Below are 124776 nucleotides of genomic sequence, written 5' to 3' on the forward strand. Positions count from 1 at the left end.
TAAGTCAAGAACCACCTGTACAAAGTCTAACCTCCGTTTGGGTAGTCCTTGGCTTACAACAAGTTCATTTAGTTACGACAGCGCTGAAAAAAGTGACTTATGGCTGTTTTTTTCCATGATCAAAATTCTGACATTTGCCAACCAGGCTCATATTTATGACGCTCGCAGTGTCCTGGAAGGGGAAGGGTCGCTTTTTACAACTTCCTGATGAAGCAAAGCCGACAACAATTGTGTTGCTTAACAACAGCACGGATTCATTTCCCAACTGTGGCAAGACAGGTTGACAAAGTAGACCACAACCTACTACTTGTGAAGCTAGAAAAAAAATGAGATAGATAGCACCACCACTAGATGGACTTGCAACTGGCTGGCAAACCGTACTCAACGAGTAGTCCTTCATGGGTCTAAGTCTATACGGAGGGAAGTAAGCAGTGGGGTACCACAAGGTTCCGTCTTAAGCCCAGGACTTTTCAATATCTTCATTAACGACTTAGATGAGGGAATAGAAGGGGAACTTACCAAATTTGTAGATGATACTGAGCTGGCAGGAATAGCTAACACCCAAGAAGATAGGCTGAAGATCCGGATGGATCTTGACAGACTAGAACAGTGGTCGCCAACCAGTGGGCCGCAGCCCACTGGTGGGCCATGAGAAAATTTTGGTGGCCTGCAGAGAAATCTCACCCCCAGAGCATCCCCCCCGCAAAGCAATTAATCCAGGCTTCGCAGAAACACAAGGCCCGTGGGAACCCTCCCCGCCCTCTCACTCCTTAACCTGCAAACTTGTCTGCTAAGTTGCTGTTTTTCCTTTTTCCAACCATCAGCTGTTCTGCTGTGCGGGGAGATTTAGATTAGCTAGGAAGCAGGAAATGGTTGGATTTCTTGCTTTCTAGCTAAGCACAGCCGAACCTCCCTTAGGACTGAAGTTTTGCTTGCAAGCAAATTCAGTGCAGACTCAAGGCAAGCAAATTTGAGAGACTGAGCTAGCCGATGGCAGATAGATCAATCACTGAATGATTCTGTGAGCAACTCAATCTGCCTGCTTTGCATGATTTTGGATAAAAGTTGCTCTTTTTTAAAATAAAAAATTAAATATTTATATACATGGTGTGTTGTGAGTTAATTTTGTGAGTTTGCTTGCAAGCAAATTTTATGTAACAGACTGAGCTAGCCAATGGAAGATAGAAAGATTCCTGAATGAATCTGTGATTCTGTGAGCAACTCAATCTGCCTGCCTGCTTTGCCTGATTTTGGGTAAAAGTTGGTCTTTTTTAAAATAAAAAATTCAATATTTACATGCATGGTGTTTTGTGAGTTCATTTTGTGAGTTTGCTTGCAAGCAAATTTTATGTGACAGACTGAGCTAGCCAATTGCAGATAGATTGATTTCTGAATGAATCTGTGATTCTGTGAGCAACTCAATCTGAATGCTTGCTTTGCCTGATTTTGGGTAAAAGTTGCTCTTTTTTAAATTAAAAATTCAATATTTATATAAATATTTACATACAAGCCATGGCCAGCCAGTCACATGACCACCAAGCCACACCCACAAATTAGGCCATGCCCACAAAATCAGTTTTAGATCCCTGGGATCTAAAATTATGAGTTTGGTGGTCCCTGAGTCCAAAAGGTTGGCGACCCCTGGACTAGAACACTGGGCCGTATCTAACAAAATGAAATTCAATATAGAGAAAAGTAAAGTCCTACACTTAGGCAAGAAAAACCAAAAGGACACATACAGATTAGGTAAAACCAGGCTCAATAGCAGGAACTGTGAGGGGGATCTTGGAGTCTTAGTGGACAACCAGCTAAATAGGAGCCAGCCGTGTGCAGCAGCAGCCCAAAAAGCCAATGCAACCCTAAGTTGCATTAAGAGAAAGATACAATCAAGATCAAGGGAGGTACTAATACCACTCTATAAAGCCTTAGTAAGACCACACCTAGAGTACGGCATCCAGTTTTGGTCACACTATAAAAGAGATGTTGAGACTCTAGAAAAAGTGCAGAGAAGAGCAACCAGGAAGATTAGGGGACTGAGACCAAAACATATGAAGAATGGTTACAGGAATTGGGCCTGGCTAGTCTAGTGAAGAGAAGGACCAGGGGAGACATTAGAGCAATCTTCCAATATTTGAGGGGCTGCCCCAGAGAGGAGGAGGAAGGGGTCAAGCTATTCTCCAAAGCATCTGAAGGCCAGACAAGGAATAATGGATGGAAACTGAACAAGGAGAGATTCAACCTGGAAATAAGAAGAAACTTTCTGACACTGAGAACAATCAACCCATGGAACAGAAGTTGCCTTCAGAAGTTGTGGGAGCTTCATCACTGGAGACTTTCAAGAAGAGACTGGACTGCCATTTGTCAGAAATGGTGTAGGGTCTCCTGCTTGGGCGGGGGGTTGGACTAGATGACCTACAAGGTCCCTTCCAACTCTGATTATCTGTTGTCTGTTAAATGGGGCAAAACTCACTTAACAACCATCCCGCTTAGCAACAGCAGCTTGTGGCTCAATTGTGGCCATAACTCGAGGACTACCTGCACACGATCCACTCAGGGTTGGGGAGGGCCATCAGATTTTCCATCCACGGAGTGTAAGATTTATTTTTCCAGCGCTGAAGCTTCGATATATGTGGCCATAATTAGGTACCACCCCTCGTTCAAGACAATATGACCCTCTGGGAATTTGAGCTTTGAATGGACAATCGTATTTATGCAATCCATTACTTTCTCCTAAAATTTAGGCACTGTCAAAACGTGGGTTTAAAAAGAGCACTTACCTTAGTACATCTCTCTTAACAAAAAGACGCAAACTTCAGGAAAAAGAGACAGGAGGATGCAGCCACGTCCATGTATAACTGTTTCCTTTCTCTCCCACCCCACCACCAGCAAAATTAAGTGCAACCCTCCATCCAAACTTCTCAAATATGGCAACTTTTAGATGGCTGGACTTCAGCTCCCAGAATTCCCCTGACAGCCATTGGATTTAATGGCACAAAAGATAAACCTGCTTGTAATGTCCTTTTAAAACTTCTCAACCTGGTTTTAATGTTCTTTTCAAAGAATCTCCTTGGTCGAGGATTTGAGCCCCTTTAAGATGGCTGGACTTCAACTCCCAGAACCCCGCTGCCAGGGGAATTCCCAGGGGAATTCTGGGAGTTGAAGTCCGCCTATCTTAAATCAGCCAACTTTGCAAAAAGTAAGTTATTAGGAGTTTTAACAGGAGAAGGTATTCACCTTTGATGGCTTTAATGCCTTTCTCAAAGAGTCTCCTTTGTCAAGGATTTGTATGCCACTTTAAGATGGCTGGACTTCAACTACCAGAATCCCCCTGACAACCTTCGGATTTAATAGCACAAAACTACCCTGTTTCCCCCAAAATACAACCTACCCCTGTAGAGTTGTAATTGCAGGAATGTTCCTATCTCGGATGGCAAACCTCAGATAAAGAATGTTTCCAAGCTAATACAACTCAGGCAAACAAAGTCACTAATCTGAAGGAGGATTAGAGAGAGGAAGTAAACATATGTTAGCCTTTAACTAGAGATAATTAATCGTGTTAATTACTATTATGCTAAACAGTAACGAAAGTTAAGCAGTGACCAAAGCTAACCAAAGTTGGAGGATAATTAAAAATGTGTATAAATGCAAGACTAGATTCCAATAAAGTTCATCATGATTCAGTTGATCGTGATCAAACAACTCGACTGCCTCGTCATTACAACATACCCCGAAAGTAAGCCCTAGCTTGATTTTTACACATGCACCCAATATAAGCCCTACCCCCCAAAATAAGCCCTGATTAAGATCCCATCCACTCCAGAATACATGGGTAAAAATTAAGCTAGGGTGGAGACCGGGGAGTGGATCTGCCCTACTACTTACCTTTGGACAGTTGCAGCCAGGCCTCACATCCCTCAACACCTGCCTTGCTGATCCATTTCTTCGGCAGCCGCCAAGGCAGGTAAAGCTTTCCTGAAGGCCTCAGTAACTGATAACAAAGTTCTGGATCGATCCAGAGCTCTGTTATTGGTTGCAGAGGCCTTCGGGAAAGCCTTACCGGCCGCAGAAGAAGTAGTTCCTCAAGGCCTCTGACAGCAAAAAGGGGGCCAGAGGCGACGCGCGCAAGTGAGGTTAATCAGTGGATGACGTCCCCCGAAAATAAGACCTGGTGCCACTTTTGGTGGCCAAAAAAGTAAATAAATAAAATAAGACAGGGTCTTATTTTCGGGGAAACAAGGTATCACCTCTAAACCTGGTTTCAATCTCCGTGGTCAAGGACTTTTGCCACTTTCAAGACAGGCAGACTGAAATTCAACTCCCGGAATTGGGAGTGGGGGGGGGTGGCAGGGGAATCCTGGGAGTTGAAGCCCACCTATCAGGAAGCAACCAAGGTTTGAAGAAGTTAATAGGTGTTCATCTCTGATTGCTTTCATGCCTTCCTCAAAGAATCTCCTTGGTCAAGGGTTTTTTTTTTTTTTTGCAAAACCAGGCAAAAAGAAACCCCCTCTCCCCCCGATTTCCGAAACGCGTTTGCACGGCAGGAAAATAAGGGCAGGAAGCCAAGGCCGACGTAAGTTCATAGCCAAGAGAAAATCGCAGCCTTGTTGGGACAAACCTGCACAGCACAGGCGAGGCAGGAACTTTCTAACCTGCTGACCGGCTTTGCAGCTGCCTCCAAGTTTACAGCAAACAGAATTTTTTTGCTGTGTGCAAAAGCTACACACCCCAGGGCTGGTCAGAGCTGCTCCTAGCAGCCTCTGGATACGGTATAAAACCCTGCAAACTGCCGGACGCTTGGCTTGCTTTCTTGCAAACCAGCGTTATTATTATTCTTATTATTATTTTAAGGACCATGGCTACCAAGGTGGATGTCGGAATCCGGGGTTTGCCAGGAGCTCCAGATGGGGTCAAGGAACATTTTCAAGCTGTGACACGCAACTACAACACCCATCCCAGGCTGAGTGAGTGTATTTTGGGGGGGGGGTGAGAGGGAACAATACAATGGTAGTGAATGCTCTCATATTTTAAGGCACTGTTTCTAGTTGAAAGAAAGTTTGTTCCCTTGAGTGAGAGAACAGAGATGAGTTTCAAATCTGCGTGGTATTTAGCAAGGCTAAAACCCTTTGCAAGATGGAGTTTGCTTTCTGGTTCCCCTGGTGAATTTCCTACCAGCTGCGAATTTCCTAGAGTGGGCAAAGGCGATTTTTCCAGAGGTTGTTGGATTATGGGTCTTATTATTATCTCTGCTCACTGAGAAGCATGGGCCCTGGAGACTAAAACATATGAAGAACGGTTACAGGAACTGGGCCTGGCTGGTCTAATGAAGAGAAGGACCAGGGGAGACAGGAGAGCAGTGTTCCTTGCTGACTTTCTGACAAAGCCATGCCAAGGGGGAAGCAGGATTCGTGGAACAATTGTGTTGCTTAACGACGGCAGGGATTCGTTTCCCAACTGTGGCAAGACAGGTTGACAGAGTAGACCACAGCCTACTTCTTGGTAAGCTAGAAAAAAGCGGGAATTCTGGGTCCACAAGTCTTAAAGTTGCCCAGGTTGGAGATCTCTGCACTCAATGACATGACCTCCTTGCTAAAATGCCTCCCAGTTTCCTTAAGCTTCCTCGCCACCGGATCCCTTACCAGAGATTCCCCGTGACCTTGAATGGGTCCCGCAGCCGGGATCTAACAGCTCAAGCAAGAACCAGCTGGCTTGAGTGACTGCAAAGTCTCGCTGGGTTTTGTTATTAACTGACACAACAGCAAAGAGCGGAGTCTCGGATTGGGAGGAAGGAAGGCTGGGTTGGGTTTTTATTTTTATTTTTCCACCTTTTGGTTGCTCAAAGCATCTCAAAGCATGCCGGCTAGGGGATTCTGGGAGTTGAAGTCCACACCTCTCAAAACATGCTGGCTGGGGAATTCTGGGGATTGAAGTCCACACAACCTAAGCCATGCTGGCTGGGGAATTCTGGGAGTTGAAGTCTCAAAACATGTTGGCTGAGGAATTCTGGGAGTTGAAGTCCACCCATCTTAAAGCATGCTGGCTGGGGAATTGTGGGGGTTGAAATCCACACCTCTCAAAACATGTTGGCTGAGGAATTCTGGGAGTTGAAGTCCACCCATCTTAAAGCATGCTGGCTGGGGAATTCTGGGAGTTGAAGTCTCAAAACATGTTGGCTGAGGAATTCTGGGAGTTGAAGTCCACACAACCTAAGCCATGCTGGCTGGGAATGCTGGGAGTTGAAGTCTCAAAACATGTCAGCTGAGGTCAATTCTGGGAGTTGAAGTCCACCCATCTTAAACCAAGCACTGCTGGGAATGCTGGGGTTAAGTCTCAAACATGTGGCTAGTTGGGTTGAAGTCCACCCATCTTAAGCTGGCTGGGGAATCATGGGGGTTGAAGTCCACACAACTTAAAGCATGCTAGCTGGGGAATTCTGGGAGCTGAAGTCTTCATCCCTTCGAGCTGCCAAGTTTGAAAAACACAGCCTCAAACGCTGCCTGCAAAAGCCTTCGCTTTTTGCAAAAACCCTCCCTGTCCGGTTCATCCCTCGGTCGGGGCCGCGACCCCCTCCCTCTCTGTCCCTCTGTACTCCCACGTGACTCTGCAGGTGTGTATGGGAACCCTTTGCCGCTGCCCCTAATTAGTGGCATAGTGCAGCCACCCGCTGTGCTTTTCACCAGCCCCGCTTGCCTTGGCCGGGCGATGTGTTTGACAAGTGACACATCGCACAATAGGCAGGTTGCCTGGGCGGGAATGGTGGGAGTGGGGGTGGGGTGGGTCTGGGGGGGTGGGGTGGAAAAGTGGGCCCCGATAGGGACCATCGGAAAAGTTTGTGTTTGTCTGGATGAGCAGAGATTGTTGCCAAGCCGGTGTAGGAAGTTAAAACCCACCCCTCTCCTAGAAAAATGAAATATCCTAGGAAATATGAAAAAGGCAGAATATTTCCCCTAAAAAGAGTAGAAACTTAGAAGCAGAAACTCACCTCAGAAACAGAAGGTCACCTCCCCACACCTTTGTTAATGGGTGAGCCATTAAGACCTGGTCCAGAGTATTCTACATAACAAAGATCTCCAGGTAAAGCTATAGCAATTGCCCAAAACCCTTTCAGTGCATCATCATCCAGCATGGCTCAACCAAGCCTGGAACTCAGGACAGCCTACAGAGTTGCCCCATGTGCACGGCCTCATGGGAGTCTGACAACCAATCAGAATACAAGCTCCAATTCAAATCCCAGCCAAGGTTATAAAACCCAGGTACTCTCAGCATCTCAGCCCTTCTTGACCTTCTCTTCTCATCCATCCTTTTCCCTTTGGAGCTTCAAGCCATGTGGTCCTGCGATTAGCCACCATTAAACCATCTTTCTTAACAGCCTCCATGTTACCAGTGTCTTTTTCCCCCACTTGGAACTGAACCCAGAAGGATATTTCTTCCAACACCGGGAGGTGGAGGGTGGGGTAGTGGTTTATTTTTCTAGCAATCCAGGATTCCTAACGAGCATAAACATGGATAATTGGTTTAGCCTGGACGGTGGCCATCAGGGTCACCAGGGAATGAGGATCTTTATAAGGCTACATCTCGTCCTTGGCTTACCATAGTTCATTCAGTGACCGTTGAAAAAGTTACTGTCCGGATTCCGGCAGGATTTCTGGCATTAAATCATAAGTCTCCAGCAGGGATGGGATTCAAATGTTTTTACTATTGGTTCTGTGGGTATAGCAGGGGAAGGAGAGCGTAAGATCTCTAGTCAGAGGTAGGATTTGCCGGCACTCCGAACTACTCAAAATTTCCACTACCGGTTCTCCAGAACTGGTCAGAACCAGCTGAATACCCACCTCTGCTTCCAGCTGTATTCTGATTGAGACTGATCACAGCTGTAGGCATGGCTTGGTGGGTGTGACAGGGGAAGGTTACTGCAAAATCCCCCTTCCCTCCCCACCCCACTAACCTGCTTTCCAGCTCCGTTGTCCTATGCAGGGCAACCGAAGAAGACCCAGCCGATCAGCTGGGACTCAGAAAGCAGAGAATAGAGGGGGTTGGTGGGGCCAGTCAGAGGTGGGATTGGCTGGTTCTTCGAACTATTCAAAATTTCCACTACCGGTTCTCCAGAACTGGTCAAAAAAACTCTGCTCCCCACTCCACTGGCCTGCTTTCCAGCTCCATTCTCCTGTGCAGGGCAACAAAAGAAGATCCAGCCGATCGTCTGGGACTCAATGGGAGGCACAAAAGAGATGGGGTTGGTGGGCCCAGTCAGAGGTGTTCCTGGCCAGTTCTCCAAACTACTCCAAATTTCCATTACTGGTTCTCCAGAACTGGTCAGAACCAGGTGAATACCACCTCTGGTCTTGAGCCAAACTTCCAAAACTTCAAAAGGATTTATTGGGAGTTAACATGTCCGGCACTGCCTGGGTGTAGCCGACTCTGGGACACATCATTCATTGTCACCCTTGACCCTGGTTTTCCCCCACCCCCTGGTTGTATCATAATCCATATTCCCCAATGGGACACATCCATAGCCAAGAGTCATCAATCATGCTCTCCAGTTAGAATTTTGCACGCCAGAAACTTCAGTCACCTAGTTACCATCTTTGAAAAACTATTTATGGAATGCACTTTCGGTTTCCAAGCTGACACACTGCTCTTTCAAACCCCTTTCCCCCTCCCTTCCCTTTCTGTTGGCAACTCTAAAAAGACCATAGGAATATTTTATGAGTTGACAGTTACGAGGACACTGAAGACTGGAAAGTCCCTTCCAGCTGAGTGAATGATTGATTGATGGATTGAGACTGGAGGCTAAAACATACGAAGACCAGTTGCAGGAATTGGGTATGTTCTGGTTTAATGAAAAGAAGGACTAAGGGGAGGAGGGGACATGATAGCAAGTCTTCCAATATTGGAGGGGGTGGAGCTGCCAGAAGGAAGAGGCGGAGGGACAATTTGTTCTCCAAAGCATCTGAAGGCAGGACAAGTCTTCAAGTTGGAGACCTCTGTACAAGCTGGAAATATCAAACAATCCATTATTGACAGGGGTGGGATTCAATTTTTTTAAGAACCGGTTCTGTGGGTGTGGCTTAGTTGTAGGGCGTGGCTCGGTGGCCATGTTATTGGCTGGGCGTGGCCAACTCAATATCACTCGCATCGAGGCAAGCATCTCCTCGCCTGGCCTCTCACGATTGTGGGGATGCTGCAACAGTCGTAAGTGTGAAAAACGGTCATAAGTCACTTTTTTCAGGGCCATTGTAACTTTGAATGGTCACTCCACACAAGCAAAGCACCAGTAAAGGAGGGGAAAAGAACTCCGGAAACGTTCCTGAGACAGGAAGTCTAGTCCTGCCAAGAATATAATAAGGGTTAACGGAGAGGCAGTTTCTGTAAGCAACACCGGAATGTTTCCTTCCTGCCTTCCTTACAGGATTAGCCCAGGAATTTCTTCTAACAACCGGTTCTCCAAACTGCTTAGAATGTTAACAACCGGTTCTAGCGGATAGGTGGGAACTGGTAGAATCCCACCCCTGACTATTGACCTCACCCCATTCCTAAGAAGTCTGTAAGGAGTGTGCAGAAGTACACCATCGTGCCTACCGTCTCTGTCCTATTGTCCCCATTTATTCGTACCTATTTCCTGTATTCTTACTCATGTTTATACTTATACCTATTGCCTTCTAGGTTATTAACAAATCAAATAAATAAATAAATAGATAGGTATGCCTACATGCCCTCTGTGGAAGGATTGGACTCCAGCTCCCATGGCTCCCAGCCCCCTTGACCACTTGCAGCTGGAACTGAGCTATGCGCAGTGGCCCCCCTACGGGCTCTCGGCTGTCTGTAATGATTTCATCCACAAATAGCCAGAGGATTTGGAAAGAATTCGGAATTCAGGCCATGCTGGCAAGATGCCATAACCTGGGTGGCTTTTCAGCTGGATCTTGAGAATGTGCGACTGTCAGAAACATTTATGATCTGGAGGAAGAAAAGCTCTGAGGAAGTACAATTAGGTGAAATTGGGAAAGGGGGGAAGGATATATTTTTTCCCTCTCTCTTCTGGCTGAGGGGTAGATCTCGCGGGTTGAGTCATCCCAGGTTCCTTCCTTCTATATGCCGTGAAGGAGGCTAGAGGTAGCGTTGACTGAGATTGGAGACACCCAACTGGGTTCCATTTAAAGAAAAGGCTGGGTTTGAAATTCAGGCGAGGAATCTGTCAGTCATAAGCCTGGAGGATTGCAGGTGTACACATTCTCTTGGAGGTTTTCTGAAAGAGAAGGAGAGAAAGAAAGAAAGAAAGAAAGAAAGAAAGAAAGAAAGAAAGAAAGAAAGAAAGAAAGAAAGAAAGAAAGAAAGAAAGAAGGAAGGAAGGAAGGAAGGAAGGAAGGAAGGAAGGAAGGAAGGAAGGAAGGAGAGAGAGAAAGAGAGAGAAAGAAAGTAAGAAAGAAAGAGAGAGAGAGAGAGAGAAAGAAAGAAAGAAGAAAGAAAAGAAAGAAAGTAAGGAAGGAAGGAAGGAAGGAAGGAAGAGAGAGAGAGAGAGAAGAGAGAGAGAAGAAAGTAAGAAAGAAAGAGAGAGAGAGAGAGAAAGAAAGTAAGAGAGAGACAAAGAGAGAAAGAAAAAGAAAGAAACAAAAAGAGAAAGTAAGAGAAAGAGAAAGTAAGAGACAGAAAGAAAGAGATGAAAAAGAGAGAGAAAGTAAGAGAAAAAGAAAGAAAGTAAAAGAAAGAGGGGGGGGAAAGAGAAAGAGAGAGAGAAAGTAAGTAAGAGAGAGAGACAGAGAAAAAGAGAAAGTAAGAACGAAAAAGAGAGAGAGAGAGAAAGAGAAAGACAAAACAGAAAGAAAGTAAGAGAAAGAAAGAGAGGGAGGGAGGGAAAGAGAAAGAGCGAAAGAGAGAGAGAGAAAGAAAGACAAAAAGAGAAAGAAAGGAAGAGAAAGACGAGACAGAGGGTGGGAAAGAAGGAGAAAGAGAAGGAAAGAAACAGAAAGAGACAAAAAGAAAAAAAGTAAGAGAAAGAAATAGAGAGGGGGGAAGAAAGAGAAGGAGAAGGAAAGAAAGAAACAGAAAAAGAGAAAGAAAGAGAAGGAAAGAGAGAAAGAGACTGAGAAAGAAAAGAGTGGGAAAAGGAAAGAAAGAAGAAGAGAGAAAGAAAGAGAAAAAGAAAAGAGTGGTGGATGGGTGGGTGGGCCAATCCCTTCTGGCTCTTTCGGCCCGATTGAAGACGCTGCCAGGAGCCAAGGACGGCCATTGCAGAGGAGCCCTTGGCCGTCGGGGTAGTGGGACCCCACCCAACAGAGGTGGAGGCCAGGAAGGGGAGGGGGAGGGGGCTGGTGGAGGGGAAGCAATTAGTGAGTGAGGGTCCTTCAAGCTGGTTGTCCTCTTTGTCAGCTGGGTCAATTTCCTCTGCTCCTGGCCGCCCCCCTTCCCCCCTCCCCTCACCCCACGAGAGCACACAATGGTTAATTCGGGCTGCGGATGGCAGGAACGGAGATTTGAGGGAGGAGGAGGAGGAGGAGGGGGCCAGGTTCAAAGACCCTCTCTTTCACACACACACACACACAATCCCTTGTCCTCTGTGCCCCCCTCCCCCACAAAAAAAAACTTGCTGTCATCCAGCACTTCCTCCGTTCCCTCCACCTGGCCAAAGTGCCCCTCCCCTGACCACCCACTGTGGAGCGATAAAAGCCCCATTTTTCTCCCAGAGGTCCTTGGATGATCTGAATGGCGGCTCTCTGGGGGTCTCGGCCTGACTCCCCTTGACCCCTTGCAGCTCCAGGAGGAGGAGGAGGAGGAGGAGGAGGAGAGATGGTGAAGATGGATGAGGATGGAAAATGATGGTGATCATGGATGAGGTGTGAAGATGAAGAGGATGGATGAGGATGATGAGAATGGAGGGAGATGAGGATGCATGAAGATGAAGAGGGAGGAAGAGGATGGATGGGGATGACGAGGATGGAGGAAGATGAAAATGCATGAAGATGAAGATGGAGGAAGATGATGGAGGAAGATGAGGATGAGGATGATGAGGATGGAGGAAGATGAAAATGCATGAAGATGAAGATGGAGGAAGATGATGGATGAAGATGAGGATGAGGATGATGAGGATGGAGGAAAATGAGGAGGATAATAATGGATGATGCATGAAGATGGAGGGAGATGATGGTTGGATGATGATGAGGATGAAGATGGATGATGGATGAAGATGAGGATGAGGATGACGATGAGGAAGATGAAAGCATGAAGATGAAGATGGAAGATGATGGATGAAGATGAGGATGAGGATGCGAGGATGGAGGAAGATGAAATGCATGAAGATGAAGATGGAAGATGATGATGGAAGATGATGATGAGATGGAGAAAATGAGGAGATAATAATGATGATGCAAGATGAGGAGTGATGGATGAGGAGATGGATGATGGAAGATGATATGATGATGAAAACGGAGGATGATGCATGAAGATCAGGCTGGAGAAGGATGATGAAGATGATGGAAGAAGATGATAGATGATGACGATGATGGTCATTTTCCTGGAATTCAGCCTCCGACTTCCTCACCTGCCCTGCAAGGGCTGTTGCTTTACACCCTTCAGACCGAAGCCCAGGTGATGCCTTAACTTGGCTACTGCAAGGGGCATTGCTCAAAAAACCCAGCCCCCCCCTCCCTCAAGGACAGGGGTGGGGTACCGCCAATGTAACAAATGGTTTACTAATCGTGTGCTTTGCGCGCGCCAGATGTGTGCTGCGCGCACGTGCACAGCTTTCAAAGTTGCTTTCCTTCGATGTTACTTCGGGGAAGTAACACAGCTGAGCCGCAGCAATCTGTTCTCCTGCGCGAATCAGCTGAGCCGATATGGGTGAGTACAGTGCAGGGGTGGGTGAGTGGACCCACGATTGTTGGAGTGAGCTGGTTTGGAGCCAGCTGATCATTGGAGCTGGAGTTGGCCAGGGCAGTGGTGACATCCTTGAGTGATGGAGGGACCCAGACAGTGACAAAGGGGTGGCTGAGCAGGAAGGCCCCTCCACCTGGGACCTCTTCTCTTCCTCTATAGCAGTGGTGGCTAACCATTTTGGGCTCCTGTGCCAAAAATTGCGCATGCGCTTGCATGCTCACACTTGCGTGCCAGCACCCAGAAGGCAATGCACGTCCCCCCATGTCTCCTACGCATGCGTAGTACACAATCCCCATCCACCCCCTTACCTGCACTGCATCTCACAACTGATTTTCAGTGGGTTTGAGGCCTTTTTCGGCCTCTCAAAGGCTTAAGGAAATCTTCTGCAGGCTTTGCAGGCTGAAAACTAGTCCCGTTTCGTCACTTCTGGTATTTTCGGAAAAACAGGAAGTGACAAAACAGGGCCAGTTTTCAGCCTGCAAAGCCTGCAGAAGCCTTCCTCCAGCCTTTGGGAGGCCGAAAAGGCCTCCAACCAGCCGAAAATTAACTTTGAGACGCGCACATGCCCAGTAAGGTAAGTTTGCCTGCAGCTCGCGTGCCAGCAAAATGGCCACTTTCCCTGAATGTCAGGCAAACATTCACAGGTCCCTTCAAGACACCAAGGTAGCAACGACCCCAAACTTCAACAAATGCAGGGAGGGGGTCTCTCCCAAGGAGGCAGAAATGTCGATGCCCCTTCCTCCTATAGGAGAGGAAATATATATACCTTATTCCAACGTTAGGAAAGTAGAACTAAATTGACAGGCTTGGAAGCCCATCCAGTTTGCTTCCTTCTTGTAGACTATTTTCATCAACGTTATATCATTTTGTCATACCCCCGCCCCAGCCTCTCATCTATTTCTCTTTTATGTCTATCTCTCAAGCTCTTAAGCTCTCTAGCTCTTTCTTTCTTCCTTCCTTCCTTTCTTTCTTTCTTGTATATATTTTTTTATTTTTTCTTGTTTTCTATAAACATATCATTGTGTGAACAGTATGGCACCAGAGTGCCTTGCATTTTGAAACAAATATGACAATATTCTTCATATTCAGTACAGTTGACAATCTTATCAAGTTTCATATTAATACACTTATTTTCTTTGATTATTCACCATTTCTTAGCTCCTTGTAAATCTCTCACTTAATCTCTTTATCATCTCTATCACCCCTCTCTCCTATCTCTCTCTCTCTCTCTCTCTCTGTCTATCTATCATCCATCTATCATCTATTTATCTATTTAAGTGAATCTAACTGTCTCATTTTTCTATCTATCCACCAATCCATCATTATCTATTACTATCATCTATCTATCAGCCCATCCATATCTATCTATCTATCTATCTATCTATCTATCTATCTATCTATCTATCTATCTATCTATCTATTTATCTATCTATCTATCTATCTATCTATCTATCTATCTATCTATCTATCTATCCTATCTATCTTAGTGAATCTCCTCTTTCTATCTATCCATCCATCCATCCATCCATCCATCATTATCACTATTGTCTATCTATCTGTCCATCCACATCTATGGACCTACCTACCTATCACCAGGAAGGAAGGAAAGGAAGGAAAGGAAGGAAAGGAAATATCTCCCAGGTGACAGGATATCTCTGAACTTGCATCTTTGGATCTGGCCGGCCACCGATTCCTAGGGCTTTGCACCCCTCTATCTACTCTCAGGGCTTTGGGCTTTGGCCCCTTGAGCTCTTTAGGATGGTCCAAGGCCCTCTACCTACTTTCCATCATGGCTGGGCTTCTTCTCCACCGAGGGTCCAGCAAAACCCCAGCCAGGACATTTTGCAACGGTGCGAAGGCAACCTTTCACCCAGTCTCACTTGGCTGTCAAGGCGAATGATGTCTCCAAAATTCCCAGCGCAGCTGTGTGCCCACCTGGGCGTTTGGGGGGGGAGCAGGAATGCTAATCCGAGCCTTAATTATACTTGAGTCCCTTTGGCCAAACGGAGGAAGCAAGGGAGCGAGCGAGCGGTGGCCTGAGAAGGAAAGCCTGAGAAGGTGACCAGTTGGGTTAGACCTGGAGAAGAAACTTGGTGGATCTCTGGTGGCTTCCCCGAAGAGGATGGCCCTGGTGTTAGAACATGGCTGCTTTATTTTATTTTTTTATTTTATTTTTGCAACGGGGACATCGAGAGAAATCGCTCTTCCAGGCGCTGCAGGAACACAAACCAGACGCTGAGTATTTAGGACAGCAGAGGAGGCCTGGTCTTCCTGCCCTCTGCCCTCTAGAGAGGCCCCCACAGCACAGATGTGTCTGCCGAGGAGGCCAGGCTTGGTGGAGCTTACTGGGCAGGTCACAACCTTTACAGAAATGGTGGCTGTGGATGTCAGGCCTCATGGAGTTGATGGGAACCAGGCTGGAGGGAGGGGAGAGGAGGAGGTGGCCCGTGAAGGAAGGCCTCTTGGGGAAGCCGCAGAAGGCTACCTATGGAGCGTTTGCCCTACGACCTTCGGATGGGGATACTCGCTAAGCCGAAGAAAGCCGGAAGGTTAAACCCGGTGGAAACCATGGAAGATTGTCTATTTTAGCAGAAGGGAAGCCAGCTCAACAGCTGGTTGCAAAGAACAAGAAGCAAAACCTTCTGAGATGTTGGTGGAAGATAACAGATAACAGATGATCAGAGTTGGAAGGGACCTTGTAGGACATCTAGTCCAACCCCCCGCCCAAGCAGGAGACCCTACACCATTTCTGACAAATAGCAGTCCAGTCTCTTCTTGAAAGTCTCGAGTGATGAAGCTCCCACAGCTTCCAAAGGCCACTTCTCTTCCATTAGTTGATTGTTCTCCCTGTCAGAAAGTTCCTCCTTATTTCCAGGTTGAATCTCTCCTTGCTCAGTTTCCGTCCATTGTTCCTTGTCTGGCCTTCAGGCACTTTAAAAAATATCCTGACCCCTTCCTCCTCTCTGTGGCAGCCCCTCAAATATTTGAAGATGCTCTCCTGTTTCCCCTGGTCCTTCTCTTCCCTGGACTAGCCAGGCCCAGTTCCTGCAACCATTCATCGTATGTTTTAGTCTCCAGTCCCCTCATCATCCTGGTTGCTCTTCTCTGTACTTTTTCTAGAGTCTCAACATCTTTTTTATAACATGGTGAGCAAAACTGGATCCCAAGAAGAACGTAAATAGAAGACGTGAGCTGAGCACTGTGCAGCAGCTTGCCAAAAAAGCCAACACGGTTCTAGGCTGCATCAACAGTTCACGTAAAGTGTTAGTACCACTTTATAAGGCCTTGGTAAGGCCACACTTGGAATACTGCATTCAGTGTTGGTCATCGCTACAATATAAAAAAGATGTGGTGACTCTAGAAAGAGTGCAGAGAAGAGGAACCAAAAGGATTAGGGGACTGGAGGCTAAAACATATGAAGAACGGTTGCAGGATTTGGGCTAGTCTAATGAAAAGAAGGACTATAGGGGTGACGTGATAGCAGTCTTCCAATATCTCAGGGGCTGCCCCAAAGAAGAGGGAGTCAAGCTATTCTCCAAAACACCAGAAGAGAGGACGAGAAACAATGGTTGGAAACTAATCAAGGAGAGAAGCAACTTAGAACGAAGGAGAAATTTCCTGACAGTTAGAACAATTGATCAGTGGAACAGTTTGCCACCAGAAGTTGTGAATGCTCCAACACTGGAAGTTTTTAAGAAGAGGTTGAATAACCATTTGTCTGAAGTGGTGGTAGGGTTTCCTGCCTAGCCAGGGGGTTGGACTAGAAGACCTCCAAGGTCCCTTCCAACTCTGTTATTCTAATTCTAAAAAAAAATACAAACGTACTTTTCAAATAGACATCTCTTTGAAGTTACAACTGCCAAAACTTCCTAGGGAGATATTTATGCGAGCGAGATTCGAACAGCTTGACCCAATGGCCAGATGTAGGAGATTCCATTCTATATGCTGCAGTGCATTTGTGGAGTGACAGAGGTAGAAGACCCGGCTTACATCCTATTTGATGGTTGCCTGTATAAGAGGGTCAGAGGCAGGTACCTCCGTCTATAGACCTAACGAATGACCCATTGGGATTCCCATAGCAAAACCACGTATTTTATGTGTGGCCAGAATCTGAAAATAACATTTAACCCAGCACAGTACTTGAGCAAAATGGTTCGGTTGAGATCAGCGTACGTGGGTCTGATTGGGGTAGATTGCAGGGCTGTTGCCGAAATAAAATTTTTATCACATTTTTATCTCTATCTCAAATTATTGTATTTTATTCCAATTTCACTTTAGACTGTATTTAAAACTGTATACTGCACGAATCAACAGGAGGGCTGTGAAAATTTCTACAGACCCCTCACATCCTGGACATAAATTGTTCCAACTACTACCCTCAAAACGACACTATAGAGCAGTGCACACCAGAACAACTAGACACAGGGGGAGTTTTTTTCCCAAATGCCATCATTCTGCTAAACTAATAATTCCGTCAACACTGTCCAACTATTTACAAAGTCTGTACTACTATTACTATTAATCTTCTCATCACTCCTTGTCATCCATCCCCTCCCACTTGTGACTGTATGACTGTAACTTTGTCACTTGTTTCGTTATGACTTATATTGACTGTTTCCTAGTATGATTTGATTGCTTATTGTACCCTATGGCTATCATTAAGTGTGGGACCTAATGATTTTTGACTCTTGATGAATGTATCTTTTCTTTTTATGTACACTGACAGCATTTTCACCAAGATAAATTCCTTGTGTATCCAATCACACTTGGCCAATAAAGAATTCTATTCTATTCTGTTCTATTCTATTCTATTCTATTCCCATTTCATTTTAAATCGTATTTTATTTCACCTTCATTTTAAATTGTATTTTATCCAATTCCATTTTAAATTACTTTTATCAGATTTTAGTAATAATTTGTTTCTCAACTCTGCACTTTGACGTGGTCTAAGGGCTAATCAATCAGTTAGTCAGTTAGTCAATCAATCAATCAATCAATAAAATAGAAGACATGATACAATCTGTTGACCTCACTGCAGTCTCCAAATTGCACAGATGGCTAGTCTAGTGTGAAGCTTGTTGTTCCTTTCACAAAACAAGTTTGTAGCATTCTGGCCTCTTTCCATCCTGGTGGCTTTCCCAAGCTAGCGAAAAGCTTTGCCGAAAGAGATTAGAGAAAGGAAGAATGAAGGAAAGATGGAAAAAAGACAGGAGGAAAACAATTGGCCGCCTTCTATCGATGGCTTTTTTTAAAAAGCCCAATATTTTCCCCAATTTTCTTGTTTTAAGCACTGAGGTAGAAGAAGATCCCCCAAATAGAATAGAACAGAACAGAACAGAATTCTTTATTGGCCAAGTATGGTTGGACACACAAGGAATTTGTCTTGGTGCAAATGCTCTCAGTGTACATAAAAGAAAAGATACATTCATCAAGAGTCAAGAATCATCAGGTACAACAATAATAGTTATAGGGTAGAATAAGCAATCAAATCATACTAAGAAACAGTCGATATAAATCTTAAGGATACAAGCGACAAAGTTACAGTCATATAGTCACAAGTGGGAGGGGATGGGTGATAAGGAGTGATGAGAAGATTAATAGTAATAGTAGTGCAGACTTTGTAAAGTGTTGAGGGAATTAGTTGTTTAGCAGAGTGATGGCGTTTGAGAAAAAACTGCCTTTGTGTCTAGTTGTTCTGGTGTGCAGTGCTCTATAGTGTTGTTTTGAGGGAAGGAGTTGAAACAGTTTATGTTCGGGATGTGAGGGATCTGTAAGTATTTCCACAGCCCTCTTTTTGACTCGTGCAGGATACAGGTCCTCAATGGAAGGCAGGTGATAGCAATTCTTTTTTCTGCAGTCCTAATTATCCTCTGAAGTCTGTGTCTGTCCTGTTGGGTTGCAGAACCAAACCAGACAGTTATAGAGGTGCAGATGACAGACTCCATCATTCCTCTGCAGAACTGGATCAGCAGCTCCTTGGGCAGTTTGAGCTTCCTGAGTTGGTGCCAAAACAACGTTCTTGGTTGTGCTTTTGTGATGACGCTTTTGATGCTAGGTGTCCATTTTAAGCTCAATTACTCAAACACAGGAAGCCTGTAAATAACTCAATATGCAGATTTTTTTTTTTCCAGCTGAGAACTGGTTGTTGTTTTCCATCACAATTTTGTCTCTGCCGACCCATAATTCCCTCCGGTTTTCTCTAGCCGAGGGTTGGACTAGAAGAGCTCTAAGGTCCCTTCTGACCCTATTGTTTTGTATTCTCTTGCCTTTCTCCACAGCGTACCGGACTGTGTGTGGGGTGAACGGACCCCTGGTAGTCCTGGACAACGTGAAGGTAGGTGACGGCCGATTTCCCCCCCCGTCTCCCGCCTCCTCGTGCAATACAGGTAGTCCTCGACTTACGACCACAATGGAGCCCCAAAGGTGTGCTATTGAGACGGTTGTTAAGTGAGTTTTGCCGAAAACCCGAAATCACAAGGCCGTGGTCAAGCACAGCAGGCCACAGGGCGGCCTCTAGTGGCCAAAGAGGGCCCAATTTTAAATCTGTCCAACTAGAAAGGGTGGATGTGTTTCGGGGTCATTTTCCACGGTTTATTTGCGAGCGGAGCACAGAAAAAGAAAGAGGTGGTGGAATCTAAAATGAGAAGGAAAAAGAGAGAAGGAGGGAGGGAGGAGAGAGACGGGGGAGGAGCAGGCAGGCAGGCAGGATAGATAAGGAAAGAGATGATACAAAGAGATAGATACAGAAAGGATAGGTAGATGGTAGAAATCAAAGTCTCCAAACTTGGCAACTTTAAGACTTGTGGATTTCAACTCCCAGAATTCTCCAGCCAGCTGTGCTGGCTGGAGAATTCTGGGAGTTGAAGTCCACAGGTCTTAAAGTTGCCAAGTTTGGGGACCCCTGGTATAGACAGACAGACAGACAGAGGCAGGCAGGCAATCCTGTACCTTTTGCCAGGAGTTGAGGAGCGGAGGTTGGTGAGTGTTCAGCCTCGGACATACGTCGCCCTTTTGTGTCTCCCTCGCAGTTCGCCCAGTACGCGGAGATAGTCAACTTCACCCTTCCCAACGGCACCCGCCGGAGCGGGCAGGTGCTGGAGGTGACCGGCTCCAAAGCCATTGTCCAGGTGAGTGGAAGGGACATCTGGAGCTTTCTTTCTTTCCTTCCCTCCTATCTGACCTGCTTTCCTTCCTTCTTTCCTAATCCTTCCTTCCCTCCCTCCCTTGTTCCTTCCTTCCTGAGTCTTCCTTCCTTCCTGATCCTTCTTTTTCCTTCCTTCCTTCTTTCCATCCTTCCTTCCTTCCACCCTCCCTTCCTTCCTTCCTATCTGACCTACTTTTCTTCCTTCTTTCCTAATCCTTCCTTCCCTCCCTCCCTCCCCTCTCTCTTCTTTCCTTCCTTCCTTCCTTCCTTCCTTCCTTCCTTCCTTCCTTCCTTCCTTCCTTCCTTCCTCCCTCCTCCCTTCCTTCCTATCTGACCTACTTTTCTTCCTTCTTTCCTAATCCTTCCTTCCTTCCCTCCCTCCCTTGTCCCCTTCTTCCTTCCTTCCTTCCTTCCTTCCTTCCTTCCTTCCTTCCTTCCTTCCTTCCTTCCTTCCTTCCTATCTGACCTACTTTTCTTCCTTCTTTCCCAATCCTTCCTTCCCTCCCTCCCCTCACTTGTCCCCTTCCTCCCTCCCTTCCTCCCTCCCTTCCTTCCTTCCTCCACTTCCTTCCTTCCTTCCTATCCTGACCCCTACTTTTTTTTCTTCTTTCCTAACTTCCTTCCTTCCTTCCTTCCTTCCTTCCTTCCTTCCTTCCTTCCTTCCTTCCTTCCTTCCTTCCTTCCTTCCTTCCTTCCTAGGAGAGATCCAACCTAGAATTAAGGAGAAACTTCCTAACAGTAAGAACAATTAACCAGTAGGAAAGGATTGATCCCCTCCAGAACTTGTGAATTCTCCAACACTGGGAGTTTTAAAGAAGAGATTGGACATTGTCTGAAATGCCGTAGGATCTCCCTTTTGAGCCAGAGGCTGGACTAGAAGACCTCCATGGCCCCTTCCTCCTACTCTGTATTATCCTGTATTCTTGTCCCTGTTCAGCCCAGCCAATCCCAGAAAACCAACTGCAACAGGCGCTTCCTCAACTCCACCCAGCCAGAAGGATTTTCTGCTCTGTCCCCATTAGGTGTCTGGCATGGCAAAAAGCTCTTTGCCTCCTGTCCTTCATTCCCTGGCCGTGCAGGGGAGGTCCGGTGGCCACATGGGCCAAGGAAGATAGGAAGAGTAGCCCAGGGCACAGAGAGGGCATCGGGTTGGCAAAGGATGCCTGTTCCAAGAAGACCAGGTTAATCTTTCACGTCCCTGGGTGCCAACCAGTCAGCTGGCAGCTGGATCGAGCCAAGGAGATTCAGCAGCACGGCGGCTGGCACCGTGGCTCTAAATATAAACCGGGATTGCAGCGCCAAAGACACACAGCTTATAGGCTCTCAAGTTGACACGTGGCCTCCCTCCTCTGGAAACCGGCCCAAAATTTCAGCCAAGGTATCCAAGGGGAAGGATTGTCGGCTCGATTATAAAAAAAGAGGATGTTTGCAACGCAGCTCCCGGTTTGTTCTGGGCTTCCCGCTCCGAGCCAGGTCCCTGCAGGGGTCCTATCGAAATCCAAAAGCCCCCCCCCCCAAAACAAACATGTCAACACTGGGAAGAACCATAATCAGACCGTGGCAGCTGCCCTTTATGACATTTCAGATCTTCCCTCATGGACACCCAGCCTGCATTCAAGTTGACCCTGAATACCAGAATGGAAAGAGAGTTTTGGGTCACTGGGTTTACAGATTAACAGAGTTGGAAGGGACCTTGTAGGTCATCTAGTCCAGCCCCTCACCCAAGCAGGAGACCCCCCACACCATTTCTGACAGATGGGAGTCCAATCTCTTCTCAAAAGTCTCAAGTGATGAAGCTCTCACAACTTCCGAAGGCAACTTCTGTTCCTGTGGTTGATTGTTCTCACTGTCAGAAAATTCTTCCTTATTTCCAGGTTGAATCTCTCCTTGTTCAGTTTCCATCCATTGTTCCTTGTCTGGCCTTCAGGTGCCTTGGGAAATAGCTTGACCCCTTCCTCCTCCTCCCTGTGGCAGCCCCTCAAATATTGGAAGACTGCTATCATGTCTCCCCTGGTCCTTCTCTCCACTAGACGAGGCAGGCCCAGATCCTGCAACCGTTCTTCATATGTTTTAGTCTCCAGTCCCCTAATCATCCTGGTTGCTCTTCTCTGTACTCTTTCTAGCATCTCAACATCTTTTTTATAGCATGGTGACCAAAATTAGATGCAGTCCTCTAGGTGTGGCCTTAGGCTTGTGGTCCTTAAACCCCTCTGTTTCTGGGGGCCATCTAGACTCTCTCTCTCCCTCTCCCTCTCTCTCTCTCTCTCTCTCTCTCTCTGCCTGTCTGTCTGTCTGTCTGTCTGTCTCTCTGTCTCTCTGTCTCTCTCTTCCACAATGTTTGCTTTTATCCTGAGTTCTAGCAGCCCCTCGTCCTGGAGAGATTTGGAAGAGAGCAAGGAGAAGACAAAGTCATCCGTTAAATATTCACGCGCTTTGCGGTTCAAATCGTTCATTTCCAAGGAACCCCAGGCAGTCTATAAAATGATTGCAGCTGATTGAACGGTCAGCCAGATGTGGAGACAAGATCTGAATCCCACCCCTGGCTTAGAGGCAGCCAGATCTGTCCTGGACACGGGGTGGGAGAGGCAAGGGTGCGACTCAACCAGTGTAACAACCTGGTTCAGTGAGCACGCCCTTCACGCCCGCACCGAGGGTTTGCTACTGAACTTCTCCAGCAATCTCTGTGCGTTAAACAGCTGGCATTTGGCAATCTGTTGTGCCCCGTTTAATTAGCTGAGCTTGAAAACCAGGATATAAAGCACAGACTATCGGCAGGCCCAACAGCTGATCGTCGGAGCAAAGGTTTGCTACCAGCTGATCTTCGGAGCTACCGGTTCTCCCGAACCATGCTGAACCGGTAGAATCCCATCCTTTCCACCCACCCACCCACCCTGGCAGAGGTGTAAACATTGTCTCGCAAGGGGTCACACAGACCAGGCAACCCCATGGGACGGTGGAGGTGGTGAGAAGGTCTTGAATGAGAGGCATGGGGAGGGAGGGAGGGAGGGAGGGGGGAGGGTTCCTGGAGAGGAAGAGGGTGAAGCCTTTTTCATTGCTAATCCTCCTTAATTGGCCAGTAATTGGCTCCTTGGCCTCTGACCATCCCTCTGCAGGTGTTTGAAGGGACCTCTGGCATCGATGCCCACAAGACGTCTTGCGAGTTCACCGGGGACATTCTCCGCACACCGGTGTCCGAGGACATGCTGGGTAGGTGGGACCTTTTGGGGAAGGTGACAGAGGGCCAGCCACGAATCATGACGATCGGTTGCTCCAGTTACAGGGAAATGCCCCAGGGATTTGAGGACCCGGGGCAGGGCAGAGGTAACACAGGCAGCTGGCAGTTCAAATCACCCCTTTCTTGCTCCGAATTTCCCCAAATGCTCCAACGTTTCTGGAAAGTCCCAGAACAAAAGGATGACAAACACACCCACACCAGAAATTTGGAGTAGTTGGAGAACCGGCAAATCCCACCTCTGACTGGCCTCACCAACCCCATCTATTCTCTGCCTCCCTAGTCCCAGTTGATGGGCTGGGTCTTCTTCGGTTGCCCTGCCCAGGAGAATGGAGCTGGAAAGCAGGTTAATGGGATGGGCAGAGAATGGAGATTTTGCAGTATCCTTCCCTTGCCATGCCCACCAAGCCATGCCCACAGAACTTTTTAATCCCACCACTGACCCACCCTCACACCTCAAGCAGCCTCTGGCTCCAAGTAGTCCAGCCCAACACTGGGAACGCCACGGCTGCACAGCAAGAAATCCAGTGGGACAAGTTGAAGAGTCCAGCAAGCCAGGAAGCACGGCCAGTAATCCAGAAATCCAGCAAGAATGCAAGGAACCCAGGAAAGTTCAAATGTCGGCACGCAACGCTCCAGGAATTCAGGGTTTGTTCCCGACAAATGCCCCTCCCCACAGCGTCTCCTTAAGTCTCAGTCCCCAGGTGTCCCTTATGGAGAGGGGCAGGCTGCTCTCCTCCCGAGTCTGCGCTGTTCCCACCTTCTCTTCACTCTCCGTGTTCGAGGATCAGGAGAGGGTGGTCCTTGCTCATCGCCTGAACCGTGTCTCTCATATTCGCTGCTTAGCATTTCTTGGTCTGTAGGCGTGGCTTGGTGGGCATGGTGTGGCATGGTGGCCGTGGCAGCGGAAGGATATACTGCAAAATCCCCCTTCATCCCTTCCCTTCCCTCCCCACCCCACTAACCTGCTTTCCAGCTCCGTTCTCCTGTGCAGGGCAACCAAAGGAGACCCAGCTGATCAGCTGGGACTCAATGGGAGGCAGAGAAGAGATGGGGTGGGCGGGGCCAGTCAGAGGTGGGATTGGCCGGTTCTCCAAACTATTCAAAATTTCCGCTCCTGGTTCTCCAGAACTGGTCTGAACTGGCTGAATCCCACCTCTGATCCTAAGGTCTTGAAGTGACAAATTGCTTCTTGCAGGACATGCCTTCATTTGGGTTTAGTTGGAAAGACACTGGCCACCCATTCAGGTTCTCCAAGCATGTGGGGGCCCTCTGCTCTTCACAGTTGACCCTTCGTCTCTTCTGCACCCCATGCCCTTCACCCAGGTCTCTGGGGCGTTCCTCCCAGGAGTGGGATTCTACCAGTTCGCACCTATTCGCTAGAACCGGTTGTTGACATTCTAAGCAGTTCAGAGAACCGGTTGTTAGAAGAAATTACTGGCCTAATCCTGTAAGGAAGGCAGGAAGGAAACATTCTGGTGTTGCTTACAGAAACTGCCTCTCCGTTAACCCTTATTACATTCTTGGCAGGACTAGACTTCCTGTCTCAGAAACTTCTCTGGAGTTTTTTCCCCCTCCTTTGCTGGTACTTTGCTTGTGTGGAGTGACCAAAGTTACAATGGCCCTGAAAAAAGTGACTTATGACCGTTTTTCACACTTACAACTGTTGCAGCGTCCCCACAGTCATGAGAGGCCAGGCGAGGAGATGCGTGCCTCGAAGTGAGTGATGTTGAGTTGGCCACGCCCAGCCAATCACATGACCACCGAGCCACGCCCTCCAACTAAGCCATGCCCACAGAACCAGTTGTTAAAAAAAATGGAATCCCACCCCTGGTTCCTCCCCACAGTTGCTTCTCATTGCAGGCCGAGTCTTCAACGGTTCGGCTAAGCCCATCGACAGAGGCCCCACGGTGATGGCCGAGGACTTCCTGGACATTAACGGTGAGTCCCCTTGGTTCGGTTGTGCCGGGTGGCAGCGGGAGGCTGGCCCAGGGTCCGCAGGCTGGTGCTGTGAATTGTGGCCGGCAGTGCATCCCGGGGAAGAAGCTGAGTGGGGGGGAGTTGACCCATGGGCTTTTCCCCTCCCCATGGCCGAGCTTTTGGGCATTAAACCAAGTGGAGGTGAAACCACGGCTGGGAAGCCTTCTCTTGCCCAACCGTGGCAGTGACGAGGTGGGGGTTGTGTCTGGCAGCCCGACAACAAAGAAGGCGGAACGAGGGAGCACGGGGGTTGAAAGAATGACTGGCAGGTCTTGATTTTCAAATTTCTGTGCTAAAAAAAAGCATTTAAGAAGAAGAGGAACCCAACTGCGGGGTGTGTGTGTGGTCAGCAGTGGGCCTAGCAATGTCCCTTCGAAAGACTAAATTGTGTTTTTAGTCCTTCAGAAACTAAGCACTGATTTACACTGGGATAATTCCTTCCTTCCTTCCCTTTCCCTCCTTCCCTCTCATCCTTCCTTTCCCTCCCTCCCTCCCTTACTTTCCTTCTTTTTCTCCCTCCCTCCCTCCTTCCCTTTCTCTCTTCCTTTCCCTCCTTCTCTCCCTCCTACCTTTTCTCCCTCCTTCCCTCCTTTCCCTCCTTCCCTCCCTCCCTCCCTCCTACATTCCCCTCTCCTTCATTTCCCTCCCTCTCTCTCTCCCTTACTTTCCCTCCTTCCCTCCCTCCCACCTTCCCTCTCTTCCTTCCTTTCCTCCCTCTCTCTCTCCCTCCCTTTCCCTCCTTCCTCTCATCCTTCCTTTCCCTCCCTCCCTACTTTCCTTCTTTCCCTCCCTCCCTCCTTCCCTTTCTCTCTTCCTTTCCCTCCTTCTCTCCCTCCACCTTTTCTCCCTCCTTCCCTCCTTCCCTCCCTCCCTCCCTTCTCTTCCTTCCTTCCCTCCCTTTCTCTCTTCCTTTCCTCCCTTCTCTCCTTCCTACTTTTCCTCCCTCCCTCCCTTCCTTTCCCTCCCTCCTTCCTTCCTTCCTCCCTGTCTCCTTTTTTCCTCCCTCCCTCCCTCCTTTCCTTCCTATCTCTCCTTCTCTCCTTCCCACCTTCCCTCCCTCCTTCCTTCCCTCCCTCATTCCCCCTCTTCCTTCCTTTCCCTCCCTCCCTCCCTTCCTTTCTCTCTTCCTTTCCCTCCTTCTCTCCCTCCTACTTTTCCTCCCTCCTTCCCTTCCTTTCCCTCCTCTCTCCCACCTTTCCTTTTCCTCCATCTCTCCCTCACTCCCTTTCCCTCCCTCCCTCCTTCCCTCCCTTCTTTCTTTCTCCAGGGCAGCCTATCAACCCTCAAGGACGCATTTACCCTGAGGAGATGATCCAGACGGGCCTCTCCCCTATAGACGTCATGAATAGCATCGCCCGGGGACAGAAGATCCCCATCTTCTCCGCTGCTGGTCTCCCCCACAACGAGGTACGGCCCTCCCGAGCCTCCCCCCACCATTTTGCCCCATTGGTTCAGAGCAGGACGGCTCTGGTTCTGGAGTTTTGGGCGTGGTCTTTCGAGAGAGCCTTCTTTGTTGCAAACTTCACTCCTTTCTAGCGCTGACAATGTTACTCATTGGGTGTCTAAATGTCTGCAAGAATGCAGCAAAGCTCAGAGAACACCAAAGACCCCAGAGTTGTTCTTCTCCTCCTCTTCCTCCTTCTCCTCCCCGCTCCCTCACCTCCACAAACCCCACTCCCCCAATGACATTACCTAGCTTGGTAATGAAACGTCTACAAGAGAACAACCCAGGTCAGAGAGCACCAAAGGACCCTACAATAGTAGTAGAGAACTTTAGTAGAGAACTAAACCCAGGTTAGAGCAATGGCCTCCTAGACTCTCCGACCGTCTGCCGTTCCCATCTTCCACGGCTTCTCACCCTCCTTCTCCCCCCCCCCCTTCATCCCAGATCGCAGCTCAGATCTGCAGGCAGGCTGGCCTGGTGAAGAAATCGAAAGATGTGGTGGATTACCACGAGGATAACTTCGCCATTGTCTTCGCAGCCATGGGGGTAAGTCGTGTCTTCCGCAGCGTCAGGGTGTTTACAGCGTGAGTCCTATTGTGAGACAACCCAGGAGCAAAACACAGGACACAGAGGCTTTGTCTTTTAACACTGGTTTATGTACAAGACTGCAATATACCTGCGTGCAAGTGTTAGGCAAAAGCCAGGCAATCAATCAATCTTCAACTCTGCACAGAGAACCACAATGGAGATAGAACAGGAGGAGAAAGATGGCCTCACATGGCCTCCCTTATATAGACAGCTTCTTAAAGCGGCAGTACTCTGCTGACTCATCATCTTGGCCTTATCTACAGCCTTAAAGCAGCTGGTCAGCTATTAAATCTTCATTACCTTAACAAGGATGGAGACGTCTCTTTCCCCAATCTGTCCACAAAGGACTCTGGAAAGAGATGCTTCTTTCTGGATGCCAAACCTCCCACTTGGCAAGAAACAGTGAGCCCCCCCCAGAGTTTCCCACTGAAGGACCTTCAGCTGAGAGGTTCCTTCAAAGCGAGCCCCAAGTCCCAGTGCTAACTTTGCAGGTAGTCCTCGACTGAAGACCAGAATTGAGCCCGTTGCAAAGCGAGACAGTCATCAAGGGGAGTCTTACTTTTCCAGCCTTTCTTGCTACCATTGTTAAGCCAATCACTGCAGTTCTTAAGTTAGTCACACGGTTGTGAAGGGGATCCGGCTTCTCCGTTGACTTGGCTTCTCAGAAGGTCGCAAAGGGGGATCGGTTGACCCCGGGAACCCTACTACCGTCATAAACATGAACCAGTTGCCAAGCATCAAGTTTTGATCACGTGACCGCGGGGGTGCTGTAACGGTCATCAGTGCGAAAACATCCCTGCTCCTTCCTCCTCGTTCTGGTTGTTGTTGTTCAGCCACTAAGTTGGCTCCGATTCCTTTACTCAGCCTCTCCTCTGTTCTCCACATTTTGTGTATTACAGGGCAGGGGTCTCCAGATTTGGCAACTTTAACATTTGTAGACTTCAACTCCCACAATATAGAATGGAATAGGAATAGGAATAGGAATAGAATAGAATAGAATAGAATAGAATAGAATAGAATAGAATAGAATAGAATAGAATAGAATAGAATATGTGTAATGGAAGGGAAGGGAAAGGAAGAGAAGAGGAAGAGAAGAGAAGAGAAGAGAAGAGAAGAGAAGAGAAGAGAAGAGAAGAGAAGAGAAGAGGAAGAAAGGGAAGAGAAGAGAAGCTGGAAGGGAAGAGAAGAGAAGGGAAGAGAAAGGGAAGAGAAGAGGAAGAGAAGAGAAAAGAAGAGGAAGAGGAAGAGAAGAGAAGAGAAGAGAAGAGAAGAGAAGAGAAGAGAAGAGAAGAGGAAGGGAAGAGAAGAGAAAAGAAGAGGAAGAGAAGAGAAGAGGAAGAAAGGGAAGAGAAGAGAAGCTGGAAGGAAGAGAAGAGGAAGAGGAAGGAAGGAAGAGAAGAGAAGAGAAGAGGAAGAGGAAGGGAAGGGGAGAGAAGAGAAAAGAAGAGGAAGAGAAGAGAAGAGAAGAAAGAGAAGAGAAGAGGAAGAGGAAGGAAGGAAGGAAGAGAAGAGAAGAGAAGAGAAGAGAAGAGAAGAGAAGAGAAGAGAAGAGAAGAGAAGAGAAGAGAAGAGAAGGAATAATTCTTGACTGTTAAGACTTTGACTTTCAAAATGGAGGAAATAATTTCCATCTCGTTGGGTTTTCAGAGCTATAATTCGCACAACCCTTGTTTTTAATTCCATAGCAAGATCTTTTTCTGATTGTGCCCTCAAGTGGACAAATGTATATAGGAATGCCTGGAAAAAGGCTGGTTTCTCTTCCTACTTGGGTCTTATATATTACACACACACACACACACACACACACACACACAAAAACACTCAGGAGCTGAAAATGCCCTCACTTTTAAACAGAAAATCTGCTTTTCCTGAATGTTCGATGCATTTTCCAAAAGCAACCATCGCCTTTTGTTAAAGGAACTCTGAAAAATCTCCCCATTTTTTGACTCATCGCAAAAATAACCTTGCCAAAAAGACAAAAGTACATTTCTTGATTATAAGATGTTTAAAGTTTGGGGAACTAGTTTCCCTTACGTTGGTCTTTGACAAAGTTATCTGTGCAAGAATGTAGAGCTGGCATTGGGGAAATTTGCCGAATTAAGGAAGCGTGAGAGAGAAACAGAAAGTGATCTTGCTTTCATTTTGTTTAGTGTAAAATCAGACAACTAGAGTAAAAGCTTAGATGGGCTTTCAAGAGTGATATCCAGTGTAGGCAAATTAAGAAACAAATGTGCTGGGATTCTAGGAATGTATTTTATTGTTGTTGGGCAGTGTTTTTCAAATGTGGCAAATTTAAGATGTGTGGACTTCAAGTCCCAGAATTCCCCAGCCAGCAACCCTGCAACTTCAAGTCCATACAGCAATGCTGGCTGGGGAATTCTGGGAATTAACACAGTTGAGAAACAACTACAAAACAGACTTTCTGGGGAATTCTGGGAGTTGAAGTCCACACATCTTAGTGTTAACACAGTTGAGAAACAACTACAAAACAGACTTTCTGGGGAATTCTGAGAGTTGAAGTCCACACATCTTAAATTTGCCATATTTAAAAAAACACTGCAAAAAAGACTTTCTGGAGAATCAATCTACATTCTTACATCTCTGGCCAAATCTACTTTCAGATGAGAAACCAGAGAAATACTGATCTAGCATGAGAGATACTCAGCCCATAGATTTAAAAACAATAACGGTAAAAACATAACCCAATTATTTTTCCTTTTTTTTTTTGTCTTAGTCCACATTCTTTTTCCCCACTTTTCCTTTACTTTCTGTATTTTGATCTGTGGCTCTAAACTGAATCCGTGAAAGCTTGAAACAGAAGAATAGGGGATAGAGGGAGACGGGGTTATCTGGCTCCAGTAAGAGTTCCCTTCTTGGCAGGTGAACATGGAAACGGCTCGGTACTTCAAGTCAGACTTCGAGGAGAATGGGTCCATGGAGAACGTCTGCCTCTTCCTCAACTTGGCCAACGACCCCACGTGAGTCCGTAGCCTGGGTCCTGGGGGACAGGATGATGAGAACCACAGCAGGCCCCAGACCCAGAGGCTAAAAATTACGAAGAACAATTGCAAGAATTGGGTATGTCCTGACTAATTGAACAGAAGGACTTGGGTGGGGGGACGTGATGGAGATTGTCCCAATATTTGACGGGCTGCCACAAAGAAGAAGGAGTCACCGTCAAGCTATTGTCCAAGCCAACTAAAGGCAGGACAAGAAGCAATGGATGGACACTAACCAAGGAGAGAAACAACCCAGAACTAAGGAGGAATTTCCTGACAGTGAGAAAGATTTACCAGTGGAACAGCTTCCCACTAGAAATTGTGGGTGCTCCTACACTGGAGGCTTTTAAGAAGAGATTTTCGAAGAGATTTAAGAAGATTCCTTTGTCTGGAATGGTGCAGGGTTTTCTCCTTGAGCCGGGGCGGGGGGTGGACTAGAAGATCTCCAAGGTCCCTTCCAACTCTGGTATTCTCCTGCAGAATCGAGCGGATCATTACGCCCCGTCTGGCTCTGACCACCGCCGAGTTCTTGGCCTATCAGTGTGAGAAACACGTTCTGGTGATCCTAACCGACATGAGCTCCTACGCCGAGGCCCTGCGGGAGGTCAGTGGGTCGGTGCTGGGCCAGAACCTCCTGGCTATGAGGACAGGGGTGGGGTGGAGGGTCAGACCTGGCTTCCTCTCTGCTCTGTGAGAGTTTACTTATTTATTTTATGTTTATTTAGTTTAGTTTGTCAAGCATGTATGAGAAAACAAGTATGAACATAACATAAAAACATATAATCGAGTTTGGAGCAGGTTACGTTGAGGTTGTATCTATTGTTTGCCCTTGTACTCTTGTGGTTGAAGCTGAAGTAGTCATTTTCCTTCTCACTAAGGGACAGGCTGCTGGGTGGGCGTGGCCATGGTGGGCGTGGCCTAGTTGGTCCTCCTGCATCATGGCGGGGAGGGGTTTGCACTTCCCAGGCTCCAGAGGCTTTCCTTGAGCCTCCAGGAGGGTGAAAACGGCCTCCTCGGACTCCGGAAGCTCCTGGAAGCCAGGAACGGGCCTCTTGTTGCCCTCCCTGGGCTCCAAAGGCTTTCCTTGAGCCTCCAGGAGGGTGAAAACAGCCTCCCCAGGCTCCGGAGGCTCCCTGGAAGCCAGAAACGGGCCCATTTCCGGCCTTCTCGAACTTTTGGGAGGCCCATTTTTTGGGCCTCCCTGAGCCTCCATACATGCCCCGCCCTTCCCTGCATCCAAAACGGGCCGCGCGGGGACTCCTGGGAGGGGAGGGGAAGGGTGGGCAAGGCCAGCCAGCGGTGGGATTTGGAGGTTCTACGAACTGCGCAGAATCTTAGCGAGGGCCTCTCCCGAACCCCTGCGAACCCCCAGCAGCCCCGCCCCGCAAAGTTCTCAGCTTTCCCTCCGTAGGTCTCGGCGGCCAGAGAAGAGGTGCCTGGACGACGGGGGTTCCCTGGCTACATGTACACTGACCTGGCCACCATCTATGAGCGGGCAGGGCGAGTGGAAGGCAGGAATGGCTCCATCACACAGATACCCATCTTGACGATGCCCAACGACGGTGAGAAGGGCTCCACGAGGTCAAACTCTCGGCCAAGGCAGCAGGTCCCCGGGGTAGAAAATCCACGCAGGGTCTGGGGACACCATGCTGAGGAAGGGGATTGTGGGGGTGCTCTGGGACCACGAATGATGGAAAATGCAACTGGGCTGGAGGTGGTACAGGTAGTCCTTGGCTTACGAACACAACTGAGCGCCACATTTCCGTTGGTAAACAAGATAGTTAGGTGAGTTTTGTCCCAGTTTGTGAGCTTCCGCACCCAGGCCTCTCCTATTACTGTCTGCCTTGAGGTTCCTTTGTTGAGAAAGGGACACAGGTCACTAAAATTATGAAGGAAGAAAACAAAGCAAAAGTAAACTAATGGAACAATAAAATAAACAAGGAAACAGAACCCAAAGAAAATGCATCAATAGGACTAGTAAAATATATCTAAATTATATCATTTATATCTCAATCATCTCAATCATCTCTCCCTCTCTCTCTCTCTCTTCCCTCTACCTACCTACCTACCTACCTACCTAGAAGAGAAACCAAGATGATTAGGGGACTGGAGCAGAGGTGGTATTCAGCAGGTTCTGACCAGTTCTGGAGAACCGGTAGCAGAAATTTTGAGTATTTCAGAGAACCATAAAATACCCCTTCTGACTGGAGATTTTACAGTATCCTTCCCCTGCCTAGCCAACCAACACGCCCACAGAACCGGTAGTAAAAAACAAAAAATTGAATCCCGCTACTGGACTGGAGGCTAAAACATATGAAGAACGGTTGCAGGAACTGGGTCTGGCTAGTCTAGGGTAGAGAAGGACCAGGGGAGACAGGATAGCGGTCTTCCAATATTTGAGGGGCTACCACAGAGAGAAGAAAGGGGGTCAAGCTATTTTCCAAAGCACCCAAAGGCCAGACAAGGAACAACGGATGGAAACTGAACAAGGAGAGATTCAACCTGGAAATAAAGAGAAACTTTCTGACAGTGAGAACAATCAACTAATGGAACAGAAGTTGCCTTCAGAAGTTGTGGGAGCTTCATCACTGGAGGCTTTCAAGAAGAGACTGGACTGCCCTCTGTCAGAAATGGTGTAGGGTCTCCTGCTTGGGCAGGGGGTGAGACTAGATGACCTACAAGATCCCTTCCAACTGTTATTCTATCCTATCCCATCCCATCCCATCCCATCCCATCCCATCCTATTCCTATTCCTATTCCTATTCTATTCTATTCTATTTTCTATTTTCTATTCATTCTATTATTCTATTTTCTATTTTCTATTCTATTCCATTCCATTCCATTCTATTCTATTCTTCTGTTCTGTCCTATCCTATCCTATCCTATCCTATCCGATCCAATCCGATCCTATCCTATCCTATCCTGTCCTATCCTATCCTATCCTTCCACCATCTATCATCTATCTATAGATAGAGATAGAGAGATAGAGATATCCAGTGTACCCCCTCCTCCCAACCCAACATCAGATGCTTTTTAACCTGAGCCCCAAACAATTTCCGGCCTGTTAAGAGAGACAGAATTCCTTGTGCTCCGTCATCCCGTGTCACCCCAGACCGAGGGCTCCCCAGGAATCCTCCCACGTTCCAACCCGGAAAATGATATTGAGGGGGGATGATGTTCCTGGGATTCAGGCCCACCAACCAACCAATCAACCGAGCCAGCTGGGTGGGATTCTGTTGTCTTCCGGCCTCCTTCTACTCAAGATGCCTATCTAGCTGCTCTGATCTGGACCTCCGCACTCCAGTCCAACGCTGGTTGGGCTGTGGGAATGGAGAAGAGGGCCAACTAGACACCGGTTACAGTTCCTCCTCGGCGCCCCACACAATTCCTCCTGGCTCTCAAGAGACTCTGAAATCAGAGAGGAAACTTCTGCATCAGCCAGATCAGTTATGAGTTGAGATGGATGGTTCTTGGAAGGAAGTAGAGGGAGGGGAAATCCCCGAGGGACTTTCGCTTGTAGATCTGAAGGCAAGGCTGTGCTGGGTTCCGGGTTCTGGGGTGGTGGGTGGGAAAGTCACCAAGGAGAGGACCTGAAGGGAGGGCAAGAAGCAGCAGATGGAAACTGATCGAGGAGAGGAGCAACCTAGAACGAAGGAGACGTTTCCCGACAGGGAGTGGAACGGATTGTCTTCAGAAGCTGTGGGTGCTCCATCACTGGAGGTTTTTCGAGAAGAGATTGGACAACCATTGGTAGGGCAAGGGTCTTCAAACTTGGCAAGTTTAAGGCTTGTGGACTTCAACTTGCAGAATTCCTGAGCTAACATGGACTGGAGAGGAATTCAGGGAGTTGAAGTCCACAAGACTTAAAGCTGTCAAGTTTGAAGACCCCTGATCTATCATCTATACCTGTCTGTCTGTCTATCATCCATCCATCTATCCATCCATCCATCTATCCATCCATCCATCCACTTCTATTTGTCTGTCTGTCTGTCTGTCTGTCCGTCATCCATCCATCCATCCATCCATCCATCCATCCATCCATCCATCCATCCATCCATCCATCTACCCATCCATCATCTATCACAAGGGTCTTCAAACTTGGCAAGTTTAAGACTTGTGGACTTCAACTCCCAGAATTCCTGAGTTAACATGACTGGAGGAGGAATTCTGGGAGTTGAAGTCCACAAGTCTTAACGCTGTCAAGTTTGAAGACCCCTTGTCTAAGTTTTCCTGCCTGACCAGAGGGTTAGACTAGAAGACTCCAGGGTCCCTTCCAACTCTCTTATTCTGACCCTACTTATGGCTAGTGGCATCTTCTTGTGTCTCCCTTGCAGATATCACTCATCCCATTCCGGATTTGACCGGCTTCATAACTGAAGGGCAGATTTATGTGGACAGACAGCTTCACAATAGGCAGGTAAATGGTCTGGCTCCTCCTCCTCCTCCTCCTCCCATCTTTGTCAGAGTGTCTGGGAAGTCCAGAGGTCCTCCTGCCCCACCATCTTCTGGCACTCCTGAAAAACTGCCCCAGGTCACTTACCATGACCAGCAGGAGACAAGGCACCATGGGGCCAGTTTACTTGTGGACTTCAACTCCCAGAATTCCTGAGCTCACTTGACCGGAGGAGGTATTCTGGGAGTTGAAGTCCACAAGTCTTCAAGCTGTCAAGTTTGAAGACCCCTGATTTATCATCTATACCTGTCTGTCTGTCTGTCCATCTACCCATCCACATCTATCTATCTATCTATCTATCTATCTATCTATCTATCTATCTATCTATCTATCTATCTATCTATCTATCTATCTATCTATATCTATCATAAGGGTCTTCAAACTTGGCAAGTGTAAGACCTGTGGACTTCAACTCCCAGAATTCCTGAGCTCATGTGACTGGAGGAGGAATTCTGGGAGTTGAAGTCCACAAGTCTTCAAGCTGTCAAGTTTGAAGACCCCCTATTATAAATAATAAGTTGATGAACATACATGGACCTTCTTCCTTCTTCTGTTTCCCTCACAACAACAACCCAGTGAGTGGGTTTGGACTGAAAGAGAGGGAGGGAGGGAGGGAGGGACTGACCCAAAGCCACCCAATCAGCTTTCATGCCTAAGGCAAGACTAGAACTCCCTGACTCCTGGTGATTGACCCCAAATCCCCCAACTAGATTTCATGCTTTAAGGAGAGGCTCACTGTGTCCTGGTGATTGACCCAAAGTCACCTACCCAGCTGGTTTTTGTGCCTAAGACAGGACTAGAACTCACCATCTCCTGGTTTCTAGCCTGGTGCCTTCAAGCCTTCTACCAGGAATTCAACTCACAGATGGTTGTGCTTTAGATAACTATATAAAGTACAGGAGTTTTAGGGACTCCAAGGGCGCCAGACCTCCCTCCCCATTTCATCTAGGGCTCTTAGCTCTCCCCAAAACAGTTTCCTCGTTGTTGTTCCTTTTTGATGTGTGTGTGTTTTTTTGGGGACCACAGATCTACCCTCCCATCAATGTGCTGCCGTCTCTTTCCCGTCTGATGAAATCAGCTATTGGAGAAGGCATGACCAGGAAGGACCATGGGGATGTTTCGAATCAATTGGTAAAAACCAAAAATTGGTCAGAAACGGCATAATTTTCCTGCTTGGGTTGCGGTGGTGGGGTTGGTCTAGATGACCTGTAAGGTCCCTTCCGACTCTGTTATTGTGTTCTGTCTAAAGCAGAGGTCTCCAACTCTCCACCCTTGGCCACTTTAAGGCTTGTGAACTTCAACTTCCAGAATTCTAGCTGAGGAATTCTGGGAGTTCTGAGAGTTGAAATCCACAAGTAACAAGCTTTGCTGGCTGAGGAATTCTGGGAGTTGAAGGCCACAAGTAACAAGCTTTGCTGGCTGAGGAATTCTGGGAGTTGAAGGCCAAGTAACAAGCTTTGCTGGCTGAGAATTCTGGGAGTTGAAGGCCACAAGTAACAAGCTTTGCTGGCTGAGGAATTCTGGGAGTTGAAGGCCACAAGTAACAAGCTTTGCTGGCTGAGGAATTCTGGGAGTTGAAGGCCACAAGTAACAAGCTTTGCTGGCTGAGGAATTCTGGGAGTTGAAGGCCACAAGTAACAAGCTTTGCTGGCTGAGGAATTCTGGGAGTTGAAGGCCACAAGTAACAAGCTTTGCTGGCTGAGGAATTCTGGGAGTTGAAGGCCACAAGTAACAAGCTTTGCTGGCTAAGGAATTCTGGGAGTTGAAGGCCACAAGCCTTAAAGTGGCCCAGGGTGGAGACCTCTGGTCTAAAGTATCAACAAGCCACCCTTCCACTTAAAGGACCTTTGAACAGAATGCTATAATATTATCTGAAGTTAGTAAGCATTTGACCTGCCCTAGATGAGGTGGAAGGGTCGGGGTGCCCAGATTCTCCAGATCGAGAGCCCTAAAAAGATTAATGGAGAGAACACAGGTAGTCCTTGACCTACAATAGTTCATTTAGCGACCGTTCAAAGTGATACTGGCCCTGAGAAAAGCGACTGAGGGCTGTTTTTCACACTTCACAACCGTTCCAGCATCCCGCACAGTCACAAGATCAAAATAAATAAATGCGTATGGTTCATATTTATGACGGTCGCAGTGTGGCCGGGGGAGGGGTCACATGATCCCTTTTGCGACCATCTGACAAGCAAAGTCAAGGCAGGAAGCTCAATTCGCTTCACCATGAGACTAACTTCAGAACTGCAGGGAATTCACTCAACGACGGGCGGCAGGAAAGGCCGTACATCGGGGCAAAGCTCGCTTCAACCAATGTCTCTGTCAACTCATAAAACATTTTGTATACACTTTTTATAGTTGTCAACAGAAAGGGGGGCGGAGTTTCAAAGAGCAGGCAGCAGTGTGGAATCGAAAGTACTTCCCATTCATATTTTCTTCGAAGACTGATTAGATGACTGAAGCTTCTGCTGCGCAAAAATGTAATTGGAGAGCATGATTGATGACCCTTGGCTATCTTCGTTGGATGATACACCCAGAGGGGTGGGGCAAAAGCAGGATCAAGGGTGACAGTGAATTACGTAACTCAGAGTCAGCTACACCCAGGCTAATGCCGGCATGTTAACTTCTAATAAATCCTTTGTAGTTTTGGGAGTGTGGCTCGAAGCTCATTATTTAATTGGCGTCACTGCCAGAATCCTGACGGTCTCACTTAGCAAAAGAAATGTTGGGCCCAATTTAAGTCAAGTGTCAACTCATAAAACATTCTTATGCCGGTCTTAGTAGTTGCCATAAAAAATGTGGGGGAGGAAGGAAATCTGCAGTAGTTGGAAAGCGAAAGTACATTCCAACTCTTATCTCTAAAAGATTGTAACTAAACTACCAGAGCTTTTGCCTGGGACTATACTTAATTGGAGGATGTGATTGATGACACCCAAGCCGTAATTGGAGTGTGTGATTGATGACACCCAAGCCGTAATTGGAGTGTGTGATTGATGACACCAAGCCGTGGTTGGAGTGTGTGATTGATGACACCCAAGCCGTAATTGGAGTGTGTGATTGATGACACCCAAGCGTAATTGAGTTGGATTGATGACACCCAAGCCGTAATTGGAGTGTGTGATTGATGACACCCAAGCCGTAAGTTGTGAGTGTGTGATGCTATTGAGTGACACCCAAGCCGTAATTGGAGTGTGTCATTGATGACACCCAAGTCGTAATTGGAGTATGTGATTGATGACACCCAAGCCATAATTGGAGTATGTGATTGATGACACCCAAGCTGTAATTGGAGTGTATGATTGATGACACCCAAGCCGTAATTGGAGTATGTGATTGATGACACCCAGGCTATGAAGGTGCTCAATTGGAGAATCTGGTTTCTAAGACACCCGGGGGGGGGAACAGGCTCACAGGGGACTGTAAATTACATATGCCAGAGTTGGCTTCATACAGGACAGTGGCAATATGTTGCCTCTAATAGATCCTTTGAGGGTTTTTGAAGTTTGGCTCGAGAATCACAATTTAATTAGGGCGATTGCTGGAATCCTGACATCAAGGCATACTTGCGCCATACATGGCACTAGCAAACTCAGGTGTTTTTTTGGCACATCTAGCAGACCCCTTCCTGTCCAGAGGGGCTTCTGGGGAACCCCTCCCTGATTTCTTGATGTGACCCAGGACAGGATTCCGAGTGACTCTCTTGCTTTCTACCCAGTATGCGTGTTACGCCATCGGCAAAGATGTTCAGGCCATGAAAGCCGTGGTGGGAGAAGAGGCCCTCTCAGCCGATGACCTTCTCTACTTGGAGTTCCTGCAGAAGTTTGAGAAGCAGTTCATTGCTCAAGGTATGTGGGAGAAAGCCATGGACAAGGAGGTCCCAAAAGTGCCCCCTTTTTTTTTTTACTTCCAAGAGGCAACTGGTCTTTCTGTTTTTTTTTCTCTGAAGACGTTTCGTTTCTTCTCATCCAAGAAGCTTCTTCAGCTCTCCAGCCGAAGAAGCGTCTTCCCATTCTTGCTTAGAATTTAAACACCTTTTTTGCTGACCTGTGGATGAGGTCTGGGTAACCTATAAGGGGTGGAGAGTTGTTTGAGGAAGCTTGAGTAAGAGACTTCCTCCCCTTTGTTGTTTTTACTCGATTAAGTTTCAGCTTGACTGTCGTTTCTCTAGTGGAAACGCGCGTTCTCAGTCCATTGCGGCTTCTGTTAATGTTGTAAGGAAAGACGGAGACAGTATAAGGAATAAAATATATATTTTTCAGCCCTGGTGGTGTAGTGATGAGAATGCAGCATTGCAGGCTGACTCTGCCCACTGCCAGCAGTTTGATCTTGACTGGCTCAAGGTTGACTCAGCCTCCCATCCTTCTGAGGTCGGTCAAATGAGGATCCAGATTGTTGGGGGCAAGAGGTCGACCCTGTAAAATGTTTAGAGAGGGCTGGAAAGCACTTGAAAGCAGTATATTAAGTTTAATTGCTCTATCTATCTATCATCTATCTATCTATCTATCTATCTATCTATCTATCTATCCATCTATCTATAATCTATCTATCATCTAGCTAGCTATCATCTAGCTCTCTAGCTCTCTATCAACTATTATCTGTCTGCCTGTCTATTATCTGTCTATCTATATCTATCATCTATTATCTGTCTCTGTCTATATTTATCATCCATTCTCTCTCTATATATATATCTATATCATCTATCTAGCTATCATCTATCTAGTTATCATCTATCATCTATTATCTGTGTTATATCTATCTATCTATCTATCTATCTATCTATCTATCTATCATCTATCATCTATCTATCTATCTATCTATCTATCTATCTATCTATCTGTCATCTATCTATCTATCAGTCATCTATCTATCTATCTAATCTATCATATATTATCTGTCTGCCTGTCTATATCTATCTATCACCCATTCTCTCTCTCTTTCTATCTATCATCTAGATAGATAGATAGCTATCATCTATCATCTATCTGTCTGTCTGTCTGTCTGTCTGTCTGTCTGTCTGTCTATCTATCTATCTATCTATCTATCTATCTATCTATCTATCTATCTATCTATCTATCTATCTATCTATCTATCTCATCTATTATCTGTCTCTCTCTCTCTCTCTCTCTCTTTCTCTCTCCATCTATCTATCTATCATTGAAGATAGATGAGTCATGGTGGCATAGTGGTTAGAATGCAGCATTGCAGGCTGACTCTGCCCACTGCCAGCAGTTCGATCCTGACCAGCTCAAAGTTGAGTCAGCCTTCCGTCCTTCTGAGTAAAACGAGTAATGCAGATTGTGTGTGTGGGGGGCGGGGGGGGCAAGAGGCTGACTCTGTAAAATGCCCTAAGAGAGGCCTTTGAAGCCCTGTGAAGCCGTCGTGAAGTCTGAATGCAACGGCTACTGTTCTTTTGATCTAAAACTTCGCACACTTCCTAATGGGTTTACGGCCTGCTTCTCCCAGGCGCCTACGAGAACAGGACCATCTTCGAGTCCCTGGACATAGGATGGCAATTGCTCCGGATCTTCCCTAAAGAGCTGCTGAAACGGATCCCGGAAAGCATCTTGGCCGAATATTACCCCCGTGAGGCCAAAGGGAATCCAGGCTCCGACACGGCCCTCTGAATCCCGGTCTAGCCCAAAATCCTGATTCAGGAGGGAGCTGGCCTCCAACGTGGTGAGCGGATGAGGAAAAGACACCTACGGAAGGCCCTTTCCTGCATTGGAATCGGATCCAAACTCCACTTGCCAGAGGTCCCCGAGTTCCCACGTTTTGATTTCCTGCTTGGCAGCTGTCCATAAAAAAAAAAAAAGGCCCGCCCACTTGCTTTTCAGGGCTGCGAAAACGATTGGCGATACACGGTGTCCTGCTTCCGAATAAAAGCGAACAAAGTTCTGAGAACTTCTTCCGGGTGTAATCCCTGTCGCTCGACTTTCTTTCGTTCTTACACACTCACCTGCTTGGCAAAAACTACAGGTAGTTCTGCACTTACAACGGTTCATTTAGGACAGGGCTGGGCTGCCGGGGGTTCACAGGGGTTCAGGAGAGCCCCTAGCTAAGATTCGGCACAATTCAGAGGAAACAACCCCCTTCAAATCCCATTCCTGGCTGGCCCCACCCTCCCTGCCCCTCCCTGGAGTCCCCACATGGCCCGTTTTGGATTCAGGGAAGTGCAGGCGGTGCACGGAAGCTCAGGGAAGTGAAAAATGGGCCTGTAAGTTCAAGAAGGCCGGAAATGGCCCCATTTCTGGCTTCCGGAGAGCCTCCGGAGCCCGGGGAGGCTGTTTATGCCCTCATGGAGGCTCGAGGAAAACTTCCGGAGTCTGGGGAGGGCAAAAACGCCCCCCCACCACCCACAGTGGTGCAGGAGGCTGACTAGGCCACGCCCACCATGGCCACGGCCACCCAGCAACCAGGCAAACAAACCCTTGGTGTTGTGTCCCCGCCTAACCACAGTCCCCAGTCTGGGCTGCCATGTCCCTAGCTAGGGGGAAGGGGTGTTGTGTCCCTGACAGTTTCTGTTATGTCTTTGGAACTGGTTGGAGTCCCCAACCAGGTCTGCTGTTTGAGCGGGAGCACCAGCCGCTCCCATTGGTTGGCTCCGTTTGACAGTCGGCTATAAAAGCCGGCTGTCGAGCAGAGCCAAGAGAGAGGAGTCGCCCTCTGGGCTGCCAGCCCAGCCAGGGCAGCCGCAGCAACCTGTTATGATCCAATAACTAGAAGTTAGCCTTCAGCTCCGTGTCTGCCTCCTGTGTCCTTCCGACTACTTAACACTTGGTAACATTTTAGAAGCCCAGCCCGGATTTAGGGTGACAGGATAGCAGCCTTCCAAGATTTGAGGGGCTGTTACAAAGAAACCGTGTGTGTGTGTGTGTGTGAGGGGTCAACCTATTCTCCAAAGCACCTGAAGGCAGGACAGAAAAGGTAATGAATGGAAACTAATCAAGGAGAGAAGCAACCTAGAACTAAGGAGGAATTTCCTGACAGTGGAGAACATTGAACCGGTGGAATGACTTGTCTCCAGAAGTTCTAGGTGCTCCGTCACTGGAGGTTTTTAAGAAGAGATTGGACAGCCACTGGTCTGAATGGGCATTGCAGTTCCCTGCTTCAGCAGGGGGTTGGATGAGAACAGTGGCCACTGACCAGTGGGCCGGAGACCACTGGTGGTCTGCGAGAAAATTTTGTGGTCCGCAGAGAAATGTCCCCCCCAAAGCAATTAATGCAGGCTGCACAGGAACACAAGGCTACGCTGCCCATAGGGCCCGTGGGGACACAAGGCTTGTGTCACTTGCATAGCAAACAACATGAGGTAGTGAGGGGAGGAGGGGAAGGGCAGAGGGGGGGAACTTGCCCCACGCACCCCACGTGCCTCGCCTGGCCACCAGGCTGCTTCTTTCTGCTTCTTTCTTCTGCTTTTGGCTGCACGCAAAGAAAGCAGCCAAAGTCTTTCTTTCTCTCCCCCAAACTCCGCCAGAAATGTGTCTTGGGGACCCTGCAAGGCCTCCTGCTCCAAGAGGCTGCAAAGACTCATTTCTGGCAGAGTTTGGGGGGAGAGAAAGAAAGACTTCTGCGGCTTCTGCTGCTTTCCTTGCATGAAGCCCAAAGTCTCTCTCTCTCTCTCTCCCCCTGAGAATGGAGCTGGAGACGGTATCCTGCAATCCTAAATAAAGAATGATTGATCGTAGGAAAACGGGGTGGGGAATTTTCCTGCAGACTTTTTGGGGGATTTTCCCAGGGTGTCTGGTCTGCAGGATTTAAAATTATGAGTTTGGTGGTCCCTGAGGTCCAAAAGGTTGGCGACCCCTGGACTACAAGACCTCCAAGGTGCCTTCCAATTCTGTTATTCTGTTATATACTGATGGCATTCCCATGTCAGTGCCACTAGGTGAATATTTATTCAGACCTATTGGAGTCTCTTGCAAAAACCTCCTTGGCAAATGAAGTTGTTGGAGCACCAGAACTCTCCTGACCCTCATCCCTGGTTGGTCTAAATTTTGATCATTTCTTCTGGTAGTGCTATAACTAGTAGCTGTCTCCTTCCATAGATCTCACTGGTCTAACTGCAGTGACTTTGCTAGCATGAAATTCTCCAGTGCTTCTCCACCCTTCCACCCATCGACAGAAGCATGGAGTTTCTGCAGGAGCCGGACCGCAAGATCCTAGATACAGATTACAGATTAACAGAGTTGGAAGGGACCTTGTAGGTCATCTAGTCCAACCCGCCACCCAAGAAGGAGACCCTTCACCATTTCTGACAGATGGCAGTCCAGTCTCTTCTTGAAAGCCTCCGGTGTTGAAGCTCCCACAACGTCTGAAGGCAACTTCTGTTCCATGTGCGGATTGTTCTGACTGTCAGAAAGTTTCTCCTTATTTCTAGGTTGAATCTCTCCTTATTCAGTTTCCATCCATTATTCAGCTCCTTGCTTAAGTCCAGGGGCATCGAACTGGATTTCCTTGATGGCCTGATCAGCGTTGTAGTTCTCCTCTGAGGGCAAGGAATGAGGACAGCAGGGTGCGGGATGGATGCCTCATGCAGCGCCCTGCTGGCCAAAATGGGGCATGCCCCCCCCCTGCACCTTGTTTTCACCCTCCATGGTGTCCTGCAGCACTCCGCCAGCTCATTTTTGGCCCATTTTCAGCTGAAAAATGAAGTGCAAAGCCCCCCCACACACAGATAGACACATACAGCCCGTTTATGCCACCAGAGGCACCGCAGGCCGGTCCTTTGATACTTCCAGGCCGGCCCCGTGGGCTGGATTTAAGCCTTGAGTTTGACACCCCCGCTTAAGTCCCAACCAACCTTGGCAAAGGCCATGGGTGTGTTGGATGGCGCGGGAGACACCACCCTTTCGCTTCCCACCTCTTCCACTCTTCAAAGCTCCCAGAAGCCGGAGTGGCATTCTACCGGTTCAGACCGGTTCAATAGAACCGGTTGTTATGATGCTGCGCAGTTCGGAGAACTGGCCAATCGTTCCCCTGGCTGGCTCCGCCCCTCTCCGCCCGGTCCTCCCCTCCCCGTCAGTCCTTACTGTGCATGCGCAACGTCACGCGCATGCCTGACAACTCCGACTGCGTTCTCCCCTGCCCAGTCACTCCTTAAGGTGTCTCTTTTTTTCCCCCCACTCCTGACAATCAGCTGTTCCTATGATCCAGCTGTGCCAGGGTCCCCCTCGCTGTCTTACTGCTTTGCCCAGGAGGCATCCCCGAGGCCCAGAAAGCCCTCCAAAAGGGGGGAAGGGGGTGCTACGCCCCAAATGAAGAAGCCACACCCACCCAGTCACATAGCCACACCCACCTGGCCACAGCCACCTAGCCACGCCCACAGAACCGGTTGTTACAAAATTTGAATCCCACCCCCGCCCAGAACATATTTAAAATGCCTTCCCGTGAATCACTTTGACGTCCAGCTTGTCGAAGAGAAGAATTAGGGAAGACATGCTAGCTGTCTCTTCCAGTAGAATACTGGACTGTTCAGAAGGTCCCATGGATGGAGAAGCATGGAAGAAAACACACACGCCATACAACCCTTGCTGGTAGAAACAGAGAATCAAAGATCACATGAAGTATTAGTAACTCCTTTATAAATCCTTAGTAAGGCCACACCTGGAACGCTGCACCCACTTTTGGTCCCCACATTATGAAAAAAAGATGTTGAGGTTTTGGAAGAAGTGCAGAGAAGAGAAACTAGGATGATTAAAGGCAGTGGTGGGATTCGATTTTTTTTTACTACTGGTTCTGTGGGGGTAGCTTGGTGGGCGTGGTGTGGCTTGGTGGGCGTGGTGTGGCTTGGTGGGCGTGGTGTGGTGTGGTGGGCGTGGTGTGGCTTAGTGGGCGTGGTGTGGCTTGGTGGGCGTGGTGTGGCTTGGTGGGCGTGGTGTGGCTTGGTGTGCGTGGTGTGGCTTGGTGGGCGTGGTGTGGCTTGGTGGGCGTGGTGTGGTGTGGTGGGCGTGGTGTGGCTTAGTGGGCGTGGTGTGGCTTGGTGGGCGTGGTGTGGCTTGGTGGGCGTGGTGTGGCTTGGTGAGCGTGGTGTGGCTTGGTGGGCGTGGTGTGGCTTGGTGGGCGTGGTGTGGCTTGGTGGGCGTGGTGTGGCTTAGTGGGCGTGGTGTGGCTTGGTGGGCGTGGTGTGGCTTGGTGGGCGTGGTGTGGCTTGGTGGGCGTGGTGTGGCTTGGTGGGCGTGGTGTGGTGTGGTGGGCGTGGTGTGGCTTAGTGGGTGTGGTGTGGCTTGGTGGGCATGGTGTGGCTTGGTGTGCGTGGTGTGGCTTGGTGTGCGTGGTGGGCGTGGTGTGCGTGGTGTGGCTTGGTGGGCGTGGTGTGGCTTGGTGTGCGTGGTGTGGCTTGGTGTGCGTGGTGTGCATGGTGTGCGTGGTGTGGCTTGGTGGGCGTGGTGTGGCTTGGTGGGCGTGGTGTGGCTTGGTGGGCGTGGTGTGGCTTGGTGGGCGTGGCTTGGTGGGCGTGGCTTGGTGGGCGTGGCTTGGTGGGCATGGCAGGGGAAGGATACTGCAAAATCTCCATTCCCACCCCACTCCAGGGAAGGATAGTGTAAAATCCTCATTCTTGCCCCACCCCACTAACCTGCTTTCCAGCTCCGTTCTCCTGTGAAGAGCAACAAAGGAAGACCCAGCTGATCAGCTGGGACTCAGGAGGCAGAGAAGAGATGGGGCAGGGCCAGTCAGAGGGGTTATTCCCAACTACTCAAAATTTCCGCTACCAGTTCTCCAGAACTGGTCAGAACCTGTTGAATACCACGTCTGATTAAAGGTCTTGAAGGAAAGGATGATGCGAACCACTACATCACCCTCAGACCCCATGTGATGACCTGGGCATGACACAAAAATAACCAAGTCACAAAAATAGAAGAAAGTCCCTTTAATGCCTCCAACTTGGCCCCAACGTCCAATTATCCTCGGCAGGATATCAAACTCTTAAAGAAAACAGTTTACAGAGGAAGTAAATGCAGTCCACACCCAAAGTAAAGTTAATTCGAAATTTTAAAAAACCCAACACACCACACTGAAGGAATTACTACAGCAAGCCAGGAAGATTAATTGCAGACTTTTACCAGATAACACACCAACCACAGTTGGGAGGAAGCCAAAACACTCAGATAAGCTCCGACAAGAATAATGCACGCTTTGCTTCCAGCAATTGCCATGCTCAGTTGTCCTTTTAACTAGTCCTCCCAGCTGCAGCCCATGAAGGGGATCAGGGCCCCTTCCTCCCACGTAGACCACGCCACTGATGTTTCTCCCTTATCCGCTTCTCCCTGCATGCCCTAGGATGAAGAGGGGATGGGCCTGGGTCTTCCTCTGAATACCCATCTAGCCTGTGCCCTTCCCCAGTTTCCTCCACAACCACTGGAGCCACGCTCCCACTCCCTGTCAGCTGTTCCATCGTTCCCTCGGAGTCAGACTTCAACAGGGGCATGACACCCCAGAGGCTAAAATATATGAAGAATATTACAGGAACAGGGTATGTCTAGTCTAATGAAAAGAAGGACCAGAGGAGACAGGATAGAATTCTTCCAATATTTGAAGGGTTGCCCCAAAGAAGAAGAGTAGGGTCCATCTATTCTCCAAAGCACCAGAGGGCAGGACAAGAAGCAACAGATGAAAACTAATCAAAGAGAGAAGCAACCTGGAACTAAGGAGAAACTTCCCAACTGTGAGGACGATTAACCAGTGGAACAGCTTGTCACCAGAAGTTGTGGCTGCTCCATCACCGGAGGTTTTCACGAAGAGGTTGGACAGCCATTTGTCTGGGATGCAACAGGGTCCCTTGGTTGAACAAAGGGTTGATGATGTCCAAGGTCCCTTTCAGCTCTATTTTGATTGATTGATTGATTGATTGATTGATTGATTGAGATGCTCGGGGTCCTTGCTTACCTCCTAGGGAAACTCAGGTTAATTCACACAATGAACTTGGTGACGAGAGGGAAGGGAAAGCTCCCTTGGACCCCTTCCCTGCATAGATTTTCTCCCCAAAAGACATCTCACTATTTTTGTGTCACCCAAACTCACGGTTCATCACCAGGACAATTCCTTGTGTGTCCAATTACACTTGGCCAATAAAGAATTCATTCATTCATTCATTCATTCATTCATTCATTCATACAAACGCCGATAGAAGGACCATCAAAGCTTCTTTGGCTGCTAGAACAGGGGTGTCCAACCTTGGCAACTTTAAGACTTGTGGACTTCAACTCCCAGAATTCCTCAGCCAGCAGTCTGAGGAATTCTGGGAGTTGAAGTCCAGAAGTCGTAACATTGCTAAGGTTGGAGACCCCTGCGCTAGAAGGATGTAGAAAGTCAAGAGTTGCGGGGAGTTAATTGTGGAATTCTTTCTAATGGGAAACCTTCTGGTCCGCACCTCCTGCAGATCCAAAACCAAGTTTAAGGGGACATGCAAAGGGGTCAGGATGAGGACCTCTTTCAGAAGAACACGAGGCATGGCCTGCTGGATCAAACCTCCTCCAGCAGTCTGATCTCACCGTGGCCATTGGCCAAGCAGCTGCCCAAGAAAAGGCCCGTAACTTGACCTCCTTCCGTTGGAGAACATCAAACCACACAACTACACAAGTGATTCCGCTCTCCCTTGTGATGGGGCTGTTGGGGAGGAGAGTTTCACTTCTGCAAAGCCTGTGGGGTGAAGGCAAAGATCTATCCAGCATGTGACCTTCTTGGCAGGAAGAGCTCAGCTTTTGATGGATAAGGGACAAGGAGAGAGAGAGAGAGAGAGAGAGAGAGAGGTGGAGACACCCCAGCAGAAGAGGTGGAGAGGTATCCACTGGTCTCTGCCCAATGGAACGTCCTGAGGCTGATTTCACCCCATTTGGAGGTAAGGGGGCTGCTCTGGAAGGGCAAAGCAACTTTAGAAAGAAGGGACATTTAGGACAGAAGAGAAGAGAATTCTTTATTTGCCAAGTGTGATCGGACACACAAGGAATTTGTCTTTGGTGAAAATGCTCTCAGTGTACATAAAGAAAAAACAAAATACATTAATCAAGAATCATAAGATATAACCCTTACTGATAGTCAAAGGTTACTAATAAGCAATCAAATCATATTAGGAAACAAATAAAACCATATAAATTGTAAAGATAAAAGCAAAACAGTTATAGTCATAAGTGGGAAGAGATACGGTCAGTAGTAGGGAGGATGAGAGGAATAATTGTAATACAGTCTTACTAAATAGTTTGACAGTGTTGAGGGAATTATTTGTTTAGCAGAGTGATGGCATTCGGTGGGAAAAAACTGCCCTTGTGTCTAGTTGTTCTGATGTGCAGGGCTCTATAGCGTCGTTTTGAGGGGAGGAGTTGAAACAGTTTATGTCCGGGATGTGAGGGGTCTGTAGATATTTTCACAGCCCTCTTTTTGATTTGTGCAGGATACCGGTCCTCCATGGAAGGCAGGTTGGTAGCCATTGTTTTTTCTGAAGTCCCAATTACTCTCTGGAGTCTGTGTCTGTCCTGTTGGGTTGCAGAACCAACCCAGACAGTTCTAGAGGTGCAGATGACAGACTCCATCGTTCCTCTGTAGAACCGGATCAGCAGCTCCTTGGGCAGTTTGAGCTTTCTGAGTTGGCGCAGGAAGAACATTCTTTGTTGTGTTTTTTTACACATTTACAGATTAACAGAGTTGGAAGGGACCTTGTAGGTCATTTAGTCCAACCCCCTACCCAAGCAGGAGACCCTACACCATTTCTGACAAATAGCAGTCCAATATCTTATTGAAAGCCTCCAGTGATGATTTTTGATGACATTTTTGATGTTAAGTGTCCATTTTAGGTCTTGTGATATAATAGAACTTAGAAATGTGAAGGTCTCTACTGTTGATACTGTGTTGTCTAGTATTGCAAGAGGTGGTTGTATAGAGCAGGGCTCTCCAACCTTGGCAACTTTAAGATTTGTGGACTTCAACTCCCAGAATTCCTCAGCCAGCAAAGCTTGTTACTCGTGGACTTCAACTCTCAGAACTCCCAGAATTCCTCAGTCAGAATTCTGGGAGTTGAAGTCCACAAGTCTTAAAGTTGACAAGTTTGGAGACTCCTGGTATAAAGGGCAATTTACAGAGAAACTTCAACTTATGAGCATATTTCCATTGATAAGCGAAAGTTATTAAGGGCATTTTGTCCCATTTTATGACCTTCCTTGACACCGTTGTTAAGGGAATCTCTGCAGTTGTTATGTTAGTTACACAGCTAGTTGCGTGAATCTGGTTTCCCCCTTGACTTGTCTCATGAGAAGGGTTGAAAAAAGGGGGCTCGCCTGAGCCCGGAACACTGCGACCATCGTAAAGATGAACCGGGCATCTCACTTTCGATCATGTGACGATGGGGGATGCTGCAACGGTCGTAAGTATGAAGCCTGGCCCTAAGACCCTTTTTTCAATGCTGTTCTGACTTAAACAACTCACTAAATGAATGGTTGTTAAGTCAAGGATTGCCTGTACAGAATAAGAGAGGCCTTCACGCTGCCATCAAGGCTATAAAAGAATACAGAATAACTGAGTTGGAATGGGACCTTGGAGGTCTTCTAGTCCAACCCCACCCCCCTGCTCAGGCAAGAACCCTTATAGCATTCTGGACAGATGGCTGTTCAGACTCTTCTTAAAAATCTGCTGATGGACAGATCTGGCTCAGTTTTAAAAATCCTTTTCCGTTAAAGTGACGAAACTGCTCTTTTGGCAGTTTCTAGAAGTAGATTAGAATTAGGATTAGAATTAGAATTAGAATTCTTTATTGGCCAAGTGTGATAAGACACACAAGGAATTTGTTTTGGTGCAGATGCTCTCAGTGTACATAAAAAGAAAAGATACATGTGGAAAAAAACCTGTCCTTGTGTCTAGTTGTTCTGGCGTGCAGTGCTCTATAGTGTTGTTTTGAGGGTAGGAGTTGAAACAGTTTATGTCCAGGATATGAGGGGTCTGTAAATATTTTCACAGCCCTCTTTTTGACTTGTGCAGTATACAGGTCCTCGATGGAAGGAAGGTTGATAATGATTGTTTTTTCTGCAATTCTAATTACTCTTTGAAGTCTGCGTCTGTCTTGTTGGGTTGCAGAACCAAACCAGACAGTGATAGAGGTGCAGATGACAGACTCCATCGCTCCTCTGTAGAACTGGATCAGCAGCTCCTTGGGCAGTTTGAGCTTCTTGAGTTGGTGCGGGAAGAACATTCTTTGTTGTGCTTTTTTGATGACGTTTTTGATGTTAGGAGTCCGTTTTAGGTCATGTTTATTGTTTCTGAATGACATTTTAATTCCGACCTGCTTCCAAAAGCAATGACGTTGCTGGCATTTGATTCAGATGCGAGTCTCTGCTGGAGGGATGGGAGTCCTTTAGGCGGGGCATGGACTGCCTGTGACCTCTTCCTCTTGCACACTTGCTCATCTACAAAAAAGGAAAGAGGAAGTTGCCGCCAGGGGGACACGCCTGAGGATGGAAATATTACCGTCGTTAAGAGAAGAAAGGATATGAAGCACGACAGGAAAGGGATGAGCATCATTGGAGCTCAGGGCTGAACTGTGAACTGTGAGGTCCTCGGTTCTTTCTGAGCTGGGTGGTTTTCTTGAAGACCTTTCATGACCCAACTAAGTTACATCGTCAGCACTAGGAAGGAGTGGGCGGGAGAGGAGGAGGAGGAGGAGGGCTGTGGGGTTCTTGGTGCTCTCTGAATTAGGTGGGTTATTTTCAGCAGATGTTTCATGACCAAGCTAGGTAAAAGATGAAGGAGGAGGAGAAGAGGAGGAGAAGAAGAGAAGGAGGGAGGAGAGAGGAGGAGGAGAAGGAGAAGAGGAGGAGGAGGAGAAGAGGAGGAGGAGAAGAGGAGGAGGAGAAGAAGAAGAGGAGGAGGAGGAGAGGAGGAGGAGAGGAGGAGGATAAGAGGAGAAGAGGAGGAGGAGGAGAAGGAGGAGAGGAGGACGAGAGGAGGAGGGGAGGAGGAGGAGGAGAGGAGGAGGAGGAGAGGAGAGGGGGGGAGGAGAAGAGGAGGAGGAGGAGGAGAAGAAGAAGAGGAGGAGGAGAAGAGGAGGAGGAGAAGAGGAGAAGAAGAGGAGGAGGAGAGGAAGAGGAGGAGAGGAGGAGGGGAGAGGAGGAGGAGGAGGAGGAGGAGAAGGAGGAAGAGGAGGGGAGAAGAGGAGGAGGAGGACTGTGGGGATCCAGAGTTTTCTCTGAGCTTGGTGGTTTTCTTGCAGACATTTTATGACCCAACTAGGGTACATCATCAGCACCAGAAGGTAGTGTCATTTGAAAAGAGAAGGCGGGGGGAATTGGCGGGGGGGGAGGAGGAAGAGGAGAAAAAGGAGAAAAAGGACTGTGGGGTCCTTGCTGTTCGCTGAGCTGGATTATTTGCTTTCCAATGGTTGTTAAGTGAATCTGGCTTCCCCATTGACTTTCCTTGTCAGAAGGTTGCAAAGTCAGTTGTCAATCATCTGAATTTTGACCCGCTGACCTTGGGGGATCCTGCCTTCTAATGGAACAGCTTTGCCACCGGAAGTCGTGGATGCTTCATCACTGGAGGATTTTAAGAAGAGTCTGGACAGCCACTGGTCTGGAAATGGTGTAGGGTCTCCTGCTTGAGCAGGGGGCTGGACTAGAAGACCTCCAGGACCCCTTCCAGCTCTCTTTGGACTAAACTTTCTTTGTCTTTCCCTGCAGTCATTTGGGAATCACAGAGCGATTCAAATTCGGAGGAAGATGGCGATGAGCAGGTAGGTGGCTCTCCTGCAGCTGCCCCCCTGGTTCCATCTTCCATCTTTAGCGTGACCTAACCTGGCTTCTTTGGGGGAATAATTCAAATCCACCCTTCCTTCACTTCCCCTCCTCGAGGCCAGGGGTCTCCCAACTTGGCCACTTGAAGACTTGTGGAGCTTGACTCCCAGAATTTAAAAAGGACCTGGGTGAGGTTTTTTTTTGTTTCGCTTTTTTTATTTTTAAATCAATACAGGAGCAAACCAATGTGAAGTTTGGTTCATTTTTACAGGAGATGGATCTTTCCAAGGAAATGGCGGAAACCAAAGAAAAGATAGCGGAAATTGAGAAAGGTACGTCTATGCCAGAGGTCCCCAAACTTGGCAACTTTTAAGACTTGTGGACTTCAACTCCCAGAATTCTCCAGCCAGCACAGAATTCTGGGAGTTTGAAGTCCACAAGCCTTAAAGTTGCCAAGTTTGGAGACCTCTGGTCTCCACTGAGATGCAGGGTGAGGCGGGGGGGGGCTTGTCTTTTCTGCTTCTCTAAGACATACAAGGGTCTTGAATCAGGTTTTGGGGTTGGAAGAAGACAAATCTGTGGGTGCAGGGGTAGGAGAAATGAGCAGCTCAAAAGAAGTGGGTCCCAATCTAAAAATCCAGGCCCATGACGAATAGAATAGACTAGAGTAGAGTAGCGTAGAGTAGAGTAGAGTAGAGTAGAGTAGAGTAGAGTAGAGTAGAATAAAGAATAGAATAGAATGGAATGGAATGGAATGGAACGGAACGGAACGGAACGGAACGGAACAGAACAGAACAGAACAGAACAGAATAGAATAGAATAGAATAGAATAGGAGAAATAATAGAATAGAGTAGGCAGAGGTGGTATATTCAGCAGGTTCTGACCAGTTCTGGAGAACCAGTAGTGGAAATTTTGAGTAGTTTGGAGAACTGGCAAATGAATCTCTGACTGAAGATTTTACAGTATTCTTCCCCTGCCACGCCCACTAAGCCACACCCACAGAACCGGTGGTAAAAAAAAATTGAATCCCACCACTGAGACTAGAGTAGAATAGAATACAGAAAGAATAGAATAGAGTAGAGTAAAGAATAGAGTAGAGTAGAGTAGAGTAGAGTAGAGTAGAGTAGAGTAGAGTAGAGTAGAGTAGAGTAGATCTTGGAATGGAATGGAATGGAATGGAATGGAATGGAATGGAATGGAATAGAATAGAATAGAAATACAGAAGAGTAGAGTAGAGTAGAGTAGAGTAGAGTAGAGTAGAGTAGAGTAGAGTAGAATAGAGCAGAGCAGAGCAGAGCAGAGCAGAGCAGAGGAGAATAGAACAAAGGCCTCAAACTCGACAGCTTTAAGACTTGTGGACTTCAACTCCCAGAATTCCTGAACTAACGTGACTGGAGGAAGAATTCTGGGAGTTGAAGTCCACAAGTCTTAAAGCTGTCGAGTTGGAAGACCCCTCCAATAGAACTAATAATTTGAAATGGACCTTGGGGGTCTTCTAGTCCAATCCCCTGCTTAGGCAGGAAACCCTACATGAATACCAAGTTGGGTAGGTCTAATTTGATGAAAAGAAGGGCCAGGGGAGACCTAAGAGCAGCCTTCCAATATTTGAGGGGCTGCCCCAAAGAAGAGGCAGTCAAGCTATTCTCCAAAGCACCTGAATGCAGGACAAGGAGCAATGGGTGGAAACTAACCAAGGAGAGAAGCAACTTAGAACTAAAGAGAAATTTCCTGACAGGGAGGACAATTAACCAGCGGAACAGCTTGTTAGCAGAGGCTCTGGGTGATCCATCACTGGAGGTTTTTAAGAAGAGACCAGACAGTCTCTTCTTGCCTGAGGTGGTAGAGGGTTTTGGCCTGAGCAAGGGGGTTGGACGAGAAGACCTCCAAGGTCCCTTCCAACTCTGTTATTTTGAAGCGATAAAAAAGAAAAAAAAACATTGATTTTGTCTCCAGTTAAGAGGTTCTGGGTCTCAGGTGACCACCTAAGATAGGGCAGTCCAGATAAGGCAACCCCAATCACCCAGGGGTGGAATTCAAATTTCTTAACAACCGGTTCTGTGGGCATGGCCTAATTTGTGGGTGTGGCCTGGTGGACATGTGATGGAGTGGGTGTGGCTTACTGACTGGGCGTGGCTTGGTGGTCACGTGACTGGCCGGCCTAGCTTGTATGTAAATATTGTAAATATCTATATAAATATTGATTTTTTTTATTTAAAAAGAAGAACCACTTTTACCCAAAACGAGGCAAAGCAGGCAGGCGGATTGAGTTGCTTGCAGAATCACAGAATCACTCACAGATCTACCTTTCTGCAATCGGCTGCCTGAGTCTGCACTGAAAAATAGGAGCTTCAGTCCTAAGGAAGGTTCAATTCTGGTCTCAGGCCACTTCTCCCCGTCCCCAACCTCCTGAATGCCAGCCCTGACTGGGCCTCTCAGGGAAGCCTCCTGGGCGAAGGCAAACCAGTACATCAGCCATTTAGATTAGCTAGAAAGCAAGAAATCGGATGATTTCCTGCTTTCCAGCTAATCTAAACCGCGCGGCAGAGCTGATAGTCGGAACAGCTGATCGTCGGGGGAAAAATAAAGGAAAAATAGCGAAGGCACAATGCAGGCCAGTTGGATACATGCAACATACATGAGTGTACATGCAAGATAATGAGCGATTGGGCAGGGTGGGCGGGGCAAGGCGAGGCCAGTGAGTGGCACAATTTGCCAGTTCTCCAAACTGTGCAGAATTGTAACAACCGGTTACGAACCGGTAGAATTCCACCTCTGAAATCACCCCCTTTGGCCACTGAGTAGTTCAAAACGCCTCTTTTGAAATGGCCTAAATTTAGGATGTTCTCAGAGGACGGAATACGGGTGGTGGCGCGGAAACTGGCAGGGCTTCGGCTGCACCATCAAAACCATCCTCCTGGCATTTGGGGGGCCAACTTCTGTGGGCACCCCTGAAGAGGCTTCCCAGTTTGGGGACCCTCGCTCTAACCCCCTTCTCTTGCTCTTTCTACCCCCAGCTTCTCAAACCCTCTTAGCCGAGTTGTCCAGCATGGAAACGGAGTATGCGATTGAGAAGAGCTGCCGGGAACAGGCAGAGGCCTTTGCCCTCCAGGTAAGGAGGGGTCCCTCCACCCAAGGACCAGGTGGGGGACCTTCTGTGCAGAGGCCCCTCTGCCCTTGCCCTCTCCTCTTTGACTTCCACAGGTGAGCCAGGAGAACAAGAAGCTGAAGCGGATCAGCCTGGAGCTACTTCCCAGGTTGGGACTCCACCAGGAAGACTTCGCGTTCCTGAGCAGCGGAGAACAGGCCGCTCCTGACCCGGCGCTGGATCCCATGGGCAGGTGCCTTCAGCAGATCAAAGGTGAGCCAGGGAGCCCTCCTCCTCCTCCTTCCCCTCTCTTCTACCTAGGTCAGGGGTCCTCAAACTATGAAGCCATTAATCTGGCCCACATGGCAGTGGTGGGATTCAAAAAAATTTACTACCAGTTCTGTGGGCGTGGCTTGGTGGGCTTGGTGGGCATGGCTTGGGGACTTGGAGGGGGGCATGTGTTGAGGTATTCCCCGTTAGGAGAATGAGTGCACTCAGGGAAACATAGTGAGAGTGGTGATGAATAACACACAACCAGCACGCAGACACACTGAATAGTAAAATGTAAGTTTTACTTCCAGTAAATGGGTAAACAAAGTCCAACAAACAGTCCAAATCATACACGGTTATAGCAGTTGGTATTCAAAACAATCAGTCCAGGGATAATCCAAAAACGAAGTCCGTTTCTTTACCAGTATCATAAACAAAATTCAGTAAATGGAGTTTGCGAACAGTTGCAAGACTCACTGCAATTCAAGCAGCATGATGATCAGGCAAAAGGCAAAAGGGAAGCAAAAAAGAACAAACCAGGTTTCTGGCTCCATCTTATGGCCGTTGGAGGAACCTCAGCCAATCACAATTACAACATTCTTTTAAAGATACAACAGTATTAAATTACTATCCTGGTTTATATATTGCCAACCCAACTGTTAGGTGACTATCATTCCTAACAGCGTGGCTTGGGGGGTGTGGCAGGGGAAGGATACTGCAAAATCCCCCTTCCCTTCCCTCCCCACCCCACTAACCTGCTTTCCAGCTCCGTTCTCCTGTGCAGGGAAACCAAAGGAGACCCAGCCGATCAGCTGGGACTCAATGGGAGGCAGAGAAGAGATGGGGGTTGGCGGAGCCAGTCAGAGGTGGGACTTGCGGGTTCTCCGAACTACTCAAAATTTCTGCTACCGGTTCTCCAGAACTGGTCAGAACCGGCTGAATCCCACCTCTGGCTAAAACATATGAAGGAAGTTGTAGGAATTGGGTATGGAAGAGAAAGACTAGGGGTGGACACGATACCAGTATTTCAATATTTGAGGGGCTGCCACAAAGAAGGGTGGTGGTGGGGTAAATCTATTCTCCAAAGCACCTGAAGGCAGGACAAGAAGCAACGGATGGAAACTAATCAGGAGAGTTGCAGCCTGGAAGTAAAGAGGAATTTCCTGACAGAACAATCAGTGGAACTACTTGCCACTAGAAGTTGTGGATGCTCCATCACTGCAGGTTTTCAAGAAGAGATTGGACAACCTTTTGTCTGGCATGGCATAGGGCCTCCTGCTCAAGGAGTGGGTCAGAGTAGATGACCTCCAAGGTCCCTTCCAAATCTGTTATGCTCTTACTTAAAATAGTAGAGGGTCTCCTGCTGGAGCAGGGGTTGGACTAGAAGGCCTCCAAGGTCCCTTCCAAAAATGGTTATTCTGTTTTCTAAATCTCGGGGGCTTCGCTCTTCAATTCACCCTGTTTTCTTCTCGGGAATCTGGATTTGGGGAGCCCCTTGAAGCAGGAAGGGGGCGCTGAATTCACACAACATGCTGGGCTTAATGGAGGTTGGCCAAAGGAGAGGGAGGGAGGGGGGAGGGAGGAGAGGAAAAGATGGAAGGAAGGAAGAAGGAAAGAAGGGAGGAGAAAGAAGGAAGGAGAAAAAGAAGGAAAAGAGAGAAGGAAGAAAAAGAAGATAGGAAGGAAAGGAAAGAGAAGGAAGGAAGGAAGGAAGCGAGGAGCAAGGAGAAAGGGAGGGAGGGAGGAAGGAAGGAAGGAAGGAGAAAAAGATAGAAGGAAGGAAGAAGGAAAGAAGGAAGGAGAAAGATGGAAGGAGAATGTAGAAATAAAAAATAAAGGTCACGGAAGGTAAACTGAAAAATAGCCTTAGGACCACGATCACCCCTTCCTTCCTTCTTGCCTCTCCTTCCTTTTTCTTTCTCCTTACCTTCTTCATTCCTCCCTTCCTTCTTCCCTCCCTCCCTCTCTTCCTTCCTTCTTGCCTCTCTCCTTCCTTTTTTCTTTCTCCTTACCTTCTTCATTCCTCCCTTCCTTCTTCCTCCCTCTCTTCCTTCCTTCCTTCCTTCTTGCCTCTCCTTCCTTTTTTTCTTTCTCCTTACCTTCTTCATTCCTCCCTTCCTTCTTCCCTCCCTCCCTCCCTCCCTTCCTTCCTTCTTGCCTCTCCTTCCTTTTTTCTTTCTCCTTACCTTCTTCATTCCTCCCTTCCTTCTTCCCTCCCCCTCCCTCTCTTCCTTCCTTCTTGCCTCTCCTTCCTTTTTTTCTTTCTCCTTACCTTCTTCATTCCTCCCTTCCTTCTTCCCTCCCCCTCCCTCTCTTCCTTCCTTCTTGCCTCTCCTTCCTTTTTCTTTCTCCTTACCTTCTTCATTCCTCCCTTCCTTCTTCCCTCCCTCCCTCTCTTCCTTCCTTCTTGCCTCTCCTTCCTTTTTTTCTTTCTCCTTACCTTCTTCATTCCTCCCTTCCTTCTTCCCTCCCTCTCTTCCTTCCTTCCTTCCTTCTTGCCTCTCCTTCCTTTTTTTCTTTCTCCTTACCTTCTTCATTCCTCCCTTCCTTCTTCCCTCCCTCCCTCTCTTCCTTCCTTCTTGCCTCTCCTTCCTTTTTTCTTTCTCCTTACCTTCTTCATTCCTCCCTTCCTTCTTCCCTCCCTCCCTCTCTTCCTTCCTTCTTGCCTCTCCTTCCTTTTTCTTTCTCCTTACCTTCTTCATTCCTCCCTTCCTTCTTCCCTCCCTCCCTCTCTTCCTTCCTTCTTGCCTCTCCTTCCTTTTTTCTTTCTCCTTACCTTCTTCATTCCTCCCTTCCTTCTTCCCCTCCCCTCCCTCTCTTCCTTCCTTCTTCCTTCTTGTCACTCCTTCCTTCTTTCTTGTTTCTCCTTTTCTTTTTTCTTCCTTATTTTCTCCTTCCCTCTCTCCCTCCCTCCTTCCCTTCTTCCCTTCCTTCCGTCTTTGGCGTCACGCGGTGTTTTTCTTACCTCTGTGTCAACCCAACCACTAGTAAACCAAATGACACCCCTTTTTTTAAAAAAAAAAGATGCTTTTTTCCCCTTCCAAATGCATCCTCTGGACCTCCAAGAGGGACCCCGCTGAGTGGTTGGCCCTCCTGAGTCCCAAATGTTTCTACAAGAGGACGTGGTCTTCTTTCGCTCCAGATCTTCAACTCAGGGTTTCATGGCTGCTGGAGGAGAAGAAGGAATTGACGGCTCAAGTGAAGGACCTCCGGGCCCATGTGGAGAAGCTCCAGCACCAGGTACCTAGGATGGATTAGTGCCTACGCTAGGGTTTCTCATCCTGGACCCCTTTAAGATGGGTGGACTTCAACTCCCAGAATTCCCCAGGCGGGATGAAATCCGCCCATCTTAAAGGGCCGGAGGTTGAGAAATGCTGGCCTAGAACTTTGCGGGGTGAAGAGGAAGGGAAGCTGTGGAAGCTCAAGGAGACCAGGAATGCCACCTCAGATGTTTCTCTCAACAGAAGCAAAGCTGGCTTGACCCAAAGCTTTGGAGCCATTGCCTGATTGGCTCCTCAAACAGGCCTGGAACCCTGGCAGGGAATGCTGCAATTTCCTTCTGGTTAAGGTGGCCTCGTTTTAAAAAAGGTTGCATGAACTATCTCTCTATTTCCTGAGTGGAAAAGTATGAAAAGAGTATTGTTTTTTGTTTTTCTTTTCCTTCCCTCCCTCCCTCCCTCCTTCCATCCTTCCTTCCTTCCTTCCTTCCTTCCTTCCTTCTTTCTTTCTTTCTTTCTTTCTTTCTTTCTTTCTTTCTTTCTTTCTTTCTTTCTTTCTTTCTTTCTTTCTTTCTTTCTTTCTTTCTTTCCTTCCTTCCTTCCTTCCTTTCTTTCCTTCCTTTCTTCCTCTTTCCTTTCTTTCTTTCTTTCCTTCCTTCCCTCCCTCCTTCCATCCTTCCTTCCTTCCTTCCTTTCTTTCTTCCTTCTTCCTTCCTTTCTCTCTTTCTTGCCTTCCTTCCTTTCTTTCTTTCCTTCCCTCCCTCCTTTCATCCTTCCTTCCTTCTTCTTTCTTCCTTCCTTTCTTTCTCTTTCTTTCCTTCCTTCCCTACCTCCCTTCTTCCTTCCTTCCATCCATCCTTCTTTCTTTCTTTCTTTCTTTCTTTCTCTTTCTTTCCTTCCTTCCTTTCTTTCCTTCCTCTTTTCTTTCTTTCTTTCTTTCTTTCTTTCTTTCTTTCTTTCTTTCTTTCTTTCTTTCTTTCTTTCTTTCTTTCTTTCTTTCCTTTCTTTCCTTCCTCCCTCCTTCCATCCATTCTTCCTTCCATCCATCTTTCTTTCTTTCTTTCTTTCTTTCTTTCTTTCTTTCTTTCTTTCTTTCTTTCTTTCTTTCTTTCTTTCTTTCTTTCTTTCTCTTTCCTTCCTTCCTTCCTTTCTTTCTTTCCTTCCTTCCTTCCTTTCCTTTCTTTCCTTCCCTCCCCTCCTTCCATCCATCCATCCTTCCTTCCTCTTTCTTTCTTCCTTCTTCTTTCTTCCTTTCTTTCTTTCTCTTTCTTTCCTTCCTTCCTTTCTTTCATTCCTTCCCTACCTCCCTCCCTCCTTCCTTCCTTCCTTCCATCCATACTTCCTTCCTTCCTTCCATCCTTCCTTTTTCTTTTTTGAACTAAGCTAGAAGAGGAGCGTGCTGAGAAGCAGTCTCTGAAAGCTTTGAAGGAAGACAACCAGAAGATGCTGAAGAAGGTCAAACGAGGTGAGTTTGGGACTCCATTTTCTACCTATTTCTCCCCTACCTTCTCAGAGTAGGGAGGTGGATCTATAGAAAGCTTGGTCCTGATGTTACCTAATGGGGTCATGAACCATCTGCAAGGAAACAGCCAAGTTCAGAGAGCACCAAGGACCGACCCCTCACTCCTCCTCCTCCTCCTCTTTTCTCTTCCTCTTCTCTTCCCTTCATTTAATTGACCAGTTTCCCACAGTTCATCTTCTTTGCTACAAAGACAGGTGAGCCTCACCTTTGCAGACCTGGCTCTCTTGTCAAAATCCAAAGGGTTTTGGATCTGACCCAGGTAGACCCAGAACCCATGCCTTGTATCTCCTGTAACCCCTCCAGCCTCCCAGTTGGTCGCCGAGGAGTACAGCCGGATGTCGCTGCAGTTGGATCTGGAGGAGAAACTCAGGCAGCAAGCAGAAATCTTTGCCCATGAGGTGAGTGGGTACCAGTTGGGCCCCTCTCTTTTTTTAGACTCTGGGAGTTTAACTTGGTGGGAGAGGATGTTTGCGGGGGCTCTGCAAACCCTCAAGGCAGGGTTGGGATTCTCCCGGTTCGGATCGGTTCAGCCGAACCCCTTGTTCCAATGATCAGCTGATCCGCGTGGCAGAGTGGTTTGCCGCGCCTCAGCTGTTTTCTTCAGCTGCCATTGAAGATAAGTATTCTTTTTAAAAGGCGGAGCATGCACGCGGAGCATGTATACACACTCACCAGTGGTGGGATTCCATTTTTTTTTAAATTACCAGTTCTGTGGGTGTGGCTTGGTGAACGTGGCTTGGTGGGAGCGACAGGGAAAGGCTACTGCAAAATCCCTCTTCCCTCCTCACCCCACTAACCTGCTTTCCAGCTCCGTTCTCCTGTTCAGGGCAACCAAAGGAGACCCAGCCGATCAGCTGGGACTCAATGGGAAGCAGAGAAGAGATGGGGTTGGCGGGGCCAGTCAGAGGTGGGATTGGCCGGTTCTCCGAACTACTCAAAATTTCCGCTACCAGTTCTCCAGAACTGCTCAGAACCGGCTGAATACCACCTCTGGCGCTCACCGAACTGGTTGTTATACCAGTTGAATCACACCCCTGCCTCAAGGGCACAAGGACCCTTCCCCACAAACAGTTGAGACAGGTGGAATACAAGGCAAGGGGGCAAGGGAAGATCTAGTGTCTGCCCCATGGAGGTCCTTACACACACACACACACACACCTTGCCCTGATTTCTCTTCGATGCCGCCCCGCCCCCTAGACAATGGTTCTTATCTTCACCAACTTGAAGAGATGTGGACTTCAACTCCCAGAATTCCCCAGCCAACTGAGGAATTCTGGTGTCAACTCATAAAATAAGCTTGGGCCTGTTTTAGTAGTTGCCATACAAAAAAGAGAGGGGGGAAGAAACCTGGAAGAGCAGTGCAGCAAAACGAAAGTCCATTCCAACTCTTCTCTTTAAAAGATTGTAACTAAACTACCAGAGCTTTTGCCCGCGAATATATTTCATTGGAGAATGTGATGAATGACATCCAGCCCATGAACGTGCTCAATTGGAGAATCTGGTTTATGAGACACCCCGGGCAGGAAACAGGGTCACAGAGGACTGCAAATTATGTATGCTTGAGTTGGCTTCATACAGGGGAGTGCCGCTATTTCTCCTGTAATGAATCCTTTGAAATTTTTTTGAAGTTTGGCTCGAGAATCATGATTTAATTAGAGCTGCGATGGTGAACCTATGGCACGCATGCCACAGGTGGCACGCAGAGCCATTTCTGCCAGCACGCGAGCTGCAGGCAGACTTACCTCACTGGGTATGCGTATGCCTCACAGCTGATTTTCAGCTGTTTGAGGTGTTTTGGCCTCCCAAAGTCTTGAGGAAGGCTTCTGCAGGCTTTGCAGGCCGAAAACTCGCCCCGTTTCATCGCTTCCTGTTTCTCTGAAAATACCGGAAGTGATGAAACGGGGCTAGTTTTCGGCCTGCAAAACCTGCAGAAGCCTTCCTCAAGCCTTTGGGAGGCCAAAAAACGCCTCAAACCGGCCAAAAATCAACTGTGAGGTGCAGTGCGGGTAAGGGGTGGTAGGAGTAAGTGGGTAGGTGGGGATTACGCATGCATGCGTAGGGGGCGTGGGGGCAGGCGCATTGCCTTCTGAGTGCTGGCATGCGAGTGCAAGCATGCGCATAATTTTTGGCACAGGATCCCCAAAAGGTTTGCCGCCACTGGTATATAGAGTCTTCTGCTTGAGCAGGGGGTTGGACTAGAAGACCTCCAAGGTCCCTTCCAACTCTCTTAAACAGCCCAATCCAAGAACTTCCGACATCACTCTCCCCAAAGTTAATTAGAATATAAATTGAGAGCAACCTCCCCCCTCCCTCCTAGCACTAATGATGTTCCCTAGTTGGGTCATGAAATGCCCGCAAGAAAAACCACCAAGTTCAGAGAGGCACCAAGCGCCACTCGTCCTCCTCCACAAACCCCATTCCTTCTAGCACTGATAGTGTTCCCTAGTTGGGTCATGAAATGTTCCGCAAGGAAACCACCCAGCTCAGAGAGCGCCAAGGACCCCGACAACCCTGGTTCCCTCCCTCGATAGATGCTGGTGAAGCAGAAAGAGGCCAATCGGCAGAGCATGATCCTGATGAAGAACGTCGGAGTGGACGGTCAGCTTCTCCTGGCCTTGGAGGATTTGGCCAAGATGACCAAGGAGTTGGAGGAAGCCAAGATGGAGCACGAAGCCCAAGTGAGTTTAGGAGCATCAGGTTTTCTCCCTTCCTTTTCAAAATCCACTTGTTGTAAGCTCTTGCCCTATAGCAGAAAAGTATCCTGGGAGCAGAAGAGGCCCTCCAACTCTCCTAGGTGGGGGGAGGGACAAGATGGGGCGGGATTTGGAATGGGTTACAATGGGATCTGAAGGCCAACAGGATCCCAAGCAGTGGTGGGATTCAAAAACAATTTACTACCGGTTCTGTGGACGTGGCTTGGTGAGCATGGTGTGGCTTGTTGGGCGTGGCAGGGGAAAGATATACTAAAATCCCCCTTCCCTCCCCAGCTCCCTAACCTGCTTTCCAGCTCCGTTCTCCTGTGCAGGGCAACCAATGGAGACCCAGCCAATCAGATGGGATTCGGGAGGCAGAGAAGAGATGGGGTTGGCAGGGCTAGTCAGAGGTGGGATTGGCTAGTTCTCCGAGCTACTCAAAATTTCCGCTACTGGTTCTCCAGAACTGGTCAGAACCTGCTGAATACCCACCTCTGGACCCAAGATTCTCCAATGGTCTCCCTTGGGATGGTTTGAATCTTCACGGGCAAATCTTCCACGCTCTTCCAGGTTCTTCTAGAACTGGGCAAAGGGGAGTGGGATGGATGGATTGATTAACCAAATCTACCTGGTCGCCCAACTCAGCATTGACTTATAACACGGGCCTCCAAACTTGGCAACTTTTAAGACTTGGAGACTTCAACTCCCAGAATTCTGTGCTGGCTGGAGAATTGTAAGAGTTGAAGTCCACCAGTCTTAAAATTGCCAAGTTTGGAGAGCCCTGGCTCACAGTATTAAAAATCCACAACATAAAAACCCGGAAGCGCCTCCACCAACATGGCAGCAATAAGACAACCACATCGACCACTTGATGGGGCTCTGTCTCCACTCGTGGCCCCCAGGTCCACTGATAAAACCAAGTCTTCAGGGCCTTTTGGGAAAGCAAGCAGGCAGGGGCCAATCGTACCAGACAGGGACGATCCATAAAGAAGGGGCCACCACCAAGAAGGCCCTTGATCGTGATCCTACCACCCAGATGGACATCGATGGGACACACAACATACTGTTCTGACCCAGGCTTCCCCTAAAAGCACTAAGCGGACTCTTTGTCCCAGCAAAACCCCTTTTATTAAATGAAGGTGAACTTCTTGCATTCACATTCCGCCAAAGGCCTGGCAAACAGTCTTTCAAGGGTGTAATTAAGAGCACAGACCTTATCTAGCTTGGTAAATATGTCCAAACGCAGTGCTGACAAGGAAGGACTCGGCACATAGTCTCTGAGGTACACAGGCAGATCTTCACACTGCCGCAACGAACGAATCGTTTCCTGCAAAAGCCCCCTCCCCTTTTGCCCTTCTTTTAATCCCCATGGGAGGGGCCATTCACTGTCCACCTGTGGCCTTACTCCCACATTGACCCTTAGTTCATAATTGTTCTTTTGGGTGGGGGCAGCTCTGCGCACGCGCAGGCTGGGAACCAGCTCCTGCTGCTCCCCTGTCTCATTGCTGTCTGAGCCCGAAGGCAGCTGATGACTGCCAGACTGCCCTGGCCCCATCTCTGCCTCTGATGCAGAGCCTTCCTCAACCTCCAGGACTGGCCCAGGTTCCTCCCCAACTTCTGTCCAACTCTGCTCCCAGCTCCATTAGCCGCTGGTTGGGCCACAGCACACACCCAGCCTACCTGGTGGGCCTTCTCCCCAAGGATTCATCTGCTGGACTTTTGACTCTTCCAGGTGAAGGATCTGGAGGCCCAATTGGTGGAACGGCCGCTGCCACAGGAGCTGGCCAGGCTGCAGGCAATGTTGGCCACAGAAGAAGAAGGAAAGGCCCACCTGGAGGAGCGACTCCTCCGAGCAGAGGAGAAATGTGCCATCCTGGAGCACAAAGGTCAGAGTTTTGCTGGTCTTGTCCAAAGCATTTTGGGGGGAAAGAAAGAGATGTGAAAGAGAAGGCCATGCTAGGTTCCCTTGATGCTGAACCACAAGCTAGAACTAAGCCAATGATATTTCAGCCTTGCCCGTTGTGGGAACTCAACCTCAACTTCAAGCTTCGAGTTTGGGCTCTATTGACTAAGCTCTGGCCTCTCTTCCCCATGGAGAAATCTCTCGATTAATCAGAGACTTGATGGGGGCCTTGGTGCTCTCTGAGCTTGATGGTTTTCTTGTAGAGGGCATTGCTTCAACACCTACCCTCAAAATGATATTATAGAGCCCTGCCCACCAGAACACAACTAGACACAAGGACAGTTTTTCCCCAAACGCCATCACTCTGCTAAACAAATAATTCCCTCAACACTGCCCAACTTATTTACTAATTTACTATTACTATTATTCTTCTCTTCCTTCCTAGTACCTATCTCTTCCCACTTATTACTATAACTGTGCTGCTTGTATCTTTACAATTTATATTTTTATTTGTTTCCTAGTATGTTTTGATTGCTTATTAGTAACCTTGGTTACTATTAGTTGTATCTTATGATTCTTGATGTATATATTTTATTTTCCTTTATGTACACTGAGAGCATATGTACCAAAGGCAAATTCCTTGTGTGTCCAATCACACTTGGCCGATAAAGAATTCCATCCATCTATCTATCTATCTATCTATCTATCTATCTATCTATCTATCTATCTATCTATCTATCTATCTATCTATCTATCTATCTATCTATCTATCTATCTATCTATCTATCTATCTATCCATCTATCTATTTAGACATTTCATTACCCAACTAGGTAACATCATAAGTGCAGTGCAGTAATGAAATATTGGCAAGAAAACTACCAAGCTTAGAGAAGACAGCTCCTCCTCCTCCTCCTCCTCCTCCTCCTCCTCCTCCTCCTCCTCCTCCTCCTCCTCCTCCTCTCTGCAAAGTAATGAAACATTGCAAGAAAGCCACCAAGCTCAGAGAGCATGAAGGACCCCTCAGTCCTCCTCCTCTCCACAAACTCTACTCCCTTCTAACACTGATTATATAACCCGGTTGGGTAATGGAACGTCTACCAGAAAGTAACTGAGTTGAGAGAGCACCAAGGATCCCTCATTTCAACCGTGAACAAGACCTATTCCCCTCCATCAGTGTCCAAGGGAGGACAGGCGAATCCCAATAAATTTCTACAAACGAGGCCAGGCCACCTTTGTCGATCCTAATCCCATAGAAAGCAATGGGCACGAGGACTTCCCTCCTAAACTCCACCTTCTCTTGCAGTGAAAGTCCTGGAGGAGGAGGAGGCTAAGGCCCGCAACACCCCAGAGGAGTGCCCGGTGGTCCCCATTCCCCCTCCACCTCCACCTCCTCCACCCCCTCTGCCGCCTCCCACCTGGCCGGCAAAGACGGAGTAAGTATCTGACCCCAACTCCCCCTCAAAATGGCAGTTTATTGTCCTTTTGTTCAGACACATTGTTCTGACCAAGGCTTATGGGGACACTAACAAACGGACATTAGTCCCAAAACCCTTTTAACTTTATTTCAATGGCTGTGAATTTTAGTTATTCACAGCCTGTGATGAGTCTGAAACAGTTTGTAAATAGTCCCACGGAAGTCTGCCAAAGTCCTGCAGGATAAGTCTGTTAAGCATGCACCTTTATCTTCCTTGAAATGCTGCCAACAACTAAATTGCCAATTAGTTATACAAGCCCAAAACGGAGCACAAATTCAACACAGAGCTTCAGGTTTCAAACCAACCGGTACGAACAAAGTTGCTTCCTGCAAAGGCTCCAGTCCCTTTGCTCTTCCTGTATGTCTTAGGGGAGGGGCCAATCACCTCCAAGCCTTACTCCCAAGTCGCCCCTTTTGTCTTAGCTCTTCTTGCCTTCTGGCAGCTCTGCGCAAGCGCGCACTGGGAACAGGCTCCCCCTGTTCTTCTGCCTCGCTGATGTCCGATTCTGGAGGCTCCGGACTCCATACATAACTCCCAGATGGCCCTGGCCCCATCTCTGTGTTGGATGCAGATTCCCTCATCCGAGTCCTCCCCAAACTCCCGGCCCGGCCCATGTTCCTCCCCACTGTCCGACTGCTGCCATCTCTGCAGATTGTCGACGGACCACAACACACGTTGGGAACACGGAGCGGTGGTTCACCCCACCTGGAAGGCAGCAACTTTGATGAAGTCCTACAGGTAATCCTCGAATTACAACCATTCCTTTATTGGCCACTTAAAGTTACAACGGGCTTTGAAACCAATGACTAATGTCCGTTTTTCACTCTTATGACCGTTGCAGCCTGACAGGACTCCAACAAAACCACCTCCATTCAAATCATAAGTCTCTAGCCGCGTCTCTCAGAGAAAAGAAAATTGATTTATTAGAAGTGGCTATGTTGGCGTTAGCCGGATGCAGCCAACACTAAAATACACCATTCATTTCCCCCTTGACCCTGGTCTTCCCCCCTCACTCTGGATGTATATTCTCCAATGGGACACATCCATAGCCAAGAGTCATCAATTGTGCTCTCTAGTAATATTCTTGCGCTCCAACAACTTTGGGCTGCCAGGGCGATTATCTAGGCCAGTGGTGGTGAACCTTTTTGGGCTCCTGTGCCAAAAATTGTGCACATGCTTGCATGTTTGTGCTTGCGTGCCAGCACTCAGAAGGCAATGCACGCCACACCCCCACACCCCCTACTCATGTGTGCGTAATCCCCCCGCCGCCTCTTACCACTGTGCCTCACAGCTGATTTTTGGGTGGTTTGAGACCTTTTCGGCCTCCCAAAGGCTTGAGGAAGGCTTCTGCAGGCTTCTGCCGGCTTTGCAGGCGAAAACTAGCCCCATTTTGTCACTTCCTGTTTTTCTGAAAATACTGGAAGTGATGTAATGAGCTAGTTTTTCGCCTGCAAAGCCGGCAGAAGCCTGCAGAAGCCTTCCTCAAGCCTTTGGGAGGCCGAAAAGGCCTCAAACCACCCAAAAATCAGCTGTGAGGTGCGCGCATGCCCAGTGAGGTAAGTTTGCCTGCAGGTCACGTGCCGGCGCATATAGCTCTGTGTGCCACCTGTGGCACGCGTGCCGTAAGTTCGCCATCATGGATCTAGGCACTTAAGGAATGTACTGTTTTCTCCCTTTTTTTTTGGCAGCTAAAAAGACCACAGGAGCATCTTTTTAGCTGACACAGCCTTTCCATTAAGTCATTTATTCCAAATTCAGACCCTCGGCAGCTGATTCCGATTTATGATGGCCGCAAGGTCTCCAAAATTTCTGGGGTTAAGCAACACGGCCCCATTTGACGACCTTTCTGGCCATAAACCATTGTTAAATGAATCCCTGTGGCGGTTTAAGTTGGTCACACGGTTGTTAAGTGAATCTGGCTTTCCCCCAATGGATCACGAGAGCCCGCCCCCCCCTTCCAGGACACTGCGACCGTCATAAATGTGAGTCAGTTGCCAAGCATCCAAATTTGTCTCACCTGACCCTGGAGAGGTTTCAATGGTCATAAGGGTGAAAACTGGTCACAAGTCCAACTTCGAAGGGTCACCAGGTGAATGGTTGTAAGTTGAGGATTGTCGGTAGTTTCCCCAGCCAAAAGGGTTTCCGGGTGGTGCCCCATCCATTCCCACAAGCAGTCTGCCTTTGAAGAGCGGCCCAATCACCTGAAGCCGTGTGGGAGTTGTGGGAGGGGGAGAGAGGGGGCTGCAGGACAAGAAAATAGGGACAACCCCCCCCACCAAGCTGGGGAGGAGGCACGTTTGAAAAAGCTTGGCCACTTTTGCCTGCCGTTGCAGCCCCCTGATGGCCCTGCGCGAGAGGAAAGGAGTGCAGCATGTGAAAAGGGGTAAGTGGACATGGGGGCAGATGGGACCCCCCGTACCTGGCCCCCAAGCCCTCCCCCCCACACACACACGCACTCAGGGATGTGGGGGACAGGACTGTCCAGAAAGTTTCCCCCAAGGGGGTTGCCTTCTGCTCCTGTAATGTGAAGGGAGGGAGGAAGGAAGGAAGAAGAGGAGGAGGAAGTGGGGGAGGGTGGGGAGGAAGGAAGGAAGGAAGGAAGGAAGGAAGGAAGGAAGGAAGGAAGGAAGGAAGGAAGGAAGGAAGGAAGGAAGGAAGGAGAGGAGGACGTGGGTGGGAGTGAGGGAAGGTGGGAGGAAGGAAGGATGAAGAAGAAGTGGGAGGGTGGGAGGGAGGGAAGGAGGGAGGAAGGAAGGAAGGAAGGAAGGAAGGAAGGAAGGAAGGAAGGAAGGAAGGAAGGAAGGAAGGAAGAAGAGGAGGAAGTAGGTAGGAGGGAGGGAAGGGGGAGGGAGGAGGGAAGGAGAGGAGGGAGGAAGAAAGAAGAGGAGGAAGTAGGTGGCAGTGAGGGAAGGCAGGAGGAAGGAGGGAAGGAAGGAAGAAGAAGTGGGAGGGAGGGGAAGGAGGGAGGGGAGGGGAGGGAAGGAGGAAGAAAGAAGAGGAGGAAGTGGGAGAGAGGGAGGGAATGAGGGAGAAAGGAGGGAAGGGAGGGAGGGAGGAAGAAGAGGAGGAGGAAGTGGGAGGGAGGGATGGGGGAGGAGGGAGGATGAAGAAGAGGAAGTGGGAGGGAGGGAAGGAGGGAGGAAGGAGTGAATGGAAATTATAAAATTAGAAACCCTGCATGTTTTGAGACACTACAGGTAGTCCTCAACTTATGACCACCATTGAGCCCAAAATTTCTGTCGCTAAGCCAGACAGTTTTTAAGAAGTTTAGCCCCATTTTTTTGACTTGTATTGCCACGGTCGTTAAGTGAATCTGGCTTCCCCCATGGGACTTTGCTGGTCAGAACGCCACCAAAGGGGATCGTGGGACCCCCCTGCCTCCCCCAAGACTCAGCGACCATCGTAACGACGCATCAGCTGCCAAACCCTGTGAATTTGGATCACCGGCTGATGATGGGGTTGGCGTGATGGTCCTCAGCGTGAAAAAAAACCCCTAAATCCCTTTGGTCAGGGCCATTGTAACTTTGAATGGTCACCGAATGAACGGCTATATGTCGAGGACTGCTTTTATATGGGGAAGCATCAGCGGGCTAGAAAACTGGAGGGCCAATTTATCCGATCCCCTTGGACAGGAGACAATCGCTGTGATGATACGATGGCCAGAGCCGTGGAGGAAATGATGGCGCGGATCAAGAGCGGCTTGGCCCTCCGGCCAGTGAGGAGTGGGGCCGAATCCTGCCCCCAGGTAAGGCCAGGGAGGGGAGAGGGGGCTGGAGGGGGAATGCAGGGCAGGGGGAAGGAAGGCGTGATGACCCAGGGCACGGCGCAAAAGCAACACCGTCACATAAGTAAGAAGAGTCCCTTTAATTCCTCCAACTTGGCCCCCAATGTCCAGTTATCATCGGCTGGAGAAAAAGCTCCCAAGAACAGTCTTTAAGTGGAGGAAATTCGGTCTGACCCCGAAATACATATAAATTATAAATAAAAACCAACACAAACTACACTGCAGCCATTAACGGGACAGGGCAGGAGAAGGAATTGAAGACGTCAAAGGATAACAAAACATACACAGTTGGGAGGATGCAAACACCCTTTTTAACCACTGTGTTCCCAGCTGCAGCTAATGAAGGGAATCAGGGCCCTTTTCTCCCCCATAAGCCATGTTGCTCCCTTATCTGTTCCTCCCTGCATGCCCTAGGATGAAGAGTGGGTGGGCCTGGGCAGGGGTGGGATTCTACAAGTTCACACCTATTCACTAGAACCGGTTGTTAACATTCTAAGCAGTTCAGAGAACCAGTTGTTAGAAGAAATTACTGGCCTAATCCTGTAAGGAAGACAGGAAGGAAACATTCTGGTGTTGCTTACAGAAACTGCCTCTCCGTTAACCCTTATTACATTCTTGGCAGGACTGGACTTCCTGTCTCAGGAACGTTTCTGGAGTTATTTTCCCCTTCTTTACTGGTGCTTTGCTTGTGTGGAGTGACCATTCAATGTTACAAGGGCCCTGAAAAAAGTGACTTATGACCATTTTTCACACTTACGACTGTTGCAGCATCCCCACGGTCATGAGAGGCCAGGCGAGGAGATACATGCCTCGATGTGAGTGATATTGAGTTGGCCACACCCAGCGAGTCACATGACCACCGAGCCATGCCCACCATCTAAGCCACACCCACAGAACCAGTTGTTAAAAATTTGAATCCCACCCCTGGGCCTGGGTCTTCCTCTGAATGCCCAGCATGGACTGTGCCCTTCCCCAGTTTCTTCCCCAGCCACTGGAGTCACACTCCCAGTCTGTCAGCTGCTCGCCCTCCCCCTCAGAATCAGATTCCAACAAGGGCATGACAGAAGGCCTCTAGGCTTGACCGATATAGGGAGTCCTCGACTTACGACCACTGTGGAGCCCCCATATTTGTCTCTAAGTGAAACATTCACTAAGCCAGTTTCGCCCCTATTTTAAGACCGCTCTTATGTGGATCACTGCAGCGGTCAAGTTAGCGACACGGTTGTGAATCCGGCTTCCCCTTGGACATTGCTTGTTCAAAGGGGATGAAGTGACATACACACACAAGGGGGACACTGCGACCGCCATAAGTATGAATCAGTTGCCAAGCATCTGGATTTGGATCCCATGTCCCTGGAGATGCTGCAACGGTGGTGCGAAAAGCAATCCTTAAGTCTCTTGTTTCCAGTGCCGTCTTGTTGTGGACCGTAATTAAGCATACACTTAGTTAAAACAACTATTGTCTTATTTCAGTGCTGGTAATTATGTTCATTCCCAGCCGGTAATGAGTCTCAAACAGTTCCTCGAGATAAGCACCCACCTTTCTCTCCTTTGAATAACTTGGAACGATCACTAAACAAACTGTTGTAAGTCGGGGACTGCCTGTATTTCATGCTCCCTCCTTCAGCACATGCGGCTGAGGGATTGTGAGAAAGCCGCGTTGCAACCCGCGCCGACCGTGGAACAGATCAATCTTGCCACAGGCGGATTTCCACGGAGTTCCTCTTCCAAAAAGCCTCCATTTTTTTTCTCTCTCTTAGCCTCCATCTGCGGCAGCGAACAATCGAAGGAGCGTGGCCATGGAGCTGCAAGACCTCCTAGTAAGTGTCATTTGCAGGTTTGTGTTTGTGTGTGTGTGTGTGTGTGTGTGTGTGTGTGTGCAGCTTCGAAGGCAGCAGCCTCTATGGGTAGTCCTCGACTTACGATGATTTGTTCAGTGACCAACGTTACAGGCAGGGGTGGGATACAAATTTCTTAGCAACCGGTTCTGTGGGCGTGGCCTAATTTGGGGGTGTGGCTTGGTGGTCCTGTGACTGGCTGGGCATGGCTTGTTGACTGGGTGTGGCTTGGTGGTCACATGACTGGCTGGGCGTGGCTTGTATGTAAATATTGTAAATGTGTAATATTTTTTTTATTAAAAAAAAGAGCAACTTTTACCCCAAAGCAGGCAAAGCAGGCAGGCAGATTGAGTTGCTCACAGAATCACAGGTTCCCTAAGAGATCTATCTTTCTGCCATCGGCTACCTGAGTCTGCATGGAAAAATAGAAGCTTCAGTCCTGAGGGAGGTTCAGCTCTGCTTTTAGAATAGCTAGAAAGCAAGAAATCCAAGGATTTCCTGCTTTCTAGCTCATCTAAATCTCCCGACCCAGCAGAACAGCTGATGGTCAGAGAGAAAAAAAGGAAAAATAGCAACTTAGCAGGCAGGTTTGACGGTGCGCATGCCAGGTAAGGAGTGAGTGGGCAGGGAGGGGAGGGGCCAGCCAGTGGCACAATTTGTCAGTTCTCCAGACTGGGTAGAATCAGAACAACCAGTTCTATAGAACTGGTCCGAACAGGTAGAATCCCACCCCTGGTTACAGGGGTCCTGACCAAAGTGACTTTGGGGCGTTTTTCGCAGTCGGTTTCTCCTTCTCTTTCCCTGAGAGCCAGCAGTTTCCTTGAGTGGCAACCGTTGCAGGCAGTCCCCGACTTACAATGGTTCATTTCGCGACCCTTCAAAGTTACAGCGGCACGGGGAAAAAAAGGGACTTGTGGCCGTGTGGTCACACTTAACAGCACCCCCCAGGGTCAGGTGATCAAGATGCAGACTGCTCGGCAACTGAACTCATATTTATGACGGTCGCAGTGCCCTGGGGGTCATAGGATCCCCTTTTGGGACGAGCAAAGTCAACGGGGAAGCCGGATTCACTTAATGACTGTGTTAGTAATTTAGTCAGCAGTATTGATTTACTGAACAACTGTGTCGAGTAAGGTCCTAAAGGGGGCAAGACTCACTTACCGACTGCCTGGATTAGCAACAGAAATTTTGGGGGTCACTTGTGGTCATAAATTGAGGACTACATAGACTATTTCAAAACATGGAGGCTCCATAATTTTATACTTTTCCTTCCTTCCTCCCTCCCTCCCTTCCTCCCTTTTTCTTCTTTCCTTCCTCCCTTCCTCCCTTTTTCTTCCTTCCTCCTTTCCTCTTTCCTTTCTTCCACCCTTCCTTCCTTCCTTCCTTCCTTCCTCCTTTCCTCCTTTCTTCCCTCCCTCCCTTTTTCTTCTTTCCTTCCTCCTTTCCTCCCCTTCCCTTCCTTCCTCCTTTCCTCTTTCCTTTCTTCCACCCTTCCTTCCTTCCTCCTTTCCTCCTTCCTCCTTTCCTCCCTCCCTCCCTTTTCCTTCCTTCCTTCTTTCCTTCCTTCCTTCATTTGTCCGTTCGTTCATTTATTCCATGCCATATTCTCCTTGATCAAGAGGGGTTCACCACGGGACCCTTCACAGTTGATTCAGTTGGGTATAAGCCTAGAAAGCAATCAAGGATCCCTCAAAATAAATTAGGAGAATCTAAAACTCAGCCGACTCACCTGCCAGCCGACTGACCCGTCATGAAAAGAGTAGCCAAAAGGCTTCCTCTCCATTATGCTGACATTGATTGCTGCCTCCAGCGCCAATCAGCTGTAAGGACCAAGCCTCAACTGGCTTCTCTGCCTAAGGTGGGACTAGAACTCTCCATCTCCTGGTGATTGGCCCAAAGTCACCCAGCTGTCTTCCCTGCCTAAGGCGGGACTAGAACTCTCCATCTCCTGGTGCTTGGCCCAAAGTCACTTAGCTGGCTTTCGTGGCTAAGGTGGGACTAGAACTCACAGGCTCCTGATGATTGGCCCAAAGTCACCCAGCCAGCTTTCATGCCTAACATTTCCTGGTCATTTACCCAAAGTCATCCAGTTGGGTTGGGGCTAGAACTTACCATCTCCTGGTGATTGGCCACCCAACCTGCTTTCCTGCCCAAAGTGAGACTAGAACTCTCCATCTCCTGGTGCTTGGCCCAAAGTCACTTAGCTGGCTTTCGTGGCTAAGGTGGGACTAAAACTCACAGGCTCCTGGTGATTGGCCCAAAGTCACCAGCAATGTTTTTCATGCCTAAAGCGGGACTAGAACTCCCAGTCTCCGGATTTCTAGCCTGGTACCTTCACCACGAGACCAAACAGGGTCTCCAAGGGTCTGCCTGGCTCCACCCATCCGACTGTTCTGATCCTCAGAGTACCCCAAGGAGGCCACGTAGACGATCCAGCCGACGTAAGGCCAGCCAGAAGAAATTCCTGGTAGACAACCAACTTGAGAAGGTCCTGCAGAGACGACGGCGTATAGTTGACCAGACCCCGATCCTGCCAGAACTACCTGCCCCAGCTGCAGATGGGGGGCTCCTGCCTCGTGTTCCCGGGTCCAGGAAGGAAGACCAGACAGCAGTGAGAGTCTCGAGGAACCCCCAACCCAACAAGTCAAACATCTCGGAGACCAACCAAGATCTACCAGGTAAAAACTAACCTTGAGCTACCTTGTGGATGGGATGATTTCTTTGCTATCTGCACCTCAAATGCAGGTCTCTCGTCTGGCAGAAGACAGTTGTCCAATGTTGGGGTGTCCCGTTGATGACAAAACGGATGCATGTGTGAATCCATCCATGGGGTGCAGTGTTGTTGAGAGCATTTTGGGTGACTCTCTGCTCATTGCAGAAAATCCAGGGCGAGGGGATTTTCTAGGGCTGGTGGGTGGGCCACTATGGCAATTTTAGGACCTGGTGACTTCAACTCCCAGAATTCTTTGACTGGCTCAGGAATTCTGGGAGTTGAAGTCCACAAGTCGTCAAGTTGTCGTACCGGCCCATCTCTCTTCTAGGGACTGGGAGTGTCCCTAGACCTCCTTTTAACCAGAGGTGCGATTTCTCAGAGTATATTCATGAACTGGAACAGAGCATGGTAACAAGGTCAGCCAATGAATAGGCATAGCAACTAAATCAGCCAATGAGGACTGTTATGTCTCACCTGTATCCACAGGTGAGAATCCGAAGTTCCAGAGTTCAAATATTTAAGCAAAACAAAACCAGACCCCAAAGAGTTAACTGCTCTGTTTTCACAGTCCTTGCCAGTCTTCCTGGAATCTGTCTGGCAAGTCCAAATTGTCCATAAATCACGACGGGGGGGCCGCTTCAAACGTATTCTTCCAATCCAAAAAGCGCTAAAAATCCACTTTGCTTCAAGCGGGGGAGAGGCGTTAACACTCTCCTTATATATCCCCTGAAGGGGCGTGTCAGTCTCTTTAATTAATCCTTGGCTGAACGTCTCTTTTCTAATTGAGATTAACGTCTCAATCTTCTCCTAGTCCTAGCATCGAGCCAGCATCCGGCAGTTTCATCATCACTTTAAGCCTCTGGCACGCCTTCCTCATTAACAGTTAACACCTGAGGTGCAATCAGGGAGGGAATTCCAGAAGAGGAAGACGCCTCTGAAACTTCTAATAAATCAGGCTCATCTCTCAGATTCAACTCCTCCTCCTCCCCCAGACTCCTCTCAACGTCGCTCAGTAATGCAGGCTCGAATCTCAATGCCAGATCTTCCTCATCACTCGAGCCTACATCTGCTGACTGACCCGGTTCAAACCTCGGAGGCACAACAGAGGACTATTTGGAAACTGAAACTAGAAGTAGCCTAGGTGTGGCTCTATATATTAAGCTCTGCAGCTCTGAAGCTGTGTTTAAGCTCTGAGTGGGTCTATTGAGAACGAAACTGCTTCACTCCTCTGTTGGGTGTCTTGCTTGCCTGCTGAACTAAAGTGAAACTGAGGTCTGTTTCTGCTGAAGTTGATTTGCTGCTCTGCTCTGACCTTGTAACGTGTCTGCTTCTGTTTGAGTTTGCTCCGTGTTAGAGAAATCTACAACTGGTATTGTAAAATCTGCTTTATAGGTTTATAAAGAAGTTACATGAAGCTTCAGTCATCTGTGTTTACTTTTCTGGCACTGAATTTACGTTGCAAATACTCGGAACATGATTCAACCGGTGTAACAACTGGTTTGGTGAGCATGCGCGCGCCAAATGTGTGCTTCCTGCGCGCGCAGAGCATTTGCAACTCACCTTCTGGTGCAAGCCCTATGTGTAAAACAGCAATCCGCTTGCCGTGCAAATCAGCTGAGCTTGAGAAACAGGATATAAAGCACAGCCTAAAGCCCAAGCAGACGGGTGGGCCCAACAGCTGATCGTCGGAGCAAACCTTCACTCCCGGCTGATCCTCGGAGCTACTGGTTCGCCTGAACCAGGCCAAACTGGTAGAATCCCACCCTGCTTTTAATGGACAACACAGGTAAAAAATGACCAGAACTTTGATGCCACTGTTATGGCTGCCATTTTGATTTTTTTTGACCTACTCCGCACATCCTTCCTCTGGCAGATGGGATGCCAACTGCTTCAAACTCCAGGTAGCCTTTGTGATTGTGTTGTGCAAGGCCTACGCTTGGACTACAGGGTCCAGTTTTGGTCACCATAATACAAAAATGACTCTGGGAAGAACGCAGAGAAGAGCAACAACGGTGATTAGGGGGCTGCTGGAGGCTGAAACATACAAAGAACGATGGCAGGATTTGGGTTTGGCTAGTTTAGAGAAAAGAAGGACCCGGGGGGACATGATAGCAGCCTTCCAGTATTTGAGGGGCTGCCCCCCAAAAGAGGGAGTCCATTTATTTTCCAAAGCACCTGAACGCAGGACAAGAAACAACGGGTGGAAACTAATCAAGGAGAGAAGCAACCTGGAATCAAGGGGGGAAAAAATCCTAAGAGTGAGGACAATTTAACAGATTTAATAGAGTTGGAAGGGACCTTGTTGGTCATCTAGCCAACCCCCCCTCCGGGCCACCCATGCAGGAGACCTTACACCGTTTCTGACAAATAACAACCCATTTAACTAGTGGAATAGCTCACCCCCAGAAGTTGTGGGTGCTCCATCAGTGGAGGTTTTTAAAGAAAAGATTGGACATTGTCTGAAATAGCAGGGGGTTGGACTAGATGGCCCCCAACCTTTTTTGTGCCACGGCCCGGTACCGGCATCACAAAATGATCCGCGGCCCGGTACCGGCATCAGCACGCATGACAAGGCAAGGCGAGCTGAGCGACTGGCCAGCCAGCTGTCACCCGCTTCTCCCCGCCACCTTCAACTCCTTTGTATCTTTGTCGATGGGCTTCGCTTCGGGACGGTCGCTCGGCTCTCCTTGCCTTGGGTGCTGAAAGAATCCTCGCGCCTTAGTTTCGTTCGAAGCCGCCCCCCTTTAAAGAAACTAAGGCGCGAGGATTCCTTCAGGACCCAAACGCCGCTTTCCAACCGGAAAAACTCACCTGGAAGCACTTTCTCGTCAAACAAGATGGCGGCGCCCAGGAAACCGGCGGCCCAGTAGGAAATGTTCCACAGACCGGTACCGGTCTGTGGCCCGGTGGTTGGGGACCCCTGGACCAGAAGTCCTCCAAGGCCCCTTCCAGTCATAGGACTCTGTGCTTCTTATCTGATCTGCTTGTCCTGGTCTACCGTAGTTCTTTTCCCTTTCTCTCCCAAGGTAAAGCAGACGAGCTGACTGCAGGAGCCCCTGTGCACCCCAGACTGAAGATTGCGGAGGTGGCTTGGCTTTGACCTTGTCAGAGTATTTACAACCTCCCTAACATTATAAGATGTGATGTCTCCATGTTTACTCCTGCTTCCAATGTGATCTCCTCCTCCCATTATGCTGACGGAGGCCATGTTGCCTGTTTTCTTTCACAGGCCACTGACCACGATTAAATCACGTCGCCCAACCCCCTCTGGCTCTGGTGCAAGCTCTCACTGGGTTTCTCTTCTCTCTCCAGTCACTCTGGCCTTCTCTTTGCACTGGGCCCACAACCTGTCAGAGTGTTTACAAGCGGGACTCCTATTGTGAGACAACCCAGGAGCAAAACACAGGACAACAGAGGCTTTGTCATTTAAGTGTGGTTTATATACAAGACTACTATATACATACGTGTGTTGGGCCAGGGATGGTGAAACTTTTTGGTTGTGGGGTGCTGAAAGTGCTCACGCTGTTGAGGTAATTCCCCGTTAGGAGAATGAGCGCATACAGGGAGATATATCTGAGAGGTGTTTGAATAATACACACAGAGCACACAGATACGCTGTACAGTAAATGTAGGTTTTTACGTCCAGAAAGGTTTAAGCAAAGTCCAAAATAAGCAATCCAAAAGTTATTCACAGGTAAAATCAGTCAGTTTTCATCCAGGGACAATCCAAATATCAAATTCCAGTGAGAAAAACAGTTCAGTAAAACTTACATTAAATCCAGTAATCAGTCCATTAGAAGAAATGGAGCAACCGCAATACTTTCCAACAGAAGGAAACAGAGATACACTCACACTCTCTTCTGAGACTCAGACTAAAACAAACCAGGTTTCTGGCTCCATCTTATGGCCGTTTGAGAAACCACACCTAATTCCGGTTTTGCATTTTCTTAAAGTTACAGTTTTAAAATGTTTACCCTGGTTGATATATTTCTAACCCAAATAGCTGTTAGGTGACTCATATTCCTAACACGCATGACGGCACCCACAATACAGTGTGCCCTGCCCCCCTGTGCATTCATGTGCAACATCCCCACCCCGTCCCCTTACCTGCACTCTGCATGGGCCCACCTCCCAGCTGATTTTCGGCCTGTTTGAGGCCATTTTTGCCCTCTCGGAGGCTCGAAAGAACCCTTTGCAGCCTCGGGAGGCCGAAAACGGGCCTGTTTCAGCACGTCCGGTATTTCCAGAAGGCCCATTTTTTTTTTTTTTGGCCTCCTGAGGTTGCAGAGACTTCCCTTGAGCCTCCAGGAGGGCGAAAACGGCCTCAAACGGGCTGAAAATCAGCTAGGAGGCATGTGCGTGTGCAGTGCAGGTAGGTTTGGCTGGGGCTCGCGTGCCCACACAAATGGCTGTGTGTGCCACCTGCGGCACGCATGCCATAGGTTTGCCATCATGGTGTTAGGCAAGTGCCAGGCAAGCAATCCATCTTCATTCCTCTTCACAAAGAACCACAATGGAGATAAAACACGAGGAGAGACAGAGATGCCCTCACATGGCCTCCCTTATATAGAAAGCTTCTTAAAGCGGCAGCACCCTCCTGACTCATCTTGGCTTACAGTCTTACAGCAGCTGGTCAGCTATTCAATCTTCATTACCTTAACAGTCCCTTCTGGTCAACGGAAGGGCCAGCTCCGTCGTCCCGCCCAAGGACTTTGCCCAACCAAAGGGGCGCAGCTGGGCAGGGGTCTTCCTTAGTGCTAGGATCCACTTCCCACTCCAGTTGCACTACAGATAGAGTCCTCAGCTTATAACCATCCGCTTACTAACTGTTGGAAGTTACAAGAGCAATAAACATAGTTCATGACGACTGGTCCTCGCACTTACGACTCCCACAGCATCCCTCCATTACATGATCCAAAATTGTACACTTGGCCGCTGGTGGCTTGGGTGTATGATGGTTGCAGAGTCTCGGAGTTGTGTGATCGCCCTTTGCGGCCTGCCCAGGGTTGGATCCATTGATTTGCTAAACAACCACACAATCCCCTTAACAACTGCAGGGATTCGCTTAACGGCCGTGGGGAAAATGGTCCTAAAATGAGGCACCTCACTTCACTGGCTGGCTTAGCCATGGAAATACCAGGCGCCATCTTGGTTGTACGTCGGGGACTAAAGTAGCAGACCTGGAGGGTTTTGGTGGCTTCCACCATTTCATCAGAAGTCGCACGCAATGCCCTTAACCCGAAAGCACCAAAGGCTGCATGTGGAGGACAAGCCTCGGTTAATGACGGAAGAGCAGGACGGACGCTTTGTGTGTGGTATGGATCCAACTCACGGGAAGGTCACTGCATTACGGACAAAAACTGGGACTTCTGTGCCTCCCCTTGGATGTCTCCGGTGGGAGGAGGGGAAAAAGAGTTCTCCGCCTCCTTCCTCCTCCTCTTCTCTTTTCCTTCCCCCTCCTCCTCCTCCTCCTCTTCTCTTTTCCTCTTGTTCCTCCTCCTTCTTCCTCCCTCTTCCTCCCCCTCCTCTTCCTCCTCTACCTCTTCCTTCTCCTCCTTCCTTTTCCTGCTCCTCCTCTCCTCCTCCCCCTCTTTCTCCTCCTCCTCCTCCTCTTTCTTCCTTCTCCCTCCCTCTTCCCCCTCCTCTTCCTCTTCCCCCTCCTCTTCCTCTTCCCCCTCCTTCCTTTTCCTCCTCCCCCCTCTTCTCTCCTCCTCCTCCTCCTCTCTTCTTTCTCCTCCTTCCTTTTTCTCCTCCTCCTCTTCTCTCTTTCCTCCTCTTCCTCCCTCCTTCTCCCTCCCTCTTCCTCCCTCCTTTCCTCCTCCTTCCTCCTTCCTCCTCCTCTCCTCCTCCTCCTCCTCCTCCTCCTCCTCCTCCTCCTCCTCCCTCCTCCTCTTTCTTCCTTCTCTCCCCTTCCTTTTCCTCCTCCTCTTCTCTTTTCCTCCTTTTCCTCCTCCTCCTCCTCTTTCCTCCCCTCTCCTTCTTCCTCCTCCTCCTTCCTCCTTTTCCTTCTCTTTACTTCCTCTACCTCCCCTCCCACTTCCCTTCTTCCCCTCCTCCTCCTTTCACCCCGCCCTCCCCTCCTCCCCCCCACCCCCCGCGCGAGAACTCCGTCCGTCACGAGGCTTGAGCCTGGGCACGGTCGCCAGGCAACGCCTTGACCACGCTCCGCAAGTGGCCGGGCTGCCAGCTGGCCGCGATGGTGGGTGGGAGGCTGCCTCACCCGGGGCGGCGCCGGTCCAAGACTCGCGAATCGCGCCGCGTCGCCTCCTCCAGCACCCTCGCCGTCACCGCCGTCACCTTCAGGCCAGTGGGAGGGGGAGGGACGGGGGGGGGGGGAAGGATCAGAGAGCCCATCATCCCCTCCTCGAGCAGCCTGGGCGCGGGGAGGGGGGACGGGACGACGACTCGCCCGCTTCCACAGCGCTAGAACCTCCCTTGGCCAGCGCAGGTGACCTTCAGCACCGGGACAGCGCCCGGCGGAGGTTTCTCCAAGGGGGAGGAAGGAAGGGGTCGCTCCTGGATCCCCAATCCCCTCCTCCTTTCCCCGGGTCTGGGGATGATGGTCATGATGATGGTCATCCATCCTCCGGCCTCAACGGGTCGGGGGTTGGCGGGGTCTTTAAACCTCCAGTCTCCAAGGAAAGGATCCCACCAGGGAAACAGCCAAGCGGGGAGGAACGCTGGAGTTTCAGACGTTGCACAAAAAAATAAAAAAAACTGGAAGGGACCTTCAAGGTCATCTAACCCACCCCCTGCCTTGAGAGCAATGGGATCAATTTTATTCAAAGTCCAAGGCTCCCTTCTTTAAGAAAAGGATCAGGAGGGGCTCTGGAAGCCAATTTTCTACCACCCCAAAGCCCCCCCCAGAACTTCTGCCTGGGTATCAAAAGGAGTGGGGGGGCGGAACGGAGCTGCCCCCACACTCCCAGACTCCCAGACTCTCCGTCCCTCTCACCAAAGAGGTGGGATTCAATTTTTTTACTACAGGCGTGGCTTGGTGGGCGTGGCAGGGGAAGGATATTGCAAAATCCCCCTTCCCTCCCCGCCCCACTAACCTGCTTTCCAGCTCCCTTCTCCTCTGCTGGGCAACCAAAGAAGACCCAGCCGATCAGCTGGGGCTCAATGGGAGGCAGAGAAGAGATGGGGTTGAGGCAGTGGTGGGATTCAATTTTTTTTACTATCGGTTCTGTGGGCGTGGCTTGGTGGGCGTGGCTTGGTGGGCGTGGCAGGGGAAGGATACTGCAAAATCCCCCTTCCCTCCCCCACCCCAGTAACCTGCTTTCCAGTTCCCTTCTCCTGTGCTGGGCAACCAAAGAAGACCCAGCCAATCAGCTGGGACTCAATGGGAGGCGGAGACTAGATGGGGGCGGGGCCAGCCAGAGCTGGGATTGGCCGGTTCTCCAAATGACTCAAAATGTCCGCTGCCGGAACTGGTCAGAACCAGCTGAATCCCACCTTCTGAGTGAGGGGGGGAGGGCGGGAAGAATCCAACAGCCCCTCCTCTGCCTTGTGTTTTAGCAACGTCAAGCCCGCGTCATCGAGACAGACCCCCACCACCAAACAGGCCCGCCTGCAAGATTTACACTATGCCGCCAGCACCGGACAGACCCAGTGGCTCCAGATCACCATGCAGAAAGCGGAGTCCCCCAACCAGGCGGATATTAATGTAAATCCCTCCCACCCGTCACCCACACAGCCCCCGGCCCGCCTTGGAAACCTGGGTGTCCTTCTTCTCTCCTGCCGAGAAGATGCCCCTGATTCACTGACCTTCCTTTGCTCGGCTGGGTGGGACACCCTGGGAGGGGAGAGCGGGTCTGAATTGGGAAAAGAATAGAAGAGGTAGTCCTTGACTTACAACCGTTCATTGAGTGACCGTTCCAAGTTGCAATGACACTGAAAAAAAGGGACTTAAGGCCATTTTACAGAGGTTTTTTTTTTATTTATTTTGTCAAGCGATTATAAGATTACAGGGTATAAGTATTATGAATACATGGACACATATAAGAAAAATAAAACAATAGGACAGGGAGGATAGGCATGTTGGTGCGCTTATGCATACCCCCTACAGACCTCTTAGGAAAGGGGGTAGGTCAATAGTAGACAGTCTAAGGTTAAAGTTTTGGGGGTTTGGGGAAGAAACCAGAGAGTCAGGTGGAGTATTCCAGACATTGACCACTCTGTTGCTGAAGTCGTATTTCCTGCAATCAAGTTTGGTGCGGTTAACCTTGAGTTTGTATTTATTGTTTGCTCTTGGTTGAAGCTGAAGTATTCACTGACAGGTAGGACATTGCAATGTATAATTTTATGTACTATACTTAGATCGGACCGAAGGTGGCATAGTTCTAGGTTTTCTAGGTCTAGAATTTCAAGTCTGGTGGCATAAGGTATTCTGCAATGAGTAGAGGGGTGGAGAACTCTTCTTGTGAAATATTTCTGGACTTTCTCAACTGTGTTAATATCAGATACATAATGCGGTGTTGTGGCTCTGGGTTCCAGACTGATGAGCCCAATTTGAATATTGGTCTAGCAAATGTTTTGTATGCTCTAGTCAGTAGTGTGATATTCCCAGAGAATATCTGAGTTGGTGTTTTTGAGACTCTTTGATTTATTGTTTAGGAACTTTATCTGTTGTTCTTGGCAGCTTTGCCAAAACTTGGCAAGGTTCTTTCTTGTCGGAGCTAATTAGTTGGGAGCAGCCTTTTTATCCGTGCAGAAACAGGATTCGTAAATGAGACAGTAAAAGGTTGTGCTGTTACCTTTGTCTTGTGTATATTCTCTTGGAGCCAGGTTTGGATCAGAACAGGAATAAGGGGGTTCCAACGAGGCAGCCAACAAGACCAACGATTTCTAGCTTGTGTGTTGAGTAGCAAACAATGAGTATTGGGACAAAACGTTCGCATCAAAATGCATTGAGAACAAAGTTTAATGAGTTTCACCCAGAGCTGTTGAGTACCAAAATATTGCTGTACTTATGTATATATTTATGGCTTCCTTTTAATGTTGCAAAGCCGCCCAGAGTCGCCTTGTGGCAAGAATGGTAGCTAAACAAACAAAATAAATAAATGAAAGAATGCAACAAGCAACCCAGATTCTCCATCATCCAGGTTGCTCTGATGCTGACCCTGACTCCAATGCCTCCTCCTCCTCCTCTGATTCAGCTACTGGAGGGGGCAGCGGCTGACAGGCCACAACATTAAAACTCCCCCAGCTGTCCCCTTGCATTATTTGTGAAAAGTAACAAAGTCAGGATACAAATAAATACACAATTTTTTTTTTAAAAAAAAATAGAAAACAGGAGTGCTTTTTCTCTGAATATTTAAGTCCCAACCTTGAGTGCGGGCCAGCTTCCCAACCTGGAACCCCACATTGGCGGGTGGGGGGGGACAGCCGTAGCAAGCCCCCCTTCCTCTGTTTGGCCTTGGTTAACCTCCGAAGGGCCCTCCCAGGCTGGCTGACCGTCGGTCACTCCGTTTCCCCCCTGCCTTTCTCTGCCAGGGCTTCTCCACGCTGCACACGGCCGCCCTGCACGGACGGCTGGACTGCATGAAGATGCTGATCGAGAAATACAACCTGGACATCAACCTGGCCAGCCTGAGAGGCTGGAGGCCCATTCACCTGGTTCTGGGCCAGGAGAGCAAAGCCATGGCCGTGGAGTGCCTCCAGTACCTGCTCAGCAAAGGCGCGGACGTCAACGTGTAAGCTGGGGAGGGGGCTGGGCTGGGCTGGGGGCCCACCTCTGGAGGTTTGGCAAGGGGTGTGTGTGTGGGTTGCACAGGCAAGCCCGCGGTTCGTTTAGTGGCCGGAGTTACAAGGGCGCTGAATCCGAATCGGAATGGAGCTGGAAGGAAGGGACCTTGGAGGTCTTCTAGTCCAACCCCCTGCTCAAAAGCAGGAGATCTTCAAGTTTTCAGTAACAGGAGAGGCTCGGGGTCAGAGGAGGAGGAGGAGGAAGAGGAGGACTTGGGGCTCTCTGAACTTCGTGGTTTTCTTGCAGATGTTTCATTACCCAACCAGGTGTTCAGTGCCAGGAGAGAGGGGGAGGAAGAAGAGGAGGAGGAGGAGGAGGAGGAGGAGGAGGAGGGAGGAGGAGGAGGAGGAGGAGGAGGAGGAGGAGGAGGAGGAGGAAGAGGAAGAGGAGGGAGGAGGAGGAAGAGGAGAGGGAGAAGGAGAAGGAGGAGGAGGAGGAGGAAAGGGACTTGGGGCTCTCTGAATGTCATGGTTTTCTTGCAGATGTTTCATTACCCAACCAGATGTTCAGTGCCAGGAAGGAGGAGGAGGAGGAGGAGGAGGAGGAGGAGGAGGAGGAGGAGGAGGAGGAGGAGGAGGAGGAAAAGGACTTGGGGCTCTCTGAACTTTATGGTTTTCTTGCAGACGTTTCATTACCCAGCGAGGTCGTGATCTTTGCTCAACTCTCCCCTTCCTTCTAGCGCTGATCATGTTACGTAGTCGGGTCATGAAACATCTGTAAAAGAAGCAACCCATCCCCCAAGACCTTCACCCCCCAGTACTATCATCCCTGGGCCTGGGAAGCTTTTGCTAAACTCTGGGTTTCTGGCAGCCCCTCGGATCTCAGATCCTGAGTCCTGCAGGTTGGTTGGAGGTTCTCGCTTGACTGGGCGTCCTCTCCAGTCTCTCTCTCTCAGGTCACTTCAGGAAAACCCTGGAGGACTTTTCAAACAAACTTTGGGGAGTTTTCCTAAAACTCCCCCCTACACCCCCTTTTCTGGCTTCTCAGGCAGAATTACAACGGGGTGTCTCCACTTCACAAGGCTGCCAGCGAAGGGCGTGAGAACTGCCTCCAGATTCTGATTGACGCCGGGGCTGATGTCCATGCCCAGGACAACGAGGGACAAAAGCCCATCGACCTGTGCAAAATGTGGGGCCACCGAGTGTGCGCCAAGTGAGTCGGTGGGCTTCGGAGCGAGGTGGAAGGGAAACCACAGCATGTTCCCGTTTCGAAGGTACCTTGGAGGTCATCTAGTCCAACCCCTCCCCAGGGCTGGAATCCAGAACTTTGCAGTTCAGCCTAGTGGTGAAGGCACCGGACTAGAAAGCAAGAGGCTGCGAGTTCAAGTCCCACCTTAGCTACGAAAGGCAGCTGGGTGACTTCGGGCCAGTCCCCCCCAACTCTCTCTCAGCCCAGCCCACCTCAGAGGGTTGTTGTTGTGAGGAAAATAAAAGGAGGAAGGTATGTTGGATGAGCTCACTACTTTGAGTTAAGGGTAAGTATACAGGTAGAATGGAATGGAATGGAATGGAATGGAATGGAAAGGAATAGAATAGAACAGAATAGAATACGATAAGAATAGAATAAGAATAGAATATAGAATGGAATAGGAATAGGAAGAATAGAATAGGAATAGGAATAGGAATAGGAATAGGAATAGGAATAGGAATAGGAATAGAATAGAATAGAATAGAATAGAATAGAATAGAATAGAATAGAAATTCTTTATTGGCCAAGTGTGACTGGACACACAAGGAATTTGTCTTGGTGCAAATGCTCTCAGTGGACATAAAAGAAAAGATACATTCATCAAGAGTCGAGAATCAACAGGTACATCACTTAATAATAATCATAGGGTACAATAAGCAATCAAGTCATACTAGGAAACAGTCCATATAAATCGTAAGGATACAAGTGACAAAGTTACAGTCATACAGTCACAAGTGGGAGGGGATGGGTGATAAGGAGTGATGAGAAGATTAATAGTAATAGTAATGCAGATTTTGTAAATAGTTGGACAGTGTTGAGGGAATTATTTGTTTAGCAGAGTGATGGTGTTCAAGAAAAAACTCCTTGTGTCTAGTTGGTCTGGTGTGCAGTGGTTGCCCTCTCCCCTCTCCCCTCTTATAGCTCCCGCTGCCTTAAGAAAGTTCAAAACATTCTCAAAGATCCATCTCATCCTGGGCACCCCCTTTTTTTGAACTATTACCATCTGGCAGACGGTACGGGATAATGAAAAGAAGGGCAAATAGGCTGAAAAACAGCTTCTATCTCAGGGCAGTAATTCTATTGGCTTCTACTACATAGTGCAATATGAATGTGATATCGGGGTTTCGGTCCAATGTGTGGAGTGTGAGGGATGTGTGTTTGTGTTTGTTTTCATAGTCATAAATTGTGCACTGAAAATGGTATTTAATTTCGTTCTACGGGGTGCAATGACAATGAAGTAAAGTAAAGAGTAAAGAAAAGTAAAAAGTAAAAAGCGAAAAGTAAAAGTAAAGGTGAAGTGAAGTGAAGTGAAGTGAAGTGAAGTGAAGTAAAGTAAAGTAAAGTAAAGTAAAGTAAAGTAAAGTAAAGTAAAAGTAAAAGTAAAGTTAAATGTCTATAGTCAAGTCATATAAAGTAAAGTAAAGTGAAGTGAAGTGAAGTGAAGTAAAGTAAAGTAAAGTAAAGTAAAGTAAAGTAAAGTAAAGTAAAGTAAAGTAAAGTAAAGTAAAGTAAAGTAAAGTAAAGTAAAGTAAAGTAAAGTAAAGTAAAGTAAAAGTAAAGTTAAATGTCTATAGTCAAGTCATATAAAGTAAAGTAAAGTAAAGTAAAGTAAAGTAAAGTAAAGTAAAGTAAAGTAAGTAAGTAAAGTAAAGTAAAGTAAAGTAAAGTAAAGTAAAGTAAAAGTAAAGTTAAATGTCTATAGTCAAGTCATATAAAGTAAAGTAAAGTAAAGTAAAGTAAAGTAAAGTAAAGTAAAGTAAAGTAAAGTAAAGTAAAGTAAAGTAAAGTAAAGTAAAGTAAAGTAAAGTTAAAGTTAAAGTTAAAGTTAAAGTTAAAGTTAAAGTTAAATGTCTATAGTCAACCCATCCAAGTCTCGATTGTCCCAAAGGTGCTTTTTATTTCAAGAGGCAACTGGACTTCCTTGTTTTTCTTTGAAGACGTTTCACTTCTCATCCCAGAAGCTTCTTCCGCTCTGACTGGATGGTGGGGAATGGAAGGACAAATATTCTTAGAAGAGGGGTTAAAGAGTCAAAACTGAACAGCTCTCTCTCTCTCTCTCAACGGAAGGGGAGGGATACTTCTATACCCTCTACCTCCAATCTACAACAGGGTCCTTTTAGCAGTTCCAAGAAGGCTCCACATGCATTTGTACCACTCAGGTGACCCTGAGGACACAGATAAACCTCCAGGTGGCCTCAGCGACCTCGGCCTCTAAAAAGGATGCAAATGTACAGCTGTCTGTAAGGGGTATGTGTTGGGGTTAGTCGGCAGCAGGTGCGGATGGCTGAGGAGAGCGAGGACTCAGATCAGGAGCCAGGGCCGTCAGGGAGTGGACTGCTGCCTTCAGAGATGGTGGGAGTTGGCAGCAGCGATGAAGAGGTTCCGGAGGAGCCTGTGCTATATGCACGTGCGCGCAGGATTGTTCAGAGGAAAGGACAGTCACAACAGCATGGGCGACTCAGGAGTAAGGCTGCAAGGTAATGGCCCCTCCTTCAAGAAGGTAAAAGCCAGCTGTGAACGAACGCACTTTGCAGAAGGCAAAGACGTTTTGAAACTCAGCCTCGTGGACATTCCAGTTGGCATTTGAAGACTCTTGTCAACTATTTCTTATCTGTTGTTCTGTTTTGGCAGACTTTTACAAAAACTTGGCAAAACTCTTTCTTGTTGGAGCTAATTTGTCGGAAGCAGCCTTTTATCTGTGAAGGTTATACTGCTGCCTTTGTCTTGTGTTTGTTCTCTTGGAATAAGGTTTGGGTCAGAACAATATGAACGGGGTGGGATTCAGCCGGCTTGGGTGGACCGGATGTTAAATTGACATCTGGTTCGCCGAACCAGAAGTTGGACCGACCGGCCGACCCTCCCAGGAGTCTCCATATGGCTCGTTTTGGATGTGCAGGTGTGTGCAGGATCCGCACAGAGGCTCGGGGAGGGTGAAAAACAGGCCGCCCAGGAGTTCAGGAAGACCAGAAGTGTGCCTGTTTTCGGCTTCCAGCGAGCCTCCAGAGTTCGGGGGAGGCCGTTTTTGCCCTCCCAGAGGCCTGAGGGAAGCCTCCGGACTCTGGGGAAGGCAAAAAATGGCCCTCCCAGAAGTTCTGGTAGGCCACGCCCACCATAGCCACGCCTCCCCCCAAGCAACCAGGCAGAGAACCGGCTGCTGAGATCCTTCCATTCCCCATCATCCAGTCAGAGCTGAAGAAGCTTCTGGGATGAGGAGCGAAAAGTCTTCTGAGAAAAAAACAAAAAACCAGAAAGTCCAGTTGCCTTTTGAAATAAGCACCTTTGGGGGGCAGTCACATGGTTAGGAGAGCGCAAGGGAGGTGCAGACGAGGCTGCTTAACCCCTCTGTTCTCTCCCCACCCCCAGGCGTCTCTCTCACGCCATGTGGAAGGCCAACAAGAAGCACCAGCTGCAGCAGATATGCAAACTGGAGTCTATCAAAGCCGAGTGCGAGAGGAAGCAAAGGCAATTCCTTCAAAGAGAACAGGTAGCGGTTCCTGCATGTTTACCTTCACAGGTATGACGTCTCTTGTGGTTCGCCGGCAGCCGGTGCAGACGGCAGAGGTATCGGACAGCGAGGACGAAAGGGAACCAGTCCGGGAGTCTGGCAAGGACTCGGACGAGGGTCCTGCATCCGATGCAGGGATGGGGCCTAGGACCGTCTGGGAGTTGGGATGCTGCCTTTGGAGCCTTCGGAGTCTGGCAGCAGCGAGGCCGAGGAACAAAGGGAGCCTGTTCCCAGTTGGCGTGTGCACAGAGCTGCTAGAAGGCGAGAGCAGCTGAAACAGAATGGGCAACTCGGGAGTAAGGCTGGGAGGTGATTGCCATTTATCCTATAAGGGATAAAAGTCAGACCTCAATGACGAACTCTTTGCAGGAAGCAAAGTAGTTCAGTTAGATTCCGAGTCCTTCGCGAAGCTCTGTACTTTGGTCAGGTTCTTTTGGGTGGTGGTGGATTGGTTTATGTTAAGCCTTAATTGGACCCCTGTTACTGGCAAGCATTCTACAGCACTGAACAGCGTGCTCTTATTTGTAGGAACTGTGTCTAATGAGTTTGGGCTGGGAACGCAAGGAATTCCCAGCGTCACATTAAAATAGGTTTCACTTTTAAGAGCAGCTTGTGTTTGATTAAGTTTGACGAAGTCTGGGTCAGACCAATGTCACGAATGTAACACGCACGAAAAACAGTGGCAGGGATTGGGTAGGTCCGATCTAATGAAAAAAAGGACCAGGGGAGACACGATAGCAAGTCTTCCAATATTTGTGGGGCTGCCCCAAAGGAAAGTGGGGTGCAACCTATTCTCCAGAGCCCCTGAAGGCAGGACAAGAAGCAACGGATGGAAACTCATCAAGGAAAGAAGCAACCTGGAATTAAGGAGAAATTTCATGACAGTGAGAACAATTTAGCCAGTGGAACAACTTGCCACCAGAAGTTGTGGGAGATCCAACACTGGAAGGTTTTAAGAAGAGGAGACTAGACAGGGGGTTGGACTAGAAGACCTCCAAGGTCCCTTCCAAGCGTCTTCTGATTATTATTTAATAACAAAACAACAATAATAGTAATAATTTTGACTGTCTCCAGGCAAATTGACCCAGAAACACCCAGCTGGTCTTCATGCCTAAGGTGAAACTAGAACTCACAGCCTCCTATTTTCTAGCCTGGTGCCTTCCGTATCATACATGTATCCATTTAATTCAATTCAAGGGTGGGATTCAAATTTTTAACAACTGGTTCTGTGGGCGTGGCTTAGGTGGTGGGCATGGCTTAGGTGGTCATGTGACTGGGTGGAAGTGGCTTGATGGCCATATTATTGGCTGGGCGTGGCCAACTCAACATCACCCACATCAAGGCATGCATCTCCTCGCCTGGCCTCTCTTGACGGTGGGGATGCTACAACAGTCGTAAGTGTGGAAAATGGTCATAAGTCACTTTTTCCAGTGCCACTGTAACTTTGAATGGTCACTCCACCCAAGCAAAGTACCAGCAAAGGAGGGGAAAAAAACTCCTGAGATGTTCCAGAGACAGGAAGTCCAGTCCTGCCAAGAATGTAATGAGGGTTAACGGAGAGGCAGTTTCTGTAAACAACACCAGAATGTTTCCTTCCTGCCTTCCTTACAGGATTAGCCCAGTCATTTCTTCTAACAACCGGTTCTCCGAACTGCTTAGAATGCTAACAACCGGTTCTAGCGAATAGGTGCAAACCGGTAGAATCCCACCTGATTCAATTCCTATGGCCACTCGTCTCAAGTTCATTCCTCTGAGTGGCAGGACCCGGCCTTTAGGGCCCCAAAGGCCAAGAGGGTAAGGGTCACCTCATGTTGGGGAAGGGGGCTGCTGTTATGCCAAAGGCCAGGGGCCCGGGGTCAGCTCCTCCCCTGGAGGCTTTCCAGAAGAGACTGGACTACCTTTTGTCAGAAATGGTGTAAGGTCTCCTGTTTAGGTGGGGGATTGGACTAGATCAGGGGCCGCCAACCTTTTGGACCTCAGAGACCACCAAACTCATCATTTTAAATCCCGCAGACCAGAGACCCTGGGAAAATTCCCCAGAGTCTGCAGGAAAATTCCCCACCCCGTTTTCCTACCAATCGATTGTTCTTTATTTGGGATCGCAGGATATCGTCTCCAGCTCTGTTCTCAGGGGGAGGAGAGACTTTTGGCTTCATGCAAAGAAAGCAGCAGAAGCAGCAGAAGTCTTTCTTTCTCTCCCCCAAACTCTGCCAGAAATAAGTCTTTGTGAGTCTTGTTGCACCGGCGCAGCCTCTTGGAGCAGGAGGCCTTGCAGGGTCCCAAAGACTCATTTCTGGCAGCGTTTGGGGGAGAGAAAGAAAGACTTTTGCAGCTTTCTTTGTGTGCAGCCAAAGGCAGAAGAAGAAAGAAGCTGGAAGGAGCAGTCTGGTGGCCAGGCGAGGCATGTGGGTTCAGTGGGGCAAGTCCCCCCACTCTTTCCCCCGTCCCCTCATTCCCTTGTGTTATTCACAATGCAAGTGTTCCCGCGGGCGATATGGGCCTTGTGTTTCCATGCAGCCTGGATTAATTGCTTTGGGGGGATGCTTTGGGGGTGACATTTCTCTGCAGACCACCAACCTTTTCTCATGGACCACCAGTGGTCCCCGGCCCGCTGGCTGGCAACAACTGGAGTAGATGACCGACAAGGTCCCTTCAGCAGTGGGATCCTACTTTTTCCATTACCGGTTTGGTGATTGCTCATACACCTAGTGCGCATGTACCTAACGCGGGCGCCCAGTTTTCCCCACACCAGGTGAGGCCTGCAGCGCCAAACAGCTGAGAGAATAGAGAAGGTCGGATGAGAGGGCTGATCCTGGGCTTTTCTCTTCTTTTAACTCTCAGCTGATTGTCCAGGATTTTTTTCCCCCTCCTCTCAGCTGATTCTCGGAGACTTTTACTACCAGTTCCGCCAAACCAGTCCGAACCAATAGCATGCCATCACTGGGTCCCTTCCAACTGTGTTAATCTGTATCTGTTATCTGCTTTTCCCTTTCCAGAGGGAGCTGAACATCTGCAACGTGATGGCCTTTGAAAGTTGGCTGCTGAAGAAGGGGCTGCCGTGGCCCTCTCGGACCCTCCTGGACCTGTCCCAGGTCAAGCGCCACTCGCTGACCCTCCGCAAATTGGTTGGCCAGATCGCCACCCCCATCCCTTCCCTCAGCAATCTGCTCAGGGGCAATGCTTCCGACTCAGTCCTCAGCATGCAGCACAGGTACCGGCGTCAGAAGCCCTGGAATTTCAGCACCAACCTTGACTCTGAACCGGCCACGTCCATCTGCCGTCCGGCTTTGATCCGGCTGGGCGTGGAAGCCGAGAAGCTGCCGCACCATGACTTCACCTCCTTCCTCTTCCTCTTCAAGGACCCTTTCGGGGATCCGGTGATCCAGATCGACAACATCGGCAGGGTCTGCCCCGTGCCGGATCTCCCCTACGAGGTCCTTCACCAGAGCCTCTATCCCCACACCTGGATGCCCCGCCTGGAGGTGCCCCGGGACCTCCGGCCGGTGCATATCTTCAACTTGAAGCACCGGCGTCCCCCGGGGCCCGAGCACTGGTGGACCGACCAGATGGCCCTGAGCCTGCGGGTCACCCTGGATCCCATCTTCCTGAGCAGCCTGCAGAACCATGTCTCCACCTACTGCAGCGCCGAAGCTCTGAGCCCAAGGACAGCGAGCTTGGGGTCCCCAAAAGAGACCCCCTCCGTCCAAAGTGAAGCATCCAGCCTGTAGGAGGAAGTCCTTGCAGGCCCCTTTGGCCGTGCCCCAGAGAGCAAAGGGGCAGGGATGCCCCCTCCCCTCAAAATGCCCCCTCTCTATTATAAAGTATTCGATAGAGTTGACTTTGCAATGCTCAGAAACATTTAATAATCATCATAATTTTTTTAAAAAAAGGTGAAAAGTTGAGGGTAGATCTTAATGCCTTATTTTATTGCACCCAAAAGGGACGTGGCTCAGTGGATAAGACGCTGTGCTTGTCGATCAGAAAGGTCGGCAGTTTGGCAGTTTGAATCCCTAGCGCCACATAACGGAGTGAGCTCCCCTTACTTGTCCCAGCTTCTGCCAACCTGGCAGTTCAAAAGCAGATAGAAAAAAATGCAAGTAGAAAAATAGGGACCCCTTTGGTGGGAAGTTAACAGCGTTCTGTGCGCCTTCTTTGGCGCTTAGTCATGATGGCCACATGACCACGGAGACATCTTCGGACAGCACTGACTCCTGGTATTTGTAACGGAGAGGAGCACCGCCCCTTAGAGCCGGAAACGACTGGCACGTACACGTAAGGAGAACACCTGTACCTTTACCTTTTGCCTCTTTTCTAGCATTGCGGAATCAACTTCTCCATAGAGAAGTTTTGCTTCTCCTCAAAGAACTTTCTTCACTTCAACTCTAATCCAGAACCAAAGAGGCTTCTTGGATGAGAAGCGAAACCTCTTCAAAAGGGAAAACACAAGAAAGTCTAGTCGCCTTTTGGGATAGGCATCCTTTGATCTGGAAGTTTGGGGCTCCTCCTGGACAGGGAAATGGAGGCTATAAATGGGGTTCCCCTTGTGGATCCCCTCTAATTGGCAGGGGAAGTTGGAGAGGAGGACTAGCAGTGAGAGGCGGTGACTCAGTGGTTAAGATGCTGAGCTTGTCGATCAGAAAGATCGGCAGCTCGGCGGTTCGAATCCTTAGCGCCACGTAATGGAGTGAGCTCCCGTTCCTTGTCCCAGCAGCTTCTGCCAACCTAGCGGTTCGAAAGCAGGTAAAAATGCAAGTAGAAAAACAGGGGCCCCTTTGATGGGAAGGTAAACAGCGTTTCGTGCACCTTATCGGCGTTTAGTCAACGGAAACGTCTTCGGACAGCACTGGCTCTTCGGCTTTGAAATGGAGATGAGCACTGCCCCCTAGAGCTGGAAATGTGCGAGGGGAACCTTTACCTTAACTGCACGAAAGGAGTTGGAAGTAAATGCCTTTTTTTTTCTTCCTTTTTCCCTTCCTTTCCCCCCACTACCCACTTTCTTTCCTCGTTTTTTTCTTTTCCTACTTTCCCTAACGTTTGCTTTCGTATTCTCTTGGTATGTCCTCTTTATAAAGTAATAAAAGTATTTAGATAAGAATAATAAAAGCACAGTTAGGGCGGTTCCACTCCTGCGGCCGTCGGTCCTTCGTTCACAGCAGGAACTGGGGGCTCCCGAAAGGCGGGTAGTCCTCAACTTACGGCCGCAATCGAGCCTAAAATTTCTGTTGCTAAGCAGGACAGTTCCTAACCGAGTTTTGCTCCGTTTCGCCATCTTTCCCGCCACTGTAATTAAGTGAATGGCTGCAGTGGTTCAGTTAGTAACCCCATCGTTAAGTGAATCTAGCTTCCCTCGTTAAAAGGTCGCAAAAGGGGATCATGTGACCCCGGGACGCTGCAACCGTCGTAAAGATGAGTCAGCTGCCAAGCGGCTGGATTTTGATCACGTGATCACAGGGGATGCTGTGATGGTGCTAAGTGTGAAAAATGAGATTTTAGTGCTGTTGTAATTTCAAATGGTCACTAAATGAACGAACGTAAGTGGAGGATTCCGTGTTCACCCCCAATAAAAAAAAAAGAATGCCAAATGAAATCCCTTGTCATGCCCCCATCGGAATCTGAATCCGAGGAGGAAGACAAACAGTTGACAGGGAGCGGGAATGTGGCTGCTTGGCTATGGAGAAAACTGGGGAAGCGCAAAGTCTGGTTGGGCAGAGCAGGGAAGAGATAGAACAAGGGAGAGTTCAGAGGAAGACCCAGGCCTACCCCCTCTTCATCCTAGGGCACGCAGGGAGGAACGGAGAAGAGAGCAACATGGGTTGGCTGGCTTATGAGGGAGGAAAGAGCCCTGACTCCCTTCACAAGGCACACTTGGGGAGGGAGTTTAAAGGAGAGGCAGTTGGGAGGGGCGTTTGTCCGGAACAAACGTTGAGTTTATCTAGTGTTGGTTGCTTTTATCTGAGTTCCTGGCATCCTCCCAACTGGTTGGATTTATTGCCATGTTACTTCACTTCTGGAACTCCTTATCTTGCCCTGCCAGATTTATTACCTTATCTTGCCTTGTTGGATTTATAGTTTAGTTTTCTGTTTACACCATTTTGGATTGAAATATCTGCAGCCCAAGGCGGTTGCAGGTTCCTGGGAGAGTTTTTCTCCAGACCGGAGAGTAACCGGGACATTGGGGGCAAACTTGGAGCTAATGAAGAGAGCAAGACTTATTCTCTGATTGTGTTGCCTTGGTGCCACGCCCCGGGTCATCCCACCCTGAAGAAAAAGGGGAGAAGAGAGTTGTCTCTTTGTTCTGTTGTCATTGAACACCTTTATTGAACACAAACTTTGTGCTGAAAGAGACACCTGTTGCCTTCAGCCAAGAACATCGCGGCAGCTGGAAGCCTCCGGAGGTCCTCTAGACGGGCCAGGCAGCCTGACAACTGCTGGGGCAGAGCCAGAGGGGTGGGGGCGCCCAGCCCAAGGAGCAGAGTAGACCCTCGTGGCTTCCTGCGTTCCAAGCACAACCTGGCGAATTCTTTGCACGCCATCCTGGTTCCTTCCCCAACCGGGGCGTTGGTATAGTTCGATTTTCACATGACACCAGGGAAGTTTTGCAGTCTTTCTCTGCTCAGCGCAGCTTTGCTTTTCACACACTCCAAAAGAGCGGAGCCAGGAAGTTTGTGTGGAACCATCCTTCCTGGTTTCCTTTTTTTTTCCTAACAAGAACCAAAAATCCCCCTCAAAACACAAGTTTAGCCAGTTTCCCGGAGAGGAACCCTCCTAGCACAATGAAGGAAGAAGAATTATTAGACTCCTTTTTTTGTTGTTGTTGTCATTCCTGGCCGGCTGGTCTGTTTCGGGTCAGCCACGACGGAAGAAGGCGGCGTCTTTCAGAAGTCCATTTTGTCCTTCGTTCCCGGGCAGATTCCTCTCACAAAAAAAAAAAAACGTTGGAAGAAATCCGGCCGTGGAGAAGTCGCGTCCGCCTTCCTACCCCGAAGAGATGAACTGCCCCGGCTTAAAAAAAAGCATGCTAAGAGCTCATCGGAAACCCCGTTGAGAGGGGTGGAGCGAGATGGGGGGCGGTCCTCGACCTCGTCCCCCTTCCCTAGCCACCCACAGGAAAGAGAGCTGCTCCCACGCGCACACCTTGGGGGCTCTTTCCCGCTTTGTTCACCCTGAACGGATCTGGAGGTCAGGAAAAAAGAGGGGGACGTGGAGGCTCAGAACAGGAGGAAGGTCCCCCTGTGTCCAGAAGAGGGAGAGGGGTGGGTGAGAAACGACAACATCTGGGGGGAGGGGGGTGTTGCTGGAGGGGAGGACGATCAGTACATCTTCTGTCGGCTGGGCAAGATGGCTTCCTTGATGAAGGAGAAGACGAGGAGGATCCCGGAACGTTTCCCTCGCTTCCCTTTGGTGAAGTAGTTGGAGACCACGTCATCTGAGGAGGCAAAGGAGACAACGATCAGAGCGGAGGCCGAGCGAGTTTGGGGGTTCCAAACGGCCATCCGTCCACCTAACCCTTCCCCACAGGGCCAGAGGGGGTATTCGGCCGGTTCTGACCGGTTCTGGAGAACCGGTAGCGGAAATTTTGAGTAGTTGGGAGAACCGGCCAATCCCGCCTCGGATTGGCACCCGCCAACCCCATCTCTTCTCTGCCTCCCATTGAGTCCCAGCTGATCGGCTGGGATCTCCTTCGGTTGCCCTGCTCAGGAGAACGGAGCTGGAAAGCAGGTTAGTGGGGTGGGGAGGGAAGGGGGATTTTGCAGTCCCAGGAGTAGGGAAGGAATATAGGTTTTGCAGTACACCTTCCTCTGCCACGCCCACAAAACTGATAATAATTTTTTTTGAATCCCACCACTGCCCAGGCCCCACTGTGGAGAAAACACTCGTCCCCCCAGACCCGCTCATCCCACCCGCTGACAGCTGAAGGGACGCGTGGGAACCAGAGGGTAGGCGAGGGAGCCCCACGCCAGGCCCGTCCGTGGTGAAAAGTGAATATTTGCACTGAATATCAGAGCTGAACGGGGCAGCTGGCTTTGTTCCCTCTTTCTTATTTCTTTTTTTTAATATCCAGCAGCATTTAATTATTTTTCTTTTATATGGTTTTTTTTTCCACAGAGCATTTTATAGAATAGAATAGAATAGAATGGAATGGAATGGAATAGAATAGAATAGAATAGAGTAGAGTAGAATGGAATGGAACGGAACGGAATAGAAATGAATGGAATGGAATGGAATGGAATGGAATAGAATAGAATAGAATGGAATAGAATGGAATGGAATGGAATGGAATAGAATAGAATAGAATAGAATAGAAATAGAAATGAATGGAATGGAATAGAAATGAATGGAATAGAATAGAATGGAATGAAGGAGACGGAATAGAAATGAATGGAATAGAATAGAATGAATAGAATAGAATAGAAATGAATGGAATGGAATGGAATGGAATAGAATAGAAATAGAAATAGAAATGAATGGAATGGAATGGAATAGAAATGAATGGAATGGAATGGAATAGAATAGAATAGAATAGAATAGAATAGAATAGAATAGAATAGAATAGAATAGAATAGAATAGAATAGAATAGAATAACCTTTATTGTCATTGCATTCCACAAATGGAATGAAATTTGAAAGCTACTCCAGCACAGCGCCCCAAACACCACATCACAATCACACTACCGAGTATTTAAAATAATAATAATAATAATAATAATAATAATAAGACTAAATCACAAATGCACTGTTTGCTTCAAAACAGTTCCTGGCTTGGAAAAGAAACTGTTTTTCAATCTACTAGTCCTCATTTTATGACACCTATAACGCCTCCCTGATGGTAACAGTTCGATATATGAATGTTTAGGATGAAACGGTCTGTGGAGACTTTCAGTGCCTGGTTTTCGCAATCTCCTCCAAAGAAGAACAAGAGCAACCGATGATTTTATTTTATTGTACAATATGTCAACTCAATAAAATATTTCTATGGCCTTTTTAGAGATGCCAACAGAAAGGGAGGGAGGGAAAGGGGTTTGAAAGAGCAGTGATGCAGCTTGGAAACCGAAAGTGCATTCCATAAATAGTTTTTCAAAGATAGTAACTAGGTGACTGAAGTTTCTGCTGGACAAATATCTAACTGGAGAGCATGATTGATGATTCTTGGCTATGGACGTGTCCCATTGGAGAATGTGAATTATGACACACCCACAGGGGAGGGGAAACCAGGGTCAAGGGTGACAATAAATGATGTGTCCCAGAGTCGGCTACACCCAGGCAGTGCCGGACATTTTAAGTCCCAATAAATCCTTTTGAAGTTTTGGAAGTTTGGCTCAAGACTCAGGATTCAAATGGGGTTAAGTGCCGGAATCCTGACATAATATAAAATACAAAAAGAAAAAGAAAAGAAAATAGGAAATGAAGGGAAGGGAAGGAAGAAAAGGGAATGGGAAAAGGGAGGGTGTGATACAAGGGGGAAGAGAAAAAGAGTACTAGAAGTGAGAGGTGGTTAAGATGCTGAGCTTGTCAATCAGGAAGGTCGGCAGTTCGGCGGTTCGAATCCCTAGCGCCACGTAATGGAGTGAGCTCCCGCTCCTTGTCCCAGCAGCTTCTGCCAACCTAGCAGTTCGTAAGCATGTAAAAATGCAAGTAGAAAAATAGGGACCCCTTTGGTGGGAAGGGAACAGCGTTCCCTGCGCCTTCAGCACTTAATCATGCCAGACACATGACCACGGAGACGTCTTCGGACAGTGCTGGCTCTTCGGCTTTGAAATGGAGCCTCCGGGAGGATGAAAACTGCCTCAAACGGGCTGAAAAACAGCTGGGAGGCGCGCACATGTGCAGTGCCGGCAAGTTTGCTGGGGCTCGTGTGCCCGGACGAATGGTTCTGCGTGCCACAGGTTTGCCATCATGGTCCTAGACCAAGCCAAGTCCAAAAACAGTAGGGAATTCCTGGAAGCCTTGGCACCCTGACAAATCAGCCATCCACAAACGCGTGGAGGTAAACAACGTTTACACACCATTTCAAAGAGAGAAGCGAAAAGGCCCAAACACCAGCAATCAATACTAAGGTAAGCAGAGATTAATACTGGACCGACAATCAACAAGCAAACAATACCCCAATCAAGGAATGATGAGCTATAATCTCCTGAGCAGGGGGTTGGACTAGAAGACCTCCAAGGTCCCTTCCGACTCGGTTATTATTCTGTTCTATTCAACCCAACAGGACACGGCAATCTAATCGAGGAACTACCAGGAACGTTCTCCCAGCAACGTTGTATACAAACAGAGAGCAAATCCTCCCCGCTTCTAACACTCACAATGTTTCCTTGTTGGATATTGAAACGTCACAAGAGAACAGCACCAAGGATGCCTGAGCCCTCCTCTCCACAAACCCTCATTCCCTTCCAACACTGATGAGGTTACGTAGTTGGGTCGTGAGATGTCTGCAAGAAAACCACCCAGCTCAGAGAGCATTAATGACCTCACAGTTCTCCCCTTCTTCCTCTTCCACTTCCCTGCAAACCCCACTCCCTCCTTCCAACACTGATGAGATTACGTAGTTGGGTCATGAGATGTCCGCAAGAAAACCTGCGTGCCACGGGTTTGCCATCATGGTCCTAGACCAAACCAAGTCCGAAAACAGTAGGGAATTCCTGGGAGCCTTGGCACCCTGACAAATCAGCCATCCACAAACACGTGGAGGTAAACAACATTTACACAGAGAGAGAACCCCAAGGACCTCACAACGCTCCCCCTCTTCCTCCCTCTCCTCCTCCCCTCTTCCCTGCAAACCCCACTCCCTCCTTCCAACACTGATGAGGTTACACAGTTCGGTCCTGAGACGCCTGCAAGAGAACAACCCGCCGCTGAGAGTCCCAAGGACCCCCACCTCACCGATTCCTCGAGGCCAGCTGTCACGGCCCACAGCCGCTCTCCTCGCTACTCTCCCCCCTGCCCCCCTTTTACGGAGAGACCCCAAGTCGCTGCGGATTTTGTGCTGGGTGGGAATTCCGCCTGGGGTCGTCTTGCCCCCCCCTCCCTTCCCTGGGCCGCAAGTCGGGTGGTGGTGTTGGGTGTCTGGCTAGAGAACTCACCTCCAGGCTGCACGGTGGACGGCAGGACGTTTTCGCCAGCCGACAAGGAGACGAAGAAGGCGAAGGGGATGAGCCAGAGGCAGAAGGTGAAATAGGCCAGTACCTGGAGGGGAGGGGGGGAAGTGGGGGGAGAAAGAGCATCAGGGAAGCCCACTCCCCTCAAAAGCCACCCCAGCAACCTCCAGCTGCCTTCCCAGAGTTCCCCCTTCAGGCCCAAAGCGCCCCTGGACCAGCTCGTCCCATCAGGGCCACAGCCAGGAACCAGACTGGCTCCATTTTGAGACCCGACTTAGTCAACAGATGGGGGGAGGGGTGGGGGTGAAAGCCCAGATTGTTCCTCTCGCAACCCCCCCCCTACAGATAGTCCTCGACTTACGACCGCGGTCCCGCCCGACATTTCTGTGGCCGAGCGAGGTGTTTCTCGAACTGAGCTTTGGCCTCCTTTCGGAGGGCCGTTCCTCGCCGCCACCGTTAAGCAAATCGCCGCGGGAACCCAGTCGTTCAGCAGATCCGGCTTCCCCCACCGACTCGGCTCATCAGAAGATTCACAAAAGGGGACCGCGTGACGCCCTCCCTGGGGGGGAGGGACACTGCGACCGTCGTAAGTGTGAGACCGCTGCTCAGGCCTCTGAATTTTGACCCTGCGACGGCGCGGAATGTCGCCACAGTCGTTAAGTGTGAAAAAGAGTTCCTTTTTTTTTTAAGGCCGTCGTAACGTTGGACGCTAAATGAACCGTTGTTTAGTTCGAAACTACCTATACGGGGGGTGGGGGCGGGGGATTTTTGACTTATAATCAATCGCTTACTGGCCTACTTGAAAAAAAAACGTGATTTACGACCTGAATCCAAAGTTATAACTGGGCTGGAAGGTGGGATTAGGAGCAGGTCACATGGTAGCAATGCCACGTTTACGAGTGTCCTGGGGTCACATTTTATGCCATTTCGGACAAAAACCCACCCCTTATTTCCGGCTTTTGGTAAAAACCGCCTCCATGGAGAACCACGGATTCGTACTTACAACACCATTGTTCTTTTAACGACCGCCGCAAAACAAACCCCAAAGAAACCCCCCAAATCTTAAAGTCAGGTTGGTCGTACGTCTGACACCCCCCCCATGACACTTTACGACTGTTACAGCCAGTCTCCATTATGGTCGTAACTCAAGGAATTTGGTGCTGCTTTGGGGCTCCGTGGCTGCGGCTGCAACCGAAGGCCTGAGAGGCTCAGCGACAGCAAGAAAGGCGCTTTCCTCAGCGGCAGGTGGTCCTCGAGTTACGACCATCTGTTTAACGGCTGTCCGAAGGGACTGGGGGGAGAAAAAGGGACTTACGGCCGGTTCTCATACTTACGACCATGGCAGCGTCCCCGCACAAACTTTGGGGGCTTGGCAATGGGTTCAACACGGTTGAAGCACCCCGGCCTTCTGAAAAGACCAAGCCAATGAGGGGGAAAGCCAGATTTCACTTAACGATGGTGTGAGTCACTTAACAACCCCAGGGATCCGCTTAACGACTCTGCCCCCACCCCCACCCCCTCAAAAAGGTCCTGACGTCAGCTGTTATGACACTAATGAACAACCATCTTGCTTAGCGGTGGAAATTTTAGTCGTAAGTCGAGGACTCGCCGTAGAGAGAGGAAAACACGGCAGGGAGGGTCTCGCGGCTCTTAGGGTCGCCTGCCTCCCTCCGGACCCCTCTTACCTCTGAGAAGGGATAATATTCCTCTGCAAAATATTGAAAGGCCAGGTAATGGTTCAGCACAACCAGGACTGGAGGGGGAAAAGAGAGAGAGAGAGAGAAAGGGGCTCATAAATTCGGAGGGGCTTCGTTCAGCCAACGAGATCCCCCTCAGACCCAAACACTTCAGGGACGGAACTGTGCCGCAGGTAACGGCCGTCGGCAGAAGCAGAAAACCAGCAGCTCCCCGACGCTTTAAGCCTCGAGCTGCTTGAGCCAAGGCGTTCCGACCCACGCCCCTTTCCCGACAAATCAAACACAATCCGAAGGGAAGGGAAACCTTTTAACGCGTCTGCAAAATAAATAATTCGCTGTGATAAGCCCAAGCCTTGCCAAAACGGTGTTGAGATTTTGCCAAAAGATAACAGACAAGAAATAATTTGCAAAATAAGAATCGTCAAATACCAACTCGGGATACTGGAATGTCCACGAGGCCGGAGTTTCAAAACGTCTTTGCCTTCTGCAAAGTGCGTTCGTTTCACAGCTGGCTTTTATCTTCTTGAAAGGAGGGGCCATTACCTTGCAGCCTTACTCCCCAGTCGCCCGTGCTGTTGTAGCTGCTCTTTCCTCTGAGCAATCCTGCGCGCACGCGCCACTTAGCACAGGCTCCTCGGGAACCTCCTCATCGCGGCTGCCAGCCCCCACAATCTCCGAAGGCAGCAGACCACTCCCTAACGGTCCTGGCCCCTCATCTGCGTCCTCGCTCTCCTCAGCCGTCCGCACCTGCTGCCGGCTAACCACAACACGAGGGTTGGACTAGAAGACCTCCCGAGGCCTCTTCCCACTGTCCTTCGGTACTCCTGTAAATAAAGTTTGTTCATGGGGGGGAAAGGGGGGGGGGGGCTCCTGATTTTCAGATTTCAAGGGCTCTCTTTTTTTGTTAAAAACAAAAACAAAGCGCGTAGCTAGTCCTCATTGGGACAATTTCAGGTCATATCCACCTTCTCGACCTTCCCTATTAATCCCGTGTCTTGGAAAAGACCCAGAAACATTACAAAACGTTGCCGGTGTTGTAAGCTTACAAAATCTCCAAAACAGGATTGAGAAAGAAGGTAAGAAAGGAAAAAGAAAAACCGCGGCCAAAACAAAGAATCACTTGGAGCCCAGAGAAAGGCTCCCGTTTTCAGTCAGGCTGACATTTACAGAACGAAGGGGGGTGGAGCGCTAGCCCTTAATATACCGCTTCACTGGGCTTTTACGGCCCTCTCTGAGCAGTTTACAGAGTCAGCCTCTTGCCCCCAACAATCTGGGTCTCCATTTGACCGACCTCAGTAGGGTGGAAGTCTGAGTCAACCTTGAGTCGGTCAGGATCGAACTCCTGTCAGTGGGCAGAGACAGCCTGCAATACTGAATTCTAACCACTGAGCCACCACAGTTAGGTAGACAGGTGTTGTGGTTAGCCAACAGCAGTTGCGGACAGCTGAGGAGAGCGAGGACTCAGATGAGGGGCCAGGACCATTAGGGAGTGGACTGCTGCCTTTGGAGATTGTGGGGTCTGGCAGCAGCGATGAGGTTCCCAAGGAGCCCGTGCCAAGTGCGTGTGCACACAGGGCTGCTCGCAGGAAAGAGCAGCTGCAGTAGCACGGGCAATTCAGGAGTAAGGCTGCAAGGTGATGGCCCATCCTTCAAGAAGATAAAAGCCAGCTGTGAAGCAAACGTTCCTTGCAGGAAGCAAAGACGTTTTGAAACTCCAGCCTCGTGGATATTCTAGTATCCTTGGTTGGTATTTGAAGATTCTTATTTTGCAAATTATTTCTTGCCTGTTATGTTTTGGCAAGTCTCACACATTAAAGGAACTTGTGAAATATTTCTTATCTGTGATTCTTGGCATCTTGCGCAGTTCTGGCAAGGTTTGTGCTTATCAAAGTTAATTAGTTTGCAGCAGCCTTTTAACCAGGGATTTGTAAGAGTCATTAAAAGGTTCCTGTTCCCTTTGGTTCGTGTTTGTTTTATTGGAAAAGAGTTTGGGTCAGAACAGTAGGTAGCTAGGTAGGTAACTACATAGATGATAGATAGAGATACTTACATACACACACACACACACAGAGAGAGAGAGAGAGAGAGAGAGAGAGAGAGAGAGAGACAGACAGATAGACAGCTAGATAGATGGATGACAGATAAGTAGATAATACAGACAGACAAGATGGGTAGACAGACAGACAGACAGACTGACAGACAGTCCTTACTCCAAGCAACCTCCCAGTCTAAATTTGGATGGCAAGGGGAAAAAAAGGAAGTGAAAACAGGTAGCCTTTGACTTACCTGGTTTCTGAATCGTTCTACATCTTAGGGGGACGTCACACCACTCCCCCACAAAAAATATCAGGCTGACAATGTCTCAAGCCAGAGACTGCAGGATTAATCAAGAGATGATTTCCTCTCATAACTTAAAGCGGGCGGGGGGGGGTTGTGTCTCCAAACCTGGCCATTTTTAAGACTCCAACTCCCAGAATCCCCCACAGCCAGCCTGGTCTAACTGAAAAAGAGCGTCCAACCTTGGCCACTTAAAAACTCACGGACCTTCGATTCCCACGCTGGCTGGGGAATTCTGGGAGCGGAAGTCCGGGAGCCTTAAAAATCGCCAGGTTTGGGAGGCCCAATATCTTAAACCAGTGGCCCCCAACTTTTTTTGTGCCACGGCCCAGTACCGGCATCACAAAATGATCCGCGGCCCGGTACCGGCATCAGCACGCATGACAAGGCAAGGCGAGCCAAGCGACCGGCCAGCCAGCCATCCCCCACTTCTCCCCGCCACCTTCAACGCCTCCTTTGTACCTTTGTCGATGGGTTTTGCTTCGGGACGGCTTCGGGACGGTCGCTCGGCTCGCCTTGCCTTGGGTGCTGAAAGAATCCTCGCCCCGTAGTTTCGTTCGAAGCCGCCCCCCCACTTCAATGAAACTAAGGCGCGAGGATTCCTTCAGGACCCAAACGCCGCTTTCCAACTGGAAAAGCTCACCCGGAAGCACTTTATCATCGAAACAAGATGGTGGCGCCCAGCAAACCGGAGGCCCGGTAGAAAATATTCCACGGACCGGTACCGGTCCGGGGCCCGGTGGTTGGGGACCCCTGTCTTAAACGAACAACAGCAGGACTACAGAGTGAGTGCCGTTTCCTAGATGGTGGAGACACAACCTCGCTTGACAAAAGTCACAATCAGAGAGGAAGACGCCGTGAGGAAGGCCCTCCAGGGCTGTAGGGGCATCGGGGGTGTGTGTGGGGGCCACTCACCACAGGAGAGGATGAAATTTGGAGAGGTCAGCATGATGAAAGGGAAAGTTTGCAGCAATCCGAAGTAGACCAGGTTGGTGAAGAGACCCACGCCCACCACGAGACCCGGGAAGTGCTCAAAGAGATACAGGCCGACCAGCACAGCCGTGGAGAACTAGGAGAGAGAGAGAGAGAGAGAGAGAAAGAGGTCAAGGGGGTAAAAGAGTCTCAAGTCGTGCCAGGCAAAGAGGTCTGGAAGGTGGACTTCACCGGGCTCATTTCTGGTTCTTAGGGGGAGACACTTCAGTCGGAACAGAGCTGGAAGGCGGCTCAGCTGCCTCCTATCTCAGTGATCGCCAACCCGGTAGGCCGAGGACCACCGGTGGTCTGCGAGAAAATTTTGGTCTTCAGCTGGAGAAAAAAAACTCTCCCCAAACCAGTCTTTAATTGGAGGAAATTCAGTCCGAAAACAAAGTACACATAAACTGTAACTAAAAATCCACACAAACCACGCTGCAGCAATTAACTGGACAGGGCATGAGAAGGAATTGCAGGCCTCAAAGGCCAACAAAACACACACAGTTGGGAAGATGCCAGGAACACAGATAAGCCTCGACCATAAAAGATAACTCAGATCTGCTTTCAACAAGTTGCTGTGTGCGAACTCCCTTTTTAAACACTGTGTTCCCAGCTGCAGCTAATGAAGGGAATCAGGGCCCTTTCCTCCCCCATAAGCCATGCAACTCACGTTGCTCCCTTCTCCGTTCCTCCCTGCGTGCCCCAGGATGAAGAGGGGGTGGGCCTGGGTCTTCCTCCGAATTCCCTCTGCCTTGTTCTACCTCTTCCCTGCTCTGCCCAGCCAGACTTTGCCCTTCCCCAGTTTCTTCCACAGCCAACGGAGCTCGGCCTCCCCCTTGGCATCAGATTCCAACAGGGGCATGACACCTCCACTCCCCAAGCCTGCTGCTTTCTTCGCCACCTCTGGCCACGCGGGAGGTGGAAAAAAAAGAGACCCAATGAAAAGCCCCAAAGAAAAAGAAAAACGTCCCTCTAAATCTCAGTTTCTCAACCTCAGCCAATTCTCTGCCAGCTGAAGATTCCCCACCTCTTAACCTCACTGGGATTGAAAATGTTGCCCTAGAGATCAGCCCTGCCCACCCACCACCCACCCACCCCCAAGCCTATACAGGCAGTCCTCAACATATGACCACAAACTCGAGCTCAACATTTCCATGACTAAGCAAACGTTCCTTGAACTTTGTGCAACCTTTCTGGGCCCCGTTATTAAGTGAATCACCGCCGTTGTTAAACCAGTCTGGATTCCCGCCCCCCCGGTGGATTTCACGTGTCGGAAGGTCGCCCCAAAGGGGGGATCACGTGACAAACCCCCACCCCAACCCCAGGGGCGCTGTGATCACCATAAATGTGAGTCCAGTTGCCAAGGGTCTGGATTTTGGATCGCGTGAACGTGAGGATGTTGCAGTGTGAAAACTGGTCGTAAGTCGCTTTTTTTCCCCCCTGGCGTTGTAGCTTCCCAATGGTCCTTAAGCGAACAGTTGTTGAGAACTACCTGTGAACATTTCCTCCAGGGAAGGGGAGACGGGACCGTCGAAAGCAGCCAAGGAAGTGGGTGCTTTCCCAGGGTCTCTCTTCCTGCCTCCCACTCCCTCCCCGCCCCAAACCAGAGAGAGACCTGCAGAAAAGGCAGGTTTGATGCTTACCCAGATCATGTATTTGATGATCCGGCGTGGCCACGGTATACTCTTCTATCAGCTCTGCCAGGTAGTACAATCCAGCCGCTGAGAGGGAGGGACCAGGGAGGAAGAGGAGAAACACCCAACCATTAAGCCGTCCTGCCATGCTGCCTAACCTGCAGTCAGCTCCCCTGCAAGGGGAGGCCAAGGCCCACTTCCTCCCGCATCCCTGGCTGGACAGGCAAGGAGAGCGGCCTCCAATGCGGCCGAGCTGTCCCTCCAAGCATCCATCTCAGCCGTAGGATGGGAGGCAGGAGCGAAGGGAGAAGGCCACGGCCCTGCCTCTCCCCCAAGCATGAAAACCACCACCCAGCTATTGCTAGCATGACATCTGCTTTCCCACCTGGATATTGGCAGGAGATAAGAGGGTGGACAGAGTGATGGAGAGAAAGAGAGACAGAGAGGTAGACAGATCTGGATAGATAGATAGATAGATAGATAGATAGATAGATAGATAGATAGATAGATAGATAGATAGATGATGGATAGAAAGGTAGGTAGGTAGGTAGGTAGGCAGATAGATATGATTATATATATACATAGATAATGATAGATAATGATAGAAGATGGATAGAGAGGTAGATTGATCAAGATAGATATACATAGAGATATAGATAGATAGATAGATAGATAGATAGATAGATAGATAGATAGATAGATAGATATGATAATGATAGATCATGGATATATAGAGAGGTAGATAGGTACGTAGATAGATATATGATAATGATGATAATGATAGATGATGGATAGAAAGACAGACAGACAGACACAGACAGATTGATAGACATAGATAGACAGAGATAATGATGATAGATAATGGATAGAGGTAGGTAGATAGATATATGATTATATATATACATACATAATGATAATGATAGATGGTGACTAGAGAGACAGAGAGGTAGATTGATCAAGATAGAGATAGATAGATAGATAGATAGATAGATAGATAGATAGATAGATAGATAGATAGATAGATAGATAGATAGATATGATGATAGATAATGGATAGAGAGAGGGAGGTAGATAGATATAATTTATATATACATAGATAATGATGATAATGATAGATGGATACAGAGACAGAAGTAGATTGACCAAGATAGATAGAGATGACAGATATGATAATAATAGATGATGGATATAGAGAGAGGTAGGTAGGTAGATATATAATTATGATAGATATGATAGATGATGTATAGACAGAAAGAGAGAAAGAGAAGATAGATATGATAGATGGTGAATAGAGAGACAGAGAGATAGACAGGTGTTTTCAACCTGGGCAACTTTTAAGATGGGTGACTTCAACTCTCAGAATTCAGATGAGTCCACCCACCTTAAGAAAACCCGACATGGTTGAGACAGACAGATCAGTGATGCTCAACCTATGTTGGCTGGGGAACTTGGGAATTCTGGGAGTTGAAGTCCCCCCACCGTCTTAAAGTTGTCAAGGTTGAGAAACCCTGGGACTGATAGATGATACATTTTAGATAGATAGAGGATAGGCAGATACATAGATGATAGATAGATGATCACGATAGCTTATATAAACTGATAGATCGATTGACTGATAGATTATATAAATGACTGATTTAGAAAAGAAACGAGGAAGAGGCAGGATAAAACTCTTATCATTGCACAACTATAGTTCTGTATCTATAATATTACAAGAAACTGGAAAATATTCCTCTAACTTTAAGTGTTCCTACATGTGTAATATATATCCTTCTTTTACTCTTTTTCTTCCTTTCTTTACTTTCCTTCCTTACAGGTACATATATATATATATGCGGAAGGAAGGAAAGGAAAGGAAAGGAAGAGAGAGAAAGAAGGAAGGAAAGAAAGAAAGAAGGAAAGAGAAAGAGAGAGGGGGGAAAGAGGAAGAAGCCATGTAATCCTCCCTCCTCCTTTCTCCCTTACAACAACGACCGTGCGAGGTAGATCGAACTGCCTTCTAGGGTCCATTTTGCGCCCCCTCTTCCTCCCCCGCCCACCCAGGAATCAGGCCAGGGTTAGACTGCTCCTAAGGGTAGACTGCTCCTGGACGTGGAGGCTCCACAGCCGGCCCGGGGGGGGGGAGGCGGTGCCACGTCGGGCGGGCGGGACCATCGCGCTCCGGCCGTGGGGAGGAGGCGAGAGTCCGTCGTGGCGGGCGGCGCCCGGGGTCTTCCTGGGGAGGGGAGGGCTCCGCTCACCGATGCCGAGGGTGACGAAGGCGGCCTGGATGAAGAGCGCGAGCCAGCTCAGCGCGTACATGAACCACATCGTCGCCCCGCGCCTCACCCGGCGGCTGGCAGCGATGGCTCCGCCCGGCACTTCCGGCACAGGCCGGAAGTGGTTGGAACGCCAACGCCGCCGCCGCTCCCCGGATCCTCTCTCCCCGTCTCCCTCCTTCACAGCGGCCCCCGGCGGTCGGAGGTGGCGCGGCAGGACGGCGCTCGCTTGGCTCTGCCATCCCGGCGCCCGCGGGCGTCCTTTGGAAAAAGCTTCTCCTGCATAAGAGACAACAAGGCGGGGGAGGCCCAGGCAGAGATGGGAGCGCTTAGAGAAGGCGGGTGTGTGTGTGTGTGTGTGTGTGTGTGTGTGTGTGTGTGTGTCTGTCTGTCTGTCTGTCTGTCTGTGGCTCCTTGATGGCCTCTGGACTTCAACTCCCAGAATTCGTGAACCAGCATGGCTGACTCAGGAATTCTGGGAGTTGAAGTGCAAAGTTGTAAATGGACCTTAGTCCCCCACCTTAGAGCCTCAGGGATTCATGGAACCGCTTCCCTTCATGGAGAAAGTCCAGGGGTGTGTGTGTGTGTGTGTGTGTGTGTTCAGATTTGGGGGGTTCCATATCCACCTAGGTGTATGTGTGTGTCCAGATGTGTGTGTCAGATTGTGTGAGTGTCCCCTTCCAGATGTGTGTGTGTGTCCCTGTCCAGGTGTGTGTGTGTGTGTGTGTGTGTCCCTATCCCTGTCCAGATGTGTGTGTGTGTCTGTGTCTGTCCAGGGCGGTGTGTGTGTGTGTGTGTGTCCAGATTTTGTGTGTGTTTGGTTCCCGTCCAGATGTTCATGTGTGTCCCGATTGTGTGTCCCCTTCCAGGTGTGTGTGTCCCTGTCCAGACCGTGCGGCTGTCCAGATGTGCGTGTCCATCCAGGTGTGTGTTGTGTCCAGATTGTGTGGGCGTCCCCTTCCAGATGTGTCTGTATCCCTGTCCAGATGTGTGTGTGTGTCCGTGTCTGTCCAGGTGTGTGTGTGTGTGTGTGTGTGTGTGTGTGTGTGTGTGTGTGTGTGTCCAGATTTGTGTGTGGGGGGATCCATGTTTGTCTAGGTGTGTGTGTGTGTATGTCCAGATTTTGTGTGTGTCTGGGTCCCCGTCCAGATGTGCATGTGTATCCAGATTGTGTGTCCCCCTTCCAGATGTGCGTGTCCCTGTCCAGATTGTGTGTGTCCATCCAGGTGTGTGTTGTGTGTCCAGATTGTGTGCATCCCTGTCCAGATGTGTCCGTATCTGTGTCCATCCAGGTGTGTGTTGTGTGTCCAGATTGTGTGCATCCCTGTCCAGATGTGTCCGTATCTGTGTCCATCCAGGTATGTGTGTGTGTGTCCAGATTTTGTGTGTGTCTGGGTCCATGTCCAGATATGCATGTGTGTCCAGATTGTGTGGCCCCTTCCAGATGTGTGTGCGTCCCTGCCCAGATTGCGTGGGGGTGTCCAGATGTTTGTGTCCCACCAAGGTGTGTGCCCATCCAGATGTGTGTCTGGTTTTTTTCCCCCATCCAGATGTGTGCACCCAGATTTTGCGTGTCTGTGTCCCTGCCCAGATGTGTGTTCATCCAGGTGTGTGTTGTGTGTCGATTGTGTGTGTGTGTCCCTGTCCAGATGTGTCTGTATCCATGTCCATCCAGGGGTGTGTGTGTGTGTCCGTTCCCAAAACCACCGTGAGAGATTCAACCCTTGGATTTCTTATTTATTTATCTTTTCAGTCAAGATACGATATTTATCCCATTTCACCAGAATTGAGTCCGGCTGGTGTACAACAATCAAATAAACATTTGTATACAAACAGCTGCTGTAAAAAAATTAAAAAATAAAATCAGTAACGATAAAACCGGGGATGCCCCCAAAGATTATCAAATGTCAAAATATTTTATTCATTTTATTTATTAAATTCATTCATGAGTCTGCCCACCCGCTCCATCTCGCCACAAGTTAACTCTATGTTGTGGTTCACCGGCAGCAAGTGAGGACGGCTGAGGTCTGGGAGACCAAGTATTTTTTTAGTATTTTTAGTATTTATTTGATTTTTCAATCGCTTACAAGATAATAGGTATAAGTATATACATAGTTATGAATACATGAAATGGGTACATATAAGAAAAAATAAAAGAAGCAATAGGACAGGGACGGTAGGCACGATTGGTGCGCTTATGCAGGCCCCCTACAGACCTCTTAGGAAAGGGGTGAGGTCAATAGTAGACAGTCTAAGATTAAAGTTTTTGGGGTTTGGGGAAGAAACCACAGAGTCCTGTAGAGGATTCCAGACATTGACCGCTCTGTTGCTGAAGTCGTATTTCCTGCAATCAAGCCATGGAAGAGAAGGCCTTTCTCCTAGACCGGGGGTCTCCAACCTTGGCAGCTTTAAGCCTGGAGGACATCAATTCCCAGAATTCAAAGCTGGCTGGGGAATTCTGGGAGTTGAAGTCCTCCAGGCTTAAGTTGCCAAGGTTGGAAAACCCCTGTCCCAGACCCCTCCAGTTGGAATTCCTTGATTGATGGCAGTGGTGGGATTCCAATTTTTTTTTTACTACCGGTTCTGTGGGCGTGGCTTGGTGGGCGTGGCAGAGGAAGGTGACTGCAAAAATCCTCCTTCCCTCCCCACCCCCACTCACCTGCTTTCCAGCTCCGTTCTCCTGGGCAGGGCAACCAAAGGAGACCCATCCGATCAGCCTGGACTCGATGGGAGGCAGAGAATTAGAGGGAGCTGGCGGGGCCAGTCCGAGGTGGGATGGGTCGGTTCTCCCAACTACTACTCAAAATCCCCGCTACCGGTTCTCCAGAACTGGTCAGAACTGGCTAAGTACCCCTTCTGACAAGCGGGGTTTTGGAGAAGGAGCAACCAAAGCCCCACGTCGATGGGTGAGTGAGCAGCGGATGCAGAGAAGCCCCGGTGAGGATTGTCACTGTGTCCCTGATGTTCTCTTGCGCTAATGCAGTCTGGCACTTCCCGCACTCAGCCTGGCCTGACGCTGCTGCTCACTGACCGTGCGCTGAACCTGATGACCTTCGCGCCTGTGCGGCAGGCCGGAGGCCGAGCAGGACCCACATCCCGGGCCCCATGGGCTGCTCTGGGGGCGTTGGAAGAAGCCGCAAAGCCAAGCCTGGAGACACATGCCGATCATCAGCCGGGCGCCTCCCTTTTCACGAGTGCCAATAGCGGCCTGACCTTGCATGTGTGTGTGTGTGTGTGTGTGTGTGTGTGTGTAGGGAGCCACATAAGGGCACACCCATTGTACCCTCTTTGCACACTGCCAGGAGCATGTAGAAAAGCGCATATGTGCTCTGGGCTTTGAATTTTGCTTTGGCCCTTTTGCAGGGCAATCCCTTCTTTGGAGAGGCCCGTTTCCTCCTACAGACACCCTGAGCTGCCTCTTCTCTGCCCTCAGCTCTGGAAGGTCCTCACTTCAGAATAACGGAGGTGGAAGGGACCCATGGAGGTCTTCTAGTCCAACCCCCTGCTCAAGCAGGAGACCCTCTACCATTCCAGACAAATGGCTGTCCAGTCCCTTCTTAAAATCCTCCAGTGATGGAGCCCCAAAAAACTTCTGGTGGCAAGGAGTTCCATTGGTAAATTGTTCTTATTGTTAGGCACTTTCTCCTCAGTTCCAAGTTGTTTCTCTCTTTGACTAGTTTCCATCCATTGTTTCTTGTTTCTGCCTTCAAAATAAATTCTTTGTGGCAGCCCCTCTAATATTGGAATACTGGTATCATGTCACCATTAGGAATGGAATGGAGTGGAATAGAATAGAATAGAATAGAATAGAATAGAATAGAATAGAATAGAATAGAACAAAACAATTGAATGAAAAATAGAATAGAATAGAAATACAGAATAGAATAGAACAGAACAGTTGGATGAAAAATAGAATAGAATAGAATTGAAATACAGAATAGAATAGAACAGAACAGAACAGAATGGAACAATTGAATGAAGAATAGAATTAGAATAGAATAGAATAGAATAGAATAGAATAGAATAGAATAGAATGGAATGGAATGGAATGGAATGGAATGGAATGGAATGGAATGGAATGGAATAGAATTCTATTCTATTCTATTCTATTCTATTCTATTCTTTTAACTAGACATATGCTCTCTCTCTCTCTCTCTCACACACACACACACACACAGTGCCCAAAGCTGGTGGGGTTGGCTGTGACACGGATGGGAGACCTGAACCTCAAAGAAAGCTGGGTCCATCCTAGGGGTCCGCAGACTGTAAGAGAGCGAAGCCCACCACCCTCAGATTAACAGATGAAGAGAGTTGGAAGGGACCTTGTAGGTCATCTAGTCCAACCCACCCACCCAAGCGGGAGACCCTACACCATTTCTGACAGATGGTAGTCCAATCTCTACTTGAAAGTCTCAAGTGATGAAGCTCCCACAACTTCTGAGGGCAACTTCTGTTCCATTGATTGTTTTTTCTCACTGTCGGAAAGTTTCTCCTTATTTCCAGGTTGAATCTCTCCTTGTTCAGTTTCCATCCATTGTTCCTTGTCTGGCCTTCGGGTGCTTTGGAAAATAGCTTGACCTCTTCCTCCTCTCTGTGGCAGCCCATCAAATATTGGAAGATGCTCTCCTGTCTCCCCTGGTCCTTCTCTTCCCTAGACTAGCCAGGCCCAGATCCTGTAAACATTATCCCTATGTTTCAGCCTTCAGTCCCCTCATCATCCTGGTTGCTCTTCTCTGTATTTTTTTCTAGAGCCTCAACGTCTTTTTTATAGTGTGGTGACCCAAACTGGATACAGAACTCTAGGTGCAGTTTTACTAAAGTTTTATAGAGTATATTTATAGAGTATATATATATATAGTACCTCTCTTGATCTTGATTGTATCCCTCTCTTAAAGCAACTTCGGATTGCATTGGCTTTTTGGGCTGCTGCTGAACACTGTTGGCTCCTATTTAGCTGGTTGTCCTCTAAGACTCCAAGATCCTTTTCACAGTTACTGCTATTAAGCCTGGTTTCATCTAGTCTATATGTGTACTTTTGGGTTTTTTTTGCCTAAGTGTAGGACTTCACTTTCCTCTGCATTGAATTTCATGTTGCTAGAAAGGGTCCTGATCCCATCTGGATCTTGAGCTTATCTTTTTGGGTGTTAGCTATTCTTGCCAGTTTCCCTTTTCTAATCTGGAAGCAAGTAGATCGTCTTCTCCGGCGCTGCTGATGGGAAGGAGGGCGAAGGAGTGAGGGGGGGGGGATCTCCCCAGAGGCCCCTCACCCCATTGTGCCAATCAAGAGGGGAGTGAGGCTGAAATCAAAGGGAAGTGTGAAGTTCAGCGGGAAAACAACACTTCTCCATCTGCAGACTCGCTTCTCTTCTCGGCTCCGGGGAAACAGCAGCTAGGAGAGCCCCAGAGCAGCTCTTGGTGGGCGCTCCTCCCTCCCTCCATTGGAAGAAGAGGAAGAAGAAGAGAAGGAGAAAGAGAAGAGGAGGGGGAGGAGGGAGGAGGGGAGGGAAGAGAGGAAGAGGAAGAGGAAGAGAAGAAGAAGAAGAAGGAGGAGAAGAAGAAGAAGAAGAAGAGGGAGGAAGGAAGAAGAAGAAGAAGAAGAAGAAGAAGAAGAAGAAGAAGAAGAAGAAGAAGAAGAAGAAGAAGAAGAAGAAGAAGAAGAAGAAGGAAGAAGAGAGGAGGAGGAGGAGGAGGAGGAGGAGGAGGAGGAGGAGGAGGAGGAGGAGGAGGAGGAGGAGGAGAAAAAGAAGAAAAAACAAGCGGAAGTGGGGAGGAAGAGGAGTGGAATAGGTAGGGGGAAGGGAAGGGGAAGGGAAGGAAGTAAATGACCGGAAGCAAAGAGGAAATTCTCTCCCTGTCTCTCCTGTCTTATCTATCATCTATCTTCTATCTCTTTGTCTCTATCTATCTATCTATCTATCTATCTATCTATCTATCTATCATATCTATCTATCTATCTATCTATCTATCTATCATGTCTATCCATCCATCCATCTTCTATCTCTATCTCTAATCTGCTATTAAATCATAAAGGCTGTTCAAAGACCGTAATACAGTTATTCTATCTGATATCTTATGACTATCTATCCCTATCTTCAACTCAGCCCAAATCTTATCTCTATCAGTATGGGAAAGCTGTTCAAAGACCGTCATTAAGTTATTCTGACTTATGACCCCCAACTCAGCCCAATATTTCAGAGCAGAGTCATTAAGTGAATCAAGCAGAATCTGCTCCGGAGGAGAAAACGTGCAGGGAAATCGAGAAGGCGGGCTGCCCCCAAGGACGGGCCAGGAAGGCTGGGAGAACTCCAGCCAAAGACGAGGCCGCATCTCTTGTAACCAAGTAAGCAGATCCTGCAGCCAGTGGGGGAAAAAAAAATTGGTTGGGGAGTGCGGGGCGGGGCTAACCCCACTTGGGAGGGGCAAGAGGGACAATGCAGAAGCAGGCAGGAGGGCCCACCCCACACGTACCAATGGACCCTTCTGAGCAAATGAGAATTTTTTTTAAAACATTCCCTGAAGTTAAAATATAAAAAAACCCCAAACGGAAGAAGAAATCAAGTGACAGTCGTGGCAATGCGAATAATGATTTAAAAAAAAAAAAACATGCGTGCCCCGATGACATGACCTTGGGGAAGTGGTGGGATTCAAAAAATTTTTGCTAGCAGTTCTGTAGGCCTGGCTTGGCGGGCGTGGCAGGGGAAGGATACCGTAAACATTTCCTCCTCACTCCTGGGGGAAGGATATACTACAAAATCTCTCCTCCTCCCCACCCCGCTAACCTGCTTTCCAGCTCCGTTCTCCTGGGCAGGGCAACCAAAGGAGACCCAGCTGATCAGCTGGGACTCAATGGGAGGCAGAGAAGAGATGGGGGTTGGCGGGGCCAATCCGAGGCGGCATTGGCCGGTTCTCCGAACTACTCAAAATTTTTGCTACCGGTTCCTGAGAACCGGTCAGAACCGGCTGAATGTACTCCTTCTTAGGAAGAGCGAAGCATTGGATTGGGCCAGAATCAGACAGAATCAGCTCCCTGTGGGAGGCCTTGGGGTGGGGTGGGGGCTGCTGGAGAGGAGATGACTGGGAGCAGAGGAGAGGGTGCCCAGGCTGGGTCCCTCACCCTTTCACCCTGCCTGCTTTGCGGGCACCGAAGGCGGAAATCCCAGGATCGGCTCCCCCAAGGAGTGCCCTTTTTTGGGATCCTGAAGTCATTAAGTGAGAAGTTCCCCGCCAGGCAGGGGGTCCGCACTCTCACTCCAGGGGTTGGGAAGTGGGGGGGGGGTGACACATGGCCATCCAGCGGGGGCATCTCTAGTTTCCTAGGATTTCCCAAAGACAGCTAGGGTGGCTTGGACCAGGGGTCTCCAACTTGCTGAAGACAACCTCCACCTTGAGGATGCTACACTGTTTTGTGAGTGTGCAAAATGGTCACAAAAATGACTGTGTTTCGGCGCTGTTGTAACTTGGAAATGGTCAGTAAATGTTTCATAAATTTAAGTCTAGGAATATTGGCATGGATAGTCCTCCGTTGGTTTTTGACGCATCCCCTTCAGATGTGCAGAGAAGAGGGGACAGCTGCATCCCCACAGTCATGAGAGGCCAGGTGAGGAGATAACGTGCTTCGATGTGAGTGATATTGAGTTGGCCACACCCAGCCAATAACATGGCCTCCAAGCCATGCCCACCAACTAAGCCACGCCCACAGAACCGGTTGGTAAAAAAATGTGAACCCCACCTGTTTATAACCATTCTAATCAATATTTTATATCACATTTATCCATTGTTGTATTATCATTATCATTAACATTATAGTTATTGTCTTTCAAGAGTACATTTCATCTTTATTTAAATTGTATTCAGCTTCTCACTAATTCAATCCAATATATTATGCTATTATTACATATTTCAATTTCTTACTCTTCTGTCTAGCCATTCATAGAATAGATTCCAAATTTTATCAGAACCTTTTTCTTCCTGTTCTCTAATTGCCATTGTCAATCTACTCATTTCTGCACTCCATTCCATTGTTTTCTTAATTATTTCCTCTTCCGTCGGAATTTTCTCATTTTTCCAATTTTGTGCAAATACAATTCTAGCTGCTGTTAATACACTGATAATCAAATATACAGTATCTCTTTATTGGAACCTTCAGGCAAAATTCCCAATAAAAATGTCTCTGGCTTTAAGTCTACGCGTTGTTTTATCGTTTCTTCCAACCACATGTGTATTCTAGACCAATATTTTTTTAGCGTCAAGGCATGTCCACAACATATGGTAGTATGATCCAGGTATTTCACCTGTGTTCTGTGTGAACCTTTGCGTTTCCTGAAACCCCCCCTCCCCTCTTCCAATAGGACACCCTGGATGTGGGTTTGCTCCAGTAGTGGGATTCAATTTTTTTTTTACTACTGGTTCTGTGGGCGTGACTTGGTGGGCGTGGCAGGGGAAGGATACTGTAAAATTTCCAGTCGGAGATGGTATTTGCTAGTTCTCCGAACTACTCAAAATTTCCGCTACCGGTTCTCCAGAACTGGTCAGAACCTACTGAATATACCACCTCTGGTTTGCTCCCTGCAGGGTCGGTGCGGCATCGGTGCAAAACTTTCCCCTTCGTAGGCCAAGAATTTGGGTAGCGCCAGCGCGAGGCCTCCGTTCTTCACGCCTCCGTGCCCTGATGCCAGCTGACACGGGAGCCTGCATTTGGTACCTCACACATAAGAGATCTGAATGGCCTGCTATTTTTTGTTGATGCTAATTTGCTCGGTGGTTGCCGCCACGGTTCGTGGCTCGGTCAGCCTTGCCTGATACTATATTCCCCCGTTCCGCTAAAGGTTTCTACGTCAGTTCGGCTCAGCCTCGCCGGACTTGGTGAACCGTGAATGCACTGTGGTTGGGGATTGGAACAAACGGCGGTGTGTGTGTGTGTGTGTGTGTGTGTGTGTGTGTACAATCACAAGCCAGACAAGGAGGAAAAGAAACTTTGCTAAATCCAGCACTGAGAAGCCCAGGATAACAAGAGTTGGAAGGGACCTTAGAGGTCCTCTAGTCCAACTCTTTGCCCAAGCAGGAAACTCTGTGCCATATCAGATAAATGGCTGTCCAATCTCTTCTTGAAAGCCTTCAATGAGGGAGCACTCAGGACTTCTTGTGGCAAACTGTTCCACTGGTTAATTGTCCTCACTATCAGGAAGCTTCTCCTTAGTTCTAGGTTGCTTCTTGGATAGGATAGGATAGGATAGGATAGGATAGGATAGGATAGGATAGGATAAAATTTTGAGTAGTTGTCGGAGAACCGGCAAATCCCACCTCGACTGGGGACATATATCTTGTGCAAATGTTTATATTTTGTATACATTTCTTACTATGATTACATTCATGTTACAACCTACTCGACCTTATAAATCTTATCACTATAACAATATCATTTAACTTCTTACTTTATTTTCCAACCACGTATAAAATAAATCCCATATCATATCATATTGCACTTCTTCTTTAATTGCCAATGTTAATCTACTCATTTCTGCACGTTCCAATAGTTTCATAATCGCTCTCTATTGGAATCTTTTCATTTTTCCAGTTTTGAGCAAATACAATTTTAGCTGCTGTTAATATGTGCATGATTAAATATGTGTTTTCTTGATTATAGTTTTCAGGTAAAATCCTCAATAAAAATGTCTCAGGTTTTAAACCTGTATGTTGTCTTGTCATCTTTTCCAACCATGTATGTATTTTTGTCCAATATCTTTTAGCTTCTATCCATGTCCACCACATATGATAATATGTTCTAGGTGTCTGGTGACATTTCCAAATTTTCGCTGATTTGCCACCTCTGACTGGTCCTGCCCCCATCTCTTTCCTGCCTCCCAAGTCCCAGGTGATTGGCTGGGTCTCCTGTGGTTGCCTGTTCTGACCCAACCAGGTTCCCGAAGAACAAGCTCAGACAGACAAAGACAGCAGCCCCCGCCTTTTAATGTTGAACCACAATTCTGTTCCTTTACAGATAAAAGTCTGCTTTCCAGCAATTAGCTCCCACACGAAAGAGCCTTGCCAAGTTGTTCGTCAATGCTGCCAAAAACCAGAGAGAAGAACTGATTTACAAGACTCTCCAAACACGAACTAAGATGTCCACCAGTTGAGTTGCAAAGCTTCTTTGCTGTCTGCAAAGAACGTTTTTCCAAACCTGGCTTTTATCCTCTTGAGGAAGGGGCCACTACCCTTGCAGCCTTACTCCTGAGTCACCGGTGCTGCTGTAATTGTTCTTTCCTCCGAGCAATCCTCCGTGCACGTGCACTTGGCACAGGCTCCTCGGGAACCTCCTCATCGCTGCTGTCAGCCCCCGCAATCTCTGAAGGCAGCAGTCCACTCCCTGATGGTCCTGGCCCCTCCTCTGAGTCCTCGCTCTCCTCAGCCATCTGCACCTGCTGCCGGCTAACCACAACGTTGTCCTGCACAGGAAAACGGAGCTAGAAAGCAGGTTAGTGGGGTGGGGAGGGAAGGGGTTTGGTTTTTTTTTGCAGTATCCTTCCCCTGCCACACCCACCAAGCCACGCCCACAGAACCGGTAGTAAAAAAAAATTGAATCCCACCACTGATTTTCAACACACCAGATCCTGCCAGGGTGGGGAACAGGGCTGACACCCCAGACGAAGGTCTCCTTCTTCTAAACCCAAACTGGGTCAGCTTTTCGCTTCCTCGTCCGAGAGCCTCTCTTTCCCGTTGGATTATGAGGCTCTTGGTGAAAAATATGCAGATTCCATCATTGCCGATAATCCAGGAGTTACGCACGGCTGGTTTACGTTTCGGAAAATGACATTTTGCACAGTTTTGGGGGGTGACAATTGAACCCCCCTAGACCCAACTGAGAGGCAGCTCGGTCTAAGGGTTATAAAGCATCAAGTGAGAAAAAGAGAGAACGGGGGTTCAAGTCCTTACCTTAGCCACGAAAGCCAGATGAGTGACTTTCGGTCAGTTGTTCTCTCTCAGCCTAGCCTACCTCACAGGGCTGTTGTTGTGGGGAAAATAGGAGGAGGAAGGCATGCTGAGTGTGTTTGCCACCTTGAGTTATTTGTAAAAATAATAAAAGTGGGATACGAACGAATTAAATTTAATTTAGAACATAGAATAATGTTGGGAGGGACTTTGGAGGTCTTCTAGTCCAGCCTCACCTGCCCATGGGCAGGAGATGCTATACGATTTAATTTAATAATTTTTTTTTTTAATATTTAATCTAATGTTTAATCTTGAATCTAATCTTTTTGATGTAATTTAATTTGTTTTTTTTTTAAATATTTCATTTAATACTTTTTAACCTTGAATCTAATCTTTAATTTAATTTTTATTTCATTTTATTGTCATTGCACCTCGTACCATGAAATCAAACACCACGTTCAGTGCACATCATGACCATGAAAATAAACACAAACACACATCCTTCACCCTCCACACATTGAAAACGCCTGATACTGCATTCATATTGCCCTATACAGTAGAATTCAAAAGAGCTACCGTCCTGGGATAGAAGCTGTTTTTCAGCCTATTTGTCCTTGTTTTTATTATCTTGTACCATGTGCCAGAGGGTAATAGTTCAAAAAAAGGGGGTGCCCAGGATGAGATGGATCTTTGAGGATGTTTTGAACTTTCTTAAGGCAGCGGGAGATCGAAAGCTCTTCCAAAGAGGGGAGAAGGCAACCAATGATTAAATGTTAACCCTCTGGAGCGCTGTCCTATCTGCCCCTGTGCAATTGGCAAACCATCCACAGGTGCAGTAAGTTAAGATACTCTGTACGGTGCAGCGGTAGAAGGTCACCAGCAGTTTTTCATTCAGCTGTTAAAAGTAAATAAATTTTAATTTATTTGCAGGCAGGCATGCAGGAAAGGGCTCAGGCTGCCAGGGCGTTTATCCACGCAGAAGCCCAGCGAGCTCCGCCGAACGTGGCCGGGACATTGCCCAAAGCCACTTTCCCCCCACCCTCCCCGAGATGGGCAGCCATATAAATGTGATTAATTAAGCCATAAATCAACCCGCCAATTTGCTTCTTCTGAGCAAACCCCCCACTCCGGATGGCGCTGCCCCTCCCTGCCAGAAGGAAAAGCCAACCACCTTCCCATCCTGCTCCAAGCAAGTTGTGGTTGTCAACCATTCTTGCAAGCCCAGCCCACCCCTTCCAAAAGGTCAGCACTCAGCCGGCCAGGCAGGCAGGAGGACACGCTCCCCCCCGTGTCCTCGCTTCGGCCAGCCTGCCACGAGACGGAGACCCCTCCCCAGAGAGCTCAGTGACCCCGATGCCTTCTCCAACGTGGGCCCCGGGAACTGCTCCCAAGATGAATAATGCACGGAGATGCTGCTGCCGGATCTGCCGGTGGCCGAGGGAGGGGCTGCTGTCCCCACCCGTCCCAGGAGGGAGCGCCAAATCCCTCCACTCAGTCCTTGCAGCCGAACAAGACAGACAGAGACTTCAGAGGATAATTAGGACGGCAGAAAAAAAAAACATTGCTGCCAATCTGCCTTCCACTGATTAGATAGATAGATAGACAGACAGACAAAACAGACAGACAGATAATGATAGATGTGTGTGTGACAGAGGGAGACGGTGGATGATTAGGTGATAGATAGATAGATAGATAGATAGATAGATAGATAGACAGACAGACAGACAGATGATTAGGTGATAGATAAAAAGATCGATGATGAGAGATGAAAGAGAGATATGATTGATGGATGATTAGGTGATAGATAGATAGATAGATAGATAGATAGATAGATAGATAGATAGATAGATAGATAGATAGATAGATGGAGATATATTGATGATGAGAGATGAGACATATGATTGATGGATGATTAGGTGATAGATAAATAGATGGATGGATGGATGAATAGGTGATAGATAAATTGATAGATTGGTGATAGATAAATAGATTGATGGATGGATGGATGGATGAATGGATGGATGGATGTGATTAATAGATTTATAGATAGATCGATAGATAGATTGACAGACAATTTTAGATGATTATATAGATAATGAGCGGGGGGAGTTAGATATGGTAAATGATAGCAAGCGCAAGAGCTCTTAAACTTATATACTGCTTTATAATGCTTTTTTTAAAGCCTCTCTAACAATCTGGGGTCGTCATTTCACCAATCTCAAAAGGACGGGAGGCTCAGCCACCCTTCAGCCGGTCAGGATCAAACTCTGCGTGTGGGCAGAGTTTCTGCCTGCCGTGCTGCATCCTTACCACCGCGCCACCAATGCCAAACTATGTAACATTGCCCTGAAAAGAAGGCCTCCGTTTCTTTCCGTCTCCTGGCTCCGGATGAGTTTTTGAGCATCTCCTACGGGGCTGGGCTGCTGTCTCCAATGAACTAATTGCCTGACCCTTGCAAGGGAGCTCGGGGTGGGGGGGGAATCTAAGGGGTGAGGGCAGGGACTCTCCTTCCCCACCCCGGCTTGGCACAGAGGGATATTATTACCCTCTTGGGAAGGAAAACAAACTGAGGGTCTCCTTGGAAATGAGCAAGGGGTCATTTCCACCCAGAACAGCCGGCCCAAGGCATAGAAATGGAGATAACCATCAGCGTTCGGTCAAACACAAGGCAGTCCTTAACTTACAACCACAATGGAGCCCAAAACCTCTGTTGCTAAGCAAAAAGACATTTCTTCCGGGAGTTTTGCCTCCTTTTTTACGACCTTGCTTGTCACCGTTGTTAAGTGAATCGCTGCCATTGTTTTAAGTCAGGAACACGGTCGTTCAGTGGATCTGGCTTCCCCATGGACGTTTGCTTGTCGGACGGTCGCCAAACGGGATTAGGGGACTTCCCCCGACCCCACCTGGGACGCTGCGACCATCGTAAATATGAGTCGGTTGCCCTGAGTGCCCAAATTTTGATCCTCCATTTTTTTCAGTGCCATTGTAACTTGGAACGGTCGCTAAATGAATTGTGCAGAGGGGGTATTCAGCCGGTTCTGACCAGTTCTGGAGAACTAGTAGCGGCCATTTTGAGTAGTTGGGAGAACCGGCCAATCCCACCTCTGACTGGCTCCACCAACCCCATCTCTTCTCTGCCTCCCATTGAGTCCCAGCTGATTGGCTGGGTCTCCTTTGGTTGCCCTGCACAGGAGAACGGAGCTGGAAAGCAGGTTAGTGGGGTGGGGAGGGAAGGGGGATTTTGCAGTATCCTTCCCTTGCCACGCTCACCAAGTCGCACCCACCAAGCCATGCCACGCCCAACAAGCCATGCCATGCCCACCAAGCCACACGCACCAAGCCACGCCATGCCCACCAAGCCACACCCACCAAGCCATGCCACGCCCACCAAGCCACGCCCACCGAACCGGTAGTGAAAAAAATATTGAATCCCACCACTGCCCCGCTCCCATCTACACTCTGCCTCCTGAGTCCCAGCTGATTGGCTGGGTCTTCTTTGGTTGCCCTGCACAGGAGAAGGGAGCTGGAAAGCAGGTTAGTGGGGTGGGGAGGGAAGGGGGATTTTACAGTCTTCTTCCTCTGCCACGCCCACCAAGCCACGCCTACAGAACCGATAGTAAAAAAAAATGGAATCCCACCACTGCCCCGCTCCCATCTACACTCTGCCTCCTGAGTCCCAGCTGATTGGCTGGGTCTTCTTTGGTTGCCCTGCACAGGAGAAGGGAGCTGGAAAGCAGGTTAGTGGAGGTGGAGAGTGAAGGGGGATTTTGCAGTATATCCTTCCCCTGCCACACACACCAAGCCATGCCACTCCTACCAAGCCATGCCATGCCTACTATGCCACACCCACCAAGCCATGCCACACCCACAATGCCACGTCCAGCAAGCCACGCCACGCCCCCAGAACCGGTAGTAAAAAATTTTGAATCCCACCACTGCCGCACTGCCAAAGGAAGGTCCCTCCCACCTCTACTCTGATTGATTGATTGATTGATTGATCTATAAAAGGATGTCATGCCTCCTCCGAGGAATGTCCTTTCACCGCATGCTCTTTGTATATTGTGGAATGTCTACCCTGCTCTCCTTTGCCCAAATTAAAGCAGATTTTTTTTCCCCCAAGTCTCTTCTTAAGTCTCCCTCCCTCCCTCCCTCCCTCCCTCTCTCTCTCTCTCTCTGGCATTTTGGTGACTCAAGTACATTTTGGGACCTTACACTTTGATTGGCTGTGGCTCTTTGAATGGCTGAGAATGGAAACTTTTAATTTTTAGCCTTTTAAAAAGGAATGGATCTGTGTCTCTAAACGGATAAAGAACCAGACGCTCGAAGGACTGGAGGCTGAACGTTCCTTCCAACTACCCGCCGGAAAGTTGGGTTTGACGGAGGTTGAGCAACCCATCATCCCCGGCCAAAGCCACTGATTGGGTTCCCCTCCTGGCTCCTGCACAGCCCCCGTGGAGCCACACGGTGGCGCCAGAGTTCTTTAAGGCGATCCCGCTGGGTTGCTGTTTGTGCAGATGTGACTTCTCCATTCACATCTGCTTGTGCAAGAGGCACATCGGTGTGTGTGTGTGTGTGTGTGTGTGTTCTCAGATACAGATTAACAGACTTGGAAGGGACCTTGTAGGTCATCTAGTCCAACCCCCCGAAGCAGACCCTACACCCGTGCCAGAGGTGGCACACAGAACCCTCTCTCTGGGCACGCGAGCTGTTGGTCCAACTCAGCTCTGCTGTGCATGCGCACACGCCTCCTGCTGGCCAATGGTCTTTGGGTCTCTGCCGTGCCTGTGCGGGAAGCACATGCGAGGGATCATGCACGTATGTGCAGAGGGAGGGGCACACACGGGGTCACAAGTGCATGTGTGTGGGGGCATGGGGGTGTGCATGCGATTGTATTTTGGGGATGCACACACATGGTTTGGACACTTGGTACTGACAACATTAGCCATCACTGCCCTATACCACTTGTGTGTGTGTGTGTGAGAGAGGGGGGGGGACAGAGAGAGATAGAGAGGGAGGGAAGGAGGGAGAGTGGGGTAGAGAGAGAGAGGGAGGGAGAGAGAGAGATGGAGGGGGGAGAAAGGGGGGAAGAGACGGGAGGGAGAGAGGGAGGGAGAGAGAGATGGAGGTAGGAAGAGAGAGGGAGGGAGGGAGAGTGGGAGGGGGGAGGGAGAGAGAGATGGGAGGGAGAGTGAGAGAGAGGAGAGAGAGAGGGAGGGAGATTGGGAGAGAGAGGGAGGGAGGGAGAGATGGAGGGAGGGAGGGGAGGAAAGAGAGAGGGAGAGATGGTGGAGAGGGAGGGAGAGAGAGGGGAGAGAGGGAGGGAGAGAGAGGAGGGAGAGAGAGATGGAGGGAGGGAGAGAGAGGGGGAAGAGATGGGAGAGAGAGGGGGAGGGAGAGAGAGAGGGAGGGAGGAGGGAGAGAGAGAGGGAGGGAGAGAGAGGAGAGAGGGAGAGAGGGAGGGAGAGGAGGAGGGAGGGAGAGGAGGGGAGGAAAAGAGAG

The 124776-nt window shown here is 48.7% G+C and overlaps 4 protein-coding genes across 5 annotated transcripts; 3 read left to right on the top strand and 1 right to left on the bottom strand.

The window, feature by feature from the left end:
- Positions 1-4792: 4792 nt before the first annotated feature.
- ATP6V1B1 (ATPase H+ transporting V1 subunit B1) lies at positions 4793-40602 on the top strand. The gene is made up of 14 exons (XM_087935723.1): positions 4793-4961; positions 19146-19201; positions 19896-19994; positions 23125-23218; positions 25107-25184; positions 26491-26630; positions 27112-27213; positions 30136-30233; positions 30735-30858; positions 31666-31816; positions 34589-34671; positions 35734-35838; positions 38423-38552; positions 40171-40602. The coding sequence occupies exons 1-14, from the start codon at positions 4853-4855 to the stop codon at positions 40329-40331; spliced, it is 1530 nt and encodes a 509-aa protein (XP_087791849.1). The 5' UTR covers positions 4793-4852; the 3' UTR covers positions 40332-40602.
- A 6705-nt stretch (positions 40603-47307) lies between these two features.
- On the top strand, positions 47308-77175 carry LOC113453995 (shootin-1-like). 2 transcript variants are annotated; one of them, XM_087935721.1, is made up of 16 exons: positions 47309-47542; positions 51360-51412; positions 51685-51745; positions 54429-54523; positions 54616-54772; positions 57912-58009; positions 59371-59452; positions 59813-59907; positions 62041-62187; positions 63935-64088; positions 65410-65539; positions 67915-67964; positions 69214-69326; positions 71126-71185; positions 73608-73881; positions 76943-77175. In XM_087935721.1, exons 1-16 carry the CDS (start codon positions 47506-47508, stop codon positions 77014-77016), a joined length of 1680 nt encoding a protein of 559 aa, XP_087791847.1. In that variant the 5' UTR covers positions 47309-47505; the 3' UTR covers positions 77017-77175. The 2 variants fall into 2 exon arrangements, with proteins under 2 accessions (XP_087791848.1, XP_087791847.1); XM_087935722.1 differs by lacking the exon at positions 57912-58009 and having other exon boundaries at positions 47308-47542; positions 59375-59452.
- Positions 77176-80112: 2937 nt separating this feature from the next.
- ANKRD53 (ankyrin repeat domain 53) lies at positions 80113-93828 on the top strand. Its single transcript, XM_087936730.1, has 6 exons — positions 80113-80219; positions 81384-81582; positions 83412-83611; positions 84652-84816; positions 88216-88336; positions 91354-93828. The coding sequence occupies exons 1-6, from the start codon at positions 80113-80115 to the stop codon at positions 92083-92085; spliced, it is 1524 nt and encodes a 507-aa protein (XP_087792856.1). The 3' UTR covers positions 92086-93828.
- A 1215-nt stretch (positions 93829-95043) lies between these two features.
- Positions 95044-108455, bottom strand: TEX261 (testis expressed 261). The gene is given in 7 exon segments (XM_026722648.2): positions 95044-95783; positions 99439-99541; positions 101139-101206; positions 104403-104556; positions 106103-106130; positions 106132-106180; positions 108334-108455. Coding segments are annotated over 7 exon segments (588 nt in total). The 5' UTR covers positions 108404-108455; the 3' UTR covers positions 95044-95667.
- Between the last annotated feature and the right edge of the window lie 16321 nt (positions 108456-124776).

The sequence above is a fragment of the Pseudonaja textilis genome, chromosome 6 (genome assembly GCF_049901715.1).
Source record: "Pseudonaja textilis isolate UNSWEBS1 chromosome 6, rPseTex1.2, whole genome shotgun sequence".
NCBI classification, from domain to species: domain Eukaryota; kingdom Metazoa; phylum Chordata; class Lepidosauria; order Squamata; family Elapidae; genus Pseudonaja; species Pseudonaja textilis.

What these genes read in the sequence shown, in the direction of transcription:
- ANKRD53 (XM_087936730.1), top strand. Translation starts at nt 80,113, where the DNA reads ATGGTGGGTGGGAGGCTGCCTCACCCGGGGCGGCGCCGGTCCAAGACT. An exon ending in GGCCACCGAGTGTGCGCCAA is followed by an intron (nt 84,817 to 88,215) that starts GTGAGTCGGTGG and finishes CCCCACCCCCAG; the next exon opens with GCGTCTCTCTCACGCCATGT. An exon ending in AATTCCTTCAAAGAGAACAG is followed by an intron (nt 88,337 to 91,353) that starts GTAGCGGTTCCT and finishes TTCCCTTTCCAG; the next exon opens with AGGGAGCTGAACATCTGCAA.
- ATP6V1B1 (XM_087935723.1), top strand. Translation starts at nt 4,853, where the DNA reads ATGGCTACCAAGGTGGATGTCGGAATCCGGGGTTTGCCAGGAGCTCCA. An exon ending in GCTCCAAAGCCATTGTCCAG is followed by an intron (nt 19,995 to 23,124) that starts GTGAGTGGAAGG and finishes ATCCCTCTGCAG; the next exon opens with GTGTTTGAAGGGACCTCTGG. An exon ending in AACTTGGCCAACGACCCCAC is followed by an intron (nt 30,234 to 30,734) that starts GTGAGTCCGTAG and finishes ATTCTCCTGCAG; the next exon opens with AATCGAGCGGATCATTACGC.
- LOC113453995 (XM_087935721.1), top strand. Translation starts at nt 47,506, where the DNA reads ATGGAACGTCCTGAGGCTGATTTCACCCCATTTGGAG. An exon ending in TGCCATCCTGGAGCACAAAG is followed by an intron (nt 64,089 to 65,409) that starts GTCAGAGTTTTG and finishes CTTCTCTTGCAG; the next exon opens with TGAAAGTCCTGGAGGAGGAG. An exon ending in AGTGCAGCATGTGAAAAGGG is followed by an intron (nt 67,965 to 69,213) that starts GTAAGTGGACAT and finishes CCCCTTGGACAG; the next exon opens with GAGACAATCGCTGTGATGAT.